This window comes from Hypanus sabinus, chromosome 15, assembly GCF_030144855.1.
Source record: "Hypanus sabinus isolate sHypSab1 chromosome 15, sHypSab1.hap1, whole genome shotgun sequence".
NCBI lineage: Eukaryota > Metazoa > Chordata > Chondrichthyes > Myliobatiformes > Dasyatidae > Hypanus > Hypanus sabinus.
The window spans coordinates 69662381-69806559 of NC_082720.1; the positions used below are offsets into that span (position 1 = coordinate 69662381).

The window sequence follows — 144179 nt, forward strand, 5'->3', positions numbered from 1 at the left end:
TTCGGCCTGAAGAATGCCGCACAGACATTGCAGCGGCTAATGGATGCAGTGGGATGCGACCCGGACTTCGCATTCATCTACTTGGACGGCATCCAGCAGTAGTCGTCAGGAGCATCTGTCCCACCTCTGCCGGCTCTGCTCCCGCCTGAGTGATTTCGGCCTCACAATCAACCTGGCCAAATACCAGTTCAGACTCAACACCATCGACTTCCTGGGCCACACGATTACCAAAGACGGGGCAACCCCTCTGCCCGCCAAGGTAACGCGATCCGCCACTTCGCCTAGCCCAACATGGTCAAAGGCCTACAGGAGTTCATTGGTATGGGGAACTTCTACCACCACTTCCTCCCCTAAGCAGCCCGTATCATGCGCCCTTTGTTCACCCTGATGTCGGGTAAAGGCAAGGACATAATGTGGTGAACTACATGTACCTGTCTGGACACGCCCCCTGCTGACTGCTCCTGTGGCTCCTCCCACAGACCCCTGTATAAAGGCGATTGAGGCCTGAGCCCGGCCTCTCAGTCTCCAGGATGTAGTATGATGGTCACTCACTGCTGGTTCCTTCTTCCAGTCAATAAAAGCCGATATCTCGCCTTTACGTCTCAGAGTGAGTTGTTGATGGTGCATCACATTACTTGGGACGAAGAGGCCGCTTTTGTTAAAGCCAAGGAAACCTTGGCAGACGCCGTGATGCTGGTCCACCCCAGAATGGATGTTCTAACTGTCCCCACAGTGGACACACCCAACACAGCAGTCGGTGGAGCACTGGAGCAACTCATCGAGGGGCATTGGCAACCCTTGGCATTCTTCAGCAGGCACCTACGGCCACCTGAACTCAAGTACAGTGCCTTCAACCGGGAGCTGTTGGCACTATATCTGGCAATCCGGCATTTCAGGTACTTCTTAGAAGGCAGGTCATTCACCGCATTCAGGGAGCACAAACCATTGACCTTCGCGTTCATGAAGGTATCCGATCCCTGGTCGGCCTGCCAGCAGCGACATCTGTCCTACATTTCCGAGTACACAACAGACATCCAGCATGTCTTGGGAAAGGACAATGTCGTGGTGGACGCACTCTCCAGACCAGCTATCCTGTCCCTGTCCCTGCCGCAGCAGTTCAAACCCACCCACCGGAGGTTCAGCCACTTTCATGTGGATATCGTGGGGCCCCCTACCAGTGTTGTGAGGTGCCTCCTAACTATGGTAGACTAGTTCATGAGGTGGCCAGAGGCAGTCCCGCTCACTGACACCACCGCCAATTCCTGCACCGGAGCGCTGATCGCAACCTGGGTAGTATGCTTCGGGGTACTGGCCCACATTACCTCCGACAGAGGCGCCTGGTTCACCTCCAGCCTGTGGTCGGCTATGGCCAGCCTGTTGGGAACGCAGCTACACTACACAACTGCCTATCACCCACAGTCGAATGGACTGGTGGAACATTCCCACCGTCACTTGAAGTCGGATCTCACCTGAGAGGGCCTAACTGGGTGGACGAGCTTCCCTGGGTCCTGCTCGGAATCCACACGGCACCCAAAGAGGATCTGCACGCCTCGTCGGCCGAGTTGGTGTATGGCACACCCCTAGCATATTTCAGCAAACACCTATGACCACTGGAGCTCAAATACAGTGCTTTCAACCGGGAACTGTTGGCACTATACCTGGCAAACTGGCATTTCAGGTGAATACAGTGACCTTTGCATTCACGAAAGCATCCGACCCCTGGTCGACCCGCCAGCAGCGACATCTGTCCTACATCTCCGAATAAACGACGGATGTCCGGCATGTCTCGGGAAAGGACAATGTCTTGGCGGATGCCCTCTCCCGCCCTAACATCCAAGCCCTGTCCCAGGGGGTAGACTATGAAGCACTGGCGGAGGCGCAGCAGGCAGACGAGGAGATCCCTAGTTACAGGACTGCGGTGTCCGGTTTGCAGCTCCAGGACCTCCCCATAGGCCCAGGTGAGAGGACCCTACTCTGTGACGTCACCAACGGCCAATCCCGCCCCGTCGTCCCGGCAGCCTGGCGGCAGCGCGTTTTCAACTCCATTCACAACTTAGCGCACCCCTCCATCAGGACAACCGTCCGGATGGTCTCCAACAAGTTTGTTTGGCACGGACTCCACAAGCAGGTCAGTGAATGGGCCAAAACGTGCATGCACTGCCAAACAGCCAAGGTGCAGCGGCACACCAAAGCTCTGCCGCAGCAGTTCCACCCCACCCACCGGCGTTTCGACCACATTCATGTGGATATCGTGGGCCCCCTGCCAGTGTCGCAAGGAGTGCAGCACCTCCTGACTATTGTGGACCGGTTCACCAGATGGCCAGAGGCGATCCCGCTCACCGACACCACCTCCGAATCTTGCACCCAGGCACTGATTTCCACCTGGGTATCTTGCCTTCCAACAGAGGCGCCCAGTTAATCTCCAGCCTGTGGTCAGCTATGGCCAGCCTTTTGGGGACTCAGCTGCACCACACAACTGCTTACCACCCACAGTCGAACGGACTAGTGGAGCGTTTCCACCGTCACCTGAAGTCGGCTCTCATGGCCCGCCTCAAAGGGCCTAACTGGATGGACGAGCTTCCCTGGGTCCTGCTCGGAATCCGCACGGCGCCCAAAGAGTATCTGCACACCTCGTCGGCCGAGTTGGTGTACGGCGCACCCCTGGTTGTCCCAGGAGAGTTCATACCAACCCCAAGGGGACAAGAGGAAGAACCCACAGCAGTCCTGGACAGACTACGCAAAAGGCTTGGCAACCTGGCCCCCATACCCACTTCACAGCATGGACAGATCCCGACCTGCGTAACCAAAGACCTGCAGAACTGTAAGTTTGTATTTGTACGAAGATCCTTAGCCAAGTTTCAGAGATGGCCACAACATCATATTTGCCAATCTGTAGCTGAATTTCAAGATTGTCCATTTTATTCCTTATGCTGCGTGCATTCAAATACGTCGACTATACCTCTTCCCCCACTGCCAAATGTAAAGATGCTATTCTCTACTCCCAGTTCCTCCGTCTCTGCCACATCTGCTCCCAAGATCAGGCTTTCCATTCCAGGACATCTCAAATGTCCTCTTTTGGTTTCCCTTCAGCTGTCATCAATGATGCCCTCACCGGCATCTCCTCCATTTCCCGCACTTTGGCCTTCACCCCATCCTGCTGTCACCACAACAGGGACCGTGTTCCGCTTGTCCTCACCTACCACCCCACCAGCCTCTGGATCCAGCATATTATCCTCCGCAACTTCTGCCACCTTCAACAGGACCCCACCACTAAGCACACCTTTCCCTCTCAGAGAAGAGATCACTACTCATGCACACAGCCTGAAGAGATATGAGATATATACTGTCAAACAAACTCACCTATCTACTGTTTCTTATAGAGCAGGTTTTATCTCTTTCTTTGATCGGACAGCAAAGCTGATTCTACAATACAGAGAAGTGGAAGAATCAAATTAATGAAAAGGATTATCAATATGGCTTCATCTCATTACTTATGATCTATGGACTTGCCAAGTGTATCTCTTTGGAGAAAATACACTTTTCCTTTTGACTCATGATGGCTGTTGTGTATGAATGTAAATTCGTTCTTCAGCCTTTTACCTTTTCCACCCAGCCCCTCCCACTTTTTACTTCATACCCCCTCCCCCACTCACCTACCTTACCCTACCTCTTCTTACTCTGCCCCTTTCCTTTCCAGTCTTGATAAAGGGTCTCAGCCCAAAACTTTGACCATAGATGCTGCTGAGTTCCTGCAGCTTTTTGTGTGTGTTAATTTGTACTTCATTAATGCTTATATGACTTCAAATGTCCTGGAACAGTTTACTTCCTGGAGCTATTTTGTAGAAGAATGTCATGTTTTTTCCTGCCTCTTTTAGTAAGACCCAAAGTACTCCATGATCTAGGAAGCAGATTTGGAATACAGCCACTCTTGAAATAGGAGAAACAATGGAACCAAGCGCAGTACAAAACAAACTGTATGGTAACATAGGGTAACCACTTTACAGCACTAGTGTAACACTTGTGTAGCACCAGCCTTATCATGTGTCACTAGTTGTTGCACTCTTTTGATAAAATCAAATTCCTCTATGTGCTAGTAGGTTCTCGGAATCAGAAAGAGGCGGTGAATAGAAACCACTTTTGAAAATAAGGTTCTGTTTATAAGAAAAAATCAATATGTACAAAATATTTACATGAGCAAGAATAATTCAGAATTCAAACATTCTGGTTAGGTTCCAAATCTTAGATATCAGCAAAAGCTAAATTCCTGTTTAGTTAGAATCAGTGATATTCATTAGAATAACCTTTGTTACTCTAATTTCTCTAATTGGATCTAGTGGTTATTCCATATTTAAAAGTTTACAGACTAAACTTCCCTTTTTAGTTATCCCTAGTTAGTTAGATAACCAAATAGAATTCCTATTCTCAAGTATTATAGTTAACTTTAGTTTCAGTTCCAGGCAGTCTATCTGCAAGTTTATATTCAAATTCAAAAATTATATATACACAGTTTAACTCCTTTCACAACAATTCTCCAACATCACAACTCTTAAACAAAGTAAATCAGTTCAACCTCTCATTGCTACCGACAGAAGTTCCCACTTGCTTCAAAAAGGCAACAATTACGGTGCCTGAGAAGAGTAATGTGAGCTGCCTTAATGACTATCACCTGCTAGCACTCAAATCTACAGTGATGAAAGGCTTTGAGAGGCTGTTTATGACTACACTGAACTCCTGACTCAGCAAGGACCTAGAACCATTGCAATTTTCCTATTGCCACAATAGGTCAATGGAAGACACAATCTCAAAGGCTCCACATGGCTTTAGACCACCTGGACAACACAAACACCTATGTCAGGATGCTGTTCATCAACTACAGCTCAGCATTTAATACCATCACTCTCACAATCCTGATTGAGAAGTTATAGAACCTGGGCCTCTGTACCTCCCTCTGTAACTGGATGCACGACTTCCTAACTGGAAGACCATAGTCTGTGCGGATTGGTGATAACGTATCCTCCTCGCTGACGATCAACACTGGTGCACCTCAGGGATGTGTGCTTAGCCTACTGCTCTACTCTCTGTATACTCATGGCCGTGTGGCTAGGCTTAGCTCAAATACCATCTATAAATTTGCTGACAATACAAATATTGTTTGTAGAAACTCAGGTGGTGACGAGAGGGCGTACAGGAGTGAGATATGCCAACTAGTGGAATGATGCCACAGCAACAACCTGGCACTCAACATCAGTAAGATGGAAGAGCTGACTGTGGCTTCAGGAAGGGTAAGATGAAGGACCACATACCAACCCTCATAGGGGGATCAGAATTGGAGAGAATGAGCAGCTTCAGGTTCCTCAATGTTAAGATATCAGAGGGTCTAACCTGGTCCCACATATCAATGTAGTTATAAAGAAGGCAAGACAGCAGCTATACTTTATTAGGAGTTTGAAGAAATTTGACATGTCAACAAATACACTCAAAAACTTCTATAGCTGTATCGTAGAGAGCATTCTGGCAAGCTGCATCACTCTGTGGTATGGAGTGGCTACTGCACAGGACTAAAAGAAGCTGCAGAAGGTTGTAAATTTAGTCAGCTCCATCTTGGGCACTAGCCTACAAAGCACCCAGGACGTCACTAGGGAGCAGTGTCTCAGAAAGGAGGTGTCCATTATTAAGGACCTCCTGCACCCATCTCACTGTTACCATCAGGCAGGAGGTACAGAAGCCTGAAGGCACACACTCAGCGATTCAGGAACAGCTTCTTCCCCTCTCCCATCTAATTCCTAAATGGACATTGAAGCTTTGGGCACTACTTCACTTTTTTTCTAATATACAATATTTCTGTTTTTGTGCACTTTTTAAAAATCTATTCAATATACGTAATTGATTTACTTGTTTATTTATTACAGGTAGCCCCCGAGTTACGAACGTCCTCCTTACGGTCAACTCGTACTTACGAACCGAGGAAGGAGAACGCCATCTGCCTTTTTAAGTCAGATCGCAATGACGTAGGCGTTTTAAGTCGTTGCCGTTGACACTGTATTGAGTGTTTAACTTTGTATTTGACTTAAATTTTTTTATTAAGATTCACCCTGACCCCGCCAGCCCCCCCCGTTCCGGTCGGCTGATGGCGCAGTGAGATCAGCGCCGGGTTGGAGAATGGACTTTCCCAAGTTCGATCCAGTGACAAACCACTCCCGTGCCGTGTTGATGTCAATCCAGTGACTCCCGTACCAGGTTGATGTTGAGCTCGCAACTCGTCCTCGTAAAAAAAAAACACTGCCACCTCCAGTTCAAATTCCCATGTGGAATATTATGGACGATCAAATACCCAAACCCAGCACAGCCCCCACTTGTCCCATTTAGCCTGGGTCCTTAGGGCCCAGCAGACCTTGTGAGCCGGCAAATCTCAGGACCTGCCGCCGGCAGTGTTTTCGTTCCATTGACGGAAAGCGATCGCGATTGAAAATAAAGTGGAAATAATAAAGTGTTTGGAAAGAGGTGAAACGCCGTCGGTTTCAGTTAGGCTACAGTCGGTCAACGATTGGAACAATTTTAAAGGATAACGGATAAAGTGAGAATAATGGAGCATGTGAAAGGCCCTGCCCTGATGAAAGCTACAATTATTAGTAAGCAACAAAGTGGTTTAATTATTGGAATAATACATTTCTTAAGTGTTTTATATGCATAGAAAGGTAAAATATATACTAAGACAAACGTTTGACTAACTGATGCTAAATAATACCGGATATACCTGATCCGACTTCTGTACAAATCTGACTTAAAGACGGACTCAGGAACGGAACTCATATGTAACCCGGGGACTGCCTGGATTATGTTTTATTTTATTTATTATTTTTTTTCTCTCTTTGCTAAATTACGTATTGCATCGAACTGCTGCTGCTAAGTTAACAAATTTCATGTCACATGCCGGTGATAATAAACCTGATTCCGAATCTGATTCTGATTCATTCAGTAACTTATCAAAATCTTTGCAAAAATAATAATTTCTTGCAGAAAAATCAAATTCAGATTCTTTGAATGAAAATAAACCTATACATTCAACCGTATTAAATCCTCTGCGTTATTACACATTTCGTTCCCGCGTTGGTTCTTCATCTGGGTGGCTCGCCATCTTGGTTCGTTGGATGAAATAGTTGATCATCTGCAGTAAGTCAATTCACAAATGACCAAGTGTCTTGGTATGATTTTGCAGAATTAATTCCCGACTACACAGTCAGGATTTTGGACACTTGTCTCTGCCAATATTGTCTCGTTTTAGCTGCTGTGTGTTCTTGCTGTAGTTTCAATAAATCTATTATCACTATTGTCTCTTCTCCAAGGGTTTCACCCTGAGGATACTACTAATTCCATTCTTCATCATTCATGTCTTCAGCTTTTAATTGTTGCTGCAGTCCTCTCCTTCTCCATCCTATGTCCAGCCTGCCCCTCCCTCTCACAAAGTTTTGTTTTTCAAATTCTGTTTTTTTAAAATCGGTAAACCTTGTTTTCATCCCTCCGCAGGTAGAACTTTCGAGCAGTACAACTTTGGGTTTAATTAGCCTGGTTTACACGAGCAATCGGGGTTCAATTCTGTAAGGAGTTTCTACATTCTCCCCATGGCCACGAGGGTTTCCTTCAGGTGAGATTAGCTTTATTTGTCACATATGCATCGAAACCTATGGTGAAATATACGTCAGTTTTCAGTGCTCCGGTTCCAAAGTCATGGTGAATAGTAAGCCTTCCTGATTTGCGGGCGTACTATGCCGGCGCCTGAAGCATCGCAACATTCGCGGCCTGAACCCAGCACACATTCAGACTTCATTGGCCGTTGATGCAGACAACACATTTCACAATATTTCAATATACATGTGACAAATAAAGCTCATCCTTCTAATCTTTATCTTTTTTACAAGCTCCCACAAAAAGCCGTGAACATATTTTTGTGTGTGTTGAGGAATTTAAAACTCACAAACACGAGAATATCTGGTAGTCCAAAGCAACACACGCCAGACAGTAACTATGGAAAAGAGTAAGGAGTCGCCGTTTCCTGAGGAAGAGTCTCAGCCCAATACGTCAGGAATTTAATATTGTTGGGTTTCCGGCAGCCATGGGTGCAAGTCCTTACTGTTAATTGTGTATATTCAAATAGTTTGGGAGCCTGAGATTGAATCTTGCAATCGAAGTTAATCAGTGTGAATGGTAAGCAGATTCGGATCTCTCCCTGCTTTACCTTTCTGATTGCCAATGTCCTTCCTCATGGATTCTGACACCAGCTTCAGAGAAGATGGTACTAACCATTGTAATTTTGCTGGAGGGAAATCAGTCCACAGATGTACGCTTAAGATGTACTGACACTCATCCTAACTAAAGTGCTATTATTTAATCATAGCTAAGCTCCAGGCTACCAGTTCTTAAAAAGAGCAAGCAGCTATGAGACTGCACTCCTTGTACTGTGCTTTTGGGTCCTCTCCACTCTTTTAAGTTTGTAAATGATTTACCAAGCCCCCCAGACTAAACTAGAACAAAGCAAGCAATAAAGACAAGTAAAATGGCAAGGTATTATAGTTAAAGCTGCATCAAAGAAGCTATGCTTAAACTTCTGAGCAAATCCCAACTCTCTGTCATTGTTCTGTCAAATACTTTATTTTCTGTGGGCCAGTGACAGATAAAATCTATTCAAATTGTTGTAAATTGTTTTATAAAATATATTTAAATGCATTTAATTAAAAACAAATTGAGATACTGAAAAATAAGAAGAATTGAAATAGAGAATAACTAGTACTTTTTAAAGTTTAATCTGCAGACACTAGAAAGCTGAAGTGAACACAGAAAATGCAGGAAGCACTCAATAGGCCAGGCAGCACCTGTGGAATGAGAAATTGGCATTAATGTTTCTCTCTATAGATTCTGCCGGAATCGTTAGGTCCAGCATTTTCACTCTCTGTCTAAAGGTTAACAGGACAGATGTGAAAGATATTTCACCCTTGCCCCCATTCACCTGACTCTCTCCAGGGTATTTGCACTCAGCTCTTGAGCTCTGTATGAAATTTTGGGAGCACTATAGCGTAGTGGTTTGCATAATGTTATTACAGTGCCAGCTCCCCAAGTTCAATTCCCACCACTGTCTGTAAGTAGTTTGTATGTTCTCCCCATTTCTGTGTGGGCTTCCTCTGGGTGTTCAGGTTTCTTCCCACTTTCCAAAGGTGTGTGGGTAGTAGGTTAACAGGTGACATGGTAATGGGGTGGTGCAGGCTTATAGGGCTGTTACAGCCTGTTACTGTGCTATATCTCAAAATAAAGTTAATAATTAACTGGGGTGTCAGATAAAGTAACCTAAACATGTGAGGAAGCCTGGTATGTCCTGAGTTTAAAACATTTGATAGTCTTGTGTGGCCTTATTGACTCATCCCCACTTCACTCTGCCATAACCTCACTGCTGGTAGTACTCCGGTTATATTAAGCCATGCAAGCAATAGTGAGGCCAACTGAGTGTGTTAACCTGGTACACTGAGGAACTTTAGCTGGATTCAGCGTTAAGAGAAATTGGTTGAAAGCAAAGAACATAGAACAGTAGGGCACAGACCAGGCAATTCGGCCAGTGATGTTGTGCCAACCCTCTGAACTACTCTAGGAACATTGAACATTATAGAGAAGGCACAGTGCTATTTACTGGTTTAAAAAAAAAGTGCTTCCAGTGTCTGGCGGGGTGTTATCAGGGGTCAGCTGCAAGTTGAGGGAAGTGAATGGGTTAGAGTTGGGTGAGGCAGGCATCAATGAAGCAGACAGGAACTGGAAACAGGAGGACTCTGTTCAGGGACATGTCTGCAGCAGGTTTAAATGCAGAATAACTATTACACTGCTGCCCTCTAGACTCACTAAACAGTGAGTTCAGCAACTTTAGAATATTCAGTATTTACTGGCATTTTCATTTCTGGTTTCCAGAATCTACTCTATATTGGAATTGCTCTGCAACAACACCATTACTTGTTTCATCAATTAATCTCTACACCTGTCAACTCCAACCAAGACCTTACCTTGTGTTTTCTCCTCCCTTCCCTCCTTCCTTTGCATCTAGAAACTTGTTTTACCTCTTCACTCTTCCCAGTTCCAATTAAAGCTCAATAAAGTTAAATGCAAATAAGGTTGTCACTTCCTTGACCCTATATGATCTGCTGAATAATTTCCTGCAACTTGTGCATCACATAATTGCTTGTTCCTCATTTCCCATCTTTCCTCTCTGTAGCTTTACTTTGCCCTTTTACTAAATCTTGCCTTCCCATTGCATATGACCTTTCCCTTCTTTTACCTCACAATAATCCACTTCATAAACTTTCAGAGAGGCATGGGAAATGACATTTCTGCACATTACATTCATGCTGACCTTTTATTCTATCCACAGTAATACAATTTGCCTGCATGTCTATATCTTTCCAGGCCTTATCTATTAACTGCTTCTCTAAATGCCTCTTAAGCATGGTAATTGTATTGGACACCATTCTCTGCTTTGGCAGAGATATTCAATAACTGCAACTGCAGCTCAATGCACCAGGTGCAGATATGGCTGTCCGAGGGGCTGGGAGTCTTCCAGACATCCCACATCTGACACCGAGCACAGAACACTGGCCTCACAAACATACTTCCTATCTATTCTACACAGATAACCTACCTCACCTTGACCTGCTATCGCCGAAGCCCCGTTGAACCAAAGCCTTCCTACTCTAACACCCGCTCCTCCTATGCTCGCTCTATAAACCTGTCTCTTTTTAAACTCTTCTCGCTGTTCTACCTGGCTGAAGTCCATACGCTTGCACAGTTGTGCCCTGATCAAACCGCTGAAGAAATAACTGTCTACTTTTAATCTCTTCTTGCTGTTCTACCTGGCTGATGTCCATACGCTTGCACAGTCGTGGCCCCTATTTTTTTAGGGAGAGAGGGTCTGTGGTATGTCGAATGCCAGGTGAACAATGTAGTCTTTGGAGTGTGTCTTTACTGTTGCTTTGATCAAGCTTGCATGATCGATGACAGGTTCTGATGCTTTATTTTGGCTGGGGGGGGGAGGGGGGATTTTTGCTTGCTGCTACTTATACATGGGAAGGAGGGGAGCTGGGGAGTCTTTGGGTTCTAACATTTAACTGTCATTCATTATTCGAGGCATTCCTCTGTTTTCGTGGATGGTTGTGAAGAAAAGGCATTTCAGGATGTATATTGTATACATTTTTCTGACATTAAATGTCTTTTGAAACCCTAAATGGTGTTTTGTGAAGATGCAACATAAATATCCCAACTTTTATATTCTCTGCCTCAAGCTATGAAGGCATGTCAATGCCTTCTTTACCACCTCATCTACCTGTGTGCTATTTTCAGAAAACAATGAACTTGAAACCAAGGTCTCTGTTAATATTTCTCACTGCCCTGCCATTTACTGTGTACACATATTATAGACCTCTTTAGCTTCCCCAAATGTATTTATTTATTTAGAAATCAATGATTTAGATGAAGGCATTGAGAATAACATCAGCAAGTTTGCTGATGATACTAAGCTGGGTGGCAGGGTGACATGTGATAAGGATGTTAGGAGAATTCAGGGTGACTTGGATAGGCTGGGTGAGTGGGCAGATACTTGGCAGATGGCGGTTAATGTGAATAAATGTGAGGTTATCCACTTTGGGAGTAAGAACAAGAAAGCAAATTATTATCTGAACAGTGTAGAGTTAGGTAAGGGAGAAATACAAAGAGATCTAGGAGTCCTTGTTCATCAGTCACTGAAGGTGAATGAGCAAGTGCAGCAGGCAGTGAAGAAGGCTAATGGAATGTTGGCCTTTATTACAAAGGGAATTGAGTACAAAAGCAAGGAAATCCTTTTGCATTTGTACAGGGCCCTGGTGAGACCACACCTGGAGTATTGTGTACAGTTTTGGTCTCCAAGGTTAAGGAAGGACATCCTGGCTGTAGAGGAAGTACAGCGTAGATTCACGAGGTTAATTCCTAGGATGTCCGGACTGTCTTACATAGAGAGGTTAGAGAGGCTGGGCTTGTACACACTGGAATTAAGGAGATTGAGAGGGGATCTAATTGCAACATATAAGATTATTAAGGGGTTGGACAAGATAGAGGCAGGAAATATGTCCCAGATGCTGGGAGAGTCCAGTACCAGATGCATGGTTTGAGCATAAGGGGTAGGTCATTTAGTACAGAATTAAGGAAAAACTTTTTCCCCCAGAGAATTGTGGGGGTCTGGAATGCACTGCCTCAGAAGGCAGTGGAGGCCAATTCTCTGGATGCTTTCAAGAAGGAGCTAGATAGGTATCTTATGGATAGGGGAATCAAGGGATATGGGGACAAGGCAGGAACCGGGTATTGATAGTAGATGATCAGCCATGATCTCAGAATGGCGGTGCAGGCTCGAAGGGCCGAGTGGTTTACTTCTGCACCTATTGTCTATTGATCAACATGGCCCAACAACTCACCGATTTCACCTAGCCCCATCACAGGGAATTTATAATGATCAATTAACCTACTAACCGGTGTTTGGACTGTAGGAGAAAACCCACACGGTTGCGGGGAGAATGCACAAGCTCCTTACAGAATTCCACACTCCGATGCTCTGAGCTGTTACAGCGTCGGGATTAAATCACATCTGCCTGTGCTTCACTCATCTTTCCATCTGAGGCCTTGGACAACCTGCCTTGCTATCTACAACAACACTACCTTCTGTGTCATCCACGAGCTTACTAATCATACTCCTACATTCAGGTCCAATTCATTAATGTATATCCCATGCAAGTGAGATCGCAACACTGATTGGAGTGATACACCACTAGCCACAGACCTCCAAACAGAAAAGACATGGCACACTGCCTCATCAACTCAGTTTTGAATCCAGTTCACCAAATCGCCTTAGATCCCACGTGTTTTAGTCTTCTATTGTTTCTGCTATGTGGGACCTTCTGAAATGCCTTACTGAAGTCCAAATAGACAATGTCTACAATCTCACCTTCAATCTTCTTCAACAAACTCAATTAAATTAGCGAGGTGGGATTTCTCCTGCACAAAATCCCACAAACTACTCCTGATCAGCCTCTGTACATGAACCATACCTCTTACAATTATTTCCAATAATTCCCTACCACTGACGCAAGGCTTACTGACCTGTAGCTACTTGCATCCCTTTTTTCCCATTCAAATGCCTGTTATGCCAGCTGGCATTTGGGGCAACAAAGAAGGTGTTCCATCTCTGTCTGTCCTTAGCCACCCTCTCTACTGCACCCCGAGTGTGGTTCAGGGCGGCTTCATTCACAGTGCCAGTAGCACCCTCTCGGTTTTCACCACTGTCAGCCATGCAGATCCCGGGTGGAAGCTCAGGAATATCATTACACACTGGTATAGATACAGGCTGTTTCTGTAATAAATTTTATCTGACCCATCAGCATTGCTAGCCTTGAGGTGTACCCCCAAATCGGGAGGACCTGTAGATCTCTCTTAGTCTGGCCTGTTTGGCATGGGTGACCCTATCAAGAGTCAAAGCAGCCCTGATTCCAGCCAATATGGTGCTCTAGGACAATGAGGCACAGAACCCTCCAAAGCTAATGCCAAAGCTGTAGCCTTCTGGCAGGACTTGACATCCCTGCTTTCCTTTTTTGCCCCCAACACTTTCCCCAGGCTGGCTGCCATCTACCTCACTTATGTGAGGTATAAACACTTGTCTCCTCACTTTCCTTTTGTACATAAGCAAAAGTTTTACTGGTGTTGAGTCATTTATACTGAAAAACAGTATAAATAAAAAACAAGAATTTGAAGATCTGTAATCAAAATAAAAACACATTTTATTGAACTTATTACAAAATTAAAAGAAAGAAACACTTTCTTTACAAACATACAGAGAAACAATATGTTACACACTGGCCACACAAATAAAACATGCCTAGAGATTGATGATGCCAAATATGCTAGATAATGAAATCAGCGTATTGTTCATTGCTGAATTACGTGGATGCAGTACAACACACTGTTACAATTATATAGTATATTTAACACTCCTGACTGGGCAATATGCTCACATTTTATTAAAATGGTTTAGATAGCACATTTTAGCATAATGATACCAGCGAGAATGAAGATGTGCTACAACTTTGAAATCACTCTTACTCAATTCAGCTTGACCAGCAATTTGGCTCTTTCTGATAGTTGATCACTCCACATCACCTTCACATGCAAGACTCATTCTGGTGTAGCACAGTTTGTCATGAACCTTTGCAGACACAGAATTCAGTTCAAGATCTCCCTCCCCTTCATAAAATACACAACTTTGAAAGACAGTCTCTAGCTTGTGGCCTTCAAACACAATAGCCAATTTTATACATCAGTCTTCAGGCAGAAAACTATAGCATAAAGGGAGACTGCTTTACATTCAAAGCCTAATTGAGGCCAGTGGTTTGAATGGAATGGAGGGTAATGAATATAGATGATCCTGGTATATCAGATATTGTAGGTCCAAGCCTTTGACAGTTCGTATCACTGTGTGTAATACTAATTATAGGCTGTATTTACATTAAAGAAGTCTTGGTTCAATGTGCAATAAAACTGTAGATGCCAGTTGCTGAAAATGAGATCCAGGACATATTAACTGAATGTTTCTGCATCAATCTGGATTCAAGAAAGTTTTATTTTGATACATCAAGTTCTGAACAGTAATTCTTCGAGTATGTAGATAGTGCAACCATTTTTTTTAATCCAGTATAATACCATTCAAGTCAGGACAAGAAACATAGAAAGAAAGAAAGGTTTGCTTTTATGTCGTGCCTGATAATTTTCAGCTAGGAAATGTGGTCACTGTGAAAAGCAAGAAATGCAGCAACCAATTGTACAACCGTTACTCTTATCACAGAAATTGATTGCAAAACAATGTTGTTGAGTAATATTGAGTTAGGGATAAGTATTGGTCAGGATACTGAGGTTAATTCTGTAGTGTGGCCACCATCTTGTCTACAGAACAGGAAGTGGACAGGTTCTGTTTGAATGTCTCATCTAAGTCAGCCTGGATGTTCGAGGTGGGATATGAACCAAGAACATTCTGCTTCTGAAGTGACTATACTACTAAATGAGCCAGAGTTGATGTTACTGGAGGCCAGAGTTGAGTCCTTGTCTAAAGTGCCCCAAGACAGCAGCAAGGTACTCCTCCAAGGCTGAGAGGAATGCTGGATTAACAAGTATCTAGGAAAGCACAAATGCTCCTCTCTCTCAAGCAAAGGAGAAGGCACTACTTTTTTAAAAGTATGTTGCACATTGGAATACTGTCCGATTTCTGATGATAACTTTATCTTGCTGTGTGAGAACTCCTTTTCCTTCAGCTGACTCGTTTGAAGTTCATTCTGTTTGTGACTTTTCCCCAAGGTTCAGAGGTTCTCACTTTTATCTACTCTCACCAGCTCTGACATGCAGGAATATGCCTGTATTTCCCTAAACTGCACCTCTGTGATGAATTCATGATGTAAATATAATCCTTTCCTTTTATAAAAATGCTCTCCACATCTCAGAAACCTGTTCCCACACATGTGAATAACTTGCTCACTGGCCAATTGATTGAAATGGATATTGGACAGTAATACATCTGCTTTATCACATCTTTGTCCTTTATGTGGGAAGCCTGCTTTTAAAGCAATAAATAAGGCTTAACTTTAATTATGCAATGTTTAATAATTAATGCTTATTTTTGTGAATTGCATGCATGAAGGAATATCAAGACTTGGGGAATGGAGTCTTTTCTCTCTAAATTTATAAGACCAATGTTTATTCCCTGGTCAGGTAGATTGAAAGTAAAGATTGTATTCAAGGTAAAGACTGTCACTGATTGCATTCAGGCCCCATGTAAAATTAACAGGGTAAAATTAATAATCAACTGCAACATTATAAACATTATCACAAACCAATCACACAAAAACATGCTGAATTCAAATTGTGACAGTCAAACATGAAAAGTATTAAACCGGCTTTCAGGATACTTTCAAACGTGCATAACCACAAATAGCATACCTGATGCAAATATCCATTAGCAAACAGATGGCATACAGAATATTTTCCACACTCTTACTATTTCAATACTTTTGTGGTTGGGGATAGATTATAGTTGCATAGTACTCAGAAGACCAAATTTTCACAATCTCAAAGTTTACAAACTGAAAAAGTTACAATATTGCATTTGTTTTCTCAGTTTCCTGGTAGTCTTCGACGGGGTGTTTCTCAGTTGGACAATGTCCATACAACGTCAATGTTCTGCCCAATCTGCAGCTCTGCACTCATGTGGTCACAGGACCGGTCAGCCTGGGACACTAATAATTACCCCCCTTGTCCAGAAAGTGTTGAATTACCCTTTCTACTCAGACCCAATGTGAGGGTGATCTTGCAGATCGTGGCTCTGAAAAGTCTCAAAGTGCATGATAAGAGTCGTGAAGAAGTCCTCAGATTAAAACATCACCTCTTCGCAGCTGCCATAGTCACTCTCCATTAGATCAGAGTCTTCATAACAGGTGGGGATCACCAAGTGGGGCGTCATGCCCTGGGCGTGCATGGGTCCGCACTCTGCGTAGGATGGCTGGGCAACGCTGAGGCGAACGTGAACCTTTTGGTACCCTGGCTGGGGGGGAATGCCCGGCGGCTGGGCCTTGAGCAGCTCCGCCGGGTAGTAGCTGATGGCAGTGTATTCATTCTGGCAGCGGGATGGCAGCAAAGGCATCGGACTGCCATCGGGGAAGTCCTCCAGCCCGTGATCGTTGTACTGTGGTGGCAGAGGTGCTCGCTTGCTCCATTTGGGGCGGTGGTCCAGGGGGAATGGGAAGCCATCGAAGGTGTCAAAATGTTCATTGCCCATTGGATGTTGGAGATTCTCCTCCCTTCCTTCATTATGTGGGTATTCATGTGTTCTTGAGGGTTCAGGCTGCGGAGGCCAGACTGGAGGGTCACCATGGTAGACTGAAATTTCAAACAAAAAGAAATGTTAATGTAATTATTCTACCTCCACACAGATTATCACCAGGCACTGCAGAAAGAATAAGCGCAAGAGATTCTGCAGGTGCTGGAAATCTTGTGGACACAGAATACTGGAGGAACTCAGCAAGTCAGGCAGGTCAATGGAGGGGACTAAAACGGTTGCTTATCCACTGCTCTCTCTCCTATTAGGTTCCATCTCCTTCAGCTCCTTACCTTTTCTACCTGTCCCCTTTTTACTTCATCTCCCTCTCCCCACCCACCTTGCTCCTCACTTGATCCTACACCTCATCTGCCAGCTGGTACTCCTACTCCTCCCCCCCACCACCTTCTTTTGGCTTCTGCTGTCTTCCTTTCCAGTCCTGATGAAGGGTCTTGGCTCATAAAGTTGACATTTTTATTCCCCTCTATAGATGCTGCCTGGCGTTTTGAGTTCCTCCAGCATTTTGTGTGTATTGCAGAAAAAGTAAGACTGCACAGTGTTGTCAGAGAGTGATGACTGGGTGGAACGCGTTGGCAGGGATGGTGGTAGATGAAGATGCATTAGGGGCATTTAAGAGACTTATATAAACACAAGGATGATAGAATAATGGAGGGCTATGAGCAAGGGAAGGGTTAGATTAATCTTAGAGTAGGTTCCTGAAGGTTGTTATTTCTGGGTTGGGAAAGGGAATAAGCTTACACTACCTATTCAGTGCTGCCAATGGTTGCGACTCAAATAGCCTCTGCCAACCAAGGCCAGCTTCTGATTTTCATATGTAGCGTAGCTGCAAAACCTGGTGGAACCATTTCTACTGACAGGAGAGGAGGCAAAGGAGGGTTACTGGTGCCTTGAAACCAGTCGTTTTGGACACACAACTCGTCGGCCGGAATTGGCATCTAGGAGAAGGAAAACACTGATCTCAAATCTCTGTTGCCTTTCAGCTACACTCACTTATGGGAAGGCCACTGGTGCCAAACTGTATCAGCCTCTGCCATTCCAGCTGCAGGGGGAGCCTGGTGCATCAGCAACTGCTTGCTCTCCATATCATGTGGCCCTGGCTTGGGTATTATGTAGACAGCTAGGATGCGATATCCATGGTCAACTCTGACCAAAGGAGAGCAGCAGGAACAGGTTAAAATGTCAGCACAGCATTGTGGGCTGAAGGGCCTGTACTGTGCTGCAGTGTTCAATATTCTATAATTTACATCTTACTCTTTTAGACTCCAGTGTAATAAAACTGAACTTTTCCAATATTTCCCAATAAACCAATCTGCCCTTTCCATCGACATATCCACATGTTGTAAAGGCCTGAAAAATCCCAGATGTTTGTAGTCTAGTTTGTGTTGAACATTCTGCCTTAATTTCTTTGTTCAGCATCTAAAAAGTTTCCCTTTTAAAATTTATAGTACTCTGCAAAAGTCTTAGGCATGTATATATAACTAGGGTGCCTAAGACTTTTGCATGGCACTGTAGTAATTTTATGTATTGCACTGTATTGCTGCAGCAAAAGTCACGACATATGTGAGTGATTGTAAACCTGATTCTGATATGGGTTTCTACTGTGAACTGAGAGTGGGAGGGGGCAGGGAGGGGGGAATCATGGTTGGGGAAAAAGAGAATAGAGCAGGCAGCACCAGAGAGACGTTCTGTAATGATCAAAAGACCAATTGTTTGGAATCGAATTACCTTGCCTGGTGGCTCAGGGTTGGGCATGTCTTCACCCACACCAGCCGCAGCCCCAGCCCCCGCCCTGGCACCCCTTCTGTGCTACATGTCCTACATCCCTCCCACAGCGCTCCTCTCTCGCTATTCCCAGTATCATTTGCTCCAGTCAGATTCGCAGCTTGCTCAATGCTCCACATTGGTAAATTCAGTACTGTGCAAAAGTCTTAGGCACCCTAGCTATATGTACGGTACATGCTCAAAACTATTGCACAGTACTCTATGTCTTTTACATTAATGCCTAATTTATTCTCTAATTTGTATATTTTATTTAATATTCACTATTCAATTCTTTACATTTTTTCCTCTTCTTTCAATATCGTTTTTCTGTTCATACAAACGATGAAGAGCAGTTCCAATTTGTCAACAGGACCTGACCGGGCAAGACAGCCAACACCAAGAGCCGTGGGGAGTGGAATAATGATGCAGAAACAATTAAAGAACTGTCAAAAAAATATCCAAGCTGTTGCAAGTGCCCCATGGCTCTTGAATTTATCAAAGCAAAGATCAGGGAGCTTCTGAGTTAGATTTCGGGCTTCATCAGCCACCTCAGAACCGATATGACTGGCGTCAAGCAAATTACCCTTGACTCTAAGGCACCGGCTAATAAGCAAATAACTAAGTAGTCATGTGTAAGATAACTAACTACACAGCTACAGTGCACAATATTGTACCTAATGGACAGAGTCACAAATAAAACAGTCTTCCTTCTGTGTGGGGTTCATTATGTTTCCTACATTATCCTGATGAGTATATTTGAAAAGCACTTTGTTCTGCTGGAAGTAGCTTAGGAATGTTTCAAAAGAGTTGTATACGTGCAAATTTTTCCTGATCTTGCTGAGTTAGAATCTTTTTCCCCTAAATAATAGATCCCTACTTTTGCTCATCCTGTAGTTGACTCAGTTAAGTTCCAAGGGTCACTTTTAACAGAGGCAAAAACCAAGAAGAAACAATTGTTCTGCTTCTGCAGAAAGATGGATTTCAAAATGCTGTATTATTCTAGAACAGGGGTCCTCAAACTGGGATAGGCAGACCCCTTGCTTAATAGTATTGGTCAGTGGCATAAAAGAGGTTGGGAACCCCTGTTCTGCAAGCAATTGGCAAGGCTAGCAATATTATTCATCCTCAATTACTCTTGGGTAGGTGTTATAGAGCATGGACAGCCTCTGACACTGCAGAGAAAACAGTCCAAGTTTGCCCAACCTCCTGTTACAGCTAAAACTTGTTAATCCAGGCAAGATCCTGGTTCATACACCACAGCAGATCTTCTGATAAAAGTTCTCCAACAATGTTCTTGGGCAAGGATTTCCGGATTTAGTAGGAAGGGTGAGATAATCTAATTCAGGATGGTGATGGCATTTCCATTCATCTCTTGTCCTTATCTTTTTCTTGGAAGGCGCAGTTCAGAGATTAGGAGTTGCTATCAAAGTATCTCTGTGAATTTGTCAAATGTTACACAGTGACATTCAAACTGGTTCTGATGATAGTGAATGCTTAGATTCATGAACTGGGTCACAATTGGTGGGGTAAGTTATAAGACCATAAGGCATAGGAGCAGAATTGGGCTGATATATTGTCCCTCTCAACCCCATTCTGCTGCCTTCTCTCTGTAATCTTTCATGCTCTTACTAATCAAGTACCCATCAAACTCTGCTTTAAAGACTCCTAGTGACTTCCACAACCATCTATGGCAATGAATTTCAGAGGTTCACCATCCTCCACATCTCTGTTCTAAAGGGACATCCTTGTATTCTGAGGCTGTGTCCTCTGGTCCTAGATTCCCCCACTATAGGGAACATTCTTAAAACATCACTCTAACTAGACCTCTCAATATTCAATTGGTTTCAATGAGATTTACCCCCCCCCCCCACACACAATCCTTCTAAACATAAGTGAGTATAAGCCCAGGGCTATCAGACACTCCTTGTATGTTAACCTTTTAATTTATAGGCTCATTCTTGTGAATCCCCATTGGAATCTCTCCAAAATCAGCACATTCTTTCTTAGCTAAGGGGCTGAAAATTGCTCACAATGGTCCAAGTGTGTTCTGACCAATGCCTCATAAAGCCTTAGTCCACCAGGATACCTCTCGGACAGCAAGGATAAAAATAGTTCCCTTTGTCTTTTATTTGAAAATGCAAATAGATTTTATTTGGGGTTCAGATTCATCTATATATTTATTTATTTAGTGATACAGCCCTTCTGACCTCTCGAGCCATGCCGCCTAGCAACCCGTGACAAACCCGATTAAACCTGACCAACATGACCTTAGGATAACCTTGGGGCAGCCCATAAATGTCACTACATATTCCAGCACCAACATAGAATGTCCACAATCCATACCAGCAGGCCCACACTCTGCTCAGTTAATTGCAGAGATTGGTGTCATGGGAACTGTCTTTGATTCAGTGCTGCTCTCTGGAATCTGTTCTGCAGGTTGGGACAAGTTTGGTTCTAAGCTTCTCACATTGAATGTTTGAAGTAAATTTGTCATCAAAGTACATACAGTGTATGTCACCATATAGTATATACCAAGGATAAAGAATATAAACAAGAAAGCAAGTTTCTAATGTTGAGGCTTTATAAGAGATTATCAAGGCCTCACTTGGAGTATTATAAGCAGTTTTGGACCTTTTATCTAAGAAAAGAATGTGCTGACATTGGAGAAGGTTCAGTGGAGGTTCACAAAAATGATTCCAGGAATGAAAGGGTTAACATACAAGGAACATTTGATGGCTCTGAGCTTGTGCTTGCTGGAATTCAGAAGAATGAGGGAGTGGGAGGGGCGGGGAGCTCATTGAAACATATTGAATATTGAAAGGCCTAGATAGAGTGGATGTGGAGAGGATGTTTCCTATATGGGGAGTCTAGGACCAGAGGGCACAGCCTCAGAGTCGAAAGATACCCATTCAGAACGGAGATGATGAGAGGAGGAATTTCTTTAGTCAGAGGGTGGGGAATTGGTGGAATTGGTTGTCACAGGCAGCTGCGGAAGCCAGGTCATTAGATGTATTCAAGACAGAGGTTTATAGGCTCTTGATTAGTCAGGACATGAAAGGTTACAGGGAGAAGACAGAAGAATGAGTCTATGACGGAAATGGATCAAATGATGAAATGGCTTAGCAGACTCAATGGGCCGAATGGGCTAATTCTGCTCCCATGTCTTACGGTCTTACAACCCCGAGATTCATTTTATTGTGGGCAATCACAGTAAAAGTAGAGAATGTTTTAAAGGCATCCCACAAATTTCATTCCGAATCATGTTCCTAAAATCAAATTGCCTTTTTTCCCATCAAGATAGGATTAGGCAATTTTATTCAAGCTTAAATACAAGAGTTGTGCACCATTTTAAATCTAACAAAATATGGCATTTTATCACAAGCAAACCAAGAAAAATTATTTTAAGATGTTAGTACGGCAATGCTAAGATACTGGCCTCTTCATGAAGCATCACACTCCATGAGTTAATGTTGCTCCACCTACTATCGCATGTTGGAATGCTGCATGATTGGCTTAGAGATGATTCTGGGCATTTAAACCCATTTGGTTATTCTAACCATTTCACCGACCCATTGCGAGACTAAGTAATTCAACATCTGCACTCAGCAGCCACTTCATTAGGTGCAGGCATTCTCTGAAAGCTCTAGAGATTGTTGTGCGTGAAAATCCCAGGAGATCAGCCATCTCTGAGATACTGAAACCACCCTGTCTGGCATCAACAATCATTCTAAGGTCAAAGTCACTTAGACCACCATTTCTTCCCCACTCTGATGTTTGGTCTGAACAATAACGGGACCTCTTGACCATGTCCGCATGTTTTTATGCATTGAGCTGCTGCCACGTAATTGGCTGATTAGATATTTGCATTAATGCACAGGTGTACAAGTATGCCTAGTAAAATGACCCCTGAATGTATTAATTCTGGAAATGTCCTGATCTATACAAATCATTTGCTCTTTAGATCAACTAACGTGTCTTATGAGAATAAGCCTGATGAGAATAAGCTTAATGAGAATAATTAAGCTTATTACTTGACTCAATAGAAAGAAGCCATAGGAGGAAACTCGGAATTCTCTTACCCTCGTACTCGCACTCCCAGGTGGTTTTTGGTAGAGATTCATTATCCGAGTTGGATGAAGGAGGAGGAGGGAGGTTTGGAGCCACGCTGCACACCACGGTTGGTCTGCCCTTGTGGGTTGGAGTGAAAGTGTTGAGATCTGGCTGAACCTGTGGTCCAAACCCACGGCAGGAGTCTTTATTTAGGTCGTAAGTGGAGCCCTTGAGAATGTTGAGAGGGATGAGCGCCGATGAATGTGAATCACAGCAAGCGTGCTTGGTTATTTCACTCTTAGAAAGTTCATTGCTGCCCAGGACACTCAAGGTAGGTTGCTTCTTCTTCTTGGACTTGAACTTACGGAAGGCGACAAAGAGAGCGACTAAGATGCAGATGGCCAGTACTGCCCCTGCTATTTCAATGATTTCGTACTTGCTGATCAGTGGAGAGCTACGCAACTGCTCATTCCCCAAAACCTCACACAACACTCCAGTGTATCCGGGCGCACAGCTGCAGTTAAAGGAACCGTCAATGTTCTCACAGCTCCCATTGTTCAAGCAGGGATACTTCAGACATTCATTGACATCCTCGTTGCACCTGGAAATTCAAAGCAAAGAATGATCAGGAGCCTTCTTGGAGGTGACATTGGGGATCTAACATAACCATTTTCCAAAAAAAAATGTCCTTGCCAGCCTCGGCCTGGTCAGAGACTTAGAGGAGCTCCCTTGGGCTAAGCGAGGGAAAATGGACCAGGGCATTATTACCCTGTTGCATAATGACTTCTGCTTTGTATAGTGTGAGGACAGAAAACTTGGGCGGTGATATCCTCCACAACATAGCAGTTAATGTGATGCTATTAGAGCTAGGAGTTCAATTCTGTGCCACCTGTAAGGAATTTGTACATTCTCCCCGTGCACCATGAGGATTTCCTCCGGGTGCTCTGGTTTCCTTCCAAGGTCAAGGGACATATGGACTAGTATAGTAGGTTAATTTCTCATTGTGATTAGGCCATAGTTATATAGGTGGGTTGCTATGCAGTGCAGCTCATTGGGTGAGAAGGACCTGTTCTGCAATGTTTTAAAAAAAATAAAACAAAATTGAAAGCCATGAATAGCAAAACTCAGAGGAAAGCAGCCTAATCTTTCTGGGAAAGGTGCCACCTCAGACTGGACGAATTTCAAAGTAATTAAAGATCTTGAAGGTTATTTCCCACATGTACCTCAAACATACAAGTGAATGCATCATTTTGTGCCAGACCAAATCAGTGAGGATCGTGCTGGGCAGTCCGCAAGCATCGCCATGCTTCTGGTGCCAGCATGACATGCCCACAATTCACTAACCCTAATGGTACATCTTTCGAATGTGGAGCTCCGAGAGGAAATCACATGAACACAAGGTCATGGGGAGCAGGTAAAAACTCCTTACAGGCAGCGGCGGGAATTGAACCCCAATCAGTGATTGCTGGTGCTGTACGGCGATGCATCTACCACCAACTTCTATACTGCTCCAATCCTGATTTATTATGGCTAATGTTATTTTCTTATGACTAATACTGAGATAGACAAATTGTTTACAGATAGCAAATGACATTATCTTTCTTTTCCTTTTAAAATTTGTTATCCTCAATTGAAAAATTACTATAGATTTCACTAAATCTTGAGGGGGTCAGCTTTCAGTAAACACTGAAGAACCTTGTGTTCTTATCTTTGATGAAGCAGGAGATCTACGGAAATTTGCTAAGGGATTCAATTCTACTGGCATGAAGGTTTGAAGGTGAATAAGAAAAGGAGGGAAAAATGCAAAATAATCACAAACAGATCAAGTTAAGTGAAACAGTGGTGAGAAATGGGGATTTTTGCAGTTAAAGAGAATACATCTGAGAGAAAGCAGGTAATACAAACGAAATCCTGGAAAAACTCAGCAGGCCAGGCAGCATCTATGGAAAAAACTGCAGTTGACTTTTTGGGCCGAGACCCTTCGGCAGGACAGGAGAAAAAAAAAATGTTGAGTAGATGATGCCCAAAACGGTAACTATACTTTTTTCCATGGATGCTGCCTGGCCTGCTGAATTCCTCCAGCATTTTGTGTGTTGCTTGGATTTCCAGCAACCGCAGATTTTCTCTTGTTGATGAAGAACATTTAGTATGATTAGAAAGGGTCAATGTATGAGGAGTGCTTGGTGGTTCTGAGCTCGTAGAAGAATGAGGGGGGGATCTCCTTGAAACAGTTTGAATATTGAAAGGCCTAGATGGAGTGGAAGTGAAGAGGATGATACCTATAAGGGAGAATCTAGGACCAGAGGGCACAGCTTCAGAATAGAGGAAGGTCCATTGAGAACAGAGATGAGAAAGAATTTCTTTAGCCAGAGGTGGTGAATCTGTGGAATTCATTGCTGCAGAAAGCTGTGGAGGCCAAGTTATTGGGCATATTTAAAGCAGAGTTTGGTAGGTTTTTGCTAAGTAAGGGCATCAAAGATAATGAAGACAGGAGAATGGGATTGAAAGCGATTAGCAAAACAACCATGATTGAATGGCAGAGCAGACTTGATGGACCAAATAGCCTAATTCTGCTCCTATGAATTATAGTCTTATGGAATGCTGTAGAGGTGAAGGTGAGAGAAAGCTCATAAATGTGACCATAGACATATTGTGCCAAATGACCTGTATTTATTTTCTCTGTATACCAGTAAAAATGGAATCAGATATAAGAGACAGTATTAAGTGTCACCTTCACTGCAGAGAAGCTTCAGCACTACTGTCCAGGTAATGTTACTTCCACAGTTTGGGGGGGGATGGGGGGGAGGTGTTGAAGAGGTGGGAGTTATAAAAATCTTGGTGAGAAATAATAAATAAACTTCACTGTAAATCAGTGCCAAGAAATGAGGAATCTGAGGAAAAACAGACATGGAAATGTAAAATGAATGATGTCAATCTGCAGAAAAAATAAACCAGCACATGAATTTGCTATGGGTAGATCAGATACAGTGATTTCATAAAGGGGGCTGTTTGGAATGATTAAGGGTTGATGGGCCCTGTAAGTTGATGCAGGGGTTAGACAAGCATTTAGCATGATTATCAGTTGAAGAGCATACAAAGAGCATGCTGTTTTTTTTTAATGAAGTGATTTATTTCAAGCATATATAGCCTGCAGCCTAAGATGTGAGAGAGATGTTCTTTCGTATGTTGTAATGTATATCTCTTCTCTTCATTAATAGGGAGGTAGAAAGAACATAGCCAGGGAATATAATTCAGTATTTACCTTGGTCCTGAAAACTCTTTTGTGCAGTTACAAATGTAGCCACTCTTCTGTGGAATGCAAAAGCCACCATTTAAACAGGGCTTTGACAGACAAGGATGATTAATCAGTTCACAATGTTCACCAAGAATGTTCTTTGGACACTTGCAAAAATATCCTGGATTTTAAAAATGAAAGAATAATGTTTACATATTTTGTTATAAGATGCACTATAGCAACCTCCTTTCCCTTTTTTTGCTAATTTCATCCCAACCTTTCCAACAAAACTGGAGTTACAAGACACTACAGATGCTTGAATCTGGAACAAGAATCTGCTGGCTGAGTTCTTCCAGCATTCTGTTTCTTTTATTCAAAGTTCACAGTAACAAATTGCATATCTGTCACCATATCCTACCCTGAGATTCATTTTCTTGCAAACATTCACATTAAATACAAAAAAACCCTCAATAGAATCAATGAAAATCTGTACCCAACAAAGATGGACAAACAACCAATGTGTAAAAGGCAACAAATTGTGCAGATAAAAAAAAGGAAAAAAAAACAAAATAATAGGACATGAGTTGTAAAGTCCTTCAACATGAGTCTATAGGTTGTGGCATTAACATATCGAAAGGAAATTACTTGAGGAAATCATCTTGTAAACACCTAGGATTAAGGAAGGGGAATGGAAAATTGATATGATTCATCTTTAAAAAGCTAGCATCGATTCAGTGGACTGACTGGTCTATCAGTCCTGAATCAGAGTTTCAACCCAATCCACTGACAGTTCCTTTGCACCACAGATGCTGCTTCATCTATTGAATTCTCCCAGCAGGCTGTTGGCATCAATGGTGCTTCTGTTCTTCATTTCTGAGCAGACAATTGATGCTAATGATTCCATTTGTGTTGTGGCATTTTGGTCACTAAATTAACTCACTCAATTATCAGGTAAGATTACAGAAATGCCCTATAATTCTACAGGCAAAATGTCTTATCTTTGCTAATATGTGTATTCCTTACCTCCAGTTGGAGTTTCAATGCACATTCCTCCATTTTGACATGGTACTTTCGTACATATTCCAGAGGGGCAACAGTCTTCAACTCCTACAGATGTTTCAATAACCACGTTTGGTTCAGTTGTCCCTTCCTTTTCACTCCTGTTACCACTCTGAAATTTAATCGAACCAAGGCAGCCTTTAAACTCCCTCGTCACTGTTCTGTCATTATTGGGTTCCAGATTTTTCTCTTGAACTTTACCCCCTAAGAACAGCAATGCATTTCTGCGACATGCTTTGGAAAGGGCAGCAGAAGCAATGTGCACACTGTCGAGCACCAGCATTGCTGACTCCTCGGTTACCTTGACCACAACAGAGTGCCACAGGCCAGTGTTGACTGTTACATTGTCCACTGACAGAACACTAGTCATCCCATCACAGGCATATGTGAAGACCAGCTTTCCACTGATAATCTATAAAACATAATCAAGGAGAAACATTTTAAAATACGGTCCTGCACAAATGTATTAGGTCTTTGAAAATAAGATTCAAAGAAAGGAAATGAACAGCCGCAGCACTTTGGGCTGAAACGCTTCATTTGGACTTCTAGAGAGGTACAGCCAGTAAATTGAACCTCCACAGTAGTGTGGCGGCTAGTGAGATGCTATTGCAGCTTGGGGCACTGGAGTGCAGAGTTCAACCAAGCACCTTCTGTAAGGAGTCTCTGCACATCCTCCCCGTGGAAGGCGTGGGTTTTCTCTGGGTCCTCCAGCTTCCTCCCACAGTCCAAGGATGTACTGGCTAGGTTAATTGGCCACTGCAAGTTGTCCTGTGATTAGGTTAGTGTTAAGTTGGGGTTGTCGGGCATTGCTGGGTGGTGCGGCTCGAAGGACTGGAAGTGCCTGTTCCACACTAAATCTCTAAATAAATAAAAGAATGTATAAATAAATAGTGAAGAAGCAGTGCAGCAAGAGCTGGCAAGTGATAGGTGGATTCAAGAAAGGAAGGGTGATTCTAAGAATCTTTTTCCTTTGTTAAGGATATCAAAACAAGGGAACACAGTCTGAGGTGAGAGTAAAGTTAAAGTTAATTGTCATTTGTATGTACACACATTTTATATACATATATATACACATACACACACACACACACACAATTAAAGAGTGCAGTGTTCCTCCAGACTACAGAGTACCCACAACATACATCACACACAGCACATAAACCAAAATATTATACTGTAAACAATTAATAACATATAATTCAAAATGCATGTAGTGAAATGCAACACAGGTGCATGATAAACAGTACAGCGAACAGCTCACCGTCCTAGTGGCGAGACCTAGTGATGGTAGAATATTCAATTCATTAGTCTCAGAGCCTGGGGGAGAAGCTGTTGCCCAGTTGGGCCGTCCTAGTCTTAACTTAACAGTACCTTCTTCCAGGCAGTAGTGGGTCAAAGATTGTGAGATGCTTGGCCGGGATAATCAACAAAGCTTTGGGTTCTTCATACTGGAGCCTCATACAAATAAGTGTGTAATAGTTTGAGTTAAAACCAGTGTATTATGCCTAAACAAGGGAGACTACAGTGGGATGTGGGAAGTGCTGACTGGTGTAGACTGGGAACATAAATGATATGGTGGGAAAGTTGAAGACCAGGAAAAGACTTTTGAAAAGTTTTTTGATAGTGTTCAACAAAAGCATACTGCAGTTAAAAGCACAGAGAATAAGGACGGGTAAGGATACCCAGCCTTGGTAACTGAAGAATTATTCACAGTGGCCACTTTATTAGGTACACCTACTCATTAATGCAATTATCTAATCACCCAATCGTGTGGCAGCAACTCAGTGGATGAAAGCATGTCAACATGATCAGAATGGGGATGAAATGTGAACAAATGACTTTCATTGTGGAATGTTTGTTGGCTCCAGACAGGGTGGTTTTAGTATCTCAGAAACTGGAATTTTCATGCACAACTGACTCTATAGAGTTTACAGAGAATGGTGCCAAACAACAAAATAAAATGAAAACCCAGTGAATGGCAGTTTTGTGGGTGAAAACACTTTCTTAACAAGAGAGGTCAGGAGAATGGCCAGACTGGTTCAACGGTGGTGTGCAGAAGAGCATCTCAATGCATAACATGTTGAACATTGAAGTGGATGGGCTACAGCAGCAGAAGACCATGAACATACACTCAGTGGCCACATTATTGGGTACAGGAAGTTGCAAACCAAAAGCTCATTCATTCAAAGACCGAAAAAACTTTAAAAAGTAACAAAGGATCGTGAAACAATAAATAAGGAAAGGGAACATAGATTATGAAAGTGAACTAGCATAAGATATAAAAACAGACTATAAAAATTTTTATAAACATTTAAAGAAAAACAGACGATGAAATGCGTCATTTAAATCAAATCAAATCAGCGGGGATTATGCTCGGCAGCCCACAAATGCCACCGTGCTTCCCGTGCCAACATAGCATGCTTACAACTCACTAACCCTAACCGTATGTCTTTGGAATGTGTGAGGAAAGCCATGCAGTCATGGGGAGAATGTATAAACTCCATACAGGCAGCAGCGGGAATTGAACCCCATTTGGTTATCATTGGTGCTGTAAAGCAATACACTAACATCAATGCTACTGTAATTATATTATTATAACTATGTAATATAATTACATTATTATATAGTTAAAGGTATATAATTATATAAAGTAGAAAAGGGTGACCAAATTGCATGCAGGTCCTTTGGAAGATGAGAAGGGAGAATTAGTATTGGGTAATATGGAAATGGCTGAGGCCTTGAATGGTTATTCTGTGTCCGACATGCCAGAGAGAAATGTTATGGATGCGCTGAGAATGAGGGCTTTGATACAATCATTGCCACTAAAGAGATAATGATCAGCAAACTAGTGAGCCTGAAGTCCCCTGGTGCTGCTGAGAAGCATCCCAGTGTACTGAAAGAAATGGAGGTTATGGTAGACACTTTTGTGATGATTAACCAAAATTCTCTGGAATCTGGGCAGATCCTGGCAGATTAGGAGACTACAAATGATGCCACTATTTTGAATAGGAAGTAGGCAAAATGCAGGTAACTATAGGCCAGTTAACATTTCCTGTTGAGAAAGTGCTTGAAGACATCATTAAGGAAGAAACATTGAGACATCTGAATAGGAGTTCCATCGGGCAGACACAGCAAGGACTCATTGTATACTTGGAATTCCAGAAGACATTTGCCGCAAAAAAAGACTCATGATCCATAAGACAAGAAACTATGGAGTTGTCGGTTATAGTATGGATTAATTGACTGACAGATGGCACAAATTTGGGATGAATGGGTACTTCTCTGGTTGGCTTTGAGTTGTGAGTGGAGTAACGTGGGGGGGGGGTCAGTGCTGGGCCCTCAAATGTTTATGATATACTGAAAATTAATCATTTGAAAGAGTGGACTGAGTATAGTATATCTAAGTTTGCTGATGACACTAAATTGAATGGAAAAACTATGCAGGGCATCCAGAGAGTCTGCAGAAAGATATAGGTAGTGAGTGGGCAAGAAGCAGGCAGATGGAATACAACATTGGCAAATGTGAGGTTATCCGATTCGCAAGGAAAAGTAGAAGATCAAATTATTATTTAAATGATGAAAGATTGCAGCATACTGTTGTGCAAACTGCAAGAGGCTGGTTTGCAGATACAATAGGTTATTAAGAAGGTAAATGGGCCTTTGGCTGTCTGTGCTAGAGGAATTACATCTAAGAGCAGGAATTGTATGCCGCAACTATACAAAGTACTGGTGATGCTATAGCAGGAGGACTGTGTTCAGTTCGAGTGTCCTTGTGGATAGACTTACTGGCTTTGGAGGTGATGTAGAGGAAGTTCACCCAGTGGGTTCTGAAAATGAGGGGGGTTAGCCTATGAGGAGAGATTGAGACTCCTCAGTCTGTATTCACCGGAGTTCAGATTAATGAGAAGGATAGAAATATATAACCTATGAAAGAGATAGATAAGGTAGAATCAGGAAAGTTCTTTTCATTGGAGTGTGAGACTGGAATTACGGGATATAGCCTCAAGATTCAGGGAAATAGATTTAGGATGCAGATTAGGAGAAATTGATTTTTCCAGAAAGTAAATCTGTGGAATACATGGCCAGGGATAGGTAGAGGATACCCCATTAAATACATTTTAGACACAATTAGGTAGATGTTTGCATCGCAAGGGAAGGGTTATGGGGAAAGGGCAGGTAGGTGGAGCTGAGTCCACAGCCAGATCAGCCATGATCTTATTGAATGTTGGAGCAGGCTGAACAGGCTGGATGACCGACTCCTGCTCCTAGTTCTTAGATTATTTAAATGGGATTTGAGGGGAAAGCGTTTTTAGACAGAGAGTAGCTCACTGCCAGGTGGAGTCACATAGATTCACTATGTTTAAGGAACATTTGGACACACTCTTACATAGGCAAAGTATAATGCAGGTGAAAGGGCTTACTGCAGATGGACAAAAGGTTAGCATACACATACATGGTGAACTGAAGAACTTATTCTCCACAGGACAATCTATAGCTATCAATGATTTAAGAAGAGTTAATTTTTTTCAAATATGATCTGCTTTATATAAAAATAAGCTGATTCCCATGAACCAACACAAACCTCTGCAAGTGCCTGTTAGTACTTTCCCTGATAAATTGCTTCTATAGACTTCTGCATCACTAACGTTGAATGCCATTAGCCCTCACTTGAACAACTATGTTCCAATTGTGATTATATGACAAAGCAAAATTCTCTGGGTTTTCCGAAATGTGAAAGGCACCTTACAAGTGGAAGTCTATCTGTCTTTGCAGTTTCAATGAATAGATCATGCATCTTACCTCTAATAGGATAGAGCCAATTCCTTGGCTGTACATCACTACTGCCTCTGTTTGCAATGTTTTCATTTGGAAGCTAATCTTTGTCGTCACTGGATCTTCTTCACTCAGATAACGATACTTCAAGTAACTGCCACCACTGAATCTCAGAGAAGAATCTGAAACAGTCCAATATCTTTAATGAATTTTCAGCTGACAACACCCGTGGGTGAACTACGTATATTTTCACCATTTACTCAACGGGCCACATTTTCTGGCTGAAACCAGTACTTCTATAGAGAATTTCCAGGCTACCAGAACTTAACAGCTTTATCCCAAAGTCCAATGTTAGCACAGGATTAATTTGGCAAGGGCTTTTGTTTTGATCAACCTGCCATTTCTGCTGCTAGATGCCTGTGCTTTCTATCTGTGGATTCTTTGTGAGCTCCAACCAGGCAGTGTGAACTTCCACAGACTTCTTAACTGTCAAGGCTGGGAAAAACGGCCACCGAGCCCATGGCAGATTCAACCTGGCACAAGTGCAGCAGTTCTGTTAAAATGAACGAGTGAATGGGAAAGTATGTTCAAATTTATTTAAACATTTTTTATGTTGTGCGTCAGAGTGAGTGAGAGATGGGGAGGAGGGAGAGAGGGTGGGGAGGGAGAGAGATCGGGGGAGGGAGAGAGAGGTGGAGGGGGAGAGGAGAGGGAGAGAGACACACACACACAACTGCAAGGTTACAGCTATGAGCTTACATTGCATAATCTGGTGTTACTCTTCATGGAGCCAGGAAGGTGAAGGAGGAGGACTGATTAAATAAACCTTAACGTGAGTGGTTTAGATAGGTTAGAAAGGGGAGCAGCTGCTCACCAATTAGCAGCTGCTTCGAAGACAAGAAGGCATACAACCTGCTTCTATACCATAACATTTCTCTGATTTTGTGAATGCTATTAATAGGAATGCATTGCATGATTGCTGATCTGGGCAGCTCCTGAAGTTCAGACATCGGCTGTGCCGCTGTCACTTGGAACTCATTGATCTACACCTGATTTATAAATTGTCCAGACAAATCTGGATCACTTAATATGTTAAGGAGTTTGAATATTATGTATTAATATAAATATTGATATGTTAACATCTTGGCCGAGTAATGTTCCGTGAGCATCTGGAGAGTATCAGACAAGATGCTCACAGGACATTGAGAATAAATAGTAAAATATATGGAATCTTTGATTTTATGATTATACCAAAACATCTTACCATGACATGAGCAGGTGCGCTGGTGTAGATGCTGAGGAACAATGAAGCTCAGAATGGCGGTTGTGTATGTGAACACATTTCCCATGTCCAGTTGGAAGTTCGCTTGGCAGTGCTGTTGCTGGCAGGAGTGATCAGAACAATGGTGCACTACCCTCACAATGTGAATTTCATCCCTCCTCTTCAAATCCATGGTAGAGGAGATGAGCTTCTCCTGCACAACCCCTGGTTCATAGAAGGACTCTGCTGATTTCTTTACCACCAGGAGGACATCGAGGTTGGAAGAGGCCTGAGCTGGCTGCAGGCTGAGGAGATCAACGTCATTCTTATTAACCAGCAGGAGACTTGCTAAGGACCTTTGAAAGCTCCGCCAATGATCACTGATGAATTTTTCTGGAGTAATCTGTGACAGCTCTACCAGAACAGCTTGGTCTAGCACATCTGGTGTCACATGCATGACGTGTATTTGTGCTTCCACTGTGCTGATGAATTTTCGGTCAGAGACACTGATATTAAACAGGTAGTGTCCTGTCTCTAAGGCATGCAGTGCCAGCACTTTGCCATCTGTGCTGCCCACAGAAAACATGCTACTCAGGGCAAAACCTGGGGCAGTGCTGTATGTGAGAGTGTCGTGTAGGTCAAGGTCTGTTGCGTGAATCTTTCCAACGAACCCCCCAGGGAACTCGCTGTCCGAAGTAACAATGAAGACTTCCAGCGGGAGCACAGATGGTGGATAGCGACTTTCCTTGGTTACACGGATGTTTATAAAAGATGAGGATGACAAAGGTGGCCAGCCACTGTCTGTGACCTGAAGAAAGCACAAGATACTTTTTTAAAAAACATCCCCTCAGTGCTAGGAATCTGAATCAAAATCAGGTTTATTATCACTGACATATGGCGTGAAGCTTGTTGTTTTGTGGCAACAGTGCAGAGCAATACGTAAGATACACTATAAATTAGAAATATGTATAATATGTAGTGCAAAAAGAGAGCAGAATAGTGAGGTAGTGTTCATGGGTTTAGAAAATTGATGGCGGAGAGGAAGAAACTACTCTTAAAATGTTGAGTGTGTATCTTCAGTCTTCTGTAACTCCTGTCTGATTGTAGTAATGAGAAGTGAACATGTCCTGGGTATTGAGGGTCCTTAATGATAGATGCTGCTCTTTCCAAGATACATTTGATGGTAGAGAGTTTATTACCCAAGATGGAGCTGGCTGAGGCTACAGCTCCCTGCAGCTATACAACCCTCACTATCTGCTCGCTGTTGAAGCTCAGACAGGATTTATTGAGTAAATGTTCTGTATAGCAGTTCTGAACATGTGGCAAAATGAGACCGTACCCAAATCATTGAGGCTTTCGCTTTGTAAATCAACAATATTATAACCCAGCTTTTAATCCCCTTCCATTCAGAATGCGTTCTGCTTGTAAAATTTGGTGAAATGAATTCACAGAAATATCAAACAAAGTCTTATTGTATCTTTACTAAACTAAGGATGTTTTGAGAAAGTGATGACCGTACCGAAATATTAGAATTTTAAATGCATAAAAGTGAGGCAAGGTTTTAAGTTGGGAGACATAAGTGGCATTGTTTGCTTTGTTGTAATAATGCCAGTTAAAATGTGCCTGAACAGGCTGTAGGAATGCTGTCTGCTGCAACAAAATTCATCTTCTGCACAATCAGTGGTATGGGTCAATAGTACTGCCAAAAGTGAAGAAGTTTAGAGATTGCCTTATGTTTATTCATCACCACCCGCATTAGATCATAAGGGTATAAAATGTAAACTTATTGCTCTTAAACATTGATGTGATACATTCACACTTGACTTCACAGACATGAAGTTCCTTTTCAGGTTCAGGAATAGTTATTACCCCTCAATCATTGGTCTCTTGAACCAGAGGGGATAACTTCACTAAACTTCACTTGCCTCCTCATTGAAATGTTCTCACAGCCTATGGACACACTTCCCAGGACTCTTAATCTCGTGTTCTTGATATTTATTGCTTATTTATTTATTATTAGTATTTCGTTCATTCTGTATTTGCACAGTTTGTCCTTTGCACACTGGTTGAATGCCCCAGTTGGTGCAGTCTTTCATTGATTCTATTATGGTTATTATCCTACTATGGATTAGAAACATAGAAATATAGAAAATCTACAGTACAATACAGGCTGTTTGGCCCACAATGCTGTGCTGACCATATACTTACTTTATTACCTCAGGTTACCCATAGCCCTCTATTTTTCTAAGCTCCATGTACCTATCCAACAGTCTCTTAAAAGATCCTATCGTATCTGCCTCCACGACTGTTGCCATAGCCCATTCCACGCACTCACCACTTTCTGCATAAAAAACTTATCCCTGACATCTCCTCTGTACCTACTTCCAAGCAGCATAAAACTGTGCCCTCTCGTACTAGCCATTTCAGCCCTGGGAAAAAGCCTCTGACTATCCACATGATCAATACCTCTCATCAACTTATACACCTCTATCAGGTCACCTCTCATAATCTGCCACTCCAAGGTGTAAAGGCTGAGTTCACTCAACCCATTCGCATAAGGCATGCTCCCCAATCCAGGCAACATCCTTGTAAATCTCCTCTGCACCCTTTCTATAGTTTCCACATCCTTCCTGTAGTGAGGCGACCAGAACTGAGCACAGTACTCCAAGTGGGGTCTGACCAGGGTTCTATATAGCTGTAACATTACCTCTCTGCTCTTAAACTCAATCCCACAGTTGATGAAAGCCTATGCACTGTATGCTTTCTTCACCCCATGGTCAACCTGCTCAGCAGCTTTGAGTGTCCTATGAACTTGGACCCCAAGATTCCTCTGATCCTCCACACTGCCAAGAGTCTTACCATTACTACTATATTCTGCCATTATCAAGTATGGTGTATATGGTGACATAGTGCTTTGATGGTAAATTTGAATTGAACTTGGAACTTTTACCTTAGCAGTTTGTACCATGTAAATCATTAAACAAAATGAAAGGTGTTCGCTTAACTTACCTGGACCTGCAGAATGTATTGATCTCTCACTCTCTGTTGGAGACGAGCTTGAGTTTTCAGCAGTCCATGTTGGTCAATGTGGAAGTTGTTGGCCTCATTTCCAGCAGTGATAGTGAAAAGGAATGGCGGCCCATTGGAAGCCGAATCTCTGTCTATCACCAACAGCTGGAGCACACTGGAGCCAATTTCCTCATTCTCCTAAGAATGGAGAAACAGCATTACAGTTTCCAAAACTTTCTGAACTTGAGATAATGGAATTCTTGTGGAAAACGGGTCATTGTTGCTTCACTGGCTTCTTGCATTCAGCCATGGATAAGGGGAACAGATTAAATGCCTGGAACAATTGCCATCCAGTTTTTGGCAATCACTCCTCGTAATTTAGTCATGCAATCAGTCAGGTGTGTACGGCACCTGGGCTTAATCATCTGCCTTTGAATACTACTGTTCCCATTCTCTCCCAGAACCGCCTATTATGATGAATATGAAACGCTCGTTATAAAACACTCATTCACATATGGAGAAAGTGAGGAGATTTATCCATGTCCCAGAGGACGATACAAAAAAAATTATTTCTTTATCAATCTTTTTATTAGTTAATTTAAAAAGTACATATATATACATACAAGACGAGAATTATCACAAATATCTATATCAATAACAGTTCAAATAAAAGGAAAAAACATTATCAAGATCAAACAGTATTAATCTAATAGTATATATTAAAGAGAAAGGTAATTGATTCTCCTCTTATTCATAAAAAGAAATAAAAAAAGATAAAGAAACTTTTATAGTCGACATGTACAGGCTTATTCAGAAAGTCAGAAGACATGGGATCCAGGGAAGTTTGGCCAGGTGGATTCAGAATTGGCTTGTCTGCAGAAGGCAGAGGGTTGTGGTGGAGGGAGTACATTCAGATTGGAGGGCTGTGACTAGTGGTGTCCCACAAGGATCTGTTCTGGGACCTCTACTTCTTGAGATTTTTATTAATGACCTGGATGTGGGGTTAGAATGGTGGGTTGGCAAGTTTGCAGACAACACAAAGGTTGGTGGTGTTATAGATAGTGTAGAGGGTTGTCTATGATTGCAGACAGACATTGATAGGATGCAGAAGTGGGCTGAGAAGTGGCAGATGGAGTTCAACCCGGAGAAGTGTGAGGTGGTACACTTTGGAAGGACAAACTCCAAGGCAGAGTATAAAGTAACTGGCAGGATACTTGGTAGTGTGGAGGTGCAGAGAGTTCTGGGAGTACATGTCCACAGGTCCCTGAAAGTTGCCTCACAGGTAGATAGGGTAGTTAAGAAAGCTTATGGGGTATTAGCTTTCATAAGTTGAGTGATGGAGTTTAAGAGATGCGATGTAATGATGCAGCTCTATAAAACTCTAGTAAGGCCACATTTGGAGTACTGTGTCCAGTTCTGGTCACCTCAGTATAGGAAAGACGTGGAAGCATTGGAATGGGTACAGAGGAGATTTACCAGGATGCTGCCTGTTTTAGAGAGTATGAATTATGATCAGAGATTAAGGGAGCTAGGGCTTTACTCTTTGGAGAGAAGGGGGATGAGAGGAGACATGATAGAGGTGTACAAGATATTAAGAGGAATAGACAGAGTGGACAGCCAGCGTCTCTTCCCCAGAGCACCACTGCTCAGTACAAGAGGACATGGCTTTAAGGTAAGGGGAGGGAAGTTCAAGGGGGATATTAGAGGAAGGTTTTTCACAGAGAGTGGTTGGTGCGTGGAATGCACTGCCTGAGTCAGTGGTGGAGGCAGATACACAAGTGAAGTTTAAGAGACTACTAGACAGGTAATTGGAGGAATTTAAGGCGGGGGGTTATATGGGAGGCAGGGTTTGAGGGTCAGAACATTGTGGGCCGAAGGGCCTGTACTGTACTGTGCTGTACTGTTCTATGTTCTATAAAGTTATAGAGTTATGGTGTCATACAGTTATGGAGACAGCCCAGGAAGTCTCTGTAGACCCCTTGCCACACATTTGCAGCGATCCCGCATTTTCATCCACTCCTCTATAATTCTACTTCTGATAGGCACAGTTTATAGTGGCCAATTAATGTAGCAAACTCTATGTTTTTGGAAATGAGGGGATCTGAGGTGGCATGGTAGCCTAGAGGATAGTCTAACACTATTGCAATGCTAGCAATCTGGGTTTAATTCCCGCCAGTGTCTGTAAGGAGCTTGTGTGACCTCCCCGTGACCATGTGGGTTTTCCCCGTGTATTCCGGTTTCCCTCCACATTCAAATGATGTACGAGTTAGTAGGTTAATTGCTCAGATTTGTGTAATTGGGCAACATGGACTTATTGGACCAGAAGGGCCTGTATCTCTAAATCAAGCAAATAACCAGAGCACACAGGGGACACTCCTGTAATCACAGAATGTGCAGGCTTGACGCAGACCATACCAAGGGTCATGTCACTACAGCAGTGAGGCAGCAACTACTGTAGCACCCATGGGTGGGCAGAATTTAGGATACAGCACTGTTCTCCTAAGAATGGAGGAGGGGAGAAGCTTGCTTGAGGATTTGCCACTGCTATTTAAAGCTATCAAATTAATTATCACAAGAAATGGACACAGATCGTTCCCTGGTGGAAGGGCCAAGAATTAGGGTGCACACAATGAATATGATTGGTAAAAGAGCTAAAAGTGGCTTGAGGAAAGCTTTCTTACACAGCAAGTGGGCAGAGATTGTGTTAGTATGGAAGCGGATTTTGGCTTCATCCACACAAGACCGGATAATTTTGAAAATGCCGGTTTCACGTAAAAATGATAGATGTCGACACTATGTGTTTTTAAAAATATCTCTGTCCACATTGAAACGGAGATTTTGGCGAATCTCCTCCTACAGCGCATGCGCAGGACACATCTACCGAAAACAAGTGACATGTTTGGTGTTGAATCTCGCTGTGAAAGATGGTACATGTTTGTTCAGTTACAGACTAGAAAAACTTAAACGATGGGCAGGCAGCTGTTGGCTCTCGCGCAGGAGGATTTAAAAGTAAAAACAAATACTGGAGCGTATGGAGGCAACCGACAGGGAGTTCACGGACAGCATGACTTGGCTGACAACGAACATTGAAAAACTGACGAACTCTGTTGCATTAATAAAGCCCTTGTTAAATGTGTAAAGCATGTCTGCATCTGTGTTATCTTGTATTTCCATACAATGTTATATTAGGCTGTTACACATCTATTGTCAGAGAAGTACTTGCATAAATAGGTAAACCACCTTCATACGAGCAAGGACAGAAAACAGGGCAAAGTTTGCTTATTTATTCAGTATACTTACTGAAAACAGGGCAGTATATTTATTTATTCAGTAAGTTATGGGTCAAAGTATTTGGTGAGTACATTTCTAACTCTTCTGGCTTCAGTCTCGTTGCCATCTGTTCTGAAATTGTTAGGTTGCGTTCAAGAAAACAATGAAATGGCACGCTGCCATCTGACAGTGTTTTCAGATTTCTCCGGTTACCCCGTCCACACTGATCTGCCCGAGCGGTGTTTTCAAAAATACCCACCCTGGAAAGTGTTTCTGAAAAGCTCCGGTTTCGGGGACGAAAACGCCGTTTTAGTGTGTGTGGAGAGTAAAAACGAAGAGAAAAAGCTTCGGTTATGGATTTATCCGGCATTGTGTGGACGTAGCCGTAGGCATGGTGTTCTAAAGGGAGCTGAGTAACCCTCTGAAAGGAAACGATTTGCAGGTTATGGAGAGAGTATAAGGGAGTGCTTGGTCCTCATAGGGAGCTCATAAAGACTTTTCATGAACAAATAACCTCTTTCTATTCTGTAGCCATGCTGTGCTTTGAAATATGATAGACAAATAAAACTGGTAATTAGTTTGGATAATGGGGGCAAGGAAAGGAGTATATGTCCCATGAAATTTCCCAGTGGGTGAAACCAATGCCAAAAATGTATGCAAATATTTGAAATTAGGGGAATTTGGCTTTCCAAGAGCAATTTACTCATTAAAAGATTGAGTAATTTCTAGGCAATTGTGCAAATATTTCTCTGAAGTCATAACAATAAGCCATTAATTCCTACCTGAATAACCACGCTATAGTTGAATTGAAAAAATGTGGGAGGGTTGTCATTCACATCTAAAACCTGGAGGTTTACAGTGATATCACTGGATAGTGGAGGTACACCATTGTCCGTAGCCCGGACCACCAAAGAGTAACTGGATATCTGTGGAAAAGGCAGAGGATACGTCATAAGCACACAGGATCGCACAGATGCTGGAAATCCAGAGCAACACACCCAGAATGGTGGAGAAACTCAGCAGGTCAGGCAGCATCAATGGAGAGAAATAAACAGTTGATGTTTTGGGCCAAGATCCCCTTTATCAGGACTGGAAAGGAAGTGGGAAGCGGGTGAGGGGAAGGGAAGAGTACAAGCTGGCAGATGATAGGTGAAACTGGGTGAGGGGGTCTGAAGTTAGAAGCTGGGAGATGATAAGCGAAAGAGGTAGAGGGCTGAAGAAGCAGGAATCGAATAGGAGATCATAATGTACCATGGGAGAAAGGGAAGGAAGAGGCGCAACAGAGGAAGGTGAAGGAGAAAGGGGTATGAGCGGAGCCATAATGGGGAATGGCAAAAGAGAGCAGGGGGAGAGATGAAAAATTATTGCAAGTTAGAGAAATTGATGCTCATGCCATTGGTGGCTGACACGGAACATGTTACAAATATAAAACTGTAATTATCAAGTACTTATATTTCTATTATACTGCACATGCTGAGAAATGAAAAGGAATCCTTTGGGTTCCATTGTACTGTGTGTTGCAGTAAGGCTCTGAAAGCAATTAGAAAGTTGCAAGTTTCATCAGTCTGCGCTGATTTAACTCAGCTGCACTTGGAATGGAGACAAGTTGTTGGGGTTGTTCTCAACCAGTCCAGTGTAGTGAAAGGGAACTATCATCCAAACACTCCCGATCCTATTGGCTGCTCTAGACAGGTTCAATAATAAGGTTCAGAAGTAAACTCAGGTAGTCTGACATTCCTAGAGTCCAAGCATCTGTCAGTATTCATTATACAGGTGACTGATCACTCTAGCAACACTGGAGGCTTGCCAGTGTAAGAATGCCTTGAACTAAGCCCCACTTATATGGGCCAATATTTTTTTTTATATAATGAGTACAGAAACATCTGTTTTCATTGACAATGGAACCTTTCAACTGTAAGACTAAATCCATTGTCCATGACAATAACATTTGAAGAATGCCCTCAACACTTAAACAAAATGTTGGAATGTAATGGGAATGTAATTTATCGCTGTACTCTGAAGATTCCTTAAAATATTTGACTCACATCCACAGGTAACCTTAAAAGATACCAATTTTATCATGACAGCTTGAAATATGCTCATACACTAGGAATTCTGCTCTCATTTGAAAAAAACAAATGCAAGAATATTAACCTAGAGCAATTGGGAAAATCATGCGGAACTCTTCAGTAAACGCAGGAGGTTCCTATCTCTCTAACTGTCCCAATTTGCCAGAAAAGCACCTTAATCCCTTCCTTTTGCTTATGATTTTAAATCTGTTGCTCAGAGAATTTTTCTGGCCACTGCAAGTTCGACTCCATGATTCCAAACATGGGTAGTGGATTCGAACCATTACATTACATGTAAAGCCCTCCCAATGAATGAACATATCCACATGAAACACTGTTGTAGGAAAGCAGAATCCATCATCAGAGATCCCCACCACCCTGGTCATGCTCTCTTCTCGCTTCTGCCATTAGGTACAAGAGTGTCAGGACTCACACCACCAGGTTCAAGAACAGTTGCTACCGCTCAACCATCAGACTCTTGAATAAAAGGGATAACTACACTCAGTTGCCCATCCTTTGAGATGTCCCACAACCAATGATCTCACTTTTAAGGACTCTTATCTTATTTTCTGATGATCTTGTTATTTATTGCTATTTGTTTATATTTGCATTTGCACAGTTTGTTGTCTTCTGCACTATGGCTCATCATTCATTGATCCAATTATGGTTACTATTCTACAGATTTGTTGCAGAATAAATCTCAGGGGTGTACTTGTGACATATATGTGTTTCAATAATAAAATCTACTTTGAACTTTGAAAGGGGCAATATTCTCATACAGACTATCACTTAATCATTCCTTTGAAGGACATGAACTGATTCACTCTACTTCCTAGTCTTTCAGTGAAAGTCTGCGTACTTACTTCCTCCCTGTCAAGGTGCTGTGATAACAAAATCTCCCCATTCTTTGAGTTAATAGTAAAATGCTGGTTGAGATCTCCGTTTAGTATTGAATAATGGATCAGGTTGTTGAGGGGTCCATCTTTGTCAGAAGCTGTCACCTGAGAAAACACAAGAGAATATTTTTCATGTGTTTGAAATAGAAGAACACCTCTCCTGTTGATAGCTCGATGGGTGAACGGTTCTATTGTTTGCCATTGTGACCAGAACTTAGTAAACTCACTCCTTACTCACAAACATTGCCTTGTCATTCTGCTGCCATTGTGCAGAGCGTCTTCCACGGTATATCCTCATATCAAGTTCTAAACTGAACTCAGGTTGGCTTTATGGTGCCTTTCCCTCCATTTACAACAGAATATTCAATTTCTTTAGTAATGGGGACGCATAAATGTGTATGTATTGTTTGCATATTGTATTTAAGGTAGATGCTTCTGTTTATGTTATAATATAATTGTAACTATATCATATTCTAATTTATGTGCAGTCTTAAGTTCACTTTGTTGGTTATTGAAAATGATATCTCCTAGTGCCTAATGAAAGGAGCTCATCACCCTCAGTGTGGAAGAGATAGGAGCTGGCAGGAATTCACACTGAATAAGAAGTAAGTATGGAACCATTATTGTGTTTCCTGGTAGATATCTTTTTGTAAACATTGGCAGTTTTCTTCACTATTTCTGCTAAGTTTGATTTTAGATGCACCTAATTATCATCCTTGTACTAAAATGCTAAGTGATTCCACTCATTCTTTCCTTTGACCGTAACCCACATATCTAACAGCCATTAGGAAATTTAAAAATAATGCGAGGCATAATCTTAAGCAGAAGGTTCAGAATGGACTCAATCTCTGTGAAGACTGTTGCATCATCAACCAAACACATTCCTCAATAAAACAAATAAATGAAATTATATATACAGTACTATGCAAAAGTCTTAGGCACAAATATATGGGTACAGTGCCTATGACTTTTGCACAGTACCGTAGTAACCTTATGTATTGAACTGTACTGCTGCAAAAAAAAATTCCTGATGTATGTGAGTGATGATAAACCTGATTCTGAAATGGGTTTATATGATAGAGTGAGAGTGGGAAGGGGGCAGGGAGAGGGTAGTCATGGATAGGAAAAGGGGAAAGGAGAGGGGAGGGAGTGGGAAGCACTAGAGAGACATTCTGTAATGATCAATAAACCAATTGTTTGGAAACAAATGACTTTGCCGGGTCTCTCAGGGCTGGGTGTGTCTGCACTCAGGCCACCCACCACCCGCCCTTAGGACTGCGTCTCTGCCACCTATCCCACACCCCTCCCATGGTGCTCCACCCTCACCATTCCCAACTTCCTTTGCTCCCACCAGAATTACAAACCTGCCTCCTGCTCCACATTGACAAGTACAGTACTGCGCAAAATTGTTAGACATCGTAGCTACATATATGTGCCTAAGACTTTTGAACAGTACTGTATATATATTAAAATACTAAAAATATAAAAATAATAAAATTAAATTAAATCTAAGTTAATTTAGAAGACCGGAATTTAGCAGAGAATAACTATTAAATATCTTTAATAGATAAGGTATTTGCCTTCTGTGCAGTAACAAGACAAGGGGTGTAGGATTATGGATTTCAAGCCAGATCCTACATACCTGAGCTGATCATATGCTTGAGGCACATGGGGTGGAACTGGTGTCAAACTAATTTATCAGGAGGATAAAATGCGTTATTATAGCTATAAATTATCTATGATATATTTTAACAACAGTTTCTTTCTCACGTGTGAGTCTATAAGGTTATAAGATAATTGTACAGATTTTCTTTACCACTTACTTTAAGGACCATTTCTCCCAGTGCAGCATCCTCACTGATGTCGGCAGCTTGGACACTGTAGCCAAAAGTGGGAGGGTTATCGTTAACGTCTGTGACATTGATGATTACCGTCGTAGTGTCACTGAGCAAAGGCTTCCCCTCCCTGTTGCCATCAATTGACAGATAATACTCCTGGCAGGATTCATAGTCCAAGCTCCCATTCACGTACATGGCTCCTAAAGACACGAATGGACATGGATTTTATTGAAAAGTTCAAAGTACATTTATTATCAAAGTACGTATACTTTATACAACCTTGAGATTTGTCTCCTCACAGGCAGCCACAAAATGAAGAACCCCAATAGAACCCATCAGAAACCAAAGAAGACCATCAAACACCCAGAGTGCAGAGAGAAAAACATGCCAAAAAAACACAAATTATGCAAACACTAAGACAAGCAAATGGCATTCAGAACTGACGTTCACAATGTCAGGCATCACTCAGCCGATTCAGAAGTTAAACTACTTGCAGGCTACTGCCTCAGTCCGGCACAGACTTGAGCGAGCCGAACCAGACCTTCTCTTGCCTCCAACCCCAACCATTTCATTCTGGCCTTGCACTTAAGTTATCGCTCGTTCTTCGAAAATGATTAACACCAATAGATTTACTTATAGACCGAAAAAAAACTATAATTTCTTCACTCTACTTGTATGATTTCAAAATAATATGAATTTATAATGAACAGTAGCAAATCTCTCAGAACTTCTTAAAGTTCTCCACGAGTAATATAATTTAGTAAAGTATCTGTGTGAATGTGACACTGGATTTACTGGTGTCCCTTGGGTTAAAGACAATTAGAATATTTACCAACAAACCTCTCAATAATTAAACAGCAGAACAGCAGCTTCAATAATGGAGTACATGACTCTGTACTACACTGAACTACATAATGATTTTCATTAAATAAATATTAGGCTCTATATGCTTACCTGTTTTAGAATCAATGCGGAACTTGCCATGCTCATTGCCATTGGTAATGGTGTAAAGGATCTGTGCATTATTATTGGCATCTCGGGTTAACGCTGACACACTAAGTATCTGTGCTCCATTGCTCACATCCTCTGGGACCGTGGCAATGTACTCCCTTTGTATAAAGACAGGGATGAACTCTTCAATCCCAATGACTGAAACGACGACACTGGCAAATGAAGAAAGGCTCCGCGGAAGGCCGTGATCTCTGGCCTGAACAATAAGGTTAAAGGTTTTCTGCTGCTCCTTATGTAATGATTTTGCCAGGTATATCACACCGGAGAGTTCATCAATGGAGAAGAAGTCATTTGCTGATTCCACTAAGGAGTAAGTGACCTCTGCATTGACACCTATTGACCAAGAAAACAAGGTTAGAAACAAAAAATAAACTGCCTGGATTAGAAACCATGTCTTATGAGGATAGATTGAGCAAGCTAGGATTTTTCTCTTTGGAGCAAAGAAGGATGAGAGGTGACTTGACAGAGGAGTATAGGTGATAAGAGACATAGATCGAGTGGATAGGCCAAGTCTTTTTACTTGGCTAATAACAGAGGGCATCATTTTAAGTTGCTTGGAGGAAAATATAAGGGGAATGCCAGATGTGGATTTTTAACACAGTAGTCGGTGCACGGAGCATCTTGCAGGTTCATTAGATAGGTATATGGATGACAGAAAAATGGAGAGCTATGTAAGAGGGAAGGGTTAGACTGAACTTAGTGTAGATTAAAAAGTCGGCACAACATCATGAACCGAAGAGTCTGCACTGTGCTGCAGCTATACAATCACTCCTTTAAAGGTAGGGAGTTTACTAAATAGCTAGTTGTGTACACCATACAGTATGGACCCTTCCACTACCTCAAACACAAACTCCTCCAGGCATTTTTGCAATGCAAGGGCAGCGAGAATTAAGCCACTTGCAGAGGGCATCCACGGTTCTGCAAATCCATCGCAAGCCTATCTTTAAGTATTTAACCTGATGCTTGCATCAATATGTCATGGGAGATCCATTCATTTTTGTATACCCCCTCTGAGATAAAAAGCCATTTCACACCCACAAATCATGTTGGAAGAATGCCTTTATATTAAATTCATCGTCATTATGTGCAGTGCTGTTTGACGTGAGCAATCAAGGTCTTTTACCATGACTGTTCTTGGCAATTTTTTCTACATAAGTAGCTTGCCATTGCCTTCTCCTGGGCAGTGTCTTTACAAGACATGTGGCCACAGCCATTATCAATACTCTTCAGAGACTGTGTGCTTGGTGTCAGTGGTCACATATCCAGGACTTGTGATATGCACCGGCTGCTCATACAACCATCCACCACCTGCTCCCATGGCTTCATGTGACCCAGGTGCTACACCTTGCCCAAGAGTGACCTGCAGGCTAGCGGAGGGGAGGAGCACCTTACATCTCCTTTGGCAGAGAAGCATCTCCACCCCGCCACCCAAATTGAGAGATATTGCACAGTAACAGGCCCTTCCAGACCAACAATCCCATGGTGCCCAATTACACCCGTGGCAAATGAACCTACTAACCCATACGTATTTGGAATGTGGGAGGAAACTGGAGCACTTGGAGGAGAGAGAGGGTAAACATACAAACTTCTTACAGGCAATAATGGTAACCTCTTGTCAGCAAGTTCCTTAGAGCGATAGCTCTTACACTGTGCGATAAATTCTTTGCTATTCTGGAAATGACTTACCAGCAAAATTTCAGATGTGATACAAAATTGCCATTAAATATTGCAACAGCATCTGTCTGAGGGTAATACTCCAGCAACCCCAGATATCAGAAAGATCTAGAAAAACACTCGTGGGATCAAATGGAGCTTGGCTTCTCATATAATGCCTTGGAGGCTTAGAATATAAATTGGCTGAGATTGAATTCTGCATACTCATTTGGAAACTGACAGGACTGAATGAGAAACCATGGGGACAACATAGCTACATACAGATTTAGCAATCAGTACTCCACTAATTCAGCAATAATTATTCAGCTCAAGCAACAACAAAATCATTCAGGCGTATACATCAGGTTAGTCAGTGGGGCGAAGGGACATATTTCAGGTGCAGATCCTTCTTCAAAGGAGAAATATAAAAAGTAAACACTAAGTTTAATGCAAGAGCAAAGTAAGGGAAGGCTTATTATTGCTTACTTTTATATAACTGAATAATAATTAGGAATCAGGTCATCTTACATCAAAATTCCAGTGAAAACACTGTTGGCATTTTTTGTTTTGTCTGGCACTTAGCTCTGAAGAAACATTTGATGCTGGCATCTCCATGATTTCTACAGAATTTAAAGCATATTGTAGCGCAGCACAGACCCTTCACACACAATGTTATACTTAATTTTAAACCTACTCTAAGAGCAATCTAACCCTTCCCTCCTACATAACCCTTCATTTTTCTATCATCCCTGAGCCTATCTAACTGTTTCTTAAATGCCCCTAATGTATATGCCTCTACCACCACCCCTAGCAGGGGATTCCACATACATCAACGCTCTCTGTGTAAAAGACTTACCTCTGGCATTCACCCCCCCCCCCCACCTTATACTTTCCTTCGAACTCCGTAAAATTATGCTCCCTTGTATTAGAATTTTATGGGGCCTGCCAAATGCTTCCAGCTGTTTCTGTTTTGTGTCATATATCCAGCACACTTAGTCCATTGCTCTCTTTGGCCAAACACATACTACATGCCCAAAAATCTAAGTACCAGGCTTTTGAACTGCACAGGTGAGTGCCGGGCTGACTTACAAAGCCAAATGTTGATGCAATAAGTGGATATTTGGGAGCCTTCCCTCAGAACCAACACATGGACTGATCCACTTACCAATATCAGGGTCCCTGGCATGGACAACTGCCACAGGTGTTTTAGTAGTGGTGTTGTCAAAGACGGACACAGCGTACTGGGTAGCGGAGAATTTGGGAGGATTGTCATTTACGTCCTGTACATCGATGTTGATATCTGCCTCACAGTACAGGCCACTACCATCAGACGCTTTGGCAATCAGATTATACGCAGCCTGATTCTCACGGTCCAAAGAATCAACTGTCATCAGTTCCCCTAAGGAGAGCAGAAAAACAGGAATTAGTACAATAATCTGCTATTCAATTCTTTAACAACACCCCGATGAGTCAAGCAAGTTCACCTGCTATAAAAACCAGCCATGTCAAACAGGAAAGTTCAGATTCAATCCTCAGACTGTATTGAGTTTACTGCACACAACTGGGACTGCTAGGTTGCCTTCAGGGTGCATTGGATTATTGTGAAAGAAATATCTATATTCATATAGATACTTCCATATTGTTTTTGGAATATCACAGGCTTTTGATGGAGTTGTAGTATTTATTTATCAGATTTCCTGCTGTAATGCAGATAAACAGTGGTTAATGTGTGTCTGGTAAACTCTCGCAAACAGCTTAGTGATTTTAATCAGGTAACCTGTTTCAAAAATTGTAATTGAAAGATAAATATTGACCGGCTTAGTAGGGAGAACTCTCCTGGTCTTATTGTAGCATATAGAAAATTATGCACTGTACAGGCCCTTTGACCCACATTGTTGTGTGACTTTTTAACCTACATTAACATCAATCTAACCCTACCCCCCTACACTGTCCTCCATTTTTCTATCATCCATGTACATATCTAGGATCTTCCAAAATGTCCCTGAATCATCTGCCATCTGTATTTGGTTCCTTAAGGTTGTTATAGACAGGTGTAGTAATGGGGATAAGCTCTCCACATATTAAATGCTCCCAATAGTGTCCAAGCCTCTGACAACCAAGTCCAGTGTATGGCTTAGCAGAACTGTTTCTACTGACAGCAGGGGCAAAGGTGGGTTGCTGGCACCTTAAAACCTGTCACTTTGAGCAGATGGGACTAAGCAGCGGCAGCCGGCAGATCATCCAGGACAAGGGGAACACTGATCTCACTGCCTCGCGGCTATTCCCACTCATGCAGAAAACTTCAGGAGTAAACCCCAAGGAAAAACGTTGAGTTGGAGTCCCAAAGACAGTCCGTCGCTGAATTCAACATTGACTGGCAACTCCTGAAATGCTGATGTTGTCAAACTGTACTGGTTCCTGCCGTTCCTTTGTTTTCATTAGATGCGTGGAGAGGGAGAGCTGGCTACATGGGCAACAGTTTGTTCTCCATATCATATTGGTCTGCTTTGTGTACATCCATGGTCGACCCTGAGCAATTGAGGCCCCAGATCCATCATTATCACCACCTCTGACAGTGCATTCCACACACCTACCACTCTGTTTGAAAAACTTACCTTTAACATCCCTCCAAACATCTTAAAATTGTGTCCTGCCCAAAGGGTTAGGCCCAAAACATCGACTGTACTTTTTTCCCCATAGCCGAAATATGATGGTATTGTTGGGGGGAAGTGTAGAATCTATCAGATGATAGGTGAGACGAGGTTAGAGGCAAAGTGAGTGGGGGAGAGGGGATGGAGTGAGAAGCTGGCAAGTGGTAAAAGCAAAAGGGAAAGGGGTGAAGAAGGAATCTTGTAAGAGAGAAGAGTGGGCAATGGGAGAAAAGGAATGAGAAGGGGCACCAGAGGGAGGTGAGCACAGAACCACAGAGCACAAAGCCCTGTTTCATAAGACCATAAGACGTAGGAACAGAACTAGACCATTCAGCCCACCAAGTCTGCTCCACCATCCAATCATGGCTGATTTATTAACCCTCTAGCCCCATTCTCCTGCCTTCTCCCTGTATCCCTTGACATCTTTATTAATCAAGAACCTGTCAACCTCTGTTTTAAATATACCTGTAGACCTGCCCGTCACAGCAGTCAGTGACAGCTATGGTTCAGGTGCAGGTAGAGGTAGATGAGACATAGCAGAATTCCAGATTCATCACTCTCGACTAAAGAAATTCCCCTCATCTCTGTTCTAAGGGGATGTTATGCAGATGAATCATGATAAATCTCAACAGACATTCTATCTCTTTCTAAAACCTCCTCAATAGTACTCATTCCAGGAATGGATGATGTTTTCATTTTAACCACAGAAACCTATCTAAAATGTTCTGTCCATCACTCTGCCATGCACTGGAACTAAGTACTACAATATATAGACAAGTGCAATAAAACAAAGTGTGAACTGGTCACATATACATTTGAAAGAGCACGTTGGCAGCTTATACCCAGAAATGTGCGCTATAGCGAAGATCGGACAGGTACATGGCTGAGAGGGGTATGGAAGGCTATGGTCCAGGTGAGGTAAAGGTAGACGAGACTAGGCAGAAAACCGGGCTGGCACAGATTAGATGTGCCAAAGGACCTGTTTCTGTGCTTTAACGCTCTATGACTCTAAAGCAGAAACCATGAGATTCAGGAAGAGAGCTGGATGAAAATATCTTCGCTGCAGCTTCCTTGCCAGGCTGATCAGACAAGAAGGTGCCAGAGTTTACAAATGCACCCAACTCGGCAAGGTACTTGGGATAACGCTGATTAAAATGATTGCTGAAAAGTGCATCAAGTGGACCACAAGTGGGATTGTGGATTACTAATGGAGGACACAATCCTGTAATTCCACCTCCGTGCACGTTCGGAGTTACTGCCATGACTGGATCCAGCAACTGCACAGGAGTTTACCCCCAGGCAGCTGCCATTATCCTGTCAAATTAAAAGTGAAACGAACTCCATTTCTATGGACGTTCGCTCGCCACCCATGTCAGCTGAACAACAGACCCAAATAAAAATTGGCGTGCATTTACACCATTCCTTTCACATTATCCCAAAGTGCTCCACAGCTAATGAAGCACTTCTGAAACACAGCTACCACTGTCATTTGGAAAGCATGGCCGCCAGTTTGTTCATAGCAAGCTCTCACCATGGCAATATGATAAACACTGCTTTCCTTCAGAACATTGCCTGGGGATGCTTTACATTCACTTGTAGAAGTGCACAGGCTTCAGATTTCATCCACATGGCTGAACCTCCAAAAAAACAGCACAGAAATGGCCTGGGCTGTCATGCTAATGAGTTATGGGCAACTCTCTGGAAAAAGTCCAAGTAAACCTATCTTATATGTTACCATATACCATCTTAAAGTTCATTTTCATGCAGGCATACACAAGAAGTGTTTTAAAAAATACAATAGATTTAATAAAAAACTATACATGACCTGACTAACAACCAATGTGCAAAAGTAGACAAATTATGCAAATAAAAAAATTATACTGTATTGATAACATGAGTTGTAAAAGAATCCTCGGAAGTAAGTCTGAGGTCAGAGTTGAGGTGAGTGAAGTGATCTGTACCAGTTCAGGAACCTGATGATTGAAGGGTAATAACTATTCCTGACCTGTAGACATTGGACTTCGCCCCCAGTAGTTCCCGTCCACTGGCAGTAGTGAGAACAGAGCATGCAGTCTGTTGTCTTAGAGATAAGGGCACTACCAAGTGAGCCATGATGAAGAAGAATATTGAATAGATTGCAATAAAGCAGAATCAGGAGTATTATAATACCAGAATTATAAATATTTAACACATCTTTTGCCTTGTGTTCCAATCTCATGGCTTCATCTTTGTTTTGTACTCTACAAATTTTTTGAAAAATATAATTTACTCATAGAATATTACAAACAAATACTCAGTCACCACTTCATTAGATACACCTGTGCATTTGTTCATTAATGCAAATATATAATAAGCCAAACAGGAGGCAGCAACTTAATGCATAAAGAGATTCAGTTGTTGTTCAGCCCAAACATCAGAATGGGCAAAAAAAAATGTAATCTAAGTGACTTGCTGACACCAGATGTGGTGGCTTGAGTATCTCAGAGACTGTGGATGTTTACGCACAGTATCTAGAGCTTACAGAGAATGGTGTGAAAATATCAGGATGCTGGAGCAGGGATCCAATCTCAGACCCAGTATCGTGCACACAGTGATATTAATTGAGTAACAAATCCCGAGGTGCAAACAAAGTCGGCATCAAAGTTCAGGCAGAGATCAAAACATCCAGAGAAATCCAAAAACCAGAATCGGGAATTTGTTCGGCATGGACTAGAAGGGCCGAGATGGCCTGTTTCTGTGCTGTAACTGCTATATGGGAAACAGGCAGGGTCAATATTCAGACTGACGAGTACAGATACAAATGCTGAAAAGGGTCAAGAAAACTCACTGGCATAATCTGACAACAAACAGATGGAAACACAGGACTGAAATACACTGAGCAATAAACAGAGAGGCAGATGATAGGTGGAGCACAATGAGACCCAGGTGCCAGCAATACAGGTAATAATGAGAAACAGATGAGAGACGGAGTACTCAGTAATACAGGGGCTGGAGTGGAGCAGGAGTGGGGACAGGAGCACATGGCAATACGAAACCACAGACTGACAGCTTGGGGGAAAAACACAAAAAGACAGAGTTCAACTGGAGGTACTGACAGAAAGACAAAAATAAACATCCAGTGAGCAGCTGTTCAGGGGGCGAAAAGGCCTTGTTAATGTGAAAGATTACAGGAGAACGGCCAGACTGGTTCAAATTGACAGGAAGACAACAGTAACTCAAGTAATCACTCATTACAATGGTGGTTTGTAGAAGAGTCGAATTATGAAGTGGATAGGATACAGCAGCAGAAGACCACAAATATAGTACAGGAGGCATCTAATAAATGTTTATGTATAACTTTCACATCACTATTTTTAGTATAAGCCATATCATTCCAGTCATATTACATCAGCATGATTCACAATTTCCTTTTACATATTGTATATTTCTTAAGGAAAGATTTTCAAATGGCATTTCAAAACAACAAGGAGAGTGGCCATTTAATCCACTGTCTAGAGCATATCACAAAGCAATTCCATCCCCTTCTAATTTTCCCCACTAACTTTCCTTCTGAACATTGCAATCAATTCTAGCAGCCACAAGGGCAATATACAATCACTAGTTTCCGTACGAACCCACATGTCCTGAACATGAGAGGAACCAGAGCAGCTAGGGGGAAAGCCATAACATCACAGGAAAGTGTGCAAGGGTAGGTTTGAAATCAGGTCACTGGAGATGTGAGACAGCAGCTCTATTGGCTGTACTACTATGCTTTAGGTTTATTTCTGGTTTCTGGTTACCAAATGACCACACCCAGCTGGATGGACAGACAGCCAAAAAAGATACCAGACCAATCCAACACAATTCAGGATCCTGCAGCAGTTTAACTCAATCTGATTACTTTCAAAGACACAACCAGGTGGCAAACATCATTTACCAAAATCTTGCTTTAAGTCATTGGGTATATCTGAAGTGGAGGTTGATAGGCTCTTGAATAGCAAGGATATCAAAGATTAAGGGGAGAAGGCAGGAGAATGGAGTTAAGAGGGATAATAAATCAGCCACAATGGAATGGCAGAGAAGACTTGGTGGACCGAATGGCTCCGATGTCTTACGGCTTTATAAATATTTCTCTTTTACCTCTAGAGGTGTGCACATTCCACCTCTAAACAAAATAATATTCATTTTTGATCTACAGTTAAATTGGGATGAGCCACTTAATTTGATAATTTTATTTTCCTTTTATCTCTAGAGTTATGTACATTCTGTTTCTAAACAAAACATCTATTTTTTGATCTCCACTAAAATTGGCAAAAGGGTGTATTGACACGTGTAAAAAATGCAGGTCATACCTGCACAAACCACAAACACCTGGGACTTGATGACCAAATTCCTTTTTGTGATCATGTGTGGGTACTGTTCCTTGAACTTTAATTTTCTCCTCATTTTATGTTTCTGCACCATCCAGTTCTCAGGCTGTAACACGTACTGCAAAAAACTGTGCTCTGGATCTGTTACTAATGTGAGAACCTCCATAGGCGGCAGGCTTGCTTATCATAGTTTTGTTTGATGTGAGTAAATAACACCATGCTATTTAAATATAAACACCAGAATCAACTGTTTATTTCTTACCTGTCTGTGGGTCAAGTCGAAACTTGTTTGCGCCCGGCCCTAGCAGAGTGTAGGTAATTTGAGCATTGCTGCCAGCGTCTGGGTCGTTTGCAGAAACTTTCAAGATGAACTGCCCCCAAGGTGCTCCTTCTGAAATGATCTCTTTGTACATCAGCTGGGAAAGGAAAGGCCAAGGTCAAACTGAAGAATATCGCTGTCTTTATTCTAAATTCATAGACATAATGAAACTATGTGCCTTCTTTAATCGTTACCCTGTTTCAGGGCACGTTGCCCGTGTTGACTAAAGGAGGAAAATTAACACATTCCCTGTAGAAAAGTGGCATGCACCATCATGTCTAGACAACCAATGGTGACTCTCAGTCGCTTTTGCACCTCTAAGGTGGATTAGCAGCGTGGTCAGCACAGGCATGTTGGCCAACAGCATGTTCCCCGTTCTAAAGTGAGGTTAAACATGCTGCCCACCTGTTAAGTGCTCAATTTCTTAAGTAGTGAATTTTTATTTTCAATAGGCTAATGCAGTGCCTGAGGGTATTACAGAAATGTAAATACATTAGTATTTGGTGGAATTTAATCACTTTGTTGTGTTTTCTGAGGTAAAGCAGAGAGAAATTTGAGGAGCTGTGGTCCCTTGTACTTCAGCTTATCACCGGTGTGATTTATGAGACTGATCGCGGAAATGAAAATGTTATCGTATATGAGGAGTGTTTGATGGCTCTAGGCCTGTACTTGCTGGAATTTAAAGCAATGAAAGGGTGGATCTCATTGGAACCTATCGAATGTTGGAAGACCAAGATAGAGTGGATGTGGAGAGGATGTTTCCTATAGTGGGGGTGCCTAGGACCAGAGGGTACAGTTTCAGAATAGAAGGTGGTGAATCTGTGGACTTCATTGCTACAGGTGGCTGAGGAGGCCAGGGCATTGGGTGTGTTCAAGGTGGAGTTTGATAGGCTCTTGATCGGTCATCACATGAAAGGTTACGGTGCGAAGGCTGAAGAATGGGATCAAGAGTGAAAATGGATCAGCCATGATGGAATGGCGGAGCAGACTCGATTGGCTGGATGGTCTAAGTCTGCTCCTCTCTTACGATTTTATGGTGCAAAGTTCATTATTAGCACCAAAGTTATTTGGGGATATTTACCGGTTGACAGTGTGGACTGTTATCATTAATGTCGTGGACGAGAACCTCGATTGCAGACTCAGCCAAGAACTTGCCATCAGTAGCTGTGATATTTAGAACATATTTCTCTTGCTCCTCCCGATCCAATGGTTCCTTTACATAAACCCGCCATTGGTCTTCAAATTTTTCAATCCCAAACTGGCCCAAGAGGTCACCATCTATCAAAGCAAATTGTAAATTAACAGGTTTTGATGCCAAAGCTTACTTAAATCATGCCCGATTTAATTGCAGTTGTCAGAAAAGATGCTGGAGGAACTGAACAGCTCATGCAGAATTCATGCAGGGAAATGGACAGTCAATGGTTCAGATCAAGAACCTTTATCTGGACTCTGATGAAGACCTCATCTGGATTTCAGCTGGAACTGTAGCTTTGCCTGATAACAGTAATATTTACTTAAATTGTTAATGTAAACATTGATTCTACTGCAACTCATAAAGTAAATTTTAAAGTTTGAAAGTAGACATTATCAAAGTGGATAGTCACCATATACAACCATGGAATCAAGAACATATATTCTGGCAACATTAGTGGGTGAGAGGAGTGAAGTATAATATTCTTTCAATATTCTGGGATGAAAGGGTGGGGACCATTCATAGACACATATCCCTATACCATTGCTTATCAGACAGGATGACCAGCACTCCTACATTACTGCTCAACATCATATAATGGTTGGAACTGGCCATGTGATTTCTTTGTATCTGTATGGTTATTGCAGCTAGCTTCCTAGACAAATTTTGCAGTGTATTTGGTTTAAGACTCAAGCCTGTGGACGTTTTGGCAGATATCCCACCAGGATGTTCTATTAGAACAAACACAACTCTCCCACTTCCCCTCAACACCAGCCTTAAAAATAGAATCACAATGGGAGAAGGCAATCCTCATTCCAAATCAAAAAGAAATGTTTCTATAAACAGGTCCACATTTATTTATATTTTCTTGTAGTTTTCTTTATTAATGGTAGGGTCTCTTTAGTACCAGTTCAGAGAATGTTAACACTTTTTCTCTCTCTGCAGATGTTGCCTGACCTGGTGAATGTTTCCTGCGTTTTCTGTTTTTGGTTAAGCTCTGGGAACAAATGATCAAGGTACATTTGTTTTCAAGGTACATTTTAGTTAAAAGGAAGAGAATTTGGGGAAAAGGCTATGAAAGATTCACTCAGCAATGGATAAAAAACTGAATCAGTATTTCATCACCTTCACTGCCTGACAGTGAACAAATAGAACATATATATTGTAAAATCTGCCTAATCCAACCATTATATGACGTGGAGCAGTAATGTAGGAGTGCTGGTCATAACTGGAATGGAAACCAGATGAGTTCTGATATTGGCTGAATTCTATTCAGTGAAGGTAAAAATTGCACCCAGTATTTTGGAGGCAAATAATTATATTTCTAAACATCAGCAGTCCTCTGGATGTAATTTACCAAAGAGATACCTGTAATGTAGCAGGTGGCTTGTCTGTTGGATTCTGTAATATCCGCATCTGTCATACTGAGGACAACAACCACTTCTCCAGGTTCGCTGTCTTCACTGAGTGAGCCCCTGTAGATCCTCTTCGTGAATTGCGGGGGGTTGTCATTTTCATCACTGATCTCAACCTCTACGATGGCCGTCGAGGACAGCTGCACTCTTCCTCCGTGATCGAACGCCACGACGGCAAACTTGTACCTGCTCTTTGCTTCACCGTCCAATTCCTTCAGGGTGGTCAGCCATCCACTCACACCATCAATAGCAAAAACATCCGTGACATCATCAAATTCACCGGAGAGGCTATAGGTCACATGTCCATTGGTCCCTGTATCCTGGTCATTGGCCGTCACTTGTATCACTGTGGTTCCTGCTGGCATGTTTTCTGGGATGAAAGCTTTGTACGGATTTGCCTCAAAAATGGGTTGATTATCATTAACATCCTTCACCTGGATATTGATAGACACAGAGGAAGCAACCTCAATATCGCCATGAAAACACTGAGCAATTACATCAATCTGGTACCACTTGGTTTTCTCGTGATCAATGTTTTTGCCAACTTTCAAAGTTCCAGTGTTCTTATCAAGGGTAAACACCTCGTCCCTGTTACTTTCATCAGTGTTTCCCTTCACCAGGCTATATATAACTGGTTGGTCAGACTCTGCCTTGATTAGACCAATTTCTGATCCAGTTGGGAGGTCTTCTGAGGCCGAGAAGGAGTACAGCGGTTCTGAGAATCGCGGGATTGACAGCTCAGGTGGGATAACTTTGACAGTGACAGGAACACAGGAATCCTGCTGTGGGGAACCCCCATCCTGTGCCTTCACATAGTAGGTAAAGGAGTTGTTCTCTAGTCCCACCAAGCTCTCCTTGATGGTGATAAATCCTGTGAGAGGATTGATTTCCAGTATCTCCTCGATCTTGTCATCTCTGGATGCAACGGAGTAGGTGACATCGGCATTCATGCCTTCATCAGCATCGATGGCCACGATCTGGATTACAGGGGCTCCCTTAAGGGTGGTGGCAGGGACGTGAACTTTGTATTCAGCAGCTTGGAACTGGGGAGCGTTATCATTTTCATCCGTCAATATAATATTGACCGTACAGAAGTCCACCTTGCCACCGCCATCTTTTGCCATCACTTTAATGGCGATGAGCTTTTCTGTTGAGTTCTCACGATCCAGCTTCTGTGAGGTTAAGATATGACCATTGTTATCTATGCTGAATTTCTCTTTTGCTAACTTATTTATGATTGTGTAATCGATACTGCCGTACGAGCCGGAGTCTGAATCTTCAGCGAGGAGTTGAATCACATGTGTCCCCACTTTTGCATTTTCAGCAAGTTCAACCTCGTAGATATTTTGATCAAAGATGGGCTTGTATTTATTTGTCTTGGTAGTTTTAATTTGGACTGGTATAGATCGCCTGTAAACCCGATCAGAAACAGACACGTTCAAGTGGTAATTGTCTTCCAATATTTTCTTGCATGAATTTGACACAGAAATGATTCCCGATTTTGTCCCGATTGTAAAATGCCGCTGTTCATTCCCATCTGAGATGATATACTCCAGGTTGTTGATGTCCATGCTGTCCGAATCTCTTGCTTGAACCCGGATAACAAAATGGCCACAAGTAGCCACTTCACTTATTGTTGTCTCATATTGGTTCTGCTGAAATATGGGTGGATTATCATTAAAGTCCAAAATATTTACATTTAGAAGAACCTCACTGCTTAATGGAGGAATACCATTGTCTATAGCCCTGATTGTAAGCGTATAATGCTGAACTTGTTCATAGTCAAGTACACGAGCAGTTGTTACAAGTCCATTGGAGGTGTCAATATTGAAGTATTCTGAACCATTGATAATGGTTGCAAACTGGTAGCTAATAACTTTATTTCTTCCAGAATCAGCATCAGTTGCACTCACTCTCACCACCGAAGTGCCAATGGCCGAGGCCTCTGATAATGTCGCACTGTAGACCACTTCCACAAACACAGGGGGGTTGTCATTGACATCTTCGACCTCAATCTCAATGACGGCCTCTGTATATGATCCGGTCACTGAGTCGGTGGCTCTCACCGTGAACGTGTGCTTCGTCTGCCTTTCATAATCCAAGAAATCTATCACGCTCAGCACTCCAGCCTTGAACTCGATAGCGAATAGGTGCAATGCGCTCTCTGTGACGATGTTGTAGATCAGTCGGAACCCCGAAGGGCTGTAGGCATGCACATGAAAAACTGGGGTGTAGGGAGAAATATTTTCGGGTACACTGACCCTGTAGTAGGCTTTCTCAAACACGGGGCTGATTTTATCTCTTACAGTAACAGCTACTTCGGTCTGGGCATAACGTGGTGGATCCCCTCTATCCTGAGCTCTGATGGTTAATATGTACTTATCTGCTGCTTCAGAGTCAAGGTGCTCGCTGAGTGAAATATCTCCAAGATACGGATCAATCCAGAAATACCTGTGGTGATCCAGAAGGCTGTAGTGGACAACTGCATTGTCTCCAGTGTCTTTATCATTAGCAGAGACTTGGATTATAACATCACCCGGCTCTGCGTCATCTTGGACTGTAGTTAGATAAGGTAAGTGAATAAATTCGGGAGCGTTATCATTCACGTCCTCCACAAGGACTTTAACCAAAGTGTGGGCAACCCTGGGAGGATCGCGCATATCACGGGCCTCAACAACAAACTCATATTCTTCTTTTTCCTCACGATCACATTCCATCCCGGTCGTTTGAAAAGCACCTGATGTGTAGATGATTCGAAACTTCTCATCTGGATTTAATATGTAATAAAAGATGGGTTCATTCAATTGATTGCCCAAGGCTTTCACAACCCCCAAGGTCTCAGCCAGCGTAGTGTTTTCTAACACTGAGAATGAATATAAACTCTGAGCAAAGGTGAGGCCACTTTCCTTTATGTTGGATATTTTTATTTTTACCACAGAAGTGCTTTTATGTGTACCATCAGACGCTCTAACTATCAATTCAGAATGGTCCTTGAGACTGCCCATGTTCTTGACTGAAATTAATCCAGTTACTGAATCAATGGTGAATGCATCCTCAATATTCCCTTCCACGATACTGTACACAATCGTTGAGAAGCTGTCAGAATCTGCATCAGTGGCTTTAACAGTGAGAATAGCAGTTCCGTTGTGAGCAGGGGTCAGTAAAGTGGACTCATACAGCTCTTTCTCAAACTTCGGCGGGCAGTCATTAATATCCGTTACTGTTACAGTGATACTCGCTACTTCTTTTGCGAACAGGCTGGGATGCCCACGATCGTGCACCTGCACGGTAAGATGAAAGACAGAGTTCAGTTCATGGTCAATGACAGTGGCCGTGCTGAGTGTACCCATATCAGGATCAATAGAGAAGTATTTCAGCATATCGGGTTCCATGATCTGATACACCACCATACCATTGATATCTTTGTCTCGATCACTGACTTGGATAATGAGAGGTGCATTTCTGTCATCCAGCACAAGACTGTTTATTGGAGAATTCTCAACAATTTTACCTATGTACTGAGACCGAATAAAGGCAGGAGCATTGTCATTTTCATCTAAAATGTCGATTAATACCAGGGAGCTGCTGTATAGACCTGCCATATTGGTGGCCCAAACCCTTAGTTTATAAACTGAAATATTTTCAAAGTCCAGCTTCTTCTGAACTGATATTACACCCGTAAATGAGTTGATGTGAAATGTGCCATCTAGGTTTCCATCCTTAATTTCGTAAGTAACGGCTGACTGACTGGCTGCAGATACCATAACAACAGATGATCCGATCTCTGTCGCTTCACTGATTTCTGCAAAGTACTCCTTTATCAGGAATTTTGGAGGTGAGTTATCAGAAACAGTGATTGTGATATCGACATCAACAAGGGTACTGAGTTGAGGATAGCCTTGATCCTTGGCTTTCACTGTCAAACTGTAGAATCCTTTGACTGCTTGGTCTAGCTTCTTAGCCACGGTTATCTTGCCTGAAGCTGGGTCAATATCAAACATGTTGCCACTGTTGCCTGTAAAATATTTAGAAGGAATGTCATTCTTTCTCATGAATGGTAAACACCAATTTCATGAAGGATCTCACCCAACCAGCTTACGGACTGTTTGTCCCACTCCCATCAGGGAAGAGGCTACGCAGTATCCAAACCAGAGCCACCAGATGCAGAAAACAGTTACCTCTACCAAGCCATCACCTGCACCCATTAAAACCTGCACCATGCCCTATACACTCATCTCCACAGCCCCTCAAGGCCCTTCATCCCAGCCCCCTCCAAACACACTTACACTCCACACCTCATACTGACACTGACAGCCACTGTCCTACTGTGTTTTCATTGTTCCTGACACTACCTAGCAGAGTTCCTCTTGCCACTTGTCACTTTATCATTTCCTGTCAGTAATCTAATGTAGATACTTCCGCCCAGGTGTCACTTTTGGTACATACAATCGGCCTCAAATATATAAGCTAATCTTATGTATATATGGCCACACTCAAGCATTTCCTTGTGTGTGTATATAGATATAGGATTGTTTTTACAGTCCTGTGCAAACATTTCAGGCACAAGGAAGATTGGTGGAGGCGCAGGTATTGTTGAGGAGACAGGAAATCTGCAGGAGGACTTAGACAGATTCGGAGAACGGGCAAGAAAATGGCCAATGAAATCAATGTTGGAAAATGCTCCGTCATGCACTTTGGTCGAAGAAATAAATGCGCAGATTAATTTCTAAATGGGAAGAAACTACAAAATTCTGAGATGCAAAGGGACTTGAGAGTCCTTGTGCGGAACACCCAAAAGATTAACTTGCAGGTTGAGTCGGTGGTGAGGAAGGCAAACGCAATGTTAGCATTCATTTCAAGAGGTCTAAAATACAAGAGCAGGGATGTGATGTTGAAGCTTTATAAGGCCTCATCTGTATTGTGAACAATTCTGGGCTCCTCGTTTAAGAAAAAAATGTGTTGGCATTGGAAAGGGTTCAGAGGAGGTTCACAAAGATAATTCTGGGAATTAAAGGGTGATCATACAAGGAGCCGTTGATGGCTCTGGGCTTGTACTCATTGGAACTTAGAAGGAAGGGGAGGGGGGTCATTAAAACCTTTCAAATGTTGACAACCCAAGACAGAGTAGTTGTGGAAATGATGTTTCCCATGGTTGGGGGGTCTAGGACAAGAGGGCACAGCATGAAGATAGCAGAGCTTCCATTTAAAACAGAGATGTGGTGAAATGTCTTTAGCCAAATGATGTCGAATTTGTGGAACTTGTTACCACATGCAGCTGTGGAGGCCAGGTAGCTGGGTGCATTTAAGGCAGAGATTGATAGGTTCTTGATTGGCTGCAGCATCAAAGGTTATGTGGAGCAGGCTGGGGAGTGGGGCTGAGGAGGGGGAAAAAGGAGCCGCCATGATTGAATGGTGGAGCAGACTCAATGGGCCAAATGATCTACTTCTGCTCCTGTGTCCATCTACGATGCCCAAGACTTTTGCACAGCACTGTAGTAATGTTATATATTGCACTGTAATAATCTTATGTATTGCACTGTGTTTCTGCCACAAAAATAAACAAATTTCATGAGATAAACCTGATTCTGATATGGGTCTCTATTGTGGTCTAGGGGCAGGGAGATAAAAATCACTGTTGGGAAAAGGGAAAGAGAGGGAAGGGAGTGGGAAACACCAGAGAAACATTCTGTAATGATTACTAAACCAATTGTTTGGATCAACTGACCTCATCTGGTGACTTAGGGCTGGGTGTGCCTGCACCTGCACCATCCTCTCCCCGACACTCCTTCTCTGCCACCTCTTCGTCACCCCTCCCATGGCTCTTCACTCTCACCATTCCCAACATCTGTTGCTCCTACCAATTTTACAAATTTGCTTTGTTTCTGTTGACAAATACAGCGCTTTACAAAAGTCTCTAGCACCCTAGCTATTGAACGTTGTGAAATTCATTCTTTTGTGGCAGCTGTACAATGCAACACATAAACTGCTATAAATTGCAATGAGAAATATACATTAAAAATTTAAATTGTGTAAGTAACAATTGTCTCACTTCTCAGCAGAGTGACATTAAGGAATCCGAGAAGCCCTAACTTTAGAGCTATGAGGACTAGAATATAAAAGCAAGGATGTCATTTTGAATCTTTAAAAAGCACTGGTGAAGTCTCACTTGGAGTATTTTGAGTAGTTTTGGGCCGCTTATCTTAGAAAGGATGTGCTGACACTGGCAAGGGTTCAAAGGAGATTCACAAAAACGATTCGAGGATTGAACAGCTTTTCATATGAAGACCTATATTCCCTAGAATTCAGAAGAATGAGGGGTGACCTCATTGAAACCTATCGAATGGTGAGAGGCCTTTATAGATTAGATGTGAAGAGGATGCTTCCTATGGTGGGAGAGATCAAGACCAGAGGACACAGCCTCAGAATAGAGGGACATAGTTTTAGATCGGAAATGGGGAGGAATTTCTTTAGCCAGAGAGTGGTGAATCTGTGGAATTCATTGCCATTGGCAGCTGTGGAGGCCAATTCTTTATGTATTGATTAAGGCAGAGGTTGATGGATTCTTGATTGGTCAGGGCATGAAGGGACATGAGTGGGAGGGTGGGGGGGAAGGCAAGAGATTGGGTCTGAGAGGACAAAATGGATCAGCCATGATGAAATGGTGGAGCAGATTCAATGGGCCAAATGGCCAAATTCTGCATCTATATCTTATGGTCTAAAAGTTGTGAGACCTCTAGCTAGATTCAGAGAACTGAAGAAAGAACATTAGGAACTGGGGAGAGTTTTGCTTTTGGTCACTAGTTAGAAGCACATAAATATCAGCTACCAGATGTATTCACCTGCACATGTTAACCCCCATTAGAGTCAGTGGCACAGAATGAGTGAAAGTTAACATAACCCTGGCCACTATCCTCCCATGCACAGAAAATGACCAGAAAAGAAATTCCTCCCATCCCTATAATATTGGAAAGCAGAAGACAGCATCATGGATTTGAACAGCAAGTTTTGGAATGATGTTCTAAATTTCTATATTATACAGGATCAAAATATGGCATGGTAGATCCTGGGTTCCCTGGTGCGATAAGATGGACTCTTGACCTCACAAACTACCTTGTTATGATTATTCACCTCAGTGTTTACCTGCACTGCTATTTCTCTGCAACTTTATTCTGCATTGTTACTGTTTTACCTCAACGTCCTGTGTAATGATCTGATCTCTATGATCAGTATGCAAGACAGGCTTCTCAGTGTATGGGCACGGGCTACATCTTTTCACATGTGACAATAATAAATTAATTCTCATTTCAGAGTAAACTCCTGAAATTATAGAACAGTTTATTGCTGTGATAAAGGAAATATAAAACTTTCAGGGTTAAAGCTTAAAGATATGCTAATCCATATGCAGTTATCCATGTTTTAACAATTGCATGAAATGAGTATCTAAGATATCGAATCATAGAGAAGTTAACACACAAAACAGGCCCTTTGGTCCACTCAGTCCATGCCGAAACACTTAAGTTGCCTAGTCCCATTGACACAGCCCTCAATACCCCTGCCATCCAAACTTCTCTTAAGTGTTGAAATCGAGCTTGCATGCTCACCTGCAGTTTGTTCCCCTCTAAGTGAAAAAGATTCTCCTCATGTTCCCCTTAAACTTTTTAGCTTTCACCTTGAGCCATGTCTTTAAGATATCTTTTGTTAACATTGTTACCTGATTGAATGGAGTATGTGACTTCTGCATTCATTCCTGTGTCCTTGTCCAAGGCAGTCACTTGCAGAACTTCAGATCCAAGTGGTGCACTTTCTATGATACTGCCTTTGTAAGCAGGGCTGGTAAACCTGGGTGGGTGGTCATTGGAATCCACCACATTAATATTGACTCGTACAAAGTTCCGTTTAACTGGAACTTCCTGGTCTCGCACCTGTCAAACACATGCACAAGCAATGGTAACAGAAATATTTTAATTTAATTGACAATACGGATTTCAAAAACTACACCTTTATATAGTTCGGAGTAAAACAAAACAGATTACCCTGTTCTTCAGGCATCCGGGAGCTGTTAAATCACACCATAATCACCATATGCCCCATACAAAGTTGACCTGGGATAAGATCCAAGACTACTGAACAGTGTCTCTGATATTAATGTTTTAGAAACAGCTGCTTCCACTCTACCATCAGGTTTCTCAATGGTCCACGAATGCTTCTTCACTCTTTTGGTCTTTTTACACCATTCATATTTAATTTTATGTGTTTATGATAGGAACTTAGTAATTTTTTAATGTATAGCAATGTACTGCTACTGCAGAACAACAGATTTGAAGGTGTGTGTCAGTGATAATAAACCTGATTCTGATTCGCTTTTCAGTCTCAGTATGAACAGCTGCAACTAGTAAATTTCATTAAGATGCAGAGGGAGGCATGTAGTTTGGCCCATTAGGTCTCTGCAAGCTCTCTGAGAACAATTCCATGAGTTTCTCTTATTTCCTTACAGTCCTGCAACTTGCTCTTTCTTTCCTATGTTGATCCAACTTCCTTTTGAGGGATTTGGTGAGTCGCTGAGCTCCCTCCATTGGTGCCTGCGGTCTCATATGTTTCCCTTCTGATTCTCTCACCACCAAGGGGTAACTTACAGCAGCCACTTAACCAACCCATTTACCTTTGGTATGTGGGTAGAAAGCAGGACTCCAGAAGAAATGCACACAGTCACAGGATGAAAGTGCAGACTCCATGTGGACAGTGCTAGAGGTCGGAATCAAGCCTAGTACAATGAATATGATGGGCTGAATGGCCTAATTCTGCTCCTATGTATTGTGGTGTTGTGGAGGCAGCAACACGAACTGCTGTATCACTTGTCCAGTGACGTTTCTGCGGCAGACTGTAAACTCATTTTATGCTATGCTTCTTCTGCAAATTCTCTTATCATTGTCATTGATACAGGATCAAAAACTATATCTACCTAAATCTCTCTAATTTGCAAAGTTGGCAGTTCCACATACTGATCTGATGTTAGTTGTAACAAGAGCAGTAAATGCCAGAAGCACTCGGCAGTTCCAGCAGCAACCAAGTGTTTCCACCATTCTCTGTCTTTGCCTCAGATTTGCAACATCTGCAGCTTCTTCACTCTCCTGATGAAGGCTGTCCTCAGTGTGAATATGAGACCTTGTGTCTTTAAGAATTGTACAGGTGGTCACTCCTACCAGACGTTGACATGAGCCTCCTTCACCTGAGGCAGTGACTTGCTTGCCTTAAGCCCCACTTAGCAATTTTACCCTCCATTATTCATTCCACTTGGTCAACAATCTCTGGGTAATGGATTGAAGCTCCCCAACCATTGTACATTCTGTGCCCCTGCTTCTGAGTTTACAATGTGTTAGAACATTAATTCACTCATGGTAGGAAATAAAATCAAGATTCAAGTTTACTTATCACATGTACATTGAAATATGCAGTGAAATTCTTTTGCATTAATAACCTACACACCCAAGGGTGTGTTGGGGGCAGTCTACAAATGTTGCCACACATTCCAGTGCCAAAATAGCATGTCCACAGAGTATGACAGAACAATCAAAAAGCAAAAGTAAAATTGAGCCCCATTCCTTCCTCCCACTCACACATGCATACACAGTCCTTTAACCCCAAGAAAGGCCTTCAACTCCAGCCTCCAGCAGATAGTCCCAGGTCTGTGTTGCTTGTCTTCCAACACTCTTAATTCCTCCAACGATCCTTTTCCTAAACCCTAACCTAACACCCAAGTCCCCTCTGTGTCCCAAAAACTATCCTTGCAAACCAAAGAAACAATTTAAATAATTAAAATAACTAAATGTGAGCTGTGCCTCAACTCAGCACCATCCAGGTCAACAATAAATAAACATCTTAATAGATTGTACTTGATGCATTAAACAAATTCATAAAGTTATCATGTCTGATATCAGAGACTGCAATTAATCTCACTCAGATACTGTGCAAGAGTACGAGGCACATACTGTGTATATATATGAGAGGTGATTGGTAAGTTTGTGGCCTAAGGTAGGAGCCAATTTTAGAAAATCTGGCATGTTTATTTTTCAACATAGTCCCCACCTACATTTACACACCTAGTCCAGTGGGCGTGGAGCACACGGATCTTGGACCTCCAGAAAGTGTCCACAGATGGGTGATTGATAAGTTCGTGGCCTTCAGTAGAAGATGAGTCATACAGCTCTCGTTACTTGCACATGCAGATCAACTCTTTGAGTGATTATGCAGAAAGTTTGAAGTTAATAACTCATCAGGGATGTATGATAAGTTCATGGCCTAAGGTAGAAGGAGATGAGTTATTAACTTCAAACTTTCTACATAATCACTCAAAGAGTTGACCTGCAGGTGCATGTAACTCATCTCCTTCTACCCTAGGGCACGAACATATCAATCACCCCTCGTAGTTAAGGTGACTAAGACTTTTGCACTGTACTGTATATTGATTAAAATTGAAAGGAGTTTGAGAAACAAAGAGTACTTTGCTTTGCACTAGCTCAGCAGTATTAAAATAAATAAATTTGTGCCTAACACTTTTGCACAGTACTGAAAGTCACTATTTAAGAGTGATTTACAGATCACATTCTTCTGAAAATGAAACACATCCAATTTTATGATATTGGCAAAATATCCAGGAACTCTTCTGGACAGCTGCCATTTTGTCCATCAAGCCTTTACTTACGGAGTCATTTGCTGGGAGTCGACTCACTGTCTTTCTGGCAGAACAGTATTGACACAGATCCAATGCTACTTAGTTTACCTCAGTTTGAAATGGTTCAATTATTTTCTGGTTTAATTATTGGAATTATTTCAAGGATGCTACAACTCATGTTCTCAATATTATTTATTATATATTTAATGATTACTTTTTTTTGTATTTGCAGGTGTGTCTTCTTTTGCACATTGGATGCTTGTGGTCTATGTGTGTACATGTTTTCATTGATTCTATTGTATGTGTTTATTCTACTGTAAATTTGCCCACAGGAAAATAAATCTCATGGTGGTATATGGTGACATGTACAGTGCTGTGCAAAGTCTTAGGCACATAGATATATCTAGCTAGGGTGTCTAAGATTTTTACACATTAATGTATTTGTTAACACAGAAGCGAGTTTGTAAGTCTGGTGGGAGGAAAGAATGGTGAGGGTGGAGGGGTGTGGGACAGGTGGCAGAGGAGGAGTACCAGGGGCAGGTGGCAGCATGTGTGCAGGCACACCTAGTCCTGAGACACCTGGCAAGAACATATGATTCCAAACAATTTGTTTATTAATCATTACAGCATCACTTTCTATTGCTTCCTGCTCCCTTCTCTCATCCTTCCAATTTTCCAACCATGATTCTCTTCTCTCTACCCCCTTCCCACTCTTGGTCCTCAATAGAGGCCCATATCAGAATCAGGTTTATCATCACTCACATATATCATTAAATTTGTTTTTGTAACACACAGTTCAAAAGTCTTAGGCACCCTAGCTATATATGCAGTATGTGCTTAAGATTATCACACATTTCTGTACGTACTTTGATAATAAATTTACTTTGAACTTTAAACATAGTTGAAGCAATATTTTATGAATGATTTAACTTTTCTTTTTAAAAAGTCTATAGTAATATCACTTGCTTAGACTTTTAAACTATGGACTGAATTGTGTTTCTGTCTATGTCAGTAACATGGGCACATGGTAAGTTTTAATTTGCTTATTTCCAATTAATTATTCTCTGACTTCTGTTTAATACGCTAAGTGACAAAACCAAAACACAATTAATTTGGCCCTCAAGTGATTTAGTATTTATTATCTTTAAGGTAACAAGCAATCACTAGCTGGTCAAGGAACATATGAGAGGGGAAAGGAGATGTCAATATTTGCAGTCGTAACCCTGCATTCAGGACTGAATTGTTTTCAAATGCATCTGGGATCTCTCCCTCTCTGACTTGGTGATTTGTAGCCAATAGTTCTTTGGGATATTTGTCCACTGTGTGAACTGGCCTCCTAATCTTACTTGAAAACTATTGCTCCATCATCGGCAGTTGTAGTTTCGCTAATACAGTCCCAAACACTGGAACTCCTTCCTTAAACTCTGCTGATTTTCTTTCTCCCCATTTAAGCTGCTGTTTGAAACCATCACCTTTGGCAAAGCATTTGATCATCAGCTGTAATGACATCCTCTATTTATATCTGACCCACATTTTAGACTATAAGACCCTAAGATATCAGAGCAAAACTAGACAATCAAGTCTGCTGTGCCATTTCATCATGGCTGATCCAATTTTTCTCTCAGCCCAATCTCCTGCTTTCTCCCTGTATCCCTCCATGCCCTGGCCAATCAAGAACCTATCAACCTCTGCCTTAAATATGCATAAAGACTTGGCCTCCACAGCTGCCTGTGGCAAAGAATTCCACGGATTCTCAACAGTCTAGCTAAGAAATTCCTCCTCATCTCTGTTCTAAAAGGACGCCCCACTGTTCTGAGGCTGTGTCCTCTTGTCTTAACGGTGACTCTCCCACCGTTGGAAACATTCTCCTTATATGGCTGGGTCAAGTTTTACAAAACAACATAGAATAGTGCAGCAAATATAATCCCTTTGTCCCATGAAGTTGTGCCAGATTATTAACCCTTTGCTCCCACATAGTGCTCCATTTTTCTTTCACCCATCTGCCGATCTTAAATGTTCTGAATGTATATGTATCTCTACCAACATCTTCGGCAGCATGTTTTCACACATTTCACACATCTTCCACACACTATGCAGAAACACAACTCTGACATCCCCACATATGCTTTCCCCCCAAGCAGCTTAAAATTATTTTGTTTTCTTGCAGATGCTGCTCAGCTTACTGAGTTCCAGTATCTTACTCATCGCTTTTGATTCCAGTATCTGCCGTTTCTTGTGTGTCCACATTGTCTGAAGCCTATTTTATCCCTGCCACATGCAGCCCAATACTTTCCAATACAGCCTGAGTTTACACCGGACAGTGTAACCTCAATTAATTAACTCCCACATAAAGTGACGTTGAAGGTTTCAATCAAGGATCCTGGATTTATCTATACAGATTGTTACTTCACAAAAAAAAATGAGGTGAGCTGGGAATACGAAATGTGACAGTGGAGTAATATGCATTTACTGCTCTAAATTAGTTTGTGGGAAGATAGCAGAAAGAGTAAGTGTTAACTCCGTTTCTCTCTCTCTGCAGGTGCTGGCTGACATGCTGAGAACACCCAGCAATTTCTGCTTTTATCTGAGGTTGTTTAAAGGAGTTACATTTACCTCACTATAGTAGAACTAATAAGGGCATATTTTCTGCCAAAAAGAATTTCTAAAGATCTTCTTCACGCTCATGAAACTTTGATGAAAGTGCCATTTATGGATACAAGTACGCTTGCATCAAGTTTTTGATTAATAACACATCTATAATGCCTGTTTGGCATTTCATTATCATAATGCCATAATGAAAGTGCAAGTGCTTTCAGTTGCTGAACACCAGCCATATAGATGGAGAAGCAAATGCCATCTTATTTTCCTTTGAAGCTTTGCTACCTTTCTGCAGAGAATAGATAATGGGAAACAGCAACTTAGCATCACATCTAATTAACTCAAATCCCAATGCAAGCTATCATCCTCCCTACGCTGTTACAGTAGCATGCCTTCATGCTGACCAATATTTGGAGAAAGCATAGACAACAAGAAGGACACAGGATGAAGCTTGAGTGGTGGACTTCAATTTTCACTACCAAGGACCATTGATGTTTGAGCTGGCCGAGAGTTGCTACACCAGAAAAGGGAACAGTTGTCATGACACTATGTTGCCTACAATGAAGTATCTATCGATCTACGTCTCAGTGTTTTCTTACAAAGTTGCCTGCCAATCACCTGCTGAACATTTCTAAAAGGCTAAACTTTGTTCATCACTGAAGAGTATGATGGGAGAACAAAATAAAAGACTGCAGAGGCTGAAAATCAGGGATAAAAACATCAAACTGAAAATGTTTAGAATTACTCAGCATGTCAGAGAGCATCTGTGGAGATAGAAACAGGTTTGACAGTTTACGTCACCATTCAAAAATACTGTGGCTGACAAGCTAACCCAAGACTCCATTTTTTTTTGCATGGGTGTAAAGATTCAACCCCCATGTTTTATGAAAGCTCACTTATTAACTGGCCAACCGACATTAGAACAGGTCATCTGATTATAACCACATTATTCTTCAAGCTGTGAAATGGTTTACGATGTCCTAAAGCCATGATAAGTGCTGTATTAATGCTTGGTCAGCCCTTCTTATTAAAAACTACTAACTGAAGATAGTTGGTCAGATGTATTCCCCACCTATTGTAATATAGTTTCCATTTTCAATTGTGCTGAAGGAAAAGGTGTATAATGGAAATTCCTCTTACACTAGGAACTAAAGTCAAATTTCTCCTTTTCAATTGCTTTGTTAATAAATCTCATCTTGTGGCATTAATCTGCCCAGTTTCTGAACAACTACATTTTAAAAAATGATATTGAATTCTTTAAAATGTTTTTGCTTCATCTGAAATTTGACATTCCATTTATAAAATATATATTGTTGGTTAATTAGAACTGGGATAATGTCTTTTTGTTTATTGTCAAAGTTAAAGTAAATTTATTATCAAAGTGCCTGTATGTCATCAGATACTACCCTGAAATTCACTTATTAGAGGCATTTAGAGGAAAATAAAGAAATACAATAGAATCTATGAATCTTACTTCATCAATGAACAATAGACAAAGAAAGACTGACAAACAGCCAATGTGCAAAAGACAAATTGTGCACGTAAATAAATAATACTGAGAACATGAATGCAGAGACTTTGAAAGCGAGTCATTAGGTTGCGGAATTAGTTCAGAAATGAGGTGAGTGATATTCTCTGGCCTGACTCAGGATCCTGATGGTTGTGGGCTAATAACTGTTTCTGAACTTGGTGCTTTGGGACCTAAGGCTCCTGTACCTCCTGACCAATGGTATTTGCAAGAAGAGAGCATGGCCTGGGTGATGGGAGTCCTTGATAATGGATGCTGCTTTCTTGTGGCAGCGCTCCTTGCAAATGTGCTCAATGGTGGATATGGCTTTACCAGTGATGGCTGTGATGGACTGGGATATAAATGTGCCATGGATAGTCCAAAGCCTGGCTGTAAAAGGAGGAGAGTTGGGCATGGAGCTAGCAACTCCAAACCCACAGCCATAGATACACCAACAGAAGCTCCAAAGACATCACCCCCCAGAGCAAAGGATCTTTGCCTAGAAGATGAATGAAGTTGTGTGGTGACAACAGAAGCCACAGGGCTGATTGACCTACAGCCCAGGGCAAAGGACTCTGGTGAGCTGCTGTTGGCAGTCTATGCCTCAGTAAAGGTGATGGATGGGCTTAAGATGAACAAGAAGGCTCCATTACATTGAAGCCTACTTCTTGGTTTAAGATGTGATTTAATGTGGTAATACATTACGTCATGGTACTTGTGATGAAAAGTGAAATCTGTAGGTTTAAAGGCTTGGGTGTGGCTTTACAATCTGGAAATATGGCAAAATAGGCTACAGGAATATCGCATTTCTGACCTTGAATCAAGATGGGGATACCAGTGGCTTGGAAACTAATGCAATTTATCATTTTGCTCAATGACAACTAACATATGGCGGATGGTGCAGGATTGGCTCAGTTCAGGGTTTTCCCATATGTTGCTAGGACTAATGAAAATTATTTCCAGTTCAGAAATATAATCCTCAGCCTCCACAGAATCAGACGATGATTCATTCAATGCCACTGCTATGGAACTAAATTAAATTGAAATTGAAGTATCCCAATTAACTATCTCAAGCTGAAAATGGCAATATAGACTCCGGTATTCTGGTATAAGAAATAAGGTTCAATTGAAATTGCTGCCTGGTGTGACTTCAGGCTTTCTGCAATCACAGCTATCTGGATCTGAATCCGCTGAAGCTGTTGAAGACGACACTGACCATTTGTTAGAGGAGGTGTATGTGCACAGGTTGGAGTGAAGACCGGGGTTTGTATTGCTGTTGTTGTTTTGTTGTTCGTTGTGTTCTGTATTGTGCTGCTGAGCTTTGTGGGCATACTCTGTTGACACCGGAATGTATGGCAATGTTTACAGGCTGCCCCCAGCACATCCTCATTGCCTGCGTAAAATGACACATTTCATATACATGCAAACTTGAATCTTGAATCAAAACCATCAACTGTAGGAATCTGATAGGTCAAGAAGCAGTGCCCTTGTGGGGGGGGGGGGGCAGAAATTGTCAATTTTTTGGACTGAATATTTACATCTGGATCCTGATGCAGGATTTCAGTTTGAAATGTTGAAAATTCCTTGCCCCCGGCACATGTTGCACAACTCACTTCAAGTCCTCTAGCACCTGTTGCTTGAGAATCCAGCATCTGAAGTTTTTTGTGTGTCCAGAGTTGTCTGAATTTCATATCAACTCTGCCAAATGCACAAATATTTTCCAATACAGTCTGAAATTACGTCAGACACCGTAATCAGTGTAAGATCTGGATAAAATGGCTTTAAAGGTCCTAGTCTAGTTCCCAGTGGAAAAAAGGATCCCACATATATCTGTACAGACTGTTACCTAATATAAAAGAGGTGAGCTGGCAACAGAGAATGGAAAATGTGACAGTGGAGTAATATGCATTTGCTGCTCTAAAGTAGAATGTTGGGAGAAGGCTGAAAGAGGAAGTGTTAATTCTGTTTCTCTCTCTGCAGGTGCTGAATGACCTACTGAGAACACCCAGCATTTTCTGCTTTTTATCTGTTGTCAATAGAAGGATTTACATATACCACACTATAGCAGAACTTATAAAGGTGAAGTTCAAGGATCAAAGATCAATTTTATTCACCACATACATAGACATGTATTTGGAATTTGCTGTTGTGTCTTTATTCTTTATAAAGAATAATATAAAAATAAGTTAGAGATTAAAGTATGGGTATGAAATAAAATCTGCATAAATACTGACATGTATTCACAATGTAAACAACATTATAAAAATGGTTTAAAATGTTTACAGTGCATTGCAATAACTGAGGTAACAGATGAAAGATGGTGGGGGTGGCTAACTAGAATGTTGATCAGATAAACTATCTGGGAAGAAAGTTTTAAGATAACGTGAGATTTTTGTTTTAATAGCTCAATAGTACTATAATTGTTGCCATTAATCAAGAACTTCAAAAATCTTCTTCATGTTCATGAAAGTTTGGTGAATGTGCCATGCATGTATACAAATAGGCTTCTACCAAGTATCTGATGAAGTGGAGTGAGACCCTAAAAAGTTGCTAGACAAAATCTACCCTATCCAAACCATCCAAATAGCTGAGGAGAATTTCTATACAACTATGAAACTGTCAGGCTACCTCATGCTTGATGGTAATGTATTTCCACCTACCATGACGGTAAGAGTGTGCAAGTGGATTGATTCATAATCTAGTTCATCAGTAGTCTGTAGCACGCCACTGGCAGGGTCCAGGTAAAACAGGTTTACACTCTGAGGATCAACGCTGCTCTGGATGGTATAAATTAGCTTGTTACTCCCATCTGTGTCCTGGGCACTGATCTGCATAATTTCAGTCATGCGAGGAGTGTCTTCGGGAATCCATATGTCATATTTACTCTCCAAAAACTGTGGCCGGTGTTCATTGATGTCAATCACTTTGACATATGCCTAATGTATAAAGAGAAAAGAAATTGCAAAGTGCGAATCTGTAAGTTATTATTGTACATTACATGCACAGGGGACCATGTTTCAGGCCAAGATTCTTCATCTGCATAGAAACGTCAAATGATTATGGATGCCACTTGATTTGCTAAATTCCTCCATCATTTAGTGTATGCTACTCAATATTTCCAGTACCTGCAGAATCCCTTGTGTTTACCTATAGATTCAAGTGTTTTTTTGAGGAATTTTACCAAATATAAGCCCGTATAGAATGCATCTACTGCTCTGTCTAATACATCTAACCTCTGTAAATTTGCAACTATATTTTGTAGATGTACTTTATCAACTTTTCCTACAGAAATAGCATTCAGTCTATGTATTGTGTATACTTAAATAGGTTGATATATTAGGCACCTGTTTTCCTAACCTTATGCAATCTAATCTCTTCCAAAGGATAACATTTGCTTATAAACATCTCCAACTCTACAAACACTCCTCTCAGAAATGAACTGTTCATTCATCTCAGGTAGCTTGATCACAACAGGGACAGGCCAAGTTAAGTGCCCTCCATTGTAACAGCAAAGCAGCACAATTCCCCTGCTCCAGGTCCCCTAAAAGCCTATACTACAACTCTCTACACTACGTAGCAACTACTTGCTGTTGGCCACCTCACAGAACATTTCTGCACATGTTCTTCACAAAGCCCTGAATGAATGATGAAATAAATCTCACCTGCCAACACCATTTTTTGTTTTTACTCATCTAGACACTTCAGCCCATGATGTGATGTCAACTATTTAAACTACTGTTGGATTGGACAGATTAATTGTTATATTTCTTGTACTTGTTTGTATTTTTGTATATTTACCTACTGTATATACAGGGTTTTATAATGGTTTTAATACTTAGTTTTAATGACATTACTTGAATGGTGGCTATCTCATTGGTTAAATCAAGCAATGGAATTTGAATGGATTGTCTATTATCAGTGATATGGTATGAGAGGACCAATCTTATGGTCCTCAAAAAACTGATCTCAGGATTGTATGTATATGGTAACATATATGTACTGTACATTGATAATAAATTTACTTTGAATTTTGAAGAGGGCCACGTCACGTTGGTTCATTGCTCCCTCTCCCCATCTCTTTCACACTTACTCACTCTCTCCCTCTTCCTCATACTTCATCTTCCTTCTTTCCTTCTTCGTTTTTGTAACATTTAACAATCATAAGAAATGAGTTTTATGCCTCATTCTTGACTTCCAAAGAATTTTGGACCAAAAGCATCAGGTTCCTTTACTATTAGTTCATTAAACACCATCCTGCCCACACAAGGTCTCTATCATGGGCCTCTCTATGAGCTTCTTAAATATCTTGATCATACAGTATTTGCCTCCACCACCATCTGTGGCAGTGTGTTCCTGGCACCCACCACTCTCTGTGAGGTTAACCCTTTCACTTCAAAGTGCATGCCCTCTAGTATTAAACGTTTTAATTCTAGGAGAAAGATACTGACTCTCTATGCCTCTGATAATCTTAGAAACTTCAATCAGGTCTCCCCTGAGCATCTGTGCTCCAGAGAAAACAACCAAAGTTTTTACAACCTGTCCTCTAATCTAAGCAACATCCTTGAGATCCTCTTCTGCACCTTCTCCAAGGGCTCCACATCCTTCCTACAATGGAGCGATTTGAATTGAATGCAAAACTCCAGGATGCAGCCCAACCAGAGCTGCAACATAACGTCCTGACTGTTGAGCTTAGTGTCTCAGATAATGAAGGTGAACGTACCATATGCCTCCTTCATTGCCCTTTCACCTTTGCAGCTGCTTTCAGGGAGCTGTGGACTAGGACCCCAAGTACAAATGCTGCTGACAGTCTTGACATAACAGCATACAGCCCCTTTGAAACTGATCTCCCACCTCACACTTGGCTGAATTGAGTTGTACCTGAGCGGTGACGGAATCTGTTCCATTGGTCAGTTGTACTGTCAAATTGTAATTTGATGTCCGGCTGGCATTTAGTGGTTTGGCAATGGTGATTGTGCCACTGTTCTTCTCAATTTCAAACTCCTCCTCGTCATCCCCACCTGTCCGAGATTAAGAGATGAGTGAAACAACCCGAAAGGAACTTGACTCAGATACAATAAAAATTCAAAAAAACTCTCACTATGATGCACAGAATTCATTTAAACTCGAAGCGCAAGTTGTACAAAGCAACTGTGCTAATTGGGCATACACTTTCCAAATAACCAAGCACAAATAATATTGGAGTACACTCAACCTAATATTTCACCTGACACTCTATGTAACCAGGTGAAATATTAAGATAATGCATAAAAGCTTCATTACAAAGAAACATAAAGAACTATTGAGACACAGCTGAGAGAACCTGCAATATACTTAACTTGCCCTAGCCCTACTTTAGGGATCCACAGGGATACTATAAGATGGACCAAGACAGGTAGCATGTAATTTTTCAAGCTGTGGATGTCACGTGGAAGCTAGTCTTAATAGTCCATCTCACAGCTCTTGAGAAAATGATGAGTCCTCTTTTTGTACTGCTCCAGATCTTCTGGTGAAGGAACTTCCACAAAGCAGATGGTAAGCGAATTCTAGAAGTTAGATTCAGTACTGTCAATATATACCATAGGATCATAAGACATAGAAGCTTGGTCCATTGAGTCTGCTCTGCCATTCCATCTTGGCTGATTTATTTTCCATCTCAACCCCAATCTCCTGCCTTCTCCACGTAACCTTTGATGCCCTTACTAGTCAAAGAACCAATCGATTTCTGCTTGAAGTATACCAAATGACTCGGCCCCCACAGTAATCTTTGGTAATGAACTCCACAGAATCACCACCCTCTGACTAAATAAAATTGTTCCTCATCTCTGTTCCAAGGGGACACCCTTCTATGGTTGAACACTATTTTTAAAAGACAGCATGGCATGGGTCTTGTGAGTGGGGTAGAGCAAATTGCTAGTGGTGGAGTTTCCATGGATTTGCTGCTCTTGCTCTTCCTGATGATGGAGGTCACATGATTGATGGTGGCGGTCACTTGATTGGAGGCATGCTGTCAGAACAGCATGGACAATTACTAAATTACATTTTGCAATCATGTTGTGTTATGAGGGGTGATTGGTAAGTTTGTGGCCTAGGTAGGAGTCCATTTTAGAAAACATAGTACATTTATTTTTCAACACAGTTCCCTCCTACATTTACAAACTTAATCCAGCGGTCGTGGAACATACGGATCCCTTCTTTGTAGAAGTCGGTGTCTTGGACCTCCAGAAGTGGTCCACAGCAAGGGTGATTGATAAGTTCGTGGCCCAAGGTAGAAGGAGATATTAACTTCAAACTCTCTGCATTATCACTCAAAGAGTTGAACTGCACGTGCATGTAACGAGAGCTGTATAACTCATCTCCATCTACCTTGGGCCACAAACTTATCAATCACCCCTGCTGTGGACCACTTCTGGAGGTCCAAGACGCTGACTTCTACAAAGAAGGGATCCGTATGCTCCACGACCGCAGGACTAGGTGTGTGAATTAAGACGGGGACTACGTTGAAAAATAAAAGTGCCAGGTTTTCTAAAATTGACTCCTACCTTAGTCCACAAACTTGTCAATCAGCCCGCATGGCACTGGAGGGAATCAATGTTTAGGGTGGCGGTGTCAATGAAGTGGGATGCTCTTTCCTGGTAGGTGCCAAACTCCTCAGATGTTTAAGTTTAATTGTCATTCAGCCACTCATGAATACCCATGAATAGAGCCAAACAAGACAGCATTCCTCTGGGACCAAGGTGCAAAACACAGTACTAACACTCATACACAGTACAAGGCACACATAAGACAGCAGTAAACATGGTCGCGCAGAAAAAATTAATTAATATAGCCCAAGTCCCTGGGTATCCTGCCCTGTAGATTAATGACACATGGGAAGTTGTCAGTAAGAACAACCCCGGAGCAGTCCGATTATAATGTGCTAGTGCAGCCACAAACAGACGCAATCCACTTGCTTTCCCCAAAGCGAACACCAGCAGGTCACAAGCCTCTAACGCAACATGGACATCGCATGACACCACCTCCAGCTGCTGCAATAGGCATCCCCGTGGAATGAAGGCCTGGTCTGCACTACAACCGAGGACACACCACCACTTTCTTCAATGAACGGGGACCAGGGCAGGGCAATCACAAACCAGAGGAAATCTGCAGATGCCGGAATTCCAAGCAACACACACACACACACACACACACACACACACACACACACACACACACACACACACACACACACACACACACACACACACACACACACACACACACACACACACACACACACACACACACACACACACACACACACACAATACAGGAGGAACTCATCAGGCCAGGCAGCATCTGTGGAAAAGAGTAAACAGTTGACAGTCATGAAGGGTCTCGGCCCAAAACGTTGACTGTTTAATCTTTTCCATAGATACTGCCTGGCCTGCTGAATACCTCCAGCATTTTGGGTGTGTTCCTGTGAAGGCCAATTGCACTTGTAGGATGTTGTCGGTGCTGTCACGTTTTCATTTCAGACTTTTACCTTGAAGATGATGGAAAGGCTTTGGGATGCCAGAAGATACTCATCCCATAGATCTCCATCTGACCTGCTCTTGTAGCCACAGTACTTTGAGGCTGGTCCAGCTGTATTTTAATGATACCTCCAGGATGTTGATGGTGGTGGTGGGGTGAGGGGGGGGGGGGGTGTGCTCAGTGATGGTGATGCCACTGAATGTCAAGGCTTCCACTTGTTGTATATGGTTATTACCTGGCTCTTACTGAGCATGAATGTCACTTGACATTCAATAGATCAAGTCTGAATGTAGTATTCATCTAGTCCCATTGTCTCAGCTTGATATCACACAGAGTGAAACCACTTGTGATAGTGGGAGGCACAGTGGGAGCCAGGACAAAACATCTACTTGTCAATGCTGGTTGAACATGGCTCTGAATATTTCAGCCTTGTCTTCAGCACTCATAGCCCAGCGCTGTTGAAGATGGGGACCTCCACTTCCTGTTCATTGGTCTCCACTATCCATTGGCCAGGACCACCGTTCATCCATGTGGCATGACTACAGATCTCTTGTGTGACTTTGGAATGACTCAGCTCTGCCGATTAGCGAATGTGTACTCATGAGTTCTTGTTTTTCTAGTTTAGCACCTAATTTTAGCTATAGTGGATGCTGCTCCCTCTGAGTTCTTCTACACACTCCGTCTGAGCTGTGTCGATTGGCACATTGATTCCGATGGGAAACTAAGGGAAATGCCAGGGCATGAATCAACACATTTACGAGATGTACATTTCTGCTGCATCAGATCAGTTTTTATTACAACCCGGTGGTCTTTAGTTCTCATTATTATGGTGAGCTGTATTTAGTCTCCATTGCGGGAGTTAAACTCATCTGTTAGTCCAGCCCTCAGAATTAGTAGTTGAGAAACTTAAAACCTTGGTGTCATCACTGGGAAGCCCTATGTATTGTTTGAAGTGCAAACAAGATTAAATGAGTATCCATTTCTGTGTAGGGGAAATGATTTGAAGTAAATCAGCAAACTCATTTCCCCGGATACTTTCAAAACTAAACGAAAATAATCAAAAAAGCTAAGCTTCGCCACGCATTCATCTGCTGTGCTTGAGGGGCGTTGCAGGTGCAGAATCACTACCTCAACTCTTTCAAGCCCAACCAGTGTTGTTGTCAGTTTACATAAAATAAAGTTAATTCTCATATCTGCGTGCAGCTACAGTGATATACTCGAGAGATTATCTCAGCGAACTGTTTTACATGTTCTTGCTGGTTGCATTTATCATTTGATTGATTCTTGTCACAGCCTCTAAAATGGAAGTAGTGGGGTTGCATTATCATTTGATTGATTCTTGTCACAGCCTCTAAGCCTCTAAAATGGAAGTAGTGTTTCTACTTGCTGGTTTCCAAGTAAAATGTCTTTTGGTTTATTCACAGACAGGTCTTATTCAGAATACCAGTTGATCTTTATCAGCTGTAAAATGTACACGAGAAATTGCACTAAATCCTTTCATAGAAATGCTATTCACAAGAGCGGCTTTCCATTTTCTAAGAACAATTATGAACTAAGCTATCTCTAGCAGGCGGCAAAAGAGAAAATATTTTGCAGGAAGATGATAATATAACAAAATGATATCTAAATGGAAACTAAGCAACAGGAGACTTATATGTACAACCAGGCAAAGGGATACACAGTGTGATGAGCAGATGGATTACCCGGTGGGAATGGAGGTCCGGCCAGATCCCAGATGGTAACACCATGATTGGAATGACATTGAGAGGGAGTAATGACGTTCTCAAGGCCCACTGCAAATGCTCTTCTGCCTATTATATTCATTTTCATACCCATGCACTGAACAGGCACATCAATAGCTGATCTTATACACACATTTGAACTCTTGCCTCACTCTATAAAAAACTTGACTGTCACTGAGATAGAGCTACAAAACATCACATAGAAACTGGGAGGCAGAAATTACTTCAGCAGATAATCTGACAAAATAACTAATTATTTACTTGTAGTTAAAGCCCAGGAATTTACAGTGGGGAGGAATCAATTTAAAGAGATCAGATTAGCTTTACTTGTCACATGTACATTGAAACATAGAGTGAAGTGTCACACACAAAATGCTGAGGAATTCAGGGGGCCGCGTAGCGTCTATCGAAAAGAGTAAACAGCTAACGTTTCAGGCTGAGACCCTTCTTTAAGACTGGAGAAGATGATGAGAAGTCAGAGTAACAAGGTGGGCGGAGTGGAGGGAGGAAGAAGTGGTAGGTGAAATCGGGAGGGAGGAGTGGATGAAGTAAAGAGCTGGAAAGTTGATTGGTGAAAGAAATAAAAGGCTGGAGGAAGGGGAATTTGATAGTAGACGGTAGAAGACCATGGAGGAAAGGAAATGAGGAGGAGCACTAGAGTGATGTGAGGGGTAGGTAATGAAATATGGTGAGAAAGGGAAACAGGAATGGGCGATGATGAAGGAGACAGGGTGGGGGCCAGTTACCAGAAATTTCAGAAATTGGTGTTCATGCCATCAGGTTGGAGGCTACCCAGATGGAATATAAGGTGTTGCTCATCCACCCAGAGTGTGACTTCACCGCAGCAGTAGAGGAGGCCATGGTCAGAATGGGAATGGGAACTACAATTGAAATGGGTGGCCACTGGGAGATCCCACTTTTTCTGGTGGGTGCTTAGCGAAGCAGTCTCCCATTCTACGTCGGGTCTCACCGATATACAGGAGGCCACACCAGGAGAACCGAATACAGTAGTGAAGTGTGTTGTTTGTGTCAAATCAAATCAGTGAGGATTGTGATGGGCAGCCCACAAGTGCTGCCATGCTTCTGGCGCTAACATAGCATGCCCACTGCTCACTAGCCCTAATTTGTACGCCTTTGGAATGCAGGAGGAAACTAGAGGAGGAACACATACAAACTCCAACAGAACAAGGCTATGTGAGCACTGAATCTTCTTCAAAAGAACTAATTACTTACTTGCACATAAAGCCAATGATAAACCAGAAGGGAGGAATCAGTCTGATTATACGGATGAAGTAAGAGAGCAGAGGCTAACAGGGATATTGAAATAGGACGGAGTTTTCCAAGGGCAAAACTGTTTTCTCTGAGTTGTCAGAATGTGAGAGGACAAATTTGCAATGGAATAATCAAGGGAATGAGGTGCAAACCTCATAGCATCTACTTAAAGGTAATTGAGAGTGTACTTAATTTGAAGAATTATGGGAAATAATTTGGAGCCTGGGCCTAAATTAAGTAATTCTTTCAATGAGTCAGAACTGACCAAATGGACTTCCACTAACCAGCTGTGATTCTATAATGATGCCCTTTAAAATCCATATATCATCTTAACATCTTGATCTGATCATTGTATTTCTTCATTGTTTAAGGTACAAATCAAATCCATACAAATCTCAAGCCAGCAATGTTGTGGCAGATCTGGGGAGCTCTTAGCCCTTTCTGGCCTAAAATGAGACACTTGATACTGGAAAGAATACTCGGAGTGGGGGCTGACAAGAACTTTACTGCATTGTCGCATTTGTGCCATTTGTGTGTAGCTATTTTTATGTACAGCTGTCCATTGAAGCATTACCATGAAACTTGCGAAAACTTACCTCCAGAGCACAAACAGATAAAACGTGGTTTTAAATTGAGGTTGGCAAATGATATTGTGTATTGTGAACTTGAGTAACAACAACCATTACACTGCACACTAGCCCTTGGGTCAACCCTATCTTCCAGCAATATACTGCCAGTGCAGACTTCATGGATTCAATCCTCCCCACCAGCAAGGACATTGTCAAAAGCAGTGACTCAAAAAGACAACGTCCTTCATTAAGGACCCTTACCATCTAGGACATGCCCAGATCTTATGACTGCTGTCAGCAAGGAGGAACAGGAGCCTGAAGATGCACACTTAATGTTTTAGGAACAGCCACTTCCCTTCTGCCGTTGGATTTCTGAATGGTCCAAGTACACTACCTGATTATTCCTTTTGTATCATTTACTTTTTTTCCCATTGTAATTTATGGCCATTTTTATTTTATGTTTGCTGCCACCAAACAACAAATTTCGTGACATATGTCAGTGATTCTGATTCCGAGCCAGTGTGATGAGTCAGCGCAGGGTCAGATTCCACGTTCTTAATCTCCGTCAGTCAGATTGCACGTTCCCAGGTGCTGCTCCATAGGTAAAAAGCTGCAAGCTCATTCTTACAATTACTCATCACTGTAACTAAATTTTGTTTGGACCAGCATCAAAACAAACATGAACTTTAAAGGAATCACAAACAATATAAATAGAATAAAACAACCTTAACAAAGTATCTGAAATTCAACCAATTATAAAGCAGATCCTTATCTGCAGGTGTAATTCATCTGAAAGAACATTATATGGTTTCATTGTCAAAAGCTAAGCTCATGACATTTGATGCATAAAATGTCAGTACAGGCATGGTGGGCCAAATGGCCTCACTCTGTGTTTTATCATTCACTTGCACATCCCTTGTTTGAACATAAGACCATAAGAATCAGAATCAGGTTTACTATCATGAGCATGTGATGTGAAATTTGTTAACTTAGCAGTAGCAGTTCAATGCAATACATAATCTCGCAGAGAGAAAAAAAAATAAAATAAAACATAATAAACAAGTAAATCAATTACGTATATTGAATAGATTCTTTAAAAATGTGCAAAAACAGAAATACTGTAATTAAAAAAGTGAGTTAGTGTCCAAAGCTTCAAAGTCTATTTAAGAATCGGATGGCAGAGAGGAAGAAGCTGTTCCTGAATCGCAGAGTGTGGGCCCTCCTCCTACCTGATGGTAACACTGAGAGAAGAGCATGCCCTGGTGCTGGAGGTCTTTAGTAATAGACGCTGCCTTTCTGAGACTCTGCTTCCTGAAGACGTCCTGGGTACTTTGTAGGCTAGTGCCCAAGATGGCATAAAACACAGGAGCAGAGTTAGGCCACTCAGCCCAGCGAGTCTTCTCTGCCATTCTATCTTGGCTAATTTACTATCCCTCTCCACTCCTGCCTTCTCCTTGTAACCTCCTTGAAATCAAGAACCTAGCAATCTTTGCTTTAAGTATACCCAATGACTTGGCCTCCACAGCCATCTGTGGCTATAAATTCCATGGATTCCCCACCCTCTGACTAAAGAAATTCCTCCTCATCTCTGTTTTAAGTGGACATCACTCTATTCTGAGGCTGTACCGTCTGGTCCTATACTCCCCCCGTACAGGAAACACCCTCTGCACATCCTTTGGACCTTCTCCAATACCAACACATCTTTTCTTAGATAAGGGATCGAAAAATGCTCACAATACTCCAAGTGCAGTCTGAAACCTCAGCATCACATCTTCGCATTTATATTTTAGTCCTCTTGAAATGAATGCTAACATTGCATTTGCCTTGTTCATTACCAACTCAACCTGCAAAATAAACCCTAGGGAATTCTGCACAAAGGCGACCAAGTTCCTTTGCACTTCCAATTTTCAAAACCTGTCCCATTTGGAAAATAGTATTAGCCTTTATTCCTTCTATCAAAATGCATGACCATTCACTTCCATCTGACACCTCTTTGCTCATTCTCTCAATCTATTTAAGTCATTCTGCAGACTCACCGTTTCCTCACCGCTACCTGTCCCTCCACCTACCTCCATATTGTCCATAAAAGTGGCCACAAAGCCATCAAGTCCGTCATCCAAATTATTGACGGATAATGTAAAAAGAAGTGGTCACATCACTGACCCTTGTGGAACATCACTAGCCACCAGCAGCCAACCAGAAAAGACCCCCTTTAGTCCCATTCTTTGCCTCCTGCCATTCAGCCAATCTTCTATCCATGCTAGTATCTTTCCTATAATACCATGGGCTCATATCCTGTTCAGCAGCCTCATGTGCAGCACCTTGTCAAAGGTCTTCTGAAAATCCAAACACAATGGCTTCCAGTTAATTGAGATACATCAGGACCAGTACATTTTGGCTCAATTAAGCAGCTCTCTTAATTAGCCAAAGTTTCATGGAAATAGTTAAAAAGGGTATAAAAAGACAAACTACCATTTAACTAAGTAACAAATTATGCATTTAAATGAAATATAGAACAAATGAGATGACTGTAAAGAGTACTATTGTACTATAAAACTGTGTATTTATTCCTAATATCATTTCATTTTCATTCCTGACCATTTCTGGTATTTCCAAACCTGAATGCTTGAAACTGCAGTGAGCAAAACCGTTCTGAATCGTCTTACTGTTTATTCCTCAACAACTGCTTTTTGAACACAAATGCACGCAAACGACACTACTTAAAAACTTTTCACTAAACATGGTTTAGTGTCTATAGCCAGCCAACGAGACAAAGGAGAGTCAGTGGATGTGGTATACAGTGGATTCTGGCTAATTGAACAAATGACTCTAGTCAGAAACTGCCCAACAACAGTCAACTGTCCCAATTAAGCAGCATAGTGTCCTAAATAAATGAAGAAAATCCTGGCTGTTTTCTCAATTAGATTTTGTTGTTTAGAAGTTGTCCCAAGTAAGCATCTGCCCCAATTAACCAGAATCCACTGTACACTACATCCACTAACTCTCCTTTGAATATGCTGTTTGTTATTTCCTCAAATATTTTCACCTGACTTGTCAGGCAAGATCTCCCCTTAAGGAAACATGTTTACCTTGGCCTATTTTATCATGTGTTTCCTAATACCCTGAAACCTCATCCTTCATAAAAGACTCTTTCCAACGATTGAAGTCAGGCTAACTGGTCTTTAATTCTCTTTCTTCTACCTCCTTCTCTTCGTAAAGAGAGGACTGACATTTGGCTTAAATCCAATTCCACAGGTTTGAACAAGCAAGCTAAATTGGGTTTCCTGTTGAACTGAGGCACGGGCATCGAATATCCTTGTCAACAATACATTTCATAGGTGAACCAGTGGAGAATAATGGCAGCCTAGTGTACCAGGATTTCTCAGATTCAGATTCATTAATCACTGGTACATGTCAACATCCAGTGAAATGCCTCATTTGTGTTAATAACTGACATACCTAAGGATATGCTAGGGCAGCCCACAAGTGACGCCACACATTATAGCACTAACTTTACTCTAAAATATGCAAAGCCAATGCAACAAAAGAAAATCATTACATACTGAAGTTCACACAAAGTCTTTCCTCTGTTAGTTCCATCATTGCCTGAAAAGACCAAGGGAAGTGGAATTCACTGATAAATGTAATTAGATATGGAGTCAGGGTGGAAGCACAAAGATATCAAGAAAAAGGACATGAGAGGAAGAAAATAAAGGAAGGAATATTAAGTGAAAGAGGAAATTGAGGGAAGAGGGACCAGGGAAAGGAACATTAAGGAAAGGGAACAAAAGAAGAGAGGCTGACCTTCAAGAGATTGAGTGTATTTTGTTGAAAAGCAGGAAAGTTCTCCCCAATTATCATCCCTTGTTCAACATCATGGATGTCTTTTCTGTTGCTGCTCATGGAAGCAACTGGGTATCATATTTCCATGTCTGCACTTGAGAAGATTTGTTTTTAAGGACACAGCCCGGCAGGCCCTTCCAGCCAAATAAGCCCTGACTACCCATGTGGCCAATTAACCCACTAATCCATATGTCTTTGGAACATGAGGGGAAACTGGAGCACCTGGAGGAAACCCAGGTGGTCATGCGAAGAACTCAAACTCCATGTAGACGGCGGCACAATTCAACCCAAGTCACTAGTGCTCTGTGAACAGCTTCACCACTGCACAATATTTGTGCACAGTTTATTGCAACATGCAACATTTATTGTTGCATTAGAATTGTGCACAAATCATACACGGACAATATAAATCTTTGCTTTTACATTAAATTATTTACCTACTTGTAGCTTCTGAGTTACATTGCAAAATTATTGCCAATTCAGATTTATTGAAATTCGCAGCACTGAATACGCCCTTCTGACCCAACGAGTTGCACCACCCAATAACCCACCTAATTAACACTTGCCTAATCACAGGACAATTTACTATGACCAATTAACCCATTAACCAGTACATCTTTGGACTGTGGAATGGAACTGAAGCACCCAGATGAAACCCACGAAGTTCACAGTGAGAACACAATAGTTCCTCACAGATAGCAGCGGAATTGAACTTTCAACTCTGGAATACCCTGAGCTGTCATAGTGTTATGCTAACTTCTAATTATCAACAGACATATGTAAGAAGATCTGTCATATCTGTGCTTAAACAAGGTTGTACAGGGGAGATATTTTTCTTTCTTGCAATTGAGTCAATGATGTTACATTAATAACCTGATATTTTTTTCCAGCTTGGTTGGTTTTTTAAAAATATATATTTATGCTTGGTTTATTTAAATTATGTATTAAGCAAAATTCAAAATAACACTGCTCTGATATTGATAACTTACCAATGATGTCAAACCACAACTGACTCTTTGTGAGTTCTGTGCTGGTCACCCCAACCATATGATTCACAGGATCTGTCTCCATGACAGCAAAGTTAAAATGAGGTTCATCGAATACCAAAGGCTCAATAGACGGCAAAGGTTTCTGAATCCATTCAATATGCAGACGAACTGTCGCTGATTTCTGGGGAATCCCGTTATCCAAGGCACGGATCTGAAAGAAGAGATTACAGTAGTTGAGGCTTGGATTTTCTTAAGTATTTCTGGTTACTGATAGTGTCAGATAGTGAAATAAATTTCAGTTCAACACACAATACTTGTTAGTTTCACTGTGGATTCCCCTCAACTAAATTGTGCTGTATAAACTTAGTGGCCACATTATTAGGTACACCTACCCACCTGCTCATTAATGCAAATATCTAATCAACCAAGCATGTGGCAGCAACTCAATTCATAAAAGCATGCAGATATGGTCAAGAGGTTCAGAGTTCTTTGGATCAGCATGGGAAGGCATGATATTGACTGTGGAATGATTGCTGTTGCCAGATGGGGTGGTTTGAGTATTTCAGAAACACAGAATTCAAATTTCAAAGTAAATTTATTATCAAAGTACATATATATCAACATATACAACCCTGAGATTCATTATAAATTCCTAACAGAATCAATGAAAGACCAAACAAACTTGAGCATTCAACACTTTGCAAAAGACAACATATTGTGCAAATACAAAAGGAAAGAAATAATAATAAAAATAAATATCAAAAACATGAGATGAAAAGTCCCTGAAAAGGAGGCCATAGGTTGTAGGAACGTCATAATGATTGGGCACATGAAGTTGTATGAAGTTACCCCTTTTGGTTGAGCCTGTTGGTTGAGGAGTGATAACTGTTCCTGAGTGGCATGAGTCCTGAGTGTCCTGTACCTTCTTACTGTTGGTAGTAGTGAGAAGGGAGCATAACTTGGGTGGTGGGGGTTCCTGAAGATGGACGCTGCTGTCCTGTGATCACGCTTTGTGTGGATGTGCTCAATGGTGGGGAGGTTTTACCTGTGATGGACTGGGCCATATCCACTACTTATTTTAGGATTTTCTGTTTAGGCAGGGGCACTGGAGTTTGCGTATCAGGCTGTGATGTAACCAGTCAATATACTCTCCACTACACATCAATAGAAGTTTGTCGAAGTTTTCAGATGTCATGCCATATCTACGCACACTCTTAAGGAAGTAGAGGTGCTTCAGTGGGTTCTTTGCAATTGCACTTAATGCTGATCTCCTGCACACAACAGTTTCTAGATTTTACAGGGAATGAAAGCACCTACACATTTTATACAAATATTTCCATATACATTGTCAGATTTTCAAACTATTAGTTATATTTGATGACAACATGGGAAGGAGAACAGTTTGGCATGATTTGCAATGGGTGGGTAGGTAGGTAGGTAGATAGGTAGGTAGATAGATAGATAGGTAGGTAGGTAGGTAGGTAGGTAGGTAGGTAGGTAGATAGATAGATAGATAGATAGATAGATAGATAGATAGATAGATAGATAGATAGATAGATAGATAGATAGATAGATAGATAGATAGATAGATAGATAGATAGATAGATAGATAGATAGATAGATAGATAGATAGATAGATAGATAGATAGATAGATAGATAGATAGATAGATAGATAGATAGATAGATAGATAGATAGATAGATAGATAGATAGATAGATAGATAGATAGATAGATAGATAGATAGATAGATAGATAGATAGATAGTTACTTTATTCATCCCCAAGGGGAAATACAACATTTTTCTAGTGTCCCATACACTTATTGTAGCAAAACTAATTACATACAGTATTTAACTCAGTGTCTATTAATGTGAATTAAATATATTTGTAATTAATAAGCATTAAATTAGCTTTTGAAAAATATGATCCCAGATATGTCTTACAAAAGAATCACGAATGAGCAACATTATAATGTAACAATGAGTAATTGCCTCCAATCCCGATATGACATCCAACCCAACTTCTCTTTAGCTGAAATGTTCCTTTACCTGTTACTGTGTCAGTTCTCCACACCCAAATGATTTCTGTCTAACTTTGAAGTTGTTTCTAATCTCTGGACCTGATGGCATAAGCCTGAAGCTGAACATGAAGGAACTAGACCTTCTTAGCTTTTTATGTAACTTGTCTTTAACTGTTAGGAAACTGGATGAAACGTATACTTCTACCCAAACTGTGCTCTGAAGCAGCAATGATGTACTGTACTTGAATACCAGTTGTTTGGGATTTCATGTGCAGTTTCTGGTTAATGTTGCATCCTCCGACCCATTTGGCACAATCATCCGTGTGCTTTGTTCATACCCGTCTGCTGGGTAAACAGCAAATTGTGACAATAGTTCTCGTGTAAGACAATATGGTGGCAGTGTTGCCAAATTGTACCCTGACAATCCAAGTAAAGGCATGCAATAAGCTCACAGGGAACATCCTACAGCAGGATGAAGTTTCCTGTTTCCCTCTCAGATTGCAGAGGTCCTCAGTTACTTTTAGACTTGCCTGGATTTGCACGGAAGCCAGACTGTGGACATTCATAATCAGCTTCAATAACCACTGAAGTTTGATGGTGGAATTAGGTTTTTTGTGACGGCAATACAGCACAATACCACAGAACAAACTGTAAATTACAATAAGAAATGGAATAAGAAATACATCAAGAACTTTGAAATTAAATAAGTCGTGCAATAAGAGAACAGAAATGGGTTGGTTCGTTGCCTGATGGTGGAGGCGGAGCGAAGTGATGGTGCTAAACAAAGACTCCTTTGCTTGCATCTTCGGAAACAGCTCTAGTTCCATCTTTAATATCTTTATTTTTCCTTTTCAGGGTTCTTTTGAAGACCCTGACCTGGAGTCACTCGCTGACTATGGTTTTTTGCCGGAATGGGACCCACTCTCGGGGTTTCATAACTGGCTGTTGTTCGGCACGCCAAGGGCTTGGCCTAAGAGTTCATCTTGGCTTTGGAGGTCTAGGACCTTGGGGCACCGGAGATGGCCGGATCGAAGGCCAGTGTCGTGGCAGGAGACCCATGTGTTATTGGGGGAAATCGGAATATCTGTGGCTGTGTGCCCAGGGACTTGAGATCTTTGGGCACAGAGCCCGAGAAAAGAGATGTAAGCGACTTTTAACATCATAAACCAGCGAGTTGTTTGTTATGTCTCCCCACTCATTGTGAAACAGACACCTCTTTCTCTCGTATTAGGCAGAGAGAGCCTGTGGTATGTCGAATGCTGGGTGAACAATGTAGTCTTTAGGGTAACTGCAAGTCTGTGTCTTTACTGTTGCTTTGCTCAAGCTTGAGCTTGGTGGCGGGTGCCGATGCTTTTCTTTGCCAGTGGGGGGAGGGGGGATTGATGCTTGCTGCCGCTTATGCGCAGGAGGAAGGGAAGCTGGGGGGGAGTTTGGGGGTTCAAACATTTAACTGTCGTTCAATCTTCGGGGCACTCCTCTGTTTTCGTGGATAGTTATGAAGAAAAGGCATTTCAGGTGTATACTGTATACATTTCTCTGACATTAAATGTACCTTTGAACCCTTTGAAACTTTGAAAGAAGCTATTCCTGAAACATTGAGTGTGCGTTCAGACTCTTTCTGATGGTAGTAATAACAAGAGGGCATATCCTGGGCAATGGGAATCATTAACATTATCCTCGACGGTGGGTAGTTAGTGCCAATGATGGAGATGGCTGTCTTTGCAAGCCTCTGCAGCTTTTTCCAATTACCTCCACACTAGATGGTGATGCAACCAATTCAAATTCTTTCCATGGTACAGTCTTTGTAAAAGTTTGGTAGAGTCTTTGGTGATATACCAAATCTCCTCAAACTCCAAATGGAAGATAGCCACTGATAAATCTTTTTTTGTATTTGCATCAATGCGTTGGGCCCAGGATAGATCTTCAGAGGAGTTGACTCCCAGAAACTTGGAACTTCCACTACTGACCCCTCAATGACTGGGGTATGATCGCTCTAATTTCCATTTCCAACTCATAAAATGAGCTGCATCACAGCACAAACTAAAGAGTCCAGGTTCTGAAATTCCCACATGAGGATAAATTGATTCCACCTCCCCTAGATATGGTAAGCATTTAAGCCTTTTGTAATGTACAAATGGATGGAGCTGACTCAATGGCCTATTTCTGCTCTATATCTTATAGATAAAAATCAGCACAGAAATACTCAAATTAACCTAAACGTTAAAAAAGCCTTGATTTCCGTACTTTGTTATTAACAAGCCCACCTAGAAAGAAGAATACCATGTCAGCATATCAGGGTAAATGGTCTAGAACAAATTTACCTTTGCTCAAGAGATTCAAGAATTTCAAAGTAATCTGGTTCTTCATAGAGAAACTGCCACTTGACCCATTTGAAATCATAGGCCTGGCAAGGTTGTAATTACAACTATATAACCAGTGACGCACCATTCTTTGGTCCATCTACAACTCTGCCACCTGACTAAATTGGTCAAGAGTTACTTAAAAGTCCTTTCTTTAAAGCAATCATTGCACTTCATCTAAAATTGCAATTGCACATTTGAATTTAGGCTGCATGACTGAACAGAAACAGTGTTGAGTCCTAATGAGGGTATCACTGGAAGTATCCACTGTTCATTCCTTTTTTATAGATGCTGCCGGATCTGTTGAGTGCCATCAGTATCTTCTGTGTTACCCTGAGTTACAAACATCTGCAGCATCCCGTATTTAAAGTATTGACTCAGAGCCAATATATCAGCTCACAATCTCCAGCATAATTAAAATAAACAGAAAAAGTGAAGAATTATTTTCTGTTCAAATATCTTTGACTCTCATAAGTACACGGATTCACTGCACATCTGGCAATTGTTCAGTTTCGATTTATATTCCAGCTTCCAATTATCTTAGTTTAAGTGCCTCCATCACAAGTAACACTGACATAATACAATTTTATTGTTCTTCCTGCTTCTTCTAGTTCTAAAAAGAACCATCCATCTCCCTTTTCACTTATTCCTGTGCTATGGTCTCCACCCTTCCCCTGGATTTCTTAAAAGTCAATCAACAGCACACTAAATATTAATTTTTTTACACAGTACGTAGCATGTATCACTGATTTTGCTTGGACTCAGCAATCAAAATCACTGAAGTTGACAGGAAAAGCTATCTAGCTATTACCAGAGAAATTAGAGGCATCAGTGTCAGGTTTTTCAAATGTTCAAAAGCACAGGGAATGTAATTGTAAGATAGACCGCTGTTTCAAACTAGATTTGAGATCAGAGCAATCTTTTTACATGGGGTAAATAGTTGACAGGTTTTCCCAAAGTGATGGCAGTTATTCTAATTGTTTTGAAGTCTTGTTGGCCTGAAGGTTAATCCAGATCAGAAGCATCTTCTAGGGTTAAATATAACATGAATAGTTAAGTACTATGAGACACCTTGATATGAGACTGAAAATGTCAGAGTGGAGTTACATCAATCAGGGCTGAAAAAATACTACACTGATTACTACTGATTCTTTCATTATTTAGGAATTGGGCATTTCAGACTTTGGCCTGTGGTTTTTAAACTTCTTTCAAAGATTAAACAGAAATATTAAGATATCAGTAAGACCAAAGAATTGATTGTGGACTTCAGAAAGGTTAAAAGGGACACACACCAGTCTTTGAAGGACCAGATGTGGAAAGGGTGAGCAATTTCAAGTTTCCAGATGTCAACATTTCTGAGAAGCTACCCTGGCTCCAACATAGACATGACAGTGGCTGTATTTCATTAGTAGTTTGAGGAGATTTGGTATGTCACCAAAGACACTCTCAAATTTCTACAGATGTACCATGGACAGCATTCTAATGGGCTGCTTCACTGTCTGCTAAGCATATTTGGGCACTACCCAGGATCAAAATGAGCTGCAGAAAGTTGTGAGCTCAGTCAGCTTCATCATGGACACTTAGCCTCTGTAATATTCAGAACACCTTCAAGGAGCAATGCCTCAAAAAGGCATCATTAAGGACGCCATCATCCATAACTTGCCTTTTTCTCATTGGTACCATTGAGATGAGGAGCCTAAAGACACACACTCAGTGATTCAGGAACAGCTTCTTCCCCTCTGCCATCAGATTTCTGAATGGACAATGAACTCATGAACACTACCCCACTACTTCTTTCCTCTTTTTTTCTTACTTTTTGATTTAACTTTTTTTTTACAATATATATATACTTTTTACTGCAATTTACAGTTTTATTATGTATTGTAATGTTCTGCTGCCACATAACAACAAACTTCATGACAAATGCCAGTAATAATAAACCTGATTCTGAAAAACTCCATAACAAATATAATTTGTGGTTGATTTTCTGAAATTCTGGGAAGCCCTTTTTCTTTCATGATCTAATGAGCTGTTTGAAATTCAGATGATTCTTGCACTCAAGGTTGTTGTACATAGTGTTGATCTTCATTTTGTGAAAAGAAAAATGGAAGCACAAAAAAGAATAACCAGATGTCAAGGCTGTAGAATAACAGGAAATAATGCCCTGACTAAAAATCTTTTCTCCAAAAAAATGCTTAAGTGCTGACATAACACGGGTCTTTAAATTCTCAGGAGTTCACAGTGTCACAGAGCACTGCAGCACATAAACAAGCCCTTTGGCCCATCTACTCTGTACCGGACTGTTATTCTGCTGAGTCCCATCAACCTGCACTTGAACTGTAGCTCTCCATATCACTTCCAACCATGTAATTATTTGAACTTCTCTTAAATCTTGCAATTGAGCCTGCATCCACCACTTCCACTGGCAGCTCATTTCTCACTCACACCACTCTCAGAGTGAAGTAGTTTCCCCTCAAGCTTCCCTTAAATATTTCACTGTTCACCCTTAACTGAAGACTTTTTGTTCTAGCCTTACTCAACCTGAGCTGAAAAAGCCTGTTTGCATTTACCCTATTTATACTCCTCATAATTTTGTACATCTCCATCAAATTTCCCCTCATTTTCCTATGTTCCAGGGAGTAAAGTCCTAACCTATTTAGCCTTTGCCTATAACTCAGATTCTCAAATCGGTAACATCCTTATAAATCTTCTCTGTACTCTTTCAACCTTATTTGCATCTTTCCTGTCAGTAGGTGACCAAAGCTGCACTCAGTACTCCACATTAGACTTCACCAATATCTTGTACAACATAACACAACAACTCCTATACTCAGTACTCTTGATTTATGAAGGTCAATGTGTCAAAAGCTTTCTTTATGACCCAATCTACACGTGATGCCACTTACAAAGAATTATAGATCAGTATTTCCAGATCCCTTTATTCTACCACACTCCCCACTCTGGTCCTACTCTGGTTTGTTCTCTTAAAGTTCTATGGAGCAACTTGGATAGATATTGAGAAAATATTTCCATTTTATGATGGAATCCAAACCTGGTGTTTAAAATTGTAGAATATTCACTAGTATATTTAGTAAAGAATTCAGAAGAAGCTGCCTTAAGTTGAGTCAGGCTTGCATGAGAGAACTTCAGAATAGATATAGGGGTAGAAGCAAGTAGACAAGATGAATTTAGTAAGTCAGATGGGATAAGGGAATAGAATATGGCAAAGAAAGGTATAAGGAGACTCGTGAAGAGTATAAACTATCCATTTTGCATGTGTGGTAAACTATGTGTATACCTGTCTAGACATGCCCCTCTGCTGACTGCTCCTGTGGCTCCTCCCACAGACCCCTGTATAAAGGCGATTGGAGGCACTGCTCCTCCCTCAGTCTCCAAGATGTTGTGGTCACGTTTGCAGCTGATAAAAGCCTATCTTTTGCCTCCCGTCTCCGAGAGTTATTGATGGTGCATCAGCATGTTGTATGCAACATCTTCATTTAATAAATTCCCAGAAAAACAATTATCAACAAACCTTAAGCAAAGCAACAATTCAGAATGATCTATTCCAGTTTCCAGTTTCCTGAGGGCTCAGCAAAATTATTGATGTTTCAGTTTTCATAAACAGAAGCCAAGAGGACAGTTTAAACATGCTTAAGTAATAATCCAAGCATTCTTTATGTGTTGCTCAGCTATCATATTTAACTTCCATATAATAGAATCCATGTGCAAATTGTAATTAAAAAGTTTCGAATTGCATTATTTTAAAAAATATCATCTAGCATTCAAATAGTTTTGCAATAAAAAAAATTAGTAGACCTTTTCCCATTTTCCTACTAGCAAATACAATAGTGTGTTATTATGTCAATTACATAACTGCACTCAAGCGCTTTTCTGGCTGTTCACTCTGCCTAAATTAAGGCAGGTTTCCCAAATATTTTACAAAGTCTCATTATCCGATCAGTTAAAAATTTTCATCATGGTAATGAGTTCCTCGGAAAAAAATAGTTCAATCGATTAATGTGATGATAGCGAATTCAGCAACAATATCTAAGATTCTATCAAGTCTTCTATTTTCACTACTTTGCAATGATGAAGACTGTAGGGTACCTTGATAGAGGTCTGAGTAAACCAGAAACTTATGTTTTAGTTTATTTCTTATGATGAGGACTAGGAAGCTCTGAAGTCATAAATGCAAAGCAAGTTCAGCATTCAGGAGCATCTACTATGCACAATTCAATACCAAGATGGCGTAGCTTCCAGTTGCTTGGATGAATGGAATTCTACAACTTTCAAAGCCTTTTCACCATCTAGGATAAATCTACATGCTCAACTGACATGCCCTTTCACTGTTACCATTGAGAAGGAGGTACAGAAGCTTGAAGGCACATATTTAGCGATTTGGGAACAGTTTCTATCCCTCTGCCAACCAATTTCTAAATGGACATTGAACCCATGAATACTACCTCACCACTTTTTTATTTCTGTTATCTTGCATTACTTATTTTAACTTAACTATTTTATAGGCAAATATATACTTAATTTGCTTTTTCTGTCCATATTTATATTTACTTATCAGGTACTTCATTGTACTGCTGCCGTAAAGTTAACAAATTTCATGACATATGCTGACTACAGGTACTGCCCTAAGCAGTAATCCTTTCCACCACTGGTACAGAAATGGCTGAAATGCATACCATCTACAAAATACATCTGCCTGGGCAGATCTCAGACCTGCAATCTCTACCACCACCAGCAGTTTCCCCTCCAATTCATAGAGCTTCACTTGTAAGTTCTTCATCAGTCCTTCATCATCATTGGGTCTAAATCCTGGAACTCCGTACACAACACTTCTGTGGGACAACTTTCACCAAGAGGACGGTAGCAGTTCAAGATGGCATCACTCCACCACTTTCTCATAGGCAGTTAGGTATGGCCAACAAATGTTGGTCTTTCTAGCAATTACCCCATCCCAGAAAAATACGCATGGATTAAGAAATGGAGCTCCCTACCATGTGGAGTAATTCAAAAGGACAGAATCAAGTTCGATATCACTGACATGCAGTATGTCATGAAATTTATTAATACATGGAAGACGAAATACACATTAATGCATCTGAAGTCTGAAAAGGATCAAGTATATGAACTAGTACGGAAGAAGGCTAATGTGAAGCAAAAACCATTTGGGGGTGAGTGACCTCGATCTGTGCAATTAATGTTTTTTCCATTTTGACCATAAGACATAGAAGCAAAATGAGGCCATTCAATGCATCACGTCTGCATAATGGCTGATTCATTATCTCTCTCAACCCCACTCTCCTGCCTTCTTCCCATAACCTTTGAAGCCCCTACTAATCAAGAACGAATCAATCTCTGCTTTAAAAATTCCCAGTGACTTAATTTCCACAGCTGTCTGTGGCAATGAATTCCACAGATTTATTACCATCAGGTTAAAGAAATTCCTCCTCCATTTCTGTTCTAGAGGGATATCCTTCTATTCTGAGGTTGTGTCCTGTGTTCCTAGACTCCCCCACTGTAGGAAACAGAATTCTTGGAAGAAACTAACTTATCTCTTCCAATTTTTCCCCATAGCTCTGGGACTGCAGCAATTTTCTTCATCTCCCTAATCTTCACCTCCGCAGCTTATTGCATTTCCCCTCAGCTCTCTGCTGGTTCTCATCCACTCACTGCCTCTTTCGTCGAAGAGAGAGGTTGGAAGGAAAAAAGGCTGAAATTACTTGACAATAATACTGAAAGCAGGGCATCAGACCAACATTCAAGTCAAAATGACAAACAGAATAATTTAGTATACAGGCCTATCAACCCCCTTGCATACTGTATCTGCCAAGAAAGAGGAAAACACAAGGAAAGGTGGGTAAAAATAAACTTTAGCCACTGCCTGAAGCAAGTAAAAACTATTCTGCTTAATTTCAATAATGCTTATGTTTATTGTTAAGCGGTCACACCTCAGTTATACAGCTTACAGCAAGGAATGTATCTGCAAGATCTGTTCCTTGATGACAAGGTTGGTTTAATGCCAAAGTAATGCAATGATATTTATAACAATTCTCTAAGATATTTATCAAGGGCCGTTCCTTATTGAAGCTAAGATGCAAGGGAAAATTTTAAAGGAAAAGAATTTTAGGAAGATTTGAGATGGCAAGTTAGTTTTCTGTCTAAGCACTAGTGATAAGATACTTCAATTTCAAAGTCTGCACGATCACCCATGAGCTACTCAAGAGAATCAGAATCAGATTTATTTTCTCTGACATATTCGCATGTTGGCCTTCATAACAAGGGGAGTTGAGTATAGGAGCAAAGAGGTCCTTCTGCAGTTGTACAGGGCCCTGATGAGACCACACGTGGAGTATTGTGTTCAGTTTTGGTCTCCAAATTTGAGGAAGGATATTCTTGCTATTGAGGGAGTGCAGCGTAGGTTCACAAGGTTAATTCCCGGGATGGCGGGACTGTCATATGTTGAAAGATTGGAGCAACTGGCCTTGTATACACTGGAATTTAGAAGGATGAGAGGGGATCTGATTGAAACATATAAGATTATTAAGGGATTGGACACGCTAGAGGCAGGAAACATGTTCCCGATGTTGGGGGAGTCCAGAACCAAAGGCCACAGTTTAAGAATAAGGGAACACACACAAAATGCTGGTGGAACGCAGCAGGCCAGGCAGCATCTATAGGGAGAAGCGATGTCGATGTTTCAGGCAGAAACGTCGATGGTGCTTCTCCCTATAGATGCTGCCTGGCCTGCTGCGCATTTTGTGTGTGTTGCTTGAATTTCCAGCATCTGCAGATTTCCTCGTGTTTGCCTTAAGAATAAGGGCTAGGACATTTAGAATGGAGTTGAGGAAAAACTTTTTCACCCAGAGAGTTATGGATCTATGGAATGCTCTGCCTCAGAAGTCAGTGGAGGCCAATTCTCTGGATGCTTTCAAAAAAGTGTTAGATAGAGCTCTTAAAGATAGTGGAGTCAAGGGATATGGGGAGAAGGCTGGAACGGGGTACTGATTGTGGATGATCAGCCATGATCACATTGAATGGCGGTGCTGGCTAGAAGGGCCAAAAGGTCTACTCCTGCACCTACTGTCTATTGTCTGTATGTCATGAAACTTGCTGTTTTGTATGCAGTGCAAGACATCAAAAAATAGTAAGTTACAATAAAAAAAAATTGGAAAAGAGGAACTGTGAGCTGGTGTACATGGACCGTTCATAAATCTGATGGCAGAGGTGAAGCAGGACGCCCTAAAATGTTGAGTCTGGGGTTTCAGGCTCTAGTACCTTCTCCATGATGGTAGGAATGAAAAGATGGCATGTCCCAGATGATGAGGATTCCTAATGATGGTTGTTGAGGCTTTGCCTTTCAAAGATGTCCTCAATAGTGGTGCGGCTAGTTCCCTTGATAGATCTGGCTGAATCTACAACCCCGTGTCATCGCTTTCTGTCCTGTGCATTGGAGTCTCCAGACCAGGTGGTAATGCACTAGCCAGAATGTTTTCCATGGTTTATCTGTAGAAAGTTGCTGGAGTCTTTTGTGATTATACCAAATCTTCTCAAACTCATAATGAAATACAAGTAGGAAGGATTAGCAATGGCCACCAGCAATTATTTCCAGCATCCCTAAGCCAACTTCATGTTCCCAGCTAAATAGCAAGCAAAGGACATCTTAGGAAAGGTTTACAGGAGGAATGAAAGGGCAGATCAAAGGAAATTCATGCCTCTTCTTCCAGTCCCTACATATAAAACATTTTACATTTATAGGACAGCCTCTTCTTTCTACAAATCAGGCTTGCTTCTGCGTGACTGGGAAGGATAAAATTGCAAGGTTGTTTTTCTGGTTCAATAGGACTCATATCTGCATAAAATTATGAGGTTCCTATACAATGGTTATCTCCTCTGCCTCCCAAATCCTGCCTGTACCAGTCTCTCATACTGTACATTCAATTTTCTGTCAGTATCTTTGATTCCACCCATTTCATTTCATGATGAAAGACATTCATTTCTTTTATTATTGCTTGCCAGGGAGGAAACAAGACACATTCACACTTACTGTCAGAATGTCATAGTCGCCTGGGGAGAATGCCCATGTGGAGGACACCAGTCCAGATTTAGGATTAATGCTAAATTTCTCCTCTTCAGTGCTGTCTTCAATGCTGTAAGTGACATCTGCATTTGAGCCTTCATCTTGATCAGAAGCGATCACCTTGTAGATGGGTTCTGGCTTGGTGGAGCTGCCACGTTCTAGCACTTTAACATTGTACAGGACCTCTGGGAACCTGGGAGCATTGTCATTTTCATCCAAAATTTCTACCACCACTTTTGCTGTGGACTGTTTTGGAGGAACGCCATTGTCGCTCACGGTCACCTGCAAGGAAGCAAAAAACAGATTTTTACCACTGAGTCAAAAATAACTCCAGAACCAGTGCAACTCCAGGAACTGTTTGTCTAGGTAAGATAAAAACTATTATATTAACCTCTCAGGTTGAAAGAGCAACACCTCATATTCTGTCTGGGTAGCCTCCAACCTGACACCATGAACATTAATTTCTCTGACCGAGTAATTTCTCCCCCTTTCTCCCTACTCTTCTTTTCCATTCCCATTCTGGCTCCTCTCTTACACATTCTCCTCTCCTCACCTGCCTATCATGCCTTTCTGGTGCCCCTCAGCCTTCCCTTTTTCCCATGGTCAACTCTCTTCTCCTATCAGATTCCTTCTTATTCAGCCCCTTATCTTTTCCACCTTTCACCTCCCAGCTTCTCACTTCATCCGCTCTTCCTCACCCACCCAGCTGCTTGACCTCACCTATCACCTGCCAGTTTGATTTCCTTCCCATCCTGCCTTGCTATTCTGCCTTCTGCCTCCTTCCATTACTGTCCAGATAAAGGGTCTCAGCCCGAGTTTCAACTCTTTGCTCTTCTCCACAGGTGCTGCCTGACCTGCTGACTTCCTGATTGTGTGTGTGTTACTTTGGATTTCCAGCATGTGCAGAATCTCTTATACTTATGTTAACATTAAATTTCAGTTCAGTTTACCTCTTGTTTAGATGCCCTCAATACAATGATACAAATTGGATTTGGAGCAAAAAGGGTTATTATTGATTTGGAATCAATATTGACTGTGAAATAATTTCAATTGTTTTTGAAACTACAGTGAGTATGTTCCATAACATTTCCCCAGAGGATATTGATGGAGGAGAGAATGAAAAGAAAACTATCCGTCAAATGTCCGTAATCTCATGGCAGAGGAGAGTTCACAGAACAATCGCAGCAGGAGAGCAAAGGAGATTTCAGAGTGGGAAAGCTTCAGACTTTGAGGTTTGACATATTGCCTAAGGCTCCAAACCTAAAAGAGGTGAAAGACATCAAACTGATCAAAGTCAGATGAAATCTTTCTGAGCAAGGCATATGATCAAAACTAGTAGTTGGATCATAAACCTTATAATTTTTCATGCATTTCATGATCAGAAGACTATGATATTCTGCCTATATTCCTGCTGACAGAAAAGGCAGAAAGCTCTCTAGGAATCTCTTAGTTAGTCCCTACCTCCTGATAATTACATGCTGGGCAAACTTATCGATCACAGGAGCACAGAAAGGGTACAACACAGAACCAGACTATTATGTATGTCAGTTTTATGGAAAGCTAATCAACCATTCCCATCCCCTCTTCATTACCTTTTTTATTTGAGTTTCAAATACTACACTTATCTATTTCTGTTTAAAGTTCAAGGTATGGTGTATGATGTTACCGTACACAACCCTGAGATTCATTTTATTGTGGGCATACTCAATAAATCCATAATAGAATAATAACCATAACAGAATCAATAAAAGACTGCACCAACCTGGGTGTTCAATTAATGTGCAAAAGACAACTGTTCTAATGCAAAAAGAAAAAAAAACAATAATAATAAATAAAATAAATAATAAGCAATAAATTTTGAGAACATGAGATAAAGAGTCTTTGAACACAAACCCTTAGATTGTGGGAACATTTCAATGATGGAACATGTGCAGTTGAGTGAAGTTGTCCCCTTTGAGTCGAGGTGAACCTGCCGCCATTGCACTGTATTCCAGATTTTAACGGTTTGCTGTGAAAAGGTTTTCTTCCTTCACTTTGGTTCTTTTACCAATCACCCAATCACTTTCATTCTAGTCGTCATCATTATTTGTGGCAAACACGAGTTCAAAAGGAAAATACGTTGGACGTGTTTGGGAACTCCTGCATTTACAGAGTGCAGGAAAATGGTAAGGTAGAAAGTCAATCATGAACGTTGAATGCCAGAGTAGGCTCCTGGATCTTAGATATGATATAGGAGCTATCCATGGCCAGTGTTCAGAGGTAGGCGGAAATGACTAACAATACATTTTCTCAAAGGCATTCTCATATATGCCTGGTACAAACTGTGTTTGCTGATAGAAGAGTAAAAAAGGTTACGGCCAATTTCCTCTTTTACGTCAAATACCCAAAAATTGCTATTTGTGTGCCTATATATATCATAGGCAGTTGCAATTAGAGAGTGAATGGATCTCTCATGAAAAGACAAAAATATGGGCTGGGTTATTGGCAGCAGGGAACCATCTCCAGGAAGGAAACAGCTGACAGGAAGGGAGGGTGAAAGAGCAGAAAAGAACAGGCTGATGTGGAATACCCAGCCGAGAACAACATAAGGACACTGAATTGAATTCTTTCACAGATATTAGCTGCAAGCTTGACTATTTTCTCCTTGTAACAAAAGTAACAATAGTCCATAATTAAGTTTAAAACCAGAAGAATATTCTATGTTAGAGAGACTGAGGGTTGATACTGTCTTGTATTTGAGTGATATGAAGACTCACCATATTGAGAGGAACCCAGCCAAGCTTATCCCACTCACCTCTAGGTTGTGTTCTCCTCGTTTTTCACGGTCCAGTTTACGTGCTGTCGTGGTGATGAGACCTAAAAGCAAAAAGGACAAAACCACTCAAAGGAAAAAGCTGCAACATTTTAAATAATGATGCTTATCTGCAAGAAATATCATGACGTGAAGTATGTCTGGTTGAGTTAATTGGGTTCCACCCTCTAGCATAGTTGAGGCACGCGAGACCTCCATAGTTAGAGCTTGGTACTGGTGTCAGAGTTGGGTGCTTTTCAAGGGTTAAGTTAAAAAAGGAGTTTGAGAGTTGCCACCTGCCTCAGCAAGGTAGAAGGCAGTCCACCAGATTACACCTAGTTGGAGGAGCAACACTTCATATTCCATCTGAATGGCCTGAAATCCATTTCTCCAACTTCTGGTCATTTTTGTCCGTCCCACTTCAATACCACACTCTGGCTCCTTCATACCTCTCTGCTTCTCCTTATGTGCCTAGCACTTCTCCTAGGTATCTCTCCTCCTTCTCTTTCTCCCAGGTGCCCCTCCTCCTTCTCTTTCTCCCATGGTCCACTCTCTTCTATCTGATTCCGTCTTCTCCAGCCCTTTACCACCTATCACATTGATGAACCATCAATAACTCTCGGAGACGTGAGGTGAGATATAGGCTTTAATTGGCTGGAAGAAAGAACAAGCAGCAAATGACCACCACACTACATCCTGGAGACTGAGGCCGGGGCTGTGTCTCCAATCGCCTTTATACCAGGGTCCGTGGGAGGAGCCACAGGAGCAGTCAGTATATGGGGGGGGGGGGGGGGGGGGGCATGTCCAGACAGGTATATGTAGTTCACCACACACATCCCAGCTTCTTACTTCATCCCCCCTCCCTTACTCACATGACTTCGCCCATCAAGTTCCAGCTTATACTCCTTCCCCTGCCCCCTCCTTCTTATTCTGGTTCTTCCCCCTTCCATTCCTGATGAAGGGTCTTGACCTGAAATGTCGACTGTTTATTCATTTCCATAGCTGCTGCCTAACCTGCTGAGTTCCTCCAGCATTTTTTGCATGTTGCTCAGCGTTTCATTTTGGGCCAATTAAAAAATTAAAATGAGATTATTTTAATTAATTTTGTGAACACAAAATTCAACAGCATTATAAGATTCAAATATTGTGGTAATTCAAGTAACCTTGCGGGTAGATTTATACCATGAATCTTACAATGCTGTGGAATTGATTGTTCCATTTTCGACCAATACACCAATGAACAAAGTTTCCAGTTCAGATTTAGCACATGTACATTAAAACATACAGCAAAATGTGTCATTTACATTAAGAACCAAGACAATCTAAGGGTGTGCAGGCGATGGTCTGCAAGTGTTGCCACACATTTTGGTGCCAAAATAGCATGCCCACAATTCTCAGCAGTACAACTCAGAACACATCAGAACAGAATACAACAAACATCAAAATAATAACAACAAAGCAAGCTCTTCCTGCTCACCCACCCACACAGACAGTCTTCCAACTCCAGAACAGGCCTCCAGCTGTCAGTTAATTGAGCTTTGACTTCCAAACTTCTGATAGACCTTCAGGCTCCAAACTTCGGTATTGACCTCGGACTAACGATGACAGGATCCTGAACTTTAGGTGAACTCTGGGGATGGCAACTCACTGGACCTTGCATTGCATATGAGCGCAGGCCTGGGCTATGACAGTTATTCATCTCCTGTCCATGTTGCAGGCCTTTGCACACAAGCCTTCATCAAAACTATGTGGTCAATACCCAAGTGTTGAGTTGCTGATGTTTAGATTTAAGCTGAGGATATTCTTCTGATTTTCACAAGAGAAGTGCTATGGGATAATACAAACACTGCTTACGGAAATCCATTTTCTCAGTAAAATATTTAATCAAAACCTAGCTATTCTGATGACAAATGGAATACTATGAGGCAGTGTTGGTGGTGAGGACGATCTCACCATTTACAAGACCCAAAACTCAGCAAGTAGGTGAAATAATAAAAACAATGAATTGAAAAGGGGAGGTAAATGAAAGTTGTGGAAGCAATGACTGGGAAAGGCCAAAAAGAAAAAGTATTGGAGAAAGAGGGGAGATAAAAAATAAGGGGAAAGTGAACCTGAAGATGTTCAGCTTTAAATGATATATCAAAATGTTGTGATTTTCATAAGTCTGGTACTGACAAACTCACAATATTTTTCATGTTGACAATGAATGAAATGGTTCATTCACTGGGTAATCATTTAGAACAACCTTTTAGATGCCATGGACCAATTATATTAAGTGGTCTGTGGACCCCAGGTTGAGAACTCCAGATTTAGAAAATGTATTGTCATCAGAATTTAACTAGTTACCCAATCTAGTAAATAAACTAAGCCTTGGAACTTGTCAGAAGGAACAAACTTTATTTCTGTTTTCTTGTTTTCACTATTAGCTAATTTTCTTGTAGCAGCCAACAGCTTGGTTAACTAAATGGCTTGTGATCATTTCACAATGACTTTTTGGCAATCTCGTAAATCCATTAACAAGTATCATTTTGTTGGCCTAAAAATAAATTAGCAAGAAATGTTTTCATACAAACAAGTTCTTTAGAATTACTCATTAACTAATGTAAACTATTCCAAAAGCATCTTCTAAACTATAAATTAAATGTTAATTATATCCTACTTCCTACAGTGTACTGTAACATGCAACGTGCTGCTATGACATAAAGCCAGATGTCCTTTTCTCTGCAAGAACTACCGAACTACTAAAACCAAGCACCAAACCAAATATACAACAGCAAACAGACATCCCTTTAGGAATTTAGTTTATTTTAGAAATACAGCACTGTAAAAGGGACTTCTGGCCCAATAAGCCAGTGGCACCCAATTTCATCCATCAGACCAATTAAACTCCTAAATTGTATGTCCTTGGAACGTGGGAGGAAACCAGAACACCCAAAGGCCATAAGACTGTAAGACTTTGGAGCAGAATTAGGCTATTTGGCCAGTCAAGGCTGCTCCACCATTTCATCATGGCTGATTTATTATCCTGCTCAACTCCATTCACTTGCCTTCTCCCTCTAACCTTTGACTCCCTTAATAATCAAGAACAATTCAACCTCCACTTCAACTATACCTAATGACTTGACCTCCACAGCCTCTGTGGCAACAAATTCCACAGATTCCCCACTCTCTGGCTGAATAAATTTCTCATCTCTGTTCTAAAACAATGACCTTCTATGCTGAGTCTGCGCCCTCTGATCCTAGACTCTCCCACTATGGAAAACATCCTCTCCACGTCCACTCTAACTTGACTTTTTTTTAATACCCCATAGGTTTCACTGAGATTCCCCTCTCCCCATGAGGTGGAAAACCATGCAGTCATGGGGAGAATGTCCCAGCTCCTTACAGACTGTGGCGGGGGGTTGAACCCAGGTCGACAGAGTTGTAAATCGTTACAGTACCAGAAGTAAAGAATTTAGATGTTATTATTGACTCTGAGCTAAACTTCAAATCACATATCAACCATAATACCAAGACTGTGTTTTTTAATTTAAGGAACTTTGCTGGAGTTCGATTTCTTTATACACCTGAAGATGCAGAAAAATTGTTACACTCTTTGTTTTTAGCCGATTAGACTACTGTGATGCACTCTTTTCAGGACTACGTAAGAAAGATATAAATTGGATCCAGCAAGAATCTTAAACAAAAAATAAAATCTGAGCACACTTCACCAGTTTTGGCATACTTATACTGGCAGCCTGTGTATTTTTAGATCAATTTTAAGATACATTTATTTGTATATAAAGCTCTGAATAAACTAGTTCCTTCTTTTATTTTGGACTGTCTGTCCCCTGCATCTCTAATGGTAATTTTAGATCTGAGAATACTGGTTTGCTTAGTGTTCCTAGAGCCAAGCATATGAGAACTGGTGAAACAGCCTTTTGCTCTTATGCACCATGTTCTACCGACAGAGATAGGCCAGCTAGTACTGTGGAATGTTTCAAAACACTTCTTAAAATCTACTTTTTAATTTGGCCTGCTTATACTGTTACTTAATGTCTGCTGATATTTACCTAATTTGGAAAATTCATTACATTTTATTTTATACAACATCCGTCTTTATTTATGATCTTTAATTTTGTCTCATATTTTTATGACTTCATTGATAACTTTACAACCTATTTAAAGCATTTTGAGTTTGCATCTTAATGTATGAAATGTGTTATATCAATAAAGCTATTATTTTTTTCTCAGCTTAAGCTGGTAAAACCTGAGTGTTATTATGATTTATTTTTCTTATTATTATATTCGTACCCAAATCTAATCACTGCATGATAGGTGCTTCTAGACTTAGAGTTCTAGCAATCAACTTATTTCATTAAGTCAATCATTACACATTCATGCTTGATGATAAGTACAATGATAAGCTTAAACCTATCATTAAAAAAAGAGAGAATGCTGGAAATCCTCAACAGGTCAGACAACATTTCAGGAAAGAGAAACGGAGGTAACATTTCAGGCGGATGATCTGTCACCCAAGCTCCAGATAGAGCCAAAAATATCTACCAAAACAAACAAGCCAGGAAGAAACCACATTTGGAAGATATGTGCAGATAATGATAACGTACCCGTCTTTGTGTCAATAGCAAAGAATCCTCTCGGGTTTTCACTGTTGATCCTGAAAGTCAGCTGGCCCTGTGAACTAGAGTCAGGATCATCAGCTTTAATCTGAAGGACAGACTGCTCCATAGGTGAGTTTTCCATGATGGAGGCATAGTAAACAGGCGCTGTGGTCTGAGGAGGATTATCGTTAATGTCCAAGATCTTGATGAAGACCTCAGTAGAAGCTGTCAGTGGAATAACTCCTAAATCCTTGGCAAGGACAGTCAGCCAGTAATGGGGATATCTTTCCCGGTCAAGGAGCTCTGCTGTCCTGATTATTCCTGCAATTAGAGGGAGCAGATTAACTTTTACAGACGGACTTCCCTCTATCACCAACCTATATCCTTCTGTTTTCTTTGGATTGGTTCTGGATTCAGGTAGAAAACGATTAGAAGGGAAGGTTTTAAATAAATTTGTGGTAGGTGCATAGAATGCATTGCCAGAGGGCTGACGTGACAATCTGCTGAAAGAACTCAGAGCTGAGCAGCACCTGCAACAAAACAAAATATCTTTAAGCAACAAGCACAAAATGCCGGAGGAAAACAGCAGGCCAGGCAGCACCTATGGGAAAGAATAAACCAGTCAACGTTTTGAGCTGAGACCCTTCTTCAGGACTGGGAAAAAGATGAGGAGTCAGAGTAAGTTGGGGGAGGGGAGGTAAAACCACAAGGTGAGAGGTGAAACCAGGAGGTGGGGGGGCGGGGGAGTAAAGTAAAGAGCTGGAGAGTTGATTAGTGGAAGATATACAGGGCTGGAGAAGGGGGAATCTGATAGGAGAGGACAGAAAGAAAAGGGGGAGGAACACCAGAGGGAGGTGATGGGCAGGTAAGGAGATCAGGTGAGAGAGGGAAATGGGAATGGAGGATGGTGAGGAGGGGGAGGGGGGGCTTTACCAGAAGTTGAGAAATCAATGGTCATGCTATCAGGTTTGAGGGAACCCAGACAGAATATGAGGTGCTGAGCCTTCTGACATGTCAGAATTAGAATGGGAAGCAGAATTAAAATGGGTGGCTACTGGGAGGTCCTGCTTTTCCTGGCGGACGGGACATAGGTGCTCGACAAAACTGTCTCCCAAATAACGTTGGATCTCACCAATAGACAGGAGCATCGGGTACAGTAGATGACCCCAACAGACTCAAAGGTGATATTTCACCTCACCTGGAAAGATTGTTTAGGACCCTATGGTAGTGAGGGAGGGGGTCTAGGGGCAGGTGCAGCACTTGCTCTGCTTGCAAGGATAAGCGCCAGGAGGAAGATCAGCAGGAAGGGACAAACGTACAACTGAATCATCTAGGGAGTGATCCCTGTGGAAAGCTGAAAGGGCAGGGGGGATGTGCTTGGTGGTGTGATCCTACAGGAGATGGCGGAAGTTACGCTGAATTCTGTGCAGGACCCAGAGGCTGGTGGGGTGGAAGGTGAGGACAAGGGGAACCCTATCCCTGGTAGGGTGGCAGGAGGATGGGGTAAGGACAGATGTACATGAAATTAAAGAGATGTGGGTGAGGGCAGCATTGATGGTGGAGGAAAGGAAGCCCCTTTCCTTAAAGGAGGACATTCCCTTAATTCAGGATTGAAAATCCTCATCCTGACAGCAGATACAGCAGAGACGGAGGAACTGATGGAAAGGGCTGGCATTTTTACGAGTAACAGGTGGGAAGACATATAGTCCAGGTAGCTCTGAGAGTTAGTGGGTTTATAATAGACATCAGTAGATAATCTGTATCCAGAGAGAGAGACAGAGAGATCGAGAAAGGGGAGGGAGGTGTCAGAAATGGAGCAGGGAAATTTGAGGGCAGGGTGGAAGTTGGAGGCAAAGTTGATAATTTTAAGATTTGAGAAAACATAGGGGATGTCAGAAGTAGTTTTTTAAAATATAAAAACAGAGAGTGGTGGGTGCATGGAACACACTGCCGGGGATGGTGACAGAGGCAGATACATTAGGGACTTTTAAGAAATTCTTAGGTAGGTACATGGAGGGCTAGGTGGAGTGTTACATTGATCTCAGAGTAGAATTAAAGGCCATCACAACATTGTAAACTGAAGTGCCTGTACTGTGCTGTAATGTTCTTGTCTTATGCTATTCTAATCTATGGACTGGGAAAGCCTTGGGATCAGGGATATCACTGGCTTTACACTCCCATCTGATTGTACAAATGAACAGTATTGAACAGGGAGTCAATCCTCTTATTTACTTCCCCTGCATGGTAAGTTGTTCTGGAAGGTTAGAACACATGGGATTCAGGGCGAGCTAGCAAATTGGATACAAAATTGAGCAATACACTAAAATAAATGCTGGAGGAACTCAAGTCACAAGGCATCTATGGATGTGAATAAACTGTCAGCATCTTGGGCCAAAAATCTTCTTCAAATACGGCCTGATCGGTTAAGTTCCTCTTGCACTTTCTGTTCCAACATCTGCAGAAGTCCATTTTTATGGATACAGAACTGGCTTGATATTGAAGGGTTGTTTGCTCAGATTAGTGACCTGTGACTTGTGGTGTGTCACAGGGATCAGGGTTAGGTTCTGCTGTTGTTTGAGTGTATTGACGAGAATGTAGGTGGCCTGACTAGTAAGCTTGCAGATGACCTTAAAATTAATGGTATTGTGGACCGCGAAGTTACAACATGATTGAGATCAACTGGAAAAGCGAGCAAGTGAGCGAGAGATGGAATTTAACTCAGACAAGTACAGAATGTAAAGTGATTTAACATGGAAAGTTAAAAAAGGTCAAGCCACTAGATTTTCAGTGAGAATTTGCTATTGTGTCATAGTCAAAGTCAAGTTAATTGTCATATGCACAAGTCGATGCAAGCTCAGGCCATGAAAAGAGTACAGCAGCACAGGAACATAGTACTGTACCAGCAGCCTTCACAAGAAAATCAAATTATACATCACTTTCACAAGAACACAATTAGAACAAACATATAAGTCATCAAAGTGATCCCACTCCTACAGTTGTGGGAACTGGAGTGATTAGGGTTCTGCCAGTTGGTTCAAGAACAAAATGGTTGAAAGGAAGTGCTGTTCTTGAATGTGATGGTGTGAGAATTCAGGCTTCTGTGCCTATGTTAGTTACTCAGTGGTGAGGATCAGTCATAGGCTTTGCATGTGAAAGCCCACGACCAGACAAGAGCACAGCTGAGGTAAGATCGTTTGACAGCTGGCTAAGATCCATTCTGTGGCTAAGCTTGTCAAAGCTGTCAAAATGCTCCAAAAGCTTCTGCCATTCAGAATCAAACAATAATATTCCTGCCATTAAAAATCTCAGAACTGTTTTTTTTAATCAGAAAAAGAATGAAAGTACTTAAAAACATTTAAATTAACATAAAGAATTTTAAAAATCTAAACAGAATTACTACTTACCTTAATTCCTCACAAAGCACGTAAAGCAATGCAGAACTCCTGTGCTAGGTCCAAATCTGCAATGATTTCTCAATTTAAGTGTGGGAGAATTGCTATAACTTCACACCCTGACATTTCATTTTATGAGGATATGGCGTGACCGTGGGTGGTAACTGACAATGGGAAGGTCATATCTGCAAAATCTAACCTATTGACACAGTGAGTGGACCTACAGTAGCTGAATAACCCGGTGCAGTAAATGTGAGGTTAGTTCCAAATGAATATATTCGTGAAAATCTAAGAATAGTAAAGGCTCAATAGGATTTAGAACTTTGCCTTTCACTAACAGCAGGGTACAGAAAACAATTTTAAATGACTTTGGGAGGCAACGCTTCATAACAATAAAAAACATGATGATGAGGAGGTATAGTTTTGCTAAATCTTGATAAAACTCTGAATATGTCATGATCATAAACAAGGTGGAACAAGCTTGAGGTGTTGAATAGACTGCTCCTGGTATTGTGGACTGAAAGGGTTAAAGTTGCAAGCCAGGCTCATTGCCTTCAGGAAGCAAGGAGTTAAAACAAATAAATTGAACCATGACCTTTATAAACTGCCCACTTGTGTCTGAACTATAATACAAATGTACAAATAATGGAAAGAGTGTGGCACATGTTTCTCTGGGTAAGTTGCTCATTAAAGCCATGTTGCGTGTGGTTTAATGCAACAGTGCCCATTTCTGGCTGAAGTCCTGCTTGATGAAAGATTGGACCTGGTGCTTTGAGGTACAGTTCACCCGAGGAAGGTTGATGTTTGTGTATACAGGTCCCAGTGAAAAAGAAAAGGGTAATTCCCAAGGGACCACATCTAGAAGTCAGTTGAAGATGTGAATTAAAGGTTCTTACACATGCCTGCCTGATATTTCATTATTGTGCTTTTTTGTTTCATAATTCCCAAGTCTCATAGAACATAGAACAGTGCATCACACTATGAGTTCTTCGGCTCACGACCTCTTAGCCTACTCCAATATCAATCTAATACTTTCTTCCCACATAGTCTCCATAGCCTCTTGTCTCTGCCTGAATAGTGAAACCTTGATGAATATTATGAGACAGAGCCACTCTTATCACAAAACTCCATCTGTGAAGATGGCTGAGTGATAGTCTAGACTGGGTGAGGGGGATTGGCAGTATACACACAAGGACAGATCCTCCACTTCCATCATCAGCTCCATGGCAACCTATTTTGCTGCTACATTATGGTAACCGAGGAGAATGCGATAGGTGTCACTGGGAACTGAACAGGCTTCCTTTTAGTGGTGGCAGTCATGATGAAAAGCACTCTTAGTTTGCAAAGGTAACATTTTTCAATTTCATGATTTTTAGAATGCAGCAAGTATTTAGTACACTGAGAAAGAGTTAAACATAACTTCCAAGCCAATATAGCCAGTCTATTTATTGTGTACACCAGGAAGGCCTATGATTTTCACTTTTGATATTAATTCAGACCTAGCAATGTTCAAACCACACAGGTCCCCTCTGGAAATGTGTTTGAAATCTCTAGGCTCCCCCTCACCTTTACTTATCTAAAACCACAAATCCATCTGACGTATTTTCAAAGGTCTTAACACACAGAAATTCCTTTCAAGGTAGTCACGTGTTCCACCTTTAATTTTGTACAGTGAAATGAAACATTTTCAGAAATTATCTCATTTGCAAATTATACACCTCATGCAATATTAAATTTCCAACCTATTGGCTCCCCTCAAAATTCCCACAACGATTCAGTAAGATTAACATTCCAACTCCAAAACAGTTCTGTTGTACCAATCAGGATTATAGTTCAAGACACCACAGGACTGTTTATTTTATTCCAGAGTCACCCTGTTCTCTTTATCATTAATTTAGTTTCCTCGTGCCAGCTGAAGCTCTAGTGTAGCTAGCTGAGGAATTTTGAAGACTAAACATTAATTCCTGATAACTTCTAAACCTCCATCTTCAGTTTAATTTGTGAAGTGCCAATGCAGTTTAGTCGGCTGGTGTGTGGTGGTATCTGCACCGGACATCGAGTCGAGTGATCTCAGGTTCAAATCCGGCTGGCTTTCCATCTTTCCATGCTTTCCATCCATGCTGGGCTGAACATCAAGGAAGCAACTCGGCCTCATAAAAACAGACAAATGCCAACAAAAAAGCAAGGTTGCGGCCTGATGCGCCACAATGCGTGGAGGGGAACGATAGCATACAGTAACAAAGCACATGAAGCATTGTTCTTCTTCACATGGTACACTAAGCAACACATTTTATGAGAACTACAGAGATATCTTGCATGACTAGGTAGTGGTGTGTTCCATCTTAAGTAATACTGAGTAAAAAGAAACATTTTATAATCTTAACACATCTGTATATTATATATGCCTCTCAATATTCAGTTTCAAACATTCAGTAATTCCCATTATTCAAATTACCTTTCCAGAGACGACAGTAAAATGAAATCACTTTGACATTCATCCAATGCAATTGTAATTACGATTAGGTAAATTAACAGTGTCTGTACTTGTTTAGCATTTTTGCTTACATTCTTACCTGTTTCTTCATGAATTGTGAAGACTCCTAGACCTGTCCCACCCTTGATCCAGTATCGAATCTCACCATCCTTCCCTTTATCTTCATCCTGCGCAGTAAGTCTCATCACTGAGGTTCCCACAGACACCCCTTCGCTGACAGCATCTTTGAATGCAATGGAAGAGAAGCGAGGACGGTGAAGGTTTTCATTGATGTCAGTCACTTCAATCTCCACATAGCCTGTGCAGCTCAGAGAATATGGTTTCCCATCATCAGCGGCATGAACAGTGAGATTATAGAAGGGGTTGGTTTCAAAGTCTAATTGCTTATTGATGCGGATTGCTCCCACAAGTTTGTCAATTCTGAAAGCTTTCTCTTTAGTTAACAGGCTATAGTGTACATCACCTCCCTCTCCAAGATCTGGATCGAAGGCCTCCAGCCAGACTATAACAGTCCCCACTGGAAGATCTTCAGGAACTCTCACTCTGTAGAATGATGGGACAAATTTGGGTGGATTATCATTGACGTCTTTTAGGACTATTGTTAGCTCAGTGGTCGAGAACAGTTTGGGTTCTGAACGAGGCTGATCGCTGGCTTCGATCTTCAGAACATATATTGGTTGATGTTCCCGATCTAATGCACCGGTGACAAACACGGCACCTGAATTTTTATCGATGGAAAAGGTTTTGGTGTCAGTCAGGAGTGAGTATTCTATTTTTCCATTGTTTCCCAGGTCATTATCTTCAGCCTTCAGCTGGGTTACAATCCTTCCAAGTTCTATGTTTTCAGGAACTATCACTGAATAACTATCCTGTAAAAATACTGGTTTATTATCATTTACATCCAGCACATGCACTGCCAATAGCCTCCAAGAGGATTTCTGGGGCCTTCCGAGATCATATATTGTAATGTTTAAAGTATAAAGATTTGTGGTTTCATAATCTAAGGGTAATATCACCTTTAGATCACCAGTCTCCATCTCTGCAATGAAGCAGCTATCATCATTCCCTTCTGCAATCACATAGAGTAGTTTACCATTAAAACCGGAGTCAGGATCAGTTGCGTGAATAGTCAAGATGGTTGAATTGACTGGGATGTCCTCTCTTACATCAATGGAGTTTGGAAAATTGACATCAAATTGTGGAGTGTGGCCATTGATGACATGGGCATAGGAAAAGGAATCGTCTTCATGTGGTTGATGATGAGGCTTAACAGAAAGTAGGAGGGTCTCTGCGAGCTGTTTAATTGCTCCAGTGTCTTCACACTGTACACTGACCATTTTTGCATTGTCTGTAACAGTAAGGTTAACATCTATAGCAGAAGCGTAGTGCTCCCCATCTGTGGCTGTGATCTTAAGATTAAAGGACATTACACTGCCCGGGCTGTAAGGGAAGGGATTCTTCAACGTCAGGGCCCCAGAAATCGGATTGAGATCAAGGTAGTCCAGTTCATTACCAGAAAACAGTTTGTATTTGATCCCTTGCAGTTCATCTGCATCAACTGCCGAGACAGTGGTGATGAGGTGCCCGATGGGGAGATTTGTTGAAATGTTACCCTGGCAATTATTCTTCTCAAATAGTGGCTCATTGTCATTCAGGTTCTTCAAGTAAATCGTGACAGGGACTTCCACCTCATAGTCATACGGTGAGCCCCAGTCAGAGGCCCAGACTCGCAGATGGTAGACTCGCTGCATGAGTTCATAATCCAGGTCCTCGGCTGTGACAATGGTACCTGTGAAAGGATGAATGTTGAATGGAACGGGAGCCACATTGGCAATGCTGTATGTGACGTAGCCATTTTCACCCTGGTCTTTGTCAGTGGCATTCACTGTTAAAATACTTGTTCCAACTGGAACATTTTCATCGATACTCCCTTGGTATGAAGATGCAATAAACTCTGGAAAATTATTATTGGAGTCTATGAGATGGATAAGAACTCTTGTTGAGATCTGTCCGGCAGTGGCCTTCACTTTCAGTTCAAAATGGGACTGTTCCAAGAAATTCATTGGACCTGCAGTGGTAATGAAGCCAGTATGAGGATTTATCTTAAACTTTGTACTATCATGATTACGTTCCAACTGATATGCCTGATTTGGAAGTTGAGGATGAGCTTTAACCATCACAACAGGGCTATTTGGGGGTGCAAACTCACATAATTCAACCTCATAGAGGTCTTTCTCAAACTTTAATTCTGCTGTTTGTTTGGGTGGTATGTGAATGATTTTTATTGGTGAATTGTTTGTGGGGTGGCTTTTCTGCCTTGCTTGCAGAGACAGGTTATAACCATGGGGATTGCTCGCCCAGTTGGCCTCATTGTTATAAATGAGCTTGAACTCCTGACTGTTGTAGTAGAAAGGAACCAGTCGAAAGTGATGTGATGGATCCCCATTTACAATATCCACCGTTTCAGCTCCTCCTTCTGCGGTGATAATAGCATATGTGACATGGTGGTCAGATCCAGGAGGAACCAGGCGTACGGAGAGAATACCTGGCACCTTTGGACCAACATCCTCCACATTGACGCTTAACTTTGCGATGCTACCAATCCCACTGCCTCCACGCAGCTTCATCATGCGGTCCACTGCCAAGATTCGCAGGTTATACTGCTTCAGCGCTGTGTAATTCAGGCGACCTGCCAGCGTGACAATCCCACTGGTGGGGTGAACAGCAAAGATGTCAGTCCTGTCCTTGAAGGCGTAATAAAACTCAGCATTGCTTCCAACGTCAGCATCTGTTGCCGTGACTCTGGCAATATTTGATCTCAATGGGGTATCCTCTGGTACGGAGACAACATATGACAGAGGCGAGAAGAGTGGACGTAAGTCATTCCTGTCAAGGATTTGTATCATCACTTTGGTCCAGCTTTCATGATAGAATGTCTGTTCAGATGCCTGGACTGTCAGTATATAATGATCTTTAACTTCTCTGTTTAAGACAGCCATATTAGAGCTTCTGGTTCTTATGCGTAAAAAGCAGAAATCACCTACCACATATTCTTCAGCTTTGAAAATGTTTGCATTGTCTCCAGAAACTATTTTATATTGAATGTCTATGATGGCATCTGTAATCTGAATGCCCATTTTAATGGTGCTTTCCACATAGGTCTTGGGGGAGGAATTTTCATAGATGGTAGCATTGTAAACATGATGGGTGAATTTGAAAGGCGAGGAGTGTGGTTTCTCCAGGCTCACTTCAGAGATGCCAAGCACTGCCAAAATGGCTACGAACTGTAAGCATTTTGCCGCCATGTTTCATCACGTTGATGTGCCTCTTGAATTCTGTAAGAGCAATGGAAATTCATTAGCTGCTTGGCATCAAAAGTTCCTAGCAGTAAAATTCTGGTAATGTCCCACCCTGAGGACTTCTACATTCCAACAAATGTCCTGGACTATTGAACATTACTCCTATTAGTATGCAAACACACACTGTTTCACTTATACTCAGTGGCCACTTTTTTAGGTAAACCTCTACAACTGCTTGTAAACGCAAGTATCTAATCAGTCAATCACGTGGCAGCAACTCAATGCTTTAAGCATGCAGAAATGGTCAAGAGGTTCAGTTGTTCTGTCAAAACATCAGAATGGGGAAGAAATCCCTGATCTAAGTGATTTTGATTGTAGAATGATTGTTGGTGTCAAGACGGGGTGGTTTGCGTATCTCAGAAACTGGGATCTTCAGCAAAACAGCCTCTAAGGTTTACAGAGGATAGTGTGGGGGAAAGAAAAAGAAACATCAATGAGCATAAGTTCTGTGGGCAAAAATCCTTGTTAATGACAGAGGTCAGAGGATAATGTCCAGACTGGTTCAAGCTACAGGAAGGTGACGGTAACTCAAGTAACTCAAAGACACTGCTCTGCACAGCAGTAGTATGCAGAAAGAGCATCTCTGAACACACAACATGGCAAACCTTAAGGTGAATGGACTTCAGCAGCAGAAGACCATGAACATACACTCAGTGGCAACTTTATTAGGTACAGAACTGAGTCTATATCTACATGTTAATATTACATATTAATATAGGTTATATTAAAATATAACACATTTTTCCAGTGATTCTAACATGTTACCTAGAGGGATAACACTTTTTTCCCCAGTAGACCCCATGAGTTCAAAGGGAACAGGAAATACAAAAGCACTTGGGAACCAGCTCCAGGAACAAATCTACCCATGCTCCTGACCCTTGGTCTACCAGGCACCAACCCCATCTCAATCCACAGTTTGGTCTCTGTCCTGGCCACAGTCCACAAGCCTTGGTTTTGGCCACCACACTACACTGGTGCTTTGGACACCGGCTCACATTCCAGCCTGATGAGTTTAGTCAATGCAGGACCATTAGGATTTCTAAACAATCAGGTACTGGCTTATAGAAGATTTATCAATTTTCCTCTCATTTATAAGATTTGACCTTATATGAACTCAGGATAATCTGGTGAAGTAGTGCCATTGAGACTTACCATTGTCTAGTCAAGGGTTGCATACGGTGACATATATGTACTCTGATAATACATTGAACTTTGGTGATCATGAAACAATTGGACGATGAACAAAGAATTCTATTTAGAGAAGGTGACATCTTCGTTCGGCACAGACTAGAAGGGCTGAGATGGCCTGTTTCTGTGCTGTAATTGTTACATGGTTATATCTATTAGCCTGGCCTATTTATAAGTCTGAACTCATAAGTGGAAGACATTACTACTCTCTATACTTAATTTAAGTCTACTCAGCCCACGTAACTCAAACAGTATTATTGAGCCTATAGAGGTGGGGTGTAGAGGTTTTGCTGGCTGCTCAACATGGGAACCTACTCTCTCCTTGGCATTGGGGGGGGGGGGGGGGTTGCAAAGAAAAGAGCCATCAGGACCATCACAGAGGCTGCAGAATGAGCCTCTAGCTGGCTGTGGATCAAGAAGTGTGACCCATGGACCAATGCTGCAGGGACACAAGTCAAGGCCTGATCAACCCTGGCTGGGCTGCCTGGGTGACAGATGCTGAAAGACCCGAAACACCCGATGACACCAGGTTACATCATTGATGATGTGTCCCGGCGTGCTGTTTTGCTTATCAGTCAAGGAGAGTTCATATGCCTTTTCATCCCTAATATACTAAGGATCCTGATCATGGTGAAGGGTCTCAGCCCAAAAAGCTTAATGTTTATTCCTCTCCATAGAGAGAGCCTCCAGCATTTTTTATATGTTACTCTGGATTTCCAGCATTTCTTGTGGCTATACTGAATATTCTCTCCCTTTTTATTATTTAACAAGTTGATATAAAAACAGACAATTCTAGCATTAAAGAAAGAACTGATTTGACAATCAATCAGACAACAATGATAAAAGCCAATTTAAAATATTTATACCTAGTACATCAACACATGGTGTACCTTCATCAAAAGCAAACATTTTTGCAAGTTCTGTGATTCAGTGTTGCTGCTACGCATATGAAGCAACATATTAAAATGTAATAGAAATGTAATAGTTGATTGTTTTTTCTGGCTCCTATGTTCACCATTGAGGTCAAATATGCAGAACCTTCAGCCTCATGCCCAAACTAACCTGAAGATGTATCAATAAGAATGGCTCTAATGAATAAAAATACCTCAAGATGTACTGGGTGTAATGTGATGTTCATTATTCATTGATATCTATGGCGTCACAGTAAATCTAGCTTCTTGGATCAATCATCAGATTCAAATGTTTGTGAAATACCACTTGGTTGCCAGTTGAGCCTGACCTGCCCTTTGTTCATCAGGCCTCTGGCAAACCTACCAACCTTTTGGCTTCGTGTCAGAGTCTGCAATGTTGCCAGAGCTGGAAATTGTCTTTGCTCCCTCGCTTTATCTTGCCAGCATAAAAGTGATTACCATCACCTGTCTCAGTGAAAGAAATCCAACTAAATTAAAACAATCCACTTAATAAGTCAGAGCAAAAATAAAACTGCTGGACAAACTCCGAGGGCTCAGCTGCATATTTCGACCTAGTACATCAACACATGGTGTACCTTCATCTACAAATGCAAACATTTTAGCAAGTTCTGAGGCTGAGGGATGGTCGGCATCCTGACTCAAAAGTCCAACCATCTGTTTGCTGCCACAGATGCTGCTTGACCTATTGAGTTCTTCCAGCAGTATTTTCTCCTCTCTGGAGTCCAGCATCTGCAGTCACGTGTGTATCCAAGTTATTGAATGTTTAGCGGACAAGGCCTCTCTTGATATCACCAGGATCACTTAGCTTCAGACTTCATCACAGCCTTCAAATTCAAAGAAAATTTAGTATCATAGTATATACAGTACTGCTTAAATACCTTATTAGGCACATATATCTAGCTAGGGTGCTTAAGACTTTTACACAGCACTGTATATTATGACTTTCCTGTTAGTCAATAACACTTAATACTACTACGCCAATACAAAGCTGAGTACTCTTATTTCTGTTTCCCAACCACCTTCCTAGCCACTGTTGACTTGAAACAAACACAGAGCCATGTATCCCATAGTAAGTGACTCTCCAAGCCCTTTCCTTCATCTACAGAACATGTCAAATGCAAAATGGAATCTTCTTACTTGCTTTGATGAATACCAATCCAAGTACTCTCAGTCGCTTGACATCATGAGAGAACAACCTGCCTGACTGGCAACACTGATGCCATTATGCCACCAGGGAAGTATCTTCCCTGAAAGAATTGTGGCAATTCAAGGTGGTCTCTCATCTACAAGTTCTCAAGGGCAATTATAGATGGCAATAAATACTGACCTTGCAGCGATGCCTGAAAATGAATTAAGGATACAAGTAATAGACTTATTCAGAAGTAAGAGGCTGGCAGACGTGACTCTTCATCAATGACTGTCCCATAGCAACTAGCTTCAACAGGATTCAGTTTCACTTATCACACACACATCAAACGAAGTTGAAACGTACCATTTGCTTTAACAACCAACACAATCTTGAGGGCAGCCCATAAGTGTCACCATGCTTCCAGCACCAACATTGCATGCCCACAAATTAATGCTTTAATACAGGAACATGGAGGTGATTAGATCAGATCAGGAATGAATGGTGGAGCAGGCTCAAGGGGCTTGATACATTTATTTATCACATGTGCATCAAAACATACAGTGAACGTACAGTGCCAGAAAGTGGTGTCAGACGCTTGGGTCTCGGGCAAGTTTTAATCGATGCAGTTTGTGGATTGGACTCTTTATGATGTGTTTCTTGTTTTATGGTTCTTTTTTTCTGTTGCTATTTTGATTAGGGTAGACTGGCTCTGCGGCCTGCAGCCAATGAATGACACAGAGCCAAACTGAACTGACCTGAACTAAACTGAGGCTTGATGTTTTATATTCCGTGTTTTTCACTCATTTTTTGCCATTTGCCTAATTTGTTTGCACATTGGGTGTGTGATGTTTTCTCTGAATGGGTTCCATGCTGTTCCTTTGTTTTGTGGCTGCCTGAGGGAAGACAAAGCTCAGTGTTGTATACTGTATACGGCAAACGTATTTTGATTATAAATATACTTTGAATTGGTTGATTACTTTAACAACCAATAAAACCTGAAGATGTGCTGGGGGCAGCCCGCAAGAGTTGCCACACATTTCAGCACCAAGATGGCATGCTGACCATTTTACTAGTCGAGGGCTAAGTTTGCTCCCTTGACTGCATACAGAAGTGAGATAGATCAACTGCTCAAGTGGTGTCACAACAACAACCTTGCACTCTACATTGATAAGACCAAGGAATCGATTCTGAACTTCATGAACGGGAGATCAGGAGAACACACAGCAGTGTTCATTGAGGGGTCAGCGGTGTAAAGGGTGAACAGGTTCAATTTCCTGGATGTCAACATCCCTGACGATCTATTCTGGGCTCAACATATTGGTGCAATTACAAAGAACACAAGTCAGTGGCTATATTTCATTAAGAGTTTCAGGAGATTTGGTGCATGATGAAAGTATCCAGCAACTTTGAACTGATGTACTGCAGACAGCAATGCGTTGGGTTACATCACTACAAAGTATGGAGGCTCCCATGCACAGGATCGAGAAATCTGCAGAAGGTCATAGGCCTGGCATCACGAGCAGGAGCATCCCCACGATCAAGGACATCTTCAAGGTTTCAGAAAGGATCTGGCAAGTGTGGATTGGACTAGGCTGTTCTCTGGCAAAGATGTACTTGGTAAGTGGGAGGCCTTCAAAAGGTGAAATTTAGAGAGTACAAAGCTTGTATGTGCCTGTCAGAAAAGGTGAAGATAACCGATGTAACGAATGTCATCATTCAAGAGATAGCAGGGCCCTGGTTAAGAAAAAAGATACATTGCAGGTATAGGCAGCTAGGAACAAATGAAGTGCTTATGAAGTATAAGAAATAAGGAGGGCTAGAAGAAAGCATGAGGCTACCTTAGCAGAGGTTGAGGAGAATCCCAAGAGATTTTACAGATATGTTAAGAGCAAAAGGATTGCAAGGGACAGAATTAGTCCTCGAAGATCAGAATGGTAATCCATGCATAGAACCAAAAGAGATGTGAGAGATATTAAATGCACTTTTTGCATCTCTATTTACTCAGGAGACAGACACAGAGTCTGTAAAAAAAAAGCGCAAAACGGCATCATCTATCTGGAAGAGGAGGTGGTGTTTGCTGTTGAGGCAAGTTAGGGTGAATACATCCCCAGGACCTGACAAGGTGTTCCCTCGGACCCTGTGGGAGGCAAGCTTAGAAATTGTCAGGGCCCTACCAGAGATGCTTCGATCATCCTTAGCTACAGGTGAAGTGCCGGTGGTTTGGAGGATAGCCAATGTAGTTCCGCTGTTCAAGAAAGACCCTAAAAATAAACCAGGCCAGTGAGCTTGACATCAGTAATGGGAAAGTTATTGGAAGGTGATCTAAGGTACCATATATACAAGTGTTTGAATAGACATGGACTGATTAAGGATAGTCAGCATGGCTTTGTGCATCTTAGGTCATACCTAACAAATCATTTAGAATGTTTGACAAAATTTTCAGAAAGGTTGATGAAGCCAAGGCAGTGGATGCTGTCTACATGGACTTTAGCAAGGCGTTTGACAAGATCAAAGCAAAAATATTTAAATGATTTGAAAATATGTTGGACTATAGGCCAAGAAAGCTCAGAATCAGAATCAGGTTTAATATCACTGGCATATATTGTGAAATTTGTTGCTCTGCAGCAGTGTTAAAGTACATAATAAAAAAACTATAAATTATAAAATGGCTAGCACGAGAGGGCATAGTTTTAAGGTGCTTGGAAGTAGGTACAGAGGAGTAGTCAGGGGTAAGTTTTTTTTATAAACGCAGAGAGTGGTGAGTGTGTGGAATGGGCAGCCAGTGACGGTGGTGGAGGCAGAAAGAATAGGGTCTGTTAAGAGACTCCTGGATGGATACATGGAGCTTAGAAAAATAGAGAGCTATGGGTAAAGCCTAAGTAGGTCTAAGTTAAGAACATGCTTGGTACTGCTTTGTGGGCAGAAGGGCCTGTATTGTGCTGTAGGTTTTCTATCTTCCTATGTTTACAGTTAATCTAAATATATATAAATTAACAATTAGTGAAAAATAAGAGGGAAGAAAAAAAAATTAGGTAATGTTTATGGGTTCATTGTCCATTCAGAAATCTGAGGGGAAGAAGCAGTAGCGGAAACATTGAGTGTGTGTCTTTAGGCTCCTGAACATCCTCCTTAATGGTAGGAATGAGAAGAGGGCATGTCCTGGGTAACGATGGCCTGGATGCCACTCGTTTTGAAGGTGTCCTTGAAGCTGGGGTGGCTGGTGCCAATGATGAATCTGGCTGAGTTTACAACTTTCTGTAGCTTTTTCTGATCCTTTGCGGTGACCCTCCATACCAGATGATGATGCATTGAATTAGAATGCTCTCTGTGGTACATCGGTAGAAATTTACAAGTGTCTTTGGTAACATATTAATTCTCCTCAAATTTCTAAAGAAATACTGTATAGTCACCGGTATGTCTTTGTAATTGCATCAATATATTCAACGAAGGATATTTCCTCAGAGATGTTAACACCCAGAAATTTGAAACTACTCACCCTTTCCACTCCTGATCCTAGTGAGGGCTGAGGTGTGTCCCCTCAATGGACCCTTCCTATATAGAACTATGTGTAAGTTATTGGCCGAGTGAATACAGCACTGAGTTTTACTATGCATGTGTTCTGTATATATCCACGCAGGAGTAATACAGTGGAAAACCAGCAACATCTGTGGAACCATCCCCCAGCTGGTTTCAATGATTTATAGGAGAGAAATATGACTGGCAAGTTTACTAAGAGACAATGATCTTCCCACAGCCATCATTCCTACTTCTTGAGAGATAATTGCCCTGTACACCGACTAAAATCAGGAACTCCCCAGGTGACCATAGCTCTACTTCCCCTCATCTGTGCTGCATTCCTAAGCTGGCTTGCCTGGGCCTGTGGCCCTTGTGAACAGGTCGGTGTAGAATGCTCTAATTATCTGACAGTACAGTTCAGAGCCTGTAAGACTCTGGGGACAAACAGAGATAAAAAATCTTTACACCAAATACTAATGAAAACTAAGACTGTGAATCCCACTGGTGTCTGTAAGGAGTTTGAATGTTCTCCCCATCACCGTGTGGACTTCCTCCGGGTGTTCCAGTTTCCTTCGAAATTCCAAAGATGTTGGCGCTAGGAGGTAATTGGTCACGTGGGTGTAATTGGGTGGCGTGGACTTATGCCAGTGAACTTGATTCAGATATGTTATGAAATTTGTTGTTTTGTAACAGCGGTACGGTGCAAGATATAATAAAAATATAAATTACAATAAAAAAATATATACACACGTAAAATTAACTTTGGTGGCAGCAGAACAGTATAATACGTAATAAAAATAACAATTTACAATAAAAAAATATACACAGTACATATATAAAATTAAATTTGTTGTTTGTTGGCAGAGCAGTGCAATACATAATACCATAAATTACAGTAAGAAATATTTAATTTTATATGTACATCTATATAAGTAGTGGAAAAAAGAGAGCAGTAATAAATAGTGCAGCAGTGTGGACGATTTCATTGTCTGCACGGAAATCTGATGGTAGAGGTAAAAGGCCATTCCGAAAATGTGGAGTGTGTGCTCTCAGGCTCTTGTGCCTGCTCCTTGATGGTGGCAATGGAAAGATGGCAGGTCCTGGGTGATGGGGTTCCTTAATGATGGATGCTGCCTTTCTGAGGCATCACCTTTTGAAGAAATCCTCAATGTTAGGGAGGCTAATGCCCATTAGGCCAGAAAGCCCTGTAACTGAGCTGCATCTCTTAAATAAAATCAGTAAATGCTGAGAATCAGCTCTTTTAGCTAGGTTTCTGTTACCTGTATCAACTCAGCTGCCAGACACAGATGAACATTAACTAACACAAAGTACACTGCAGATGCTGTGGTCAAATCAACACGTACAAACAAGCTGGGGGAACTCAGCAGGTCGGGCAGCATCCATGGAAATGAGCAGTCAACGTTTCGGGCTGAGACCCGTCGTCGGGACTGAAGGAATAGGGGGAAGGGGCCCTTTAAAGAAGGTGGGGGGAGGGTGGAAGGTGCCAGGTGAAAAACCAATCAGAGGAAAGATTAAGGGGTGGGGGAGGGGATAGGCAAGAAAGGTGAAGAAGGAATGTAAGGGGAAAGCACTATGGGTAGTAGAAGGCAGAATCATGAGAGAGGTGATAGGCAGCTTCTTCAGTCCTGACGAATGGTCTCGGCCCAAAACGTTGACTGCTCATTTCCACGGATGCTGCCCGACCTGCTGAGTTCCTCCAGCGTGTTTAAACATTAACTAACCTTTGAGATCAGGTATTTTCTGCCTCCATTTCTATGCTGGAATCAGAAGTCAATTCTGTAATCATTATACCCCATCTCCAATGCATTTCCATCCCTCCCCTTTCACTCTTCTCCACTGTTATTGATTTGACAGTTGGGCTAGCTGTCACAGGCAAGTGTACAGTCTATCTGGTGCAAACTCCCATCTCTAATAAGGTTATGTATCCTAGTCCCAGTCCAGCCATAGGCACAAAATCCTAGACTGACAATCCAAGGCAGTTACTATTATAAACTGAGCCCTCGGCTGAACTTTGACATAAAATATTCTACAGCCACTAGAGATTCTACAGATGCTGGAGGATTATTAGCAGGTCTGGCACCATCTATTGAAATGAATTAACAGTCGACATTTCGTGTTGAAATCTTTCTTCAGGACTGGAAAAGAAGGGGGAAGATGCCAGAATAAAATATATAATAAATATATTACATCACAATATTGAAGAAGAGAAGTTGCTTTTTGGCTAATGGCAGATTAGGGAGTTACCCAAACAGCCTTGAAGAACCAGTTATCATTTTAACCGGAGTATTGTCATCTGCTAAGTGGCACATTGGCTGTGAAAGGAATATTTAGAACTTAATCTGCAAACTTAATTTTGACAAGCACATAACGTGAAACTTGATGGGAGAGAAAGAATTTAAATTATACTAAGTATACAAATCTCCAAACGCAAAGATTTGGTTTTAAGCCTACGTCAGAACTACTCCGCCATAGCATAGTGGTTAGGGTGATGCTATTACAGCTTGCAGCAAAGTTCAAAGTTCAATCCCAGCATCCTCTATAAGGTATTCTCCGTATGTCTTCCCCACAGAATGAATGGGATTTCTCCAGGTTCTCCGGTTTCCTCCCACAGTCACAAAGATCTACCGAGTAGGTTAGTTGGTCACTGTAAATTGTCCTCTTGTTTGATTAGGATTAAATCGGGGTTGTCAGGGGTTGCTAGGGGGGACGGTACAGCTTGAAGGGCTAGACGTGCCTATTCCACACTGTATCTTCAAATAAAATATAATAAATGAAATAAGTAACTCTTGCATATCTTTCCAACATGCTTATAGAGCTGTTTGCAGTTATACTCTCTTTCCAATCACTAATTAAGAATGTTGGATCCACGTTAAGTGGAGGGGGGGGGGTCACATGGAGATGTACCAAATGCATCAAAATATCAGAATATGCACGCTATCAAAGCAATCCAAGAGATTTCCCTACTCTTCAGATTGATGGAAGTCACCTGGCAGGAAGATGCCTTTTTGATTCCAGGCTGTGTCTTTTTCTACTTCAAAGCCTTATTTAGAATATTGAACTGGTTATGGCTGAAACCTGCTTTGCTCCTGGAAACAGAATTTTTGTAAGACCAGTGAAAAGAACATTAGACACTCATTTAATATACTTAAGGATCAATGCCAAGTTTAAACAAAATCAAGGTCAAAGACGAGTTTACTGTCATACGCACAAGCATACTTGTGTGAGTGCCATGAAAACTTCACTTGCAGCAACATCACAGGCACATAGCATGGGATAAAAATCAATTACCCGAGAAATCTAACAGTCTCAAGTCAGTAACTATTCAGGGGTATAAGACAATCTGCTGAGGAACTTAATGGGTCCAGGCAGCATCTGAGGAGAGAAATGGACAGTGGATGTTTCGGGTCAGGGTGTTTCATATAGACTGGGTGAGAAAGCGGCCAAAGGGTAGGAGAACACAGAGAGGGTTCGGTAAGAAAGGGTAGCACAGAACTCCCAAAGAGAGGAAGATAATCTCTCCAAAGTGGACATGCATGTGGAGACTTTGCAGTGGGATGGTAAAATAGAGACTCAAGCAAATGCAGATGCTGAAAATAATCTGCTGGAGAAACTCAGCAGGTTAGGCAGTATCTGAGGAGGAAAATGAACAATTGATACTCAGGTTCAAGAATCTTTATCTGGCCATACTCTCGGTGGCTACTTTATCAAGTCCCTCCTGTACCTAATAATGTGGACACCGAGTGCACGTTCGTGATCTTCTGCTGCTGTAGTCCATCCACTTTAACCTCCAACATTGTGCATTCAGAGATGTCCTTCCACACACCACTGATGTAATATGTGGTTATTGGAGTTACTGATGCCTTCCTGTCAACTTGAACTAGTCTGGCAATTCTCCTCTGACCTCCCTCATTAACAAGGCCTTTTCACCCACAGAACTGTGCACTCCAGTGGTATGAACTTTTAAGCACCTGGACTGTGCAGTAAAGTTGCAGGAAGAAGGCAGGATAATGGGGTTGAGAGGGAAAATAAGTCAGCCATGACCGAATGGTGGGGCAGACACGGTGGGGCAAATAGCCTAATTCTGCTCTTTTGCCTTAAGGTGCATTCCTTTCTGGCAAACACCCCACACCCACTGTGGTGTTGTCTGCAGCTGGAGGCCCTCCACCACTCAACTATCAGATCATTTCTCATCTCTGCTGGTAGTCTTCTCTGGATTCAGATTATCTCTGGAAGGAATGTCTCACATTTGAAAAAAACAGTCCAGTTAAGTGCCATCTTCCTGTTTGCAATCCTTCCCTGCCTGATGAACAAAGGCTGCATTTCATACATCTAATCAAGTTGCCTCCCTGATGTTTTTTTAAACAATTACCCACCATGGCAACCTTCATCTTGTTCTGCTATTTCTGCGTTAACTGCATGCATTTCTCTTCAGTTGTTTATGCTCTAGACCTGTATTTGCTGGAGTGCTGATCTTATCTTCTGTTGCACGTTTCTGAATGCTGTAATGAATGTCTGAAAGTGATGCTGAAAATATGTTGGGCTTGGATGCTGAGCACATGGATAGAGTGCATGTTCCACTGAGCACGGGTAATTATATCAAGACATTTACAATATTAAAAACCTAAAATACTGGAATTGCTGAGCAGGTCAGGTTGCATCTGTGGAAGGAGAAGGAATTTCCATTCAAGGTTCCACAACCTGCATCAGACCTAATTGAATCTACCTCTGTTTAGTGAGGAGGCCTCTTTAGCGTCGAGAGCATCTTCAAAAGACGATGCCTCAAAAAACAACAACATCCATCATTAAGGACCCCTGTCACCCAGAACTTGCCCTCTTCCCATTGCTACCATCAGGGATGAGGTACCGGAGCCTGAGGACTCTTCAGGAACAGCTTCATTCCTGCCGCTGTTAGATTGCTGAATGAACATTGACCCAATTCATAAACACTACTTCACTGTTTATTTACTGTCTTATTGTAATTCAGTTTATTTTTATATATGTGCGTAAAACACTGTACCACTGCCACAGAACAAAAAGTTTCATGACATATGCCAGTAATATTAAATCAGATTCCGTTCTGATGTGGTCATTTTGGCTCCGAGGTGAACAATCCTACAATTGGTTGCACCAATTGAAATCAGGATCAGTATTAAAAATATAGAAATCTCTTTCCAAAGCTCGAACAAGTATTTTGGGCTAACCAAAGCTTTAATACCAAGATTGAATGATGTTTGTAAATAAATGCCTTGGCATAGCAAATATTTTACATTGGTGTTGATTTAATCAACAAAGATCTTGGTAATTGAAACTTGGTTTATTATTGTCACATATTGTCACTAGATACAGTGAAAAACTGCATGCATCCACCAGATCATGCCAAAACATAGGCACGTTGAGGTAATACAAAGGAGAAAGCAGTAACTGATGCAGAATATAGTGTTAACAGCTTCCTCCCCTCTGCTATCAGATTTGGAACCGTCCATGAACATTTCATTATTCCACGTTCGTATTATTTATTATAATTTACAGTAATTGCTATATCTTGCATTGTACTGTTGCTGCAAAGCAACAAATTTCATGTCATGATAATAAACTTCATTCTGAATGTTTGAAATTCAGAATTTACAGATACCACTGCGGATAAAGTACACCGCTGTTAGACAAACAAATTAATATTCAAGGTTCAGAAACCCCTAGTACTGGCAGTTGTAATGTTTTACAGAGCCAGCAGTCACTGTTCAATTCCCAAAGCTGTCTGAAATGAGTTTACACATTCTCTCTGTGAATGGACAGGTTTCCTCTGTTTTAAATACACACAGTCACCTGTGGCAATGAATTCCACAGATTCAACACCCTCAAATTAAAGAAGTCCCTCTTCATCACTGTTCTAAGGAGACATCCTCGTATTCCGAAGCTGCATCCTCTGATCCTAGACTCTCCTACTAGAGGAAATATCCACTGAACATCCACTCTCTCTAGGCCTTTCAATATTCTATAGGTTTCAGTGAGATCCCTCCTCATTCTTTTAAACTCCAGCAAGTACAGAGCCGTCAAATGCTCCTCATATGTTGACGCTTTCAAACCTGGAATTATTCTTGTGAATCTCCTTTGCACCTGCCTAACACCAACTCAAACTGCAAATTAACCTTCAGGGAATCCTGCACGAGGACTTCCAAGTCCCTCTGATTTATGAATTTTCTCCCTATTTAGGAAATAGTCCACACCTTTACTCTCCTAATTCTTCTGCACATGCCCTGCTTCCTCAACACTACCTACCCCTCCAACATCCGGAAATTTGGACATAAAGCCATCGATTCCTTCACAGAAATAATTGACATATAATGTGAAAAAAGTGATCCCAACACCGACCCCTGTGGGACACAACTAGTCACCAGCAGCCAACCAGAAATGACCCCTTTTCTTCCCACTCTGACTCCTGCCAGTCAGCCAATTTTCTATCCATGCTAGTGTGTTTCCTGTAATATCATGGGCTCTTATTTTAAGCAGCCTCATGTGCAGCACCTTGTAAAAACCTTCTGAAAATCCAAGTAAACAACATCCACTGACTCTCCTTTGTCTATCCTGCTTGTTATTTCCTCACAGAATTCCAATAGGTTTATCAGGCAAGATTTCCCCATGCTCACTTTGGCCTATTTTGTCATGTGCCATCAAGTATCCTGAAACCTCATCCTTAATAACAGACACCAACATCTTTCCAACCACTGAGGTCAGGCCAACTGGTGTGTAATTTCATTTCTTCTGCCTCCTTCCCTTCTTAAAAGAGTGCAGTCGATATTTGCAATTTTCCAGTCTTTCGGAACAGTTTGAGAATTCAGTAATTCTGGAAAGATCATTACTAATGCCTCCACAATCTCTGAGGATCTAACCTGGTCCCAACATATCAATGTAGTCATAAAGAAGGCAAGACACTGGCTGTATTTCATTAGGAGTTTGAAGAGATTTGGCATGTCAACAAATACACTCAAAAACTTGTATAGTTGTACCATGGAGAGCATTCTGACAGGCTGCATCACTGTCTGGTATAGAGAGGCTACTGCACAGGACTGAAAGAAATTGCAGCGGGTTGTAAATCTAGTCAGTTCCATCTTGGGTACTAGCCTACAAAGTACCCAGGACATCTTTAGGGAGTAGTGTCTCAGAAAGGCAGTGTCCATTATTAAGGACCCAGGGCATGCCCTTTTCTCACTGTTACCATCAAGAAGCAGATACAGAAGCCTGAAGGCACACACTCAGTGATTCAGGAATAGCTTCTTCCCCTCTGCCATCTGATTCCTAAATGGACATTGAAGCTTTGGACACTACCTCACTTTTTTTTACATATATAGTATTTTTGTTCTTGCACACTTTTTAAATCTATTCAATATACATAATTGATTTTCTTGTTTATTTATTATGCTTTATTTTAATTTTTATTATTTTTTTCTCCCTCTGTTCTATATTATGTATTGCATTGAACTGCTGCTGCTAAGCTAACAAATTTCACGTCACTTGCTGGTAATAATAAACCTGATCCTGATTCTGTTTCAGCTACCTCTTTCAGAACCCTGAGGTGAGGTCCATCTGGCCCTGGTGATTTATCTACTTTCAGACTGTTCAGCTTCCCAAGCACTTCTTCCTTAGAAATAGCAAAAAAAACACTTCTGCCCCCGACACTTCCTCATTTCTAGCATTCTGCTAGTGTCTTCCACAGTGAAGACCAACACAAAATACCTATAAAGTATGTCTACCATTTCTTTATCCCCCATTATTACCTCTCCAGCATCATTTTCCAGCAGTCCAATATCCACTTTCAACTCTCTTTTACTCCTTATATATTAGGAAATGTTTTCCCGATATATAAAAGGAAAGATGGAAGTGGATTTTATTGAGTAGCTTACCTTCATATGTCATCCATTTTCTCTTAATGCCATTTTTAGTTACCTTCCGTTTTTTAAATCTTCCCAATCCTCTGCATTGCTACTAATTTGTTATTTTGTATGCTCTCTCCTTTCCTTTTATACAAGGCTTTCCTTGTCAGCCATGGCTGTCTCCCTTTAGAATACTTAATCTTTGTGATACATCTTTCCTGCACCTTCCAAATTGCCCCCAGAAACTCCAGACCTTGCTGATTTGTCATCATCCCTGTTAGTGTTCCCTTCCAATCAACTTTGGCCAGTTCCTCTCTCATGCCTCCAATTCCCTTTGTTCCACTGTAATACTGATGCATCTGATTTTAGCTTTTCCTTCTGAAACTGCTATTATGCTCACTGTCTCCCAAGACTTCCTTTACCTTAAGCTCTCTAATCAATTCATTACACAGCACCCAACCCAGCATTGCCTTTCCCCTAGTGGGCTCAACCACAAGCTGCTCTAGGAAATCATCTTAAGGACATTCTACAAATTCCCTCTCTTAGGATCCAGCACCAAAATGATTTTCCCAATTTGCCTACATTTCGAAATCCCCCATAACTAATCACAATATTAACTTCTCTTACGTGCCTTTTCTATCTCCCGTTGCAATTTGTAGCCCACATCCTGGCTATAGTTTGAAGCTCTGCAAATAACTCCCATCGAGGATCTTTTTACCCTTTCAGTTTCTTATCTCTATGCAAAAGGATTTTACATCTTCTGATCCTATGTTACCTCTTTCTGAAGATTTGATTTCATTTTTATCAACAGAGCTAGCCATCCCCTCATTCACGAAGTAGCAAGATGAACACACGAATTGATAATGCATTAGAGTCTATGGACTAGGTGGGAGGGATTAGTATAAACTCAGAGGCCATTTTATTATGTACCTCCTGTACCAAATCAAGTGGCCACTGACTGTATGCTTGTGATCTTCTGCCGCTGTAGCCCATCCACTTCGAGGTTTAATGTGTGATGCTTTCAGAGATGCTCTCCTAACAACTCTATTGTAACATTTCAATTATTGTCCCCTTCCTGTCAGCTTGAACCATTCTGCTCTGCCCTCTCTCATTAACAAGGTGTTTTTAGCACAGAACTGCGGCTCACTGGTTGTTGTTTTTTTCCTCACCATTCTCTAAACCGTAGAGACTTGGGTGTGAAATTCCCAGGAGGGGAGCAGTTTCTGAGATTCTCAAATCAGTCTGGCATTAAGGATTATGCCATGGTCAAAGTCACTTCGATCACATTTCTTCCCCATTCAGATAATTGGGCTGAAAAACAACTGCACCTTTTGACCATGTCTGCATGCTTTTACCCATTGAATTGCTGCCACTTGATTGGCTGATTAGATATTTGCATTAATAGACAGGTGTACATGTGTACCTAATTAAGTGGCCACTGTGTGGGTACTTGTAAAAATAAATTTGTATAAATCCTATCATTTTGGATTTCCCCCTCCCACTTTCATATCTCTTACTAGCTTTTCTTTCAGTTTGTCCTGAAGAAGGGTCCCGACCCGAAACGTCGACTGTACTTCTTCCTATAGATGCTGCCTGGCCTTTTACGTTCCACCAGCATTCTGTGCCTGTTGCAGAGTTCCTCGTGTTTTTGTATAGACAGTTCTGGATAGCTGGCATAGACAAGGTTTCTATGCTGAATGACCTTCTGACTCAATGGAATAGGAAACAATGCATACAAGCTTTATATTACTCCCACTGGTGCTGTCAAAATCTATCTCAAATGGTCCAAAGAAAAATGCTGACAACTAGGTCCCTCAATTTATAATCACAGTAGCATAGCGATTAGTGTAACACTATTAATGTGTCAGTGGTCCAGGTTAAATTCCGCTGCTGGCTGTAAGGAGTTTTCACTTTCACATTCACCCCACCGCTATGTGGGGTTGCACCACATGCTCTCGCTTCCTCCCACACTCCGAAGGTTAACTAGTCGCATGGGTATTATTCCTCGAAGAGAGCCATAACCTTGACATGGTTCAGAGGCTTGCGTGCCTCAATGACCTGGAGAGTTATGCTGTCTGGAGTCAGGGCTTTATGTTTTGGCTCTTAGTCCAGTCCCCTGTGTCTAACAGGTCAAAGGGTAGAGGCCAGACTATGAGTGGCCCTCTAGTCCTCGAAATTCGGGGGCTCAGCTCAAGGCTACCAACAGTGACTGGTATAACAAGATTGTTATGGAAATAGAAATGAATCTTTGGCTTCTACATCTGAGTGCAACAATATTCCTGAATAGCCATCCAGGACTTGCAATGCTGACTGTAGTGAAAACTGAGCTACTGACATGACAGAGGAAGCCCTGAATGCCAGAGATGGAGCACCTTCATTGCTGCCCTAAATTCCAGAATCGTAATGGCAGTAATTATGGTGTTATTATGCATCTCAGACTCAATGAGCCAGAAAGAACTGTTAACTGTACTGTATCCCAATATAAAATAAAAATGACACCCAAAGCAAAATGGTTCCTGTGTTAATTGGCTAGATTCAACGAACTGAATAGTAGAAAAGCAGCGCGATCTTGAAATTGAAAAAACTTTAAACAGGATGTGCAGAGTGTGAACTAACCAGCTATTTGTCACCGCCATTAAAATGTAAAAAAGGAAATGAATGCCAATACTGTCTGCCCCAACATGCAGTTTAACAAAATCAGGCTGCACTGTACTGTCTAGAGAACAACACCTCTGCTTATTTTGGCAACCACACTACAATATGAACAAAGATGAGGTTAAAGTCCAATTGCAAGGTGACAAGTGAGCCAACTGCTTCTCTGTTGCTGGAATAGGCTGCTTTGTCATCTTCAATCGCCTCCGTTCTCTCCTGGATGCCCTTTAGTTCATCCCATTTCTGAAGTTGTGCTCATCCTTGCTTTCAGTTCTTGATCTCTGATATCTAAATGCAGAGGAACAGATCTGCACCCTCATTTGGTGTAAGGGGATTCTGCGGTGGCTGGAAATCCAGAGTAACACACGCACACAAAATGTTGGGAGGAGACTCAGCAGATCAGGCAGGGATATAAACAGACCACATTCTGAGCCAAGCCCTTTCAGAAATGTGCAACTGTCTCACAGCTTCAAAGGTCTAGGTTCAAACCTGATCTCACCCCCCTCCACAGCCCCCAGTGCTGTCTCTGTAAAGTCCCCACATTCTTCTTGCATGTGTTTTCCACTGGTTTCCTTGCATAAGCCAAAAGCATGTCAATGGCTTAAGCGCCCATTGTTAAACTTCCCTAGTGTGGGGGAAAACCTACCAACCTACAAATGCACATGCATCGATCCGGGGACGGAATTCAGTAAGAGAAATGTACTGCGCTGTTGGAGGTGGCATCTTCCACTGCCTTGGTGGTCTTTACAAAATTAATTCTTCAGCTGGCATTCCTGAATCTAATACTCTAGGAGATGCTATTTTTAAGAAATTGTTGAGTACAAGTCAAATACCAAGACTGGTGTATTATGCACAATAATTGAACATTATTTGCTGTGGGTGCATTAGGATATTCTGAAAGAGATTAGAAAGGCACAATATAAATGCAAGTCATAATTTGGTTTAGCCTCATCGCTGTACTAATGATGGCTGTGTTTCCAATCAGCTTTGCCTATTGAAAATAGGGACAAAAGATTCTGCAGATGCTGGAATCCACAGCACACAAAAAAAATGCTGGAGGAACTGAGAAGGGCAAGTGGCGTCTATAGAGGAAATTAAACAATTGACACTTCAGGCCATGGTCCAAGGTCCTCTAAAAACCTATATGTTCACATGTTCAGCACCTCCCCACAAATTAGGGATCACTGGCAAAGTCAGATTTTATTGGCCTTCTGGCCAAGGTTAATAAAGTGGTAGTAAGTTTACCTCTTGAACCATCTTCTGGCAGGAAGGCACTTTGAGATGTTGTTCTACCTTAAAAGTCATTTATAAGTTAATGCAGCTGCTGTTCCTCCCTGTGTTGGCAATGTCAAATCTACCTGAATGCCAAAGGCTACACTACATGCCGTGAGTCAATGTGTCTTTCGGTGTATGAATCAGCCCACCCACAATAACCTGCAGAGTGGATTATTACTTTGCTGGTTCACCATTACTACTGGGAAGGTTAACAGTCAAAAAATACAAAACATCTGCAAGGAGAATAGGATTATGAATTCTTTACAAACTGCAGAAATGTCTTGTTTTATATATGCAGGTGATTCATTCTTACTTCTAGTGTCTGCAAACCTCCAAACTACCTAAATGGAAATCAAATCTGGGGAGCCTATGGATAATCAAAAACTTGCATTTGAGAATACCTTCAGTATAGGAGTGTTTCACTTGGTGTTTTATGGGGAAGTAGAAAGGTTACAACTATCATCAACACAATTATCAAGCAGCTGATAAAAACATGGGCTATCAAAGCATTGTTCAGGATCAATGAAGAGATGGGCAGAGTGATATAGAACAGGATTATCAAAATCTTAAGATTTAGATGGGAAAGGACACATCTATTATCATTCAGTTTAGAAAATTGAGGAACGCACAGAAGTCCAGAGATGGAGGACTGGAAGAGATAGCTAAATTCAGGCTGGGAAAGTTTACCAAGGGATCTGAAACCAAAGATGTAACTTTTTAAATTGATGTTGACAGAGGGCATGTCAATGCAGTTTCGATAGCACAGGTGGTAATGGGTGAGCAGTTCAGGCAGAATTGTAAATAGATTTTATTATATCGAGAATGGATAATGAGCAATAAACCAGAAAATTTGTCACAGAAAGCTTCGACAGACTTCTGTAGATGCACAATGGAGAGCACTCTAACTGGTTGCATCACGACTTGGTATGGAAACATCAATACACAGGAATGGAAAAGGCTACAGGAAATGATGGATACAACTAAGTCCATCACGGGCAGGGCCCTCCACACCACTGAGCTCATTTACATGGAGCACCCATCATCAAGGACCCAAACATGCCCTCTTTTCCTTTTACTACCATGGGGGAGGAAGTGCAGGAACCTTGTGTCCCACACCACCAGGTTCAGAAACAGTTATTACCCTACAACCCACAGGCTCCTGAACTGGCATGGATAACTTCACTCACCATGGCAATAAACTGATTCTACAACCTACATACTCACTTTCTTTACTACTCAGGTTCTCAGTATTATCTTTATTGCAGTGTCTTCTTTTGCACATGAGTTGTCAGTCAGTCTTTATCTGCTTATGTAGTTTTTCATAAAACTATTGCATTCTGTCCCTAAAAGTGCTGGCAAGAAAATGAATCTCGTGGCAGTTTATAACATACATACATTAAGGGTCTCAGCCCAAAACGTTGGCTCTTCTCTTCTCTATAGATGCTACCTGGCCTGCTGAGTTCCTCCAGCATTTTGTGTGTGTTGCTCTGGGTTCCAGCATCTGCAGATTCTCTCAGTTGTACACTGATAATAAATTTGCTTTGAACTTTTTGACTGGAAAAAAAATTTGCACCAGTATTCTCTTAGATTTAAAACAGAATATTGAAAGTTTATTTAGTATCTGAAATTGATGGAGAATTAATTTGCGAGTGAAATCTTTTATGAGAACATTTGTTTATGGTTTTATTTCAGCTTTTCATATTAAGAAGGGTTCTCTTATTTCCCATTAGTGAAGGATTAATAGTTCTGACAATATAATCATGCTGTAAATGTGCAGAAATGTTTAAGTATAAAGTTCAAAGAGGAGGTTAAATCTGATAAATTGCTGAAGAGCAGCAATCAGCAGAGTCAAGTATTTAATGCGTGTTGCATTTTCCTAGACAGATACAGCTGCAAAAACATCCTAGGAGCTCAATAACGAAAGATTAGCTTTTTTTGTCACAGGTCATCCAAACATACTGTACAGTGAAATGTGTAATTTGGTGTCTGATGGATGAGTAGTTCAGGCAGAATTGTAAATAGATTTTATTATACGTGTAGGGTTCTCAGTACCAGTAACTGTGGTGTTAACTGTTCAGGCTAACAAAATGGCTTCTCTGTATTGTTATAATGAAATGACTTCTCTGTAATGTTATTCAATGCTGTAATGGGTTTCTGTGTCTGGAATGTTTGGGTTATGACTGCAGATAAGGGGGGAACTAAACAAAGGATAATTGTTATGCTATCTTCTATGTGTAAGCTGAGTGGGAGTTCGCGATCTGTTTCAGGAGGCGAGCGAGGAGGATGGACGTGTGAGGAGCGGACAGCGGTTCCCGGGCGGCGGATCTAGACGTCGGCGTTTCAGATGGGATCTGAAGGCTCGGATGGTCGTCATGGATGGAACCAGAGATGTGAGTTCCAACATATTAAAATATTATGTGCACTAACTGATAAACTTACTGATTTGGCACCTATCTGTTTCTACTAACACGTCACCAAGAAATAACTATAAAGTTGCAATTATTTACTGGCCTTTGGAGTATTGTCTGATATTTATGTGAAAGTGCTTACTGGTGGGTGGGGGGGGGGGGCTTACATTGTATTTACACCGAAGTATCGCACTGTTGGCGGGGTGACACGGTTCACCCGAGGCAAACGGGGGTAAATTGGGGGCACGGATGCTACATTTGGAGAATGGATAATGAGCAATAAACCAGAAACTTTGTCACGGAAAGCATCCACAGACTTCTGTAGATGCACAATGGAGAGCACTCTAACTGGTTGCATCACGACTTGGTATGGAAACATCAATACACAGGAACGGAAAAGGCTACAGGAGATGATGGATACAACTAAGTCCATCACGGGCAGGGCCCTCCACACCACTCACATTTACATGGAGCACCCATCATCAAGGACCCAAACATACCCTCTTTTCCCTTTACTACCATGGGGCAGGAAGTGCAGGAACCTTGTGTCCCACACCACCAGGTTCAGAAACAGTTATTACCCTACAACCCACAGGCTCCTGAACTGGCATGGATAACTTCACTCACCATGGCAATAAACTGATTCTACAACCTACATACTCACTTTCTTTACTACTCAGGTTCTCAGTATTATCTTTACTGCAGTGTCTTCTTTTGCACATGAGTTGTCAGTCAGTCTTTATCTGCTTATGTAGTTTTTCATAAAACTATTGCATTCTGTCCCTAAAAGTGCTGGCAAGAAAATGAATCTCACGGCAGTTTATAACATACGTACATTAAGGGTCTCAGCCCAAAACGTTGGCTCTTCTCTTCTCTATAGATGCTACCTGGCCTGCTGAGTTCCTCCAGCATTTTGTGTGTGTTGCTCTGGGTTCCAGCATCTGCAGATTCTCTCAGTTGTACACTGATAATAAATTTGCTTTGAACTTTTTGACTGGAAAAAAAATTTGCACCAGTATTCTCTTAGATTTCAAACAGAATATTGAAATCTCATTTAGTGTCTGAAATTGAAGGACAATTAATTTGCGAGTGATATCTTTTATGAGAACGTTTGTTTATGGTTTTATTTCAGCTTTTCATATTAAGAAAGGTTCTCTTATTTCCCATTAGTGAAGGATTAATAGTTCTGACAATATAATCATGCTGCAAATGTGCAGAAATGTTTAAGTATAAAGTTCAAAGAGGAGGTTAAATCTGATAAATTGCTGAAGAGCAGCAATCAGCAGAGTCAGGTATTTGATGCGTGTTGCATTTTCCTAGACAGATACAGTTGCAACAACATCCTAGGAGCTCAACAATGAAAGATTAGCTTTTTTTGTCACATGTCATCCATGCATAATTTGGTGTCAAATCAACAAAGATTGTACTGGTGGCAGCCTGCAAGGTTTGCCTAGTGCCTGGCAGCAACTTGGCATGTCCACAACTCACTAAACCTGAATGGACTTCTTTGGAATGTGGGAGGAAACCAGCATACCTGGAGGAAATCCTCGTGGCTATGGAAAGAACATACAAACTCCTTAAAGATAATGGAACAAACGGAACCCAACTGGTAATTGCTGGTGCTGTAATAGTACTATGCTAACCACTGTGCTATTGTGCCACCCAATTAAGAGACAGCTGTCCAGTTTACCAGCAGCTCATCCTAGAAATATTCACTTACTTCACTGTAGTGGATCTTGGCTGTATTCTGTATTAATACTGTTGTAACTTCTCAAAAGCTGCAATTTGCAGGAAAGAGTTAGAAGCAGGATTAAGGGAATATCTTTCCAAGTACCAGCAAATGGAAGCTGAAATAAAGGTAATTTATCTCTATGCAATTTAATGCGATAGCTCTTACTATCCACCCCCAGAGCAATACCATGGAAATGGAAGCATGATCACAATCAGTTGTTTCTCGTTTGAAAACATGCAGTACCTGTCATAAAATTTAGCACCAATTGCCACTACAGTGAAGTAGCATCAATGCTGAGATGAGGAGTCAAATTATACCTTTGCACATCTACGTACATGCTTAGCAACACCCATCAGCCAGGGGTGGTAGCGGGTATAAGTTCCCACTACCAATTAAGTGCTCGCCATGGAGTGTATCTCAAATAGACTGTGACAACTAAGTCCAGCTCCTGGCCTTCATGTGTGGCTTAGCTACTAAGCACGGAGGGACCATTTCTACTGACAAGAAAATGATCAAAAGCAGATGATTGGTGCCTTAAACTCATTTGCTTTTGGCAGGTGGGGTTCATCAGCCATGGTTGGCAGCTCATCTAGAAAAAGGAAAACTGATCACCTTCAACTATACCCACTCATGGCTTTGGGAGAAAACCCCAAGGAAACGTACCGAGCTGGAGTCTCTAAGTCAGTCCTATGTTGATTTCAACGCTGAACGGGAACTCCTTCAACACTGCTGGTGCCAAACTGCATTGGGCTCTGTCATTCCTTTGGATTTGTTGAGTCTTTATGAAGCACTGGTGAAGCATCAGTTGGAGTATTGTGAGCAGTTTTGGCCCCCTTCTCTGAGAAAGGATGTGCCTTTCACCATTCGATAGATTTCAATGAGGCCACCCCTCATTCTTCTGAATTCTAATAGATACAGGCCTAGATCCAAATGCTTTTCATATGACAAGCCATTCAATCCTAGAATCATTTTCCTGAACTTCCTTTGAACCCTCTCCATTTTCAGCACACCTATTCTAAGATGAGGAGCCCAGAACTGGCCTTACCAGTGCTTTATAAAGTTTCAACATTACATCCTTGCTTTTATGTTCTCGTCCTCTTGAAATGAATGCGAACATTGTATTTACCTTCCTCACTACAGATTCAACTTGCAAATTAACCTTTAGGAAATCCTTCACAAGGACTCCCAAGACCTCTTGTGTCTCAGATTTTAGTTTTGTCTCCATTTGGAAAATCGTCAACCCTATCATTTGATCAACCAAAGTTCATGACCACACACTTCCCAACTCTGCATTCCTTCTGCCACTTCTTACCCCATTCCTCTAATCTGTCTAAGTCCTTCTGCAGCCTCTCTAGTTTCTCAAAAATACCTGCCCCTCCACTTATCTTCGTATTATTTGCAAATTTTGCAACAAGACCATCAATTCCATCATCCAAATCATTGGCATATAATGTAAAAAGAATCAGTCCCAACACAGACCCCTGTGGAACATTGCTACTCGCTAGCAGTCAACCAGAAAAGGCTCTTTATTCCCACTTTTCCTCCTGCCAATCTGCCACTGATTTATCCGTGCTAGAATTTTTCCTGTAATTACCATGAGTTCGTTGCTTGTTATGCAGCTTTGTGTGTGGCACCTTGTCAAAGGCCTTCTGAAAATCCAAGTACACAACATCAACCGATTCTCCTTTTTCTATCCTGCTTGTTATTTCTTCATTGAATTCCAACAGATATGTCAGGCAAAATTTTCCCTTGAGGAAGCCATGCTGACTGTGGCCTGTTTTATCATGTGCCTCCAGGTATCCTGAAACCACATCCTTAACAATCGATTCCAACATCGTCCTACGCACTGAGGTCTGACTAACTAACCTATAGTTTCCTTTCTTCTCCTCCTCTCCCTTCTTGAAGAGTGAAGTGATATTTGTAATTTTTCAGTCTTCTAGAACTATTCCAGAATCTAGCGATTCTTGAAAGATCATTATTAATACCTCCACAATCTCTTTAGCCATCCGTTTCAGAACCCTGAGGTGTGCACCATCTGCTCCAGGTGACTTAACTTCAGAGCTTTCAGTATCCCCAAGAACCTTCTCCCTAGTAATGTTAACTTCACACACTTCATTAAGTAGGTGGGAACTTCTGTTGCAATGAGAGATTGAAAATGTCTTGAACATACCTGCCAGTTGGTTGGCACAGATTTTCAGAGCCCTATCAGGGACACATTGCCTTGAGGGTTCACCATCTTGAAAGACTTTCTGACATTAGCCTCTAGAGATCACAGGGTCAGCGGAAGCTGAGGTATCCTCATAGCTGTGGTTTTACTCTGCTCTTAGGTGTAAAACTTTTATTCTCAGGGGTAAAAGAAATATTTAACAGTTACTTTATTGGAAAATTTATTCAAGTCTAACTTTTATGTAACCAAAGCAAAACCAGAAGTACAGAATGAAAAGGGTAGGTTCAAAATTGTGACCTTTAAAAGCTTTGTGTGGCACACTCATCTCTGAAGACTGCAGTATGACACACAGCTTATTGCTCAAGACAATTTGATTCATGCCAGCTATTAATTTGCTGATCGCATCATTGTACTCAGCTGTGTTCAAATCCTTCATTGATTCTGATGCTTTCAGCAAGCGTCGTCAGTCCTTCATCTTGCTACAATCCCAGCAAAGCTGTAATGCTGAACCCCTAGCCTACTCCACTACCCAATCACAGATTCCCATGCTATCTAGCATGTAGGTCGTAACTTGGGGATTCCATCACTGAAACCCTCCTTCCTATGGCTTGTCTTGCAGCTTTTAAAACACTCCCTAAAACAAACAATTGCTTGACAATTCTTGTTTCTACAAGACTGTCTTTATTTTGAATAATGTTTCTGTAGAGCTTCTGGGAAAACTTAAGGTATTAAAGGTGCAGTTCAAATAACAAATATTGCCTAGTAGTAACAATGTAAGAAACAGGAGCAGAAGCAGGCTGTTCTACCATTCAATAGAACTAGTATTACTCAAGACTATTGGCCTTAATTTCACCTTCCTGCCCAATCCTCATAGCGTCCGAATCCAAAAACAATCGCATTTTCCAATATGCATAATTACTCAGCCTCCACAGCTCCCTGGTCTCAAATTCCAAAAATTCATTCCTCTAAGTGCCTCCACATTTCAACCTTAAGTGTCCCAATTTCCTATGCCCCTAGCTCAGGGGTGGGCAAACTTTTTGACTTGTGGGCCACAAAGGATTCTAAAATTTGACAGGGGGCCAGACCAGGAGCAGATGGTCGGAGAGTTTTGGTAATACACCTCATAAGAGAAAATAAAATATCATGGGATATGTAGAAAACATGTGCTTTAATTTCAATTGAAAATGAACAAATGCATTACAACAAAATATCTGTCTTTGAAGTCCCATGGTATTTAGCTATTTATTGAAATGACTTTTAAAATACTGAAAATTAAATTAATAAAATACAGCTTTTTTAATAGTAACAGTTATTATTTTTAAGCACTGAAAATTCTGTTATCCTTCAAGATATTATCATCATCACTCTCCTCCTGACTGTCTTTATTTCAAAAACGGTAGAAGATGCAGGTCTACTTGTCCTGCTCCTTCTTATTCAATTGTCCCCTGTGCCAAAACTCAACAAGGACCAGCACAAAGACAGAACAGTGACAACGCGCCAGTATGCTGAGCGCGTTATTTGATCTGGAGCGCATTTTTTATTTTGAGAACATACGTGCACCTGCGCTGTCCATCACTTAACAGAAATGACATGTAACATGTAAGGCTTATTGAAAAAAATATTTTCAAATGCATCTTTTACATAACACAACGAAGAAACTTATTTTTAATTTCAGTGGGAACAGTGTTGTTGGTCTCCCTTTTTAGCCAGCGCATCAAAGTCTGGATTTAGTTTTGTTGTGGCGATTCTCAGGATGGATCTGAGGTGTTGGTCAGTTAACTTGGATCTGTGGCTGGCTTTGTTGATGTTCATGACGCTGAACGCCTGTTCACACAAATAGGTCGAGCCGAACAAAGAGTAAAGCGCAAATGTGGAGTAATACGCTGCACCTCAACAAAGATCAATGTGTAGCGGTGTGCTACATGCAGCGCTAAAATTACGACACGGAGTCGGTAACTGCAGTCGAAGAAAAAAACTTTATTAGAAATCCCCAGCTTCACTTTTAAGCCTCCCTCAACCTGCCCCCCGTGGCGCAGAGGCTCCAAAGCTCTGTGCTCACAAATCCCCGCAGGCTATCTCCCTTAGCCGGAACGCTGGCTAATTGTGAGCAGGTTCGGATGTGCCGGGAAATGGGTCGCCACAAATGTATATAGAGTGCGTCATCTATTGGGAAAACGCCAGAATTGCGGGGAAAAAACGTTAACAAGGTTTATTAATATAATTTCATCAAGTTCTGTGGGCCAGATTAAAAAGCTTAACGGGCCGCATATGGCCCGCAGGCCGTAGTTTGCCCATGCCTGCCCTAGCTCTAATTACAGCAACACACACAAAATGCTGGCGGAACTCAGCATTTCAGACAAGACCTATGCAGAAGAATAAACAGTCAACATTTTGGCTGAGGCCCTTTATCGGGACCTTTCTGGAAGATCTCGCGTTTTGAATGGGACATGATTCAGGAGCAATGCAGACAAAATGCTGGAGGAATTCAGCAGGACAGGTAGCATTTATGGAGAGGAATAAACAACTGTTCATGAAACATTTTACCCCATTTGTATTCTTCCTTCTGGTGTGCAGAAATCACTCATTATGTTAATGTTTTTGCTTTTAATTGAAGAACATGAAAACAATCATAACCTTGCCTCCGTTCTTTGTTAAATTTAACTTCTTTCTTTTTTTTTCTAAATCTTTTTATTAATATTAGTAATATGGACAGAATACAGATGATATATTGATAAAGAAATTA

General features: G+C 41.5%; 1 protein-coding gene across 1 annotated transcript; it reads right to left on the reverse strand.

Moving 5' to 3' along the window:
* Positions 1 to 13907: 13907 nt before the first annotated feature.
* fat2 (FAT atypical cadherin 2) lies at positions 13908 to 116494 on the reverse strand. The gene is made up of 23 exons (XM_059990504.1): positions 113269 to 116494; positions 107310 to 107624; positions 102706 to 102767; positions 99879 to 100193; positions 87440 to 87650; positions 76391 to 76530; positions 74173 to 74448; positions 64450 to 64660; positions 56692 to 60753; positions 55213 to 55409; positions 54075 to 54228; positions 47978 to 48211; positions 45103 to 45492; positions 44134 to 44348; positions 42278 to 42415; positions 40128 to 40271; positions 36076 to 36273; positions 33070 to 33874; positions 31833 to 31987; positions 26997 to 27444; positions 26001 to 26154; positions 22768 to 23339; positions 13908 to 16968 (listed from the first exon to the last, which is right to left on the reverse strand). The coding sequence occupies exons 1-23, from the start codon at positions 116492 to 116494 to the stop codon at positions 16463 to 16465; spliced, it is 13128 nt and encodes a 4375-aa protein (XP_059846487.1). The 3' UTR covers positions 13908 to 16462.
* Between the last annotated feature and the right edge of the window lie 27685 nt (positions 116495 to 144179).

What these genes read in the sequence shown, in the direction of transcription:
- fat2 (XM_059990504.1), bottom strand. Translation starts at nt 116,494, where the DNA reads ATGGCGGCAAAATGCTTACAGTTCGTAGCCATTTTGGCAGTGCTTGGC. An exon ending in TGCCAGGGACCCTGATATTG is followed by an intron (nt 45,493 to 47,977) that starts GTAAGTGGATCA and finishes CTTGGTCAATAG; the next exon opens with GTGTCAATGCAGAGGTCACT. An exon ending in AAAGAGTTTTCAGGACCAAG is followed by an intron (nt 23,340 to 26,000) that starts GTAAATACTGAA and finishes TTGAATTTCCAG; the next exon opens with GTGCAACGAGGATGTCAATG.